Source organism: Archocentrus centrarchus, chromosome 14 (genome assembly GCF_007364275.1).
Source record: "Archocentrus centrarchus isolate MPI-CPG fArcCen1 chromosome 14, fArcCen1, whole genome shotgun sequence".
NCBI classification, from domain to species: Eukaryota; Metazoa; Chordata; class Actinopteri; order Cichliformes; family Cichlidae; genus Archocentrus; species Archocentrus centrarchus.
Window position 1 is genome coordinate 37,237,802 of NC_044359.1, and position 140,691 is coordinate 37,378,492.

The window sequence follows — 140,691 nt, forward strand, 5'->3', positions numbered from 1 at the left end:
GATCTTCAATGGGAATACTGAGAGATGAAATGTTGAGGAAGAAAGATGATGCCACCTACAGCATGAGCTTAATGAGCTCCCTCTTTGAATTCTAGTATCACTATTTTCTGACACTGTGTTACCAGTGCTCATGCTCTGCAGCTGCTTCATGCACAACGAGGAAATAGAAGAAGAATTTTGTTCCATGGTCCAGGGCCTTTCCCTTTAATTAAAAACTGGCTCTTATTTTCAGTTATGACAGGCTGATAAAATCCCATCCATCCATCCATCCATCAATTTTCTTCTGCTTATTCTTTTCAGGGTTGCGGGGGGGCTGGAGCCTTTATTTTTAATCATTTGGACTAACCACGCTATACCATGCTAGTTGACTTAAGTTTAATTACAATATTTATTTTTATTATATCAAATCAATTATCTATATTGGTAAAGGGAGTCTGTAATTGTTTCTGGTGTTATCACAATGCATGAGGAAAATTGTGGCATCAAATATCGTGGATATCAAAGCAATTTAACAGAGGATCCATCGCAGCAGCGTTAACACGGGCACTGTTCCAGGAGAGGGACATCCCAGAATGCAACTCTTTTTGTGGGATGCCCCAGCCATCTTTGAGCAACAGCTGACTGATTCACACCTGCTCTTTCAACGCCCCCCTGTCTGTGAACCACAGCACAGAAAGAACATCTCCAACTATCCATTTCAACATTCCCAGATTCCTCAGGCCTACATGTGTGCTTTCCTATGTGCCTTCTCATTTATTCCCTCTAACACTGCTCCTGTTGTATTGTAATGTCTCTTAGGTCTGCTGGTCACAGTGCCCTTGGTCTGAACTGAAACCACTTCTCATGTTTCTCAGCTGTCTGCTGCCTGTCCTTCTCCACGTCAGAGGTTACCAAATTAGTGCAGCTTTCTTCCATCTCTCCACACACAGCGATCTGTCCCTGTTAACTTGAGCAGCAGCTGCTTGTGTTTTGTGTGTAATATTTAGGCACATTGTAAGTGGCTGTTTTTTTCTCTCTCAGGAAAATGAAATATATTTTGTCATATATGTGTCTTAGTAGAACAAAAAACAGGTTTTAGCGTTGACTTTTCAGGAGGAAGCAGTATTATTTGCAGGGGGAAACAGACACAGAGGCTAGCTGCTGACACTACCCACAGCTACCGAATCAAACTGGTCTACAGCAGTTATGCAACAGGACGGTTACATCACACAAGCTGCCTTCTGCTAACGGTGCTCACGGAGTTCCTCCTGCATCACAACCTGCTGGAATCACCATCATGCCACAGAAATAGTCACCCATCATGCAAACTAAGAGCAGGAACATTCCTAGAACATAACGATCGCTCTGAGAATTTCAGGATATTTGGAGTAACATATGTTGCAGATAGTGGAATGACTTGCTCACACTGGTCATGTTTGCTTACATTTATCAGGAACGTTGTTTTTTTCTTCTCAGTGCATCCAAGGAAGTGAGCATTGGTTTGTAGCCTCTCACAAACCTTTGGAACAGCGTGACCCTTTGACAGGAATCTGTGCTGGTTGCACCGAGCCGTGTCAGAACAGCACAGTGTCAAGCTGCAGCTGTGTGCAATGCTACACTCTCAGTATCGGTGAGAGCAAATTGTGTCACTTGGTTCAGGAATGGGAAATGGGTCATTTTAATTCCTGTGTCTACACTTATTGGCAGTTCCTCCATAATGAAAACGTTTCAGGAAAACATGACTGGAAAAGTAACTTCATATGCTTTGCAACCAAACAGAATGATGTAGCAAGCACCTATAAATAACACCTTTATGGCAGGCTATATTTAAAGCTTCTTTCACACATTAAACTCAGCACCTGTCTGGACAGAACTAACAGGGAGATGCAGCTCATACCTACAGCATAACATTTAATGTAATATTTTTAAAGATTGTTAAAGATTTCATTTGCAGACATATTTTTTAAGAATGTGATTTATCCTATACCTTCCCGAGTTCCCAAAAGAAAACCCAAACTGCACTTTCTGTTGTTTTGATTGAAGTTTATATGAATTATCAGTGGGAAGAATTGGATTTTATGGAAGCTGGGTTTTCTTTAGCATGTCTGAGGTAGTGCATTTGCTGCAGAGCTTGTTGGAGTGCTGTAGGTTAGCCTTTCTTCATTGAAACTCAAACCACTTGGGTCACGTGTACATAGCGTGGTCGGGGTGAGGCTATAATTATACCAGGTTTGCTGGGTCCATCTAAACCCTGTCAAACAGCAGCCCCTGAACACCCAGAACCCTGATTCAATTTCACTGAGTCAGATCTCTGTCCATCAGATGGGACCAGAGGTCTTCTAGCTTTGGCTGAACTCCCCAAACACTGGCTCCATTTAGTAGTTTGAATAAATGTGTCAGACTCCATTCCATGAAGAGAGATCAGGATCCTTCACCTCTTCTGTTCACCATAACATGAACAATTCAGACATGCAGGATCTGCTGCTAAATGACCATCTCAGGAGGATTCCAGAACCTTCGAGTACAGTGTGTGACCATGGACCTCTGCATGTTAAATGACCACAAATGAAGCAGCGTGCTGTGCAGTGTAACACACATCCACACCTGGTTCAGGACTTCATTCTTGCTTTTCAAGGTTGCATGACTGGAAAAGTTTTTGGTTGTTGACAGGAGGATTTCACTTGTTCTAATGCGTCACAATTCTTGCATAAATGTCAGTGTAAGATTCTCGCTGTGTTTATTTGAATTAAAAAACAGACACAGTTGGATCACAGCTCAGATCTGTGGAACTGACTATTCTGAACTTATTAGGAAGAGATTCTTTCTACCTTTTGTTTTTATAGAACACAGGTAAGTATTTGGAAAGCATACGCTGTATTTTAACGATGAACATAGCTAGGGTCTGAGGAATAAAACCCTAAATCTGCATTTGTTCTAATGGCCAGCAGAGACTACTCTGCTAGTTGCCAAAAGAAGTCCCACTTGTACTGATGATCATGGTTTCAGTCAGTAGTTCAGCCTTTATTAGTTACAGCCTGATGTGTATTTTGTTCCTAATGGTGTCCAGAAGGACAACAGAGTGGTCGATGCATTAGTGTGGTGCTGCTGACGAGCTGGTACTGTGTGGGTGTTCATGGTGTCTCAGTCAGATCTGCCCTGCTCTCCTCACGCCTGCTTTCAAAACACTAAGCTGGCGACAGCTGGAACGCTCAGCTCCAGCTTTCATAAATGGCACTTTCCAAACGTGGTATCACAGTGCCGACATCCATCTTTTATCCATATTCGTCCAGTCTCATTGTTTTGATTGTCATCACCCATCTTTTGCTTCCCAGGTGTTTCCACTCCCCCGATTGCCCTCTGCATCTGTATGAGTGTATAAATAACTTCACTGGTTGGTTTGTTTGTTTTTCCCTTTACACCCATGTTCTGATCTGGATTTATGGATTTGGGATTTTTCTTTCACCTGGAATAAAAATCGCTTTCAGTTGATTCTGGCCTGTTTTTGGAGCCCTGTGTTTGGCTATTAAACACCATCAGTGCTGCAGCTGATGTGCTGATGCTAATTTAAATATTAATTTAAGCCCCCCCCACCCCCCAAGACCCTGAACAGGATAAGCAGAAGAGGATGGATGGATGGATGGATGGATGGATGGATGGAATACTTGATTATAACCCATCAGACTCTCCTGTGTCTTAATGATAAAGTTGTGATATTCATAAGCCTGTTAACTCACACATATGGCATTTTTGCCAGCTTTTCTTCCTGGCTTTAAATAGGATAATATATAGCTATTAATACAGCTAATATATAGCTATTAATATAATAACTCTTTTCCAGTCTACCGTTTAAAGCGCACATATTCATACTGCACTTGTAACACTAAACTAATGCACAGTGCTTTTCCTCTGACACCGCTGATCTGTGTTGCTTGTATTCTGTATTCAACCTCTTATGTAACAGATTTCCACTTTTGTCTTTGGGTTTAAACTATTTTTCTAGTGTTGTACATGTAAACAAACTAAAAATATAAATTTTTGATCCCCAAACTTTCATGTTGTGAACAATGATTTTACAAATTTTTCATTATCCCATATAATTCCAGTTACTAGTGCTTTTGATTTAGGTTTAAACCTTTTTTCAAGCTGTTTTCTCTTCAAGAATTGCCCATAAAAATGTAAAAATGTTCAGTTAAAAGATAAAATAACAATAAACCCTAACCCTTCACACAAATCAAGAAAAATTGTTCATTTTTAATTCTACAAATTTGTTTCAGAAGTTTCAAAAATAAATCTTTGTGTTTTCCAAATTTATGGTTGCTGTTTTGTGTCCAAAATAGTATTTAAAAAAAAAAAAGGTGAATTTTAGCTATTTTGGGGCAAAAAAAACATTCTAAAATCCACATAAGCAAAGTTTGACATGAATAATGGACATTTACTTTTGTTTTATAAAAAAAAAAGCGTTAGAAAATAACACTTGCTGGTCAAAGACAAACATCGTGTTGCATTGTGTAATCAGTGTGTTTGGTCAGATGTAGACAATGTCACCCTTAGTGAGTTGATAAGCAGCTAGAGAATAGAACAGGATAGAATAGAATAGTCAGTGAATGGATGTAGATCCACGTAACAGAAAAATACCGCGAGTATGTTGAACTGACTTCGTGGTACAGGGCCCAGACCCCTGCCACATCAGAGCTATTCTCTGAGTAACTGCATTTCAGAACCATATTACAGCACAGCATGTTGCCCTGCAGCAGCTCACGCTGCAGCCTGTATCTCTGTGGCTCTCTGCCAACCATACGTCTGCTGGTTTGGGGTCTTTCTCACGTCATCAGTCACTCAGCTGCCCCTGTGCGATAAAGCATGTAGAGGATACTAGAAAATGTACCGACATCGATCAGGCTTCTATTCATTCCGAGCACCTTTTTATTCATATATTCACTGTTTTGCTTTTACAGCAGGAACAAACATAAGTACAACCCTGCTACAAGCATACAGTGAGACCCTTTTATTTTGAAAAAAACACGTTTAATTCCCACCCATTCCAACTCATAAGATCAACAACAATGAACTATTTGACCAGGAAATGTCCACGAACTTCAGGATATCTCAGTATTTGTTTGTCCCCCTTTCGCTTTAATGACAGCTGCACTCTCGTGTTCACACCTGATGACCCATGTTACACCGCCTGATAGCTTCAGATCATTTTAATAACTCAGAGAACAAACACACAACTCTTTTTGAACTTGCGCAAGGAGGAGAGATCCGGCTGAGCGGAAGTTATCTGTCCTGAAGGACCGCTTCCTGCGCAGCGCTTTTATTCGGACTTTCACAATAAGATCACGTGGGTTACACCAAACGCAGTTTACAGCATGTAATAAACAACATTCTTGGCTTTTTCCTTACCATATATGGTAGTAAGTATACTGTGGAATGTGCATACGTAACATGGCGTATAGGAGACACGTATCCTGTGTGTGTTCTGCAGGCTTGAAACAGCCTGCAGGTAACTACAACTTCCTTTGTAAGAAATGTCACCACGTGTTTCCATTTCAAACATAAAAAACAGTATCATATGTACATAAAACAACTTATAGAAAATATACAAACAGAAGATATGATAATTTATAATAAACAGAATGGAATTTATACCATAATTCCAACACCCCCGGTGGCCATCTTTGTTCAGAAGGACTGACGTTTGTCACTTTCAGCCTGAAAGCCAAGTTTCCAGCTGTTACAATATTACTTACTGTTCTCCTGCAAATTAGAAACAAAGGCATATTTATAACAGGTGAATAATGCATACATGGGCATAGAGGTTTTTGGAACATTGGGGGCTCTTAGGGTTCCTCCCACTGGAAATTTTGAGTGAAAAAAAATAATAAACGCTTCATTTTCTGTGTTCTGGTGAATTTTTAGGCACCAAATTTGCAGTTTATGGTTGAAATGTCTTCCTTTATGGCCAGAAAAACAAAAATATGTGAAATATAATCCCATTAGGCTCTCAGACAATTGATATTACCTTCAGTTCATTTTCTCACTTACTATTAGACATGATCCTTAACTGTACATGTGACATCTGTTTGTGTGTAACAGGGATAATTACATTTACTACATATACTGCCTTTACTTGTATTTAGTAAGCACCACTTTCATTTAAGATGTGTTTGTTTGCTAATGACCTGTATGGAGATTCTTTTGCCTGACCTAAATCTGCAGCGCTCTGAGCTCTGACTTTGTTTCAGTGAGTTTTAGTAACTTTTAGTCCAGCACAGCCAACGTCCTCACTAAATACATACAAATGTCTCCACCTTGTGGACGATTAACAGTCAGTGTTAAACTCTACATTTTTACTCTATGAATGCCTCACATGCTGAACTTCCTGAATGTTTATCCTCTCTGACTGAATTTATCTCACTTCCAACAGAGAAACGATGTAAAATACATTTAGAATACTGCAGAGTCAGCGTTTTGATTCCTGCACAAGCTTAACTTTGACTCTTGTTAAGATCCAGAAATCCAAGCAGCACAAAGGTCGACATGTTTACAATATTGCAGTGATCAATAGCTTTAAAATGCAAAGTGCTTTGAGAATGAACCAATAAGAAAACTGAGAGAAATGATGTCATTGGATAAATGTGTGTCCTGTGAAGTCTGCAGCCTGTAAATAGAATAATTTCATACTTACTAATTAGAAATAGCTAAAAACAGACCACTATCTATAATCTATAAATCAAAGTCAGCATAAACATATTTATAAACAGCTGATGTCTTTTGAATGGAATAATTGGAATAACAACTGATGTCAGCATAGATTAATTGTTGTAATGCACCCATTTTACAGGTTTTACCTGCAACTTTTTCAGACTTAACTTGTTCAACATATGTTCCTCCTCAGAGATGACACAGTTTTCACTCTTCAGATTATACCATAAATTAGGCGTAATGGTCTGTTTTACATATTGTGTTAAATACAAGCCAAAGTAGTAAAAAACAACCTCATTTAACTGGAATCCGCCTCACGCCGTTTGGCATACATCAGGTGTGTCCTGTCGATGGCGACATTCTGCTCTGTGATGTATCCCCTATCTGTCACACCCAACGAGGGGAAAAGCTCATTTTTCTTTTTCAGTCCCAGCAAACACTGACAGTGCTACTTTGTTAGCTGTTATAAGATTCCTTCTATGTGAGGAACCAGCAGATGAGCATCTGCTAACCGCTGGTCGTTACCATATACTGCTTTATTATCTTTATGTCTGTCTCAGTGTTCTCAGTTAATGCCAAGGAAACAATACTGACTTTTATTTTATTCAGGAAAGCCAATCAAGTTCAGATGATGCTTCATTTGGAGAAACCATCGAGGAAACGATACCTGGTCTGATTTTGGTACAAACCAATCAGCAGGTGTTGCTATTTTAAAAGGAAAATTCTGTGGTGAGACATTAACAGAGGTGGCAAAAGTACTGACATTCTGTAGAAGTACAAGTACTTGTGTTAAAAAATACTTTGGTACTGGTTCAACTTTTTTACTCAAGTAAAAGTAAAAAGTACAGGCTCTGAAATGTACTCAAAGTAAGAAAGTAAAAGTAGTTCTTTGGAGGACGTTTCTACCTGCTATTTTTGTGTAAAGCTAACCGAACCTCATTATATATTATTGTAATAATATAAAATAATACATGAGAATAGAAACATTATTCCAATCTAAATTTTAATCCTAATGAATGCACTCAGCTTGAATCTGTTCTGTAGGACACAAACTGTGAAAGGGAATTTAAACACAGCTCTGTTCTCTGTGTCCTCCATAGTAGAGGGTGACTGTGCCTCCACCTAAACACCAACATGAGGATACTCAGGGGTTACAGTGGGATTCAGAAGGTGGAGGAACCCTAAGATCAGCTGTAGTGGCTCTGCATGGGGAGAAGAATCACAGCTTTCTATTGTAGCTGCAGTAAATGATGTTGGTGTGCAGGCTGTGATCAGCTGACCTGCTGCTGCTGCTCTGAGGTTTACTGCTCTGTGTGGATGAAGTGAACTCACAAAGATGTAACCCAGTATTTCACAGCTCTCTGAGCTGATCTCCATCCCCTACACTGCCAGCATACAGGCTGTAGAACTGTTGGATTCAGTGAATGAATCTCAGCATCAGCAGCTTTGATTCAAACTCATCTCTGCTGCACTGATGTAACCTGTAACTCTGACCATGAACACAGCCTCTGTGCACCAACACAGAGCTTTACTGTAAATACAGTACAGCACACTGACCTGTTTATTACACACTAAACTGCAGTATTTTCATAGAATCTCTGAATTACACAAAGTCAGCATACTTCAGTTTGTTTTGCAGTCCTTACTTTTAAATCTAACCTCTCTTCGTCCTCTCCTTCCTCTTTCTCCATCTCTGAGTGAACTTCTCTCTCTTTGCTCTCCCTGAAATACAGCAGCTCTGCTTTTAGCTCGCAGACACACTGTGTGACAAACTGCACACACTTTGTGTGTTTGCTGATATTTGTTGAGCATTTAGAAACACTGCATTTACCTGCCACAGGTTACTCCCTTTATGCTCGCTCCTCTTCAGTAGTGCTAGCTAAGCTGTTTATGTCCCGCGAACACAACTTACAGACTTGGTCCGGCCCGCTGTGACCCCTGATTATAGCGCTATAAATGAGACATTAATTATATGGGTTTGCGTATTTAATCCCTTTGTACCCGATAAGCCCGGTGATGGAGGATACGCCAGTACGATTGTCTCTTATCTGTTATTATTCCTCCGTTTAGGCTCAGATCGTTTGATGTGTGACGGCGCACTGACCGGAAATAAAAACTTCTCTGAAGTGTTAAAAAGTAACGAGTCTGTTTGAAAATGTAAGAAGTAGAAAGTACAGATACTTGTGTACAAATGTAGGGAGTAAAAGTAAAAAGTACTCAGAAAAATAAGTAAAGTACAAATACCTAAAAAAATCTACTTAAGTACAGTAACGAAGTATTTGTACTTCGTTACTTCCCACCTCTGGACATTGATATAGACAATTTGGGTCGATGCATAATTTTAGTAACTGAAATAAATCACATCCACTTTATCTTTGTTAACTACTACACCTCCACCAACAAATAAACAAAGAGGACATCGAAACATTAATCAAATTCCAATGGAGTACGCTTCTGCTACAATTATTTGGGCAGGTGATTTTAACACAGCTTTAAATAATAAAATAGACCTCCACCAACCAACCAACCAACCAACCAACCAACCAAAACAAAGAAACAAGATTGATTGTGAACTGAGAAATATTATTTAAGATTGGTAATCAGAGACATTTGGAGATACAGAAATCCAGATGTTTGCTTATACATACGGAGCAATGAAGATAAATCTCTACAATCCTGAATAAACTTTTTGTTAGTATCTGAAGAAATAATAGACAAACTTGTTGTAGAGGCTAAGCCAATGCTTTAAGCCACTGAGGCGCTACACACGGGCTAACCTAATTGACGCGCTGATCACGGTGCCTGCTGAATCAAAGGCTGAGTCATACTTGCCAGTTGAACACTTCGTCCATTTATTTTTATCCACAATCATCAGTGTCCATTATACTTGCACATATTTCTAGAAACACTTGAAATATCAACACCCATAATTCTCCAAGGTCCTTGCATCTTCAGCGGTCAAAAACTGTTTTTCCCTTCCGGGTGGAACACCTGACCAAACCAAAAAAAACCCTTACCATATATAGTCAGGCCCACCAATTACCCTGTGATGCGTGATACCCAGTAAATACATATTCTGCTCCTACACACCGGCCCCTAATTGTTATGGCCGACTGACATAACAATTCAATAATAACAAAGGAGCCCAATGCGAAAATTTCAAACACCCAAAGGCAAGCAAATCAGTTTACACCTCATGTATCAAACAAAGTTTAGAAATAGGTCTCTCAACAATATTGCTCTTAGTCTGCAACCTAACAGAACGCACCAAACCCTTTTGTCAGGAAAAACCTCCAGCACTTTAGCAAGAGGCCAGGAACCACATGGGGCTGAAGAATCCATGATGACGACAACATCTCCAACTATCAAACTCCGTTTCTTTTGATTCCACTTCTGTCTCTCTTGTAACAATGGTAAGTATTCCTTGACCCACCGTTTCCAGAATAGATCTGACATATACTGAACTTGTCTCCAGCGACGTTTCACATACATGTCGGAGGGTTCAAAAAGCCCAGGTGGTAAGGCAGGTTTTCCCTTTAACAGCAGAAGATGGTTTGGTGTGAGAGGCTCCAAGTCATTTGGATCGTCAGACAGCTTGGTGATTGGACGGTCATTCAAAATGGCTTCTACTTCACACATAACAGTATGGAGTCCATCGTCATCTAGCATTTGCTGATGCAAAACTGAATTAAGGATGCGCTTTACCAGGCGTATCATACGTTCCCAAACTCCACCATGATGGGATCCCGCTGGCGGATTGAAACTCCATTCCACTCCATTTGAGATGAGAGCTCCTTGAATCTGCTCATGATTCAACGAAGCAAGAGCTTCTCTCAGTTCTCTTTCAGCTCCAACAAAATTGGTTCCATTGTCTGACCTGATATGAATAACTTGACCTCTCCTGCTAATAAATCGACGTATAGCATTGATGCAAGCATCTGTCCCAAGTGAATTCGCCACCTCCAAATGAACTGCTCTACATGCCATACAGGTAAATATCACTCCATACCGTTTGCTAGTTGTTCTGCCTTTCTTGACTTCTATAGGTCCAAAATAATCCACTCCAACGTTTGTAAACGGAGGCAAGTCTGGAATGATTCTCTCCTTTGGAAGATCTGCCATTTTTTGCTCCATTGCTCTCCCATTATAGCGTCTGCAAAAGCTGCATTCAGATATGACTTTCCTCACAGCTGCATTTGCATTGGTAATCCAATACCTCTTCCTGAGAGCTGACAGAGTATGGTTTCTTCCACTGTGTCCTAGTGACTGATGGATATGCTTGAGGATAAGCCTAGAGATATGCTGATCCTTAGATAGGATGAGAGGGTGTTTTTCCTCCAGTGGCATCGCTCCTTGGCTTAATCTCCCACCAACTCTTAACATCCCATCTTCCAAAATTGGATCCAGCCTGTAGATGGAACTTTGTCTGCTTACCGTTCCCTTATTAGATAGAGAAGAAATTTCATCCCCAAATCTTTGCTGCTGACAATAGCATATGATGACCAACTCAGCTTCCAACAAATCTTTGAGTGTTAGGGTTTTAACCTTTGATGTTACTGTGGCCTTTTGTACTACCCTTTGCCCAGCTTGTGGATGAGAATCTTTCAAACCCCTTCTTTGACGACTGAGCTGTAACAAAAGTCCTTTAAGCCTGAGAAACCAAGCTACTGACACCTTGAGTTTCCTCCAATCTGAGAAGTAAGTCATGAGTTGGTCAGTGGCATTGAGGGAATCGATAGCAGTGGAATTAACCCAGGCCTCCTGTCTGATCTCTGGATCATCAGAGTCCACCTTACCAACAAAATCTTCCGGCCACTCTTCCTCAGCCCTCCAAAGAAAACTGGGGCCCTTGACCCAACTGTGGTTCTTAAGAAAGTCAGGTACTTTCATCCCCCTGGATGCAGCATCAGCTGGGTTGTCTTTAGAGCCAATGTGCTTCCATTGGGAAGGGTTTGAAATCTCTCTTATAGTGGAGATTCTATTTGCCACAAATGTGTAAAAACGCTTGTCCTCATTATTAATATATTTCAAAGCCGCTGTACTGTCTGTCCAAAACACAGATTCATCCAGCTGCATTTCAAGCTCTGCTCTAAGCATCACGTCCACTCTGGCTGCCAGGACTGCAGCTGTTAGTTCTAATCGTGGAATCGTTACAGATTTTAGTGGTGTGACCCTGGCTTTTCCTAAAAGGAAAGCAACATGAACATGGTCTTTGCAGTCCCTCAGTCTGATGTAAGTTACAGCCCCATAGCCATCCTTACTGGCGTCGGCAAAATGATGTAATTGGCTGTGTTTGAGGCCACCAAAACCCTTAGGCTTTATGCATCTTTCCACCTTAAAAAATGCTAATAACTTGATTTCTTCCAACCACCTTTCCCACTGTTTCAGGATATCCGCTGGCAAGGCATCATCCCATCCACAGCCCCTCCTGCACAGCTCTTGTTGCATCATCTTGGCAGGCAAAGTAACTGGTGACAGAAAACCCAAAGGATCATACACGGAACTAGTTGTGGACAACATTCCACGTCTGGTTAGAGACTGCTGTTTCACCTCCATCTTGAATCTGAAAGAGTCTGACTCGACACACCAAAGCAGACCTAACGCCCTCTCAACTGGAAGATTATCTCGATCCAGATTCAGCTCCTTTAAATCCTTTGCCCATTGATCCTCTGCGATTGACTGCAACACTGATCGACTGTTACTTATCCATTTTTCCAAAAAGAATCCACCTCTTTTACAAAGAACAATGAGTTCCCTTATCATCTGGATAGCCTCTTTGTCTGATCCCAAGCTCATCAAACAGTCATCAACATAAAAGTTTCGTTTGACAGCGTGAACAGTCTCATGAGAAAATTCACCTCTGTTGTCATCAGCAGTTTTCCTGAGCGCAAAGCTAGCACAACTAGGAGACGAAACTGCTCCAAACAAGTGAACAGTCATTCTATAGTCTTTGAGCTCTTGGTGGAAGTCTCCTTCTGGCCACCACAGAAAGCGCAGGAAGTCTCTGTCTACTTCTGCAACCTTCACTTGGTGGAACATAGCCTGTATATCACCCATAAATGCAACAGGCTCCTGTCTGAATCGAGTGAGCACTCCAAGCAGGGAACTGGTGAGATTTGGCCCTTGCAATAATTCACCGTTCAATGATGTTCCTTGATATGTGGCACCACAATCAAACACCACTCGTAATGCACCCTTTCTGGGATGATGGACACCATGGTGAGGAATGTACCATACCTTTCCGCTTCTACCTTGCAACTGCTGCTCAGGCACTTGCTCAGCATAACCTTTATCCACGACCTCTTTGAGACAACTTGAATATTCCTTATGAAATTGTGAGTCACTTATAAATTTCCTCCTTAATCCAAGTATCCTTTGCTTGGCCACTGTAAAGCTGTTTGGCAAGATAACATCTGGTCTTTTAAAGGGCAACTTCAGGCAATACCTGTTATCCTGTAGAGTTGCAGAAGACTCCATGACTTCCAAAAATCTGATGTCCTCTCTCGATATTTCCCTCTCCTCTGAGGTCCTTTCATTAAAGTCATGGTTATACTGACTGTTCAACATAGATTCCAGTTTAGACACAGATATTTTATTTACCACAACAGAAGAATGGTCCACATCACAAGTGCCATTGTTTCCATTCAAAGGGCCATTGATGACCCAGCCCAACACTGTTCTTATAGCGTATGGGCCATCTCCAGAGCTGTTGACGACTTCCCAAGGTTCCAATATCCTAGGAGCATTGATTCCCATCAACAAGTCAACATTGGCATTTATGGTAGGGATATGAACCTTTGACAAATAAGGCCACCTTTCCATATCTGCAGTAGAGACAATATCATCTGAAGTGACTGGCATCTGTTTCTGTGTGAGAACTTCTGGCAACGGATAAAAATTGTTTCCATCCAGCCCTGACACCTCAATCCCAAACAAGGAGTATGCTGGAACAATCTTTTCCTGCCCCATTGTTTTTAAAAGAAACTGAGTCCTTTTTCCTGAAATATTCAATCTCTGCATGAGATGTTCTGAACAGAATGTAGCCGTGCTACCAGGGTCCAGAAATGCATACGTCTGCATGACCTCACTTCCCTTGGTGGACTTGACCTGTACCGGAATAATGGAGAGAGCACCACGATTCCTTCCGGCCCCTATATGCCCACATGCCTGAGGAAGAGTTGATGGTTTAACTCCAGTTGGCTTATTTGTTTGTTCTGATTCAACATTTGTCCTTGGAATATGAAGCACAGTGGGATGTTGTTGATTACACACTTCACAGATCAACCGTTTATTACACTCCCTGCTTATGTGTCCAGTGCATAAACATCCAAAACAGATTCCTTTCTCTTTTAAGAAACGAATCTTCTCTCTGTGTTTCTTACCTTTAAACAGCTGGCATTTCTCCAAAAGGTGAGCACATGAACAACAATAACAATGCAGACTCTGTTTCTGTAGACTACTTGTCATAGATTTATCTTCAGAGGAATCTATCGATGTTACTGTAGTAGCAAAACTACGTTCTGTACCTCTGGTCCTTGTTTGTAATTTAAACTTGCTAGAAGGTCTTGAACCAGCTATGTTTTGTGGTACATGTGCCTCAATATCCCCAAAAATTGGGTCAGATAGAATCCTCACATGCTTTTCCAAAAATACAACCACATCAGTGAAATGAGCTCTCTGGTTATAGGTTTCCATAATGTCATGAGCAACAGCTCTCCATCGTTCTCGGAGTTTATATGGTAGCTTGGAAATCACCATTTTCATATTGCCTGGCATATCCAACTCCTGCATATAATGAAGCTCCTCCATTGCATTACAACATCCACGCAAGAATAAAGCATAAGCTTGCAGAGCTTTAACATCCTCAGACTTAACTGACGGCCAGGCTAGAGCTTTGTCTATATATGCAGTAGATAACTTGTATTCATTCCCAAAATGCTCTTGAAGAAGATCTTTTGCCACAATGTAGCCACGTTCAGGAGCCATATGCTGGCAGCTGCGCACCAACTCTTTGGGCTGTCCTCTTGTGAACTGTTCCAAATAGTACAAACAGTCAGCTTTACTAGCTTTATCCTCCACTCCTTGTTCAAATGCCTTAATAAAAGCTTTATATTGGAATGGATCCCCTTCAAACACAGGAATGTCGCGTGCTGGCAGAGACAATAAACGCTGTTGGTGCACAAGGGCAGCAGTTATTTCATTTTGCTTATGCATAATGATGGCAATGTCTTCAGGTAGAGCCTGATCAGTTCTTTGCTGATTTTTCTGTTGTCTATTACTTTGATTTATCCAAGCAGTTGTTGCAGCAGGCTGTGAACCCTGTGCCATTTCCCAATGCCTTTGATCCTGTGTGTCAGAATGCTGCTTTGTCACTGAAATTTTCCTTACAGGTTGCTTTGGCCGCACATCCACTGGTTGCAATTTGGTTTGTGTTAGTGGCATGTCCTTTTGCTGTGGTACTTTGCAAGCTACTGGCTTGTATTCCTTTGCCATGGGATCAAGAGTGTTGCTTGATGCCAGTTTCTTCTTTTCCCTTTCAAAATAAAAGCTCATGCCATGTGTAGATGCTAGAGAGAAACATTGTTCATCCGAAGCCTGAAAAACTGCCAACTTAGCAGTAGATGCTGCTAGCTCAGTTTCCAAAATGAGCTGCTCCTTTTTCCTCTTTATCAGATGTTCCTGTTCCTCCAATGCATGGCGTTCCTTTAGAGCTGACATTCGAGCAACAAGTGCAGCTCTTTCTGCTGCGGCTTTAATTTGTGCAGAGGAAACTGTGCTTGACCTATTACTGGTGACACTTTTGTTGGAATGTTTACCGATATTGGAAACACTGTCATTAGGATTGATATCTTCAACCCCACCTTGATCACCATAATCATCAAGATTCAAATTACCAGCACCTTCGGTTTCAAACACAGGAATTTGTTTAGATTTGACCCACTCTTTCGCATTTTCAATAAATTCATCATTGAACATCATTTTTGCTTTAAACCATGTTTCATGTTTTTCTTTTTCTTCATGCGGCAATAAAATCATCATTGAATCATGCATACACCTTGTTTCATCACATAAATCAATTAAACCATCAAGAGACCTTTGTACCTCTAAAAACATCCCGCTTTGCATTAAACCTTGTACTGTTTTCCTTAAATTACTAGCTTTATTTAGCTTTGCCTTCCTACCAGCTTGCAATCTGTCTAACCTATCAGCAACTGCTTTAGCAGAAAGTTTGACCACCCGCTTGCCCGTTTGTGTGCCACTACAGCTGGCCACAGAGTCCGAGATGCCAGCGGCAGCTGGCGCACCAGCACCAGACGGACTGTCCGCCTTTGCTGCACAATCTTCCATATTTACAAGTTCGACAGTCGACATAGCAAATCAGTCAGTACAAAGTTAACTGTTCGTCCACTTCAGCAACCAATGCATTGGAATTACGCTATTACGTGTGCACACGTTTATTTTTAAATGGCCATTAATACCGATGGTAGCGCTACACATACCAGTTGAGGTCAACGTTGTTCAAATCCAGCGAAGAGATGGTCCGCTTTGTCGCCATCGCTGCTGATCCACTCCGACAGCTGCTCCAACAGCAACAATCCTCTCCGCCGGCGCCTCCGGCAGCTGAGGCCGATCAGCTGATGTGCCGCTCCCAAACACACAGCCTCCTTTCCGCACCCACGCTGTCGCTGAATCCATCAAACACGAAACTCGTATCCAACTCCAATAATCCACTTGTTCGCTGAACTTGTAGAACAGTTTTTGACTTAGATTGTAGAGGCTAAGCCAATGCTTTAAGCCACTGAGGCGCTACACACGGGCTAACCTAATTGACGCGCTGATCACGGTGCCTGCTGAATCAAAGGCTGAGTCATACTTGCCAGTTGAACACTTCGTCCATTTATTTTTATCCACAATCATCAGTGTCCATTATACTTGCACATATTTCTAGAAACACTTGAAATATCAACACCCATAATTCTCCAAGGTCCTTGCATCTTCAGCGGTCAAAAACTGTTTTTCCCTTCCGGGTGGAACACCTGACCAAACCAAAAAAACCCTTACCATATATAGTCAGGCCCACCAATTACCCTGTGATGCGTGATACCCAGTAAATACATATTCTGCTCCTACACTTGTTTTTGTTAAGACTGAACCATCTATCTTATCTGATCTATACTACTGTACAGGTGCAGGTCATAAAATTAGAATATCATGAAAAAGTTGATTTATTTCAGTAATTCCATTCAAAAAGTCAAACTTGTATATTATATTCATTCATTACACACAGACTGATATATTTCTAATGTTTGTTTCTTTTAATTTTGATGATTATAACTGACAACTAATGAAAACCCCAAATTCAGTATCTCAGAAAATTAGAATATTACTTAAGACCAACACAAAAAAAAGGATTTATAGAAATATTGGCCAACTGAAAAGTATGAACATGAAAAGTATGAACATGTTCAGCACTCAGTACTTAGTTGGGGCTCCTTTTGCCTGGATTCCTGCAGTAACGCGGCGTGGCATGGAGTCCATCAGTCTGTGGCACTGCTCAGGTGTTATGAGAGCCCAGGTTGCTCTGATAGTGGCCTTCTTCTGAATTGTTGGGTCTGGTGTATCACATCTTCCTCTTCACAATAGCTCATAGATTTTCTATGGGGTTAAGGTCAGGTGAGTTTGCTGGCCAATGAAGAACAGGGATACCATGGTCCTTAAAGCAGGTACTGGTAGCTTTGGCACTGTGTGCAGGTGCCAAGTCCTGTTGGAAAATGAAATCTGCATCTCCATAAAGTTGGTCAGCAGCAGGAAGCATGAAGTGCTCTAAATCTTCCTGGTAGACGGCTGCGTTGCTTCTCCTCTCTTCCTCCAGACTCTGGGACCTTGATTTCCAAAGGAAATGCAACATTGACTTTGATCAGAGAACATAACTTTGGAGCACTCAGCAGCAGTCCAGTCCTTTTTGTCTTTAGTCCAGGCGAGACGCTTCTGACGCCGTCTCTGGTTCAAGAGTGGCTCGACACGAGGACTGTGACAGCTGAAACCATGTCTGCATACGTCTGTGCTGGTGGTTCTTGAAGCTCTGACTCCAGCTGCAGTCCACTCTTTGTGAATCTCCCCCACATTTTTGAATGGCTTTGGTTCCACAATCCTCTCCAGGGTGCAGTTATCCCTGTTGTTGTACACTTTTTTCTACCACATCTTTTCCTTCCCTTCGCCTCTCTATTAATGTGTTTGGACACAGAGCTCTGTGAACAGCAGCCTCTTTACCAATGACCTTTGTGTCTCACCCTCCTTGTGCAAAGTGTCAAAGGTCGTCTTTTGGCACATGCAAAGAATTAGACAAAAACGACTTAAAATGCATTAAAATGACAGTCTTCATAAGCAAGCACTGACAGCTTGGGTCTTAGCCTACAAATATGAGTAAAATACAAAGGTAATGAATTTGAAACGATAAGGACATCCATTATAAAAAAGATTTTTTTTAATCACACATGGTTTGATAATGGAATATTGACAGAGGGTCAGTCACTTCATCAAAATGTTTTGGGTTTTTTACTATCATGCAACAAATTTTGTGACAAAACAAGACCATTTAGAACACAGTTAGTCCCAGTCTCTCCTGAACACTTCTGGTCTTCCTGAGTCACTGATACACAGTGGCAGAATGTATGGAGGACTTGTGATAAATACTGTATCAATAACAAATTCAAGGAAGTGTCTTTGAAGATACTGCACAGAGTCTCCCCAGTGAACCTGGTAATAACTATAACTGTGACGTCTGTGGACTGGAAAACCAAAGCAGGTCTCACCTGTTTCTCCAACGTATGCCTTCGAGGTTATTCTACGCGTCGGCTGCTGGGTGTCAGGTGGTTCTCAGGCGCCTGGGGCCCTACAGCCCTGCTGCCGGCCTGTGCTGGGGGGGACCGGCCCCTGAGGGAGCTGACTTCCCGTTGCCTCTGGTTCTCTGGGGGTCTTGCCGCTCGGCTGGAGGGGGCCTGGGGCCTCCCACTCGATTCTGCTGGGGTGAGCATGTGGTTGTTATTGGACTGTGTGGCCTTGGGTCTTCATTCCTCCTGGGGGTCTCCTGGGTCTTTCTCTATCTGCCTCTGGCCTCTGAGGGGCGTTGCTGCAGCTTTCTGCCCTCATTATTAAGTACATTTGTACATTTCGTGACAGAGATACAGACATTCACACTCTTACTCACTCATGCAAACAAACACACAACACAACAAGATTGTTGGTTTGTGTAGCCATGTTTTCCCACGTGTATATTTTTTTCAGGTTTTCACAGGTGCAGCAGTTGGTGAACCACTCTGGTTTTCTGCTTGTGCTCTGTCCTCTCTGTCCCCTTTTCTTTTTTTCTATTTCATCCCCTTCTTCTTTTTTCTTTCTTGCTTTTTTCCCTGCTTGTAAACTCTGGCATTGCTGTAATACATAACACAAACAAAGAAAAAAGGAGAAACACTGAAGAGAGGAGCCTGCAGAGAATCTATAGAGCTCATCTAGGAAGAGCCAATATGTTTGGCACAGCAGTGCATTTTTATTATAGTTGTGCTTGCAAAATCTTCCAGACAAGACAGGCTTTAAAAGACAAATGGGCAGGAGCTGAACCAGTTTTTCTACAGCACCACATTATGTAATATAAAAAACAAAAAAGCTATGAAGACTCTTACCTTATTAAATTAATGTTAACTATATGATACCCTGGCATTGTGTTACACAACTGTAACCTTTGATGAAATATGTCCGATTTTTTTTTAATCTATTATTTGTTCTTTCAATTAGTGTCACAATCTTCGTTGTGTCGCCATTCACACTATCTTTATAAGATGAATAAAGTTTTGTTAAAAAAAACAAAACAGAAAAGGACAATAAAAAGAAAAAAAAAAGAGAAAAAGACGCGCATTGCAACACCTGATTGTGGCGCATGCGGACTGCCAAAAATTAAAATAAAATAAAAAAAAAATAAATCTCTTGCAACGAGTCAAAACTACACAACAGCGGCAGCACACAATAAAAGTTATACTGCTTTCATCTTGGATTGTTAACTCGGGGTTGGTGGGGCTGCTCCGACTTTCCCAGCTGGAAATCCGGGTTGAGGGGCTGTTCCAGGATCAGAACTCAGACTGGGAACTAATGCTGCGTTAAGACGGAATTTCCGATTTCCCAGTCGGAACTTGAACCTGGAACGCTCCCTCAACTCATATTTCGCATAGACATATATATATATATATATATATATATATATATATATATATATATATATATATATATATATATATATATATATATATATATATATATATATATATATATATATATATATGTCTATATATATGTCTATATATATGTCTATAATATTTCGTACTCAGAAACTGAAACAGCAGTAAAAGTGTAAACTTGTTTACACTGTTGTGTATTTGTGACTCGCTAAATAAGCACCGACACGTCTCTGTCCGTGAATGCGCTGCAGCGGAGTTTTTAAGCGCAAGAAAACGAATGTTGTGTTGTATTGTTAGTGATCCCTATTTGCTGTTGTATCGCTTTAACGACAACTGGAACGCGCTAACCACGGGAGTGACGTCACTCCCGAGCTCCGAGGCGTCCGGAACGCCGCACAGGACATTTCGACTTCCTACTTCGTCCGGGACGCACTCGCAGGTGTTTGCGCCATGTCTGCCGCTGAGTGGAAGAAGAAGTGTGAGGAAGAGTGGAGCCTGCGGGGCGCACCGATGCCCGACGGCCTGGACTGGAAGTCCGTGTATGAAGCCAGACCCCTGGGAAGAAATTTGCTGAAGAACCCGGCGCCGTACGGTACCAGACTGTTACTGAAGTTACTCCACTGGTTTTCTGTGTAGCGCTGATTCACAGGACGGAGCCATACACGGTTTATATGAACCGCAGAAAGTTTGGATTGCAGATGTGGGCCAGAGTTTTGTTGTACAGATTCAGCGCTGACTCATTTTAGTTAGCTTCAAAAGTTCCGCTTTTATTCCCGACTAACCTCAGCGTTACAAATACAGTTCACCGTCTTTGGTAATTGTGCAATAAAGAGGCGCAGACTTCCTTAGAAACGTCTTTTAGTGAAGCAGTGAGCACCTTTGTGCAGTCTGACTCATGAGTCTCCTCTGGAGTCCAAGAGTCCAAGCAACATGATGTCCTAGCAGATGCTGGCCTGTCACAAAGATCAGTGTGACCCTGTGAGGCTGACCTCTGGAGATAGTTTTGCAGAAAACGGTGCTTTGTGTGTAGAAATTGCGTCAGTGCACAATTTGTGAAATACATCGCTGACAAATGAATGAACACACAACTCCGTCAGCTCGAGCTTCCAGTCTAACTCAGTGGTGTGATTAAGTTTTAGCACAGTTAGAACCAGCATTTATGCAGATGGAGACAAACATCAGAAACTGAAGCTGCATTCAATTTCATATGCAGACAAAACAAAAATCGTTCTGCAGATATGTTTCCAGCTATGAGCTGTGCTCCTCCTGCTAGCTGAAAACACTATGATATGTATATAAATGGATATCAGCCAGTGTATTTATATTGGATTTTTCTAAGACTAACTGCATTGATCTCAAAAATGCAGTATCCGTCAGGCTTTATTAAAACTCAGTAAATGAATCCAGTGGTATTTAACAGGTTTCAGTGATTTTAAACTGCACTGGCATTGAAACAGTGGAGTAAGTTTTTTTAAAGAAGTAAAACAGATGAACTGGTTTACATGTGAAAACTGCAAACAGGTGTGTCTCAGCCCGCGGAGCAGCTGCTGACTAATGGGGTATTTTCACAGAGGCACACCCAGTGACTGTCAGAAAGATCAATTCTTTGGCTTTGAGATGTTTATGCTGGGATTACAGTGGTGAGAGCAGTCTTCTGGTTTCCTACACAGGGTTGAGTACAGACGTCCCACCACCTGAGCCCGACCTGCCCGCTGTGCCTGACCGCGGACCGCCACGATTTCAGCCTGAAGGTGAGAGACTAGGGCTGCTCGATTATGGAGAAAAATCATAATCCCGATCATTTTGGTCAGTATTGAAATCATGATTATTTAACAGGATTACTCACTGTATGGAGTAATATGGTGTAAACACACCATATTTATTGCTCTTAAAGAACACTCAATAACTCCTCTACAATCTCCTGAAAATAAATAAATTTTACATTGAAAATAAAATAAAGAATATAAAAACATCAAAACATAAATAAATTGCAGCATAGATACATTATAAATTAAAGAACTAATAAATAAATAGGGCAGCACGGTGGGGTGGTGGTTAGCACTGCTGCCTCACAGCTAGAATGACATCTAAATAAATAAATGGATAAATAAATAGAAAAGAAATGCCAGTTATCACAAATATTAGGAAGAAATAGGACCATGTTATTTAGACCAAATAAATTTGCTCACATTTTAGTGCCACAACATGCTGACACATGTATTCAAAAGCTGTGGTATTAACATCGGTAGGGATGTGAGTCGAATTGGTTTCTGGGATTTTCGGTGATGAAGCGGGCTCCGGTGTGGTGCTAGTTACACCCACAGAGCAAATATCGGTGGGGACATCTCCCTGCCGTCCCTTGCTAATTCTCTGCTCCCTGATTGCAGTCAGGCCGGGCCGTTACAGCCCAGAGCAAACAGTAGGTTACACCGTAGGCCCCACAAAGACTCAGCGCTGCAGCATCAATCCGCAGTAAGAGTATACGGAGCGTCATGTGACAAAATCATTTTAATAATAATTGTTTTCTGTTGATTACACTGTTTTTGTCATCATTTGGCGCGAACATCAGAATCAAAATTGGATTAATTGCACAGCCCAGTGAGAGACAGGCAGGATCTGCAAGTTTGTCTAAAATGAATGTGTGTTTATGAAGCTTAACTAATCTCTGAATGCCCAGGCGACTTCACCGGCTGGACCACAAATGCTGAAGTCCTGCCCTATGATACAAGTGGCATTCCTCAAGGTGTTGTGATATGTGCACTGCCTCAGTATAGGTAGGTGTTACTGGGGATCAGACCTTAACCATGAAGCTGGCTGTAACAGGGACTACCAGGAAGGAAACTTGCACAATTACATTTAAAGTGTTGTCACATAACGTCTAGTTGTGTAATTACGGTCAGGTTGCAGTAAGTTTGACTCTTGCCTGTGCTGCTGTCCCCAGCTGGTTCACCATGGAGCAGATCGTGGACCTGAAGGCAGAAGGACTGTGGGAGGAGCTGCTGGATGATTTTCAGCCTGAAATTGCCATCCAAGACTGGTGGGTAGTTCCATTCCACCTCCATCCCCGAACACACCCCAGTGTTTGAATACACTCAGGTTTTTCTCTTACATTGTGTACATTTGGCCCAGTCAGCTGCAATAATGCAGGAACACGAAGTAACTGTACATAAAATCCTTACAGCCTCTTGTCATGACCAATTTCTGCTGTTTTCCTATAATTGAAATGGATTGATACAGCCTATTCTTGCTGTTTAAATTTATAGAGAAAATGAAGAGATTAATTATGCTGCAGCTGATATCATATTATCTTTTAAACAATGTTATTTATCAGATAAAAATTATTTGTTTCAGAGAAATGACAAACAAGCTAAACAGGAGCATTAAACCAGAGCCAATCAAGCAGAGCCTTTACCTCCTCATCCCATTCTCCAAAAAAGCCTGCAGTTCAGTCAGGCACACAGCAGAGGGCGCTTGCAAGCTAAAATGAATGGAACTAAACAGCTGAGATAAAGATGCACACCTGCTTCTAAACAAAAAGGACACACATTATTTTTCTGTAATAAAATGACGCTTATTGTCCATTTAGTTTTTCCTACAAGGAAGCTGACTTTGCTCATAAAACGCTGGAGTTCTGCTAGTGCGTGCTTATTGGTCCGTTAAGGACTTGGGAGAGGACACCGTCCTTAGTCGACACAAACCTCCATGTGTGTATACAGTATAAGCAGCTGACTGTGGTGGTTAGAACATAGAATAGAATAGAATAGAATAGAATGCTTTATTGTCATTATACAGAATGTAGAGTGAGATTGGAGGGCCACTCCTGTTAATGGCATGTATCTCAGCATAGTAGCATTACATTCTGAGTCCAGTGAGGTTCATGTGATTTGTTGTGGTTACGGTTAGTGGCTTCCAACATGAAAAATGTAAATGGAATATTTATTAAATTGACGTCAGTATAAATAGTACTGGTACACAAATTTACTGATAAATACACCTATTAGAAACTTTAACCTCCTTTTCACGTCACCAGAGTTACTCCATTCTGCCTATAGGGGGCAGTAAAAATCAGTATTGATTGTTTCTGTCTTACATCAGCTCAAGCCGGCCGCTTTGTTAGGTCCACCCGTTGAACGTCTCGGCAGTTCAAATATCTAACATGGCAGTAAATCAGTGCATTCCAAATGAACCACAGATTGGGGAAGAAAGGTGATTTAAGTAACTTTGAACGGTGATCTGTGGGTTTACAGAGCTCGGTCCAAGAAAGAGAGAAAACATCCAGTGGGTGGCTGATGTCAGAGGTCAGAGGAGAATGGCCAGATTGCTTCGGGCTGTTATGAAGACAGCAGAGGCTACAGTTTGAATGGGCTCATCAAAATTGCACAGTAGAGATTGGAGAAATGTTGCATGGTCTGATGAGTCTTGCTTTCAGCAATGTTTGAATGATAGAGTTTGGCATGAACAACATGAAAGCATGGATCTATCCTGCCTTGTATCAATGGTTCAGGTGGGTGGTGGGGTGGGATATTTCCTTGGCACTCTTCGGGGCCCCTTACTTTCAACTGAACATCGTTTAAATGCCAGAGCCTCCCTGAGTGTTGCTGACCATGTCCATCCCTTTATGACCACAGAGAACCTATTTTTTTTTCTCAGATCTTTACTCAGATAACTTGAAGTTATGAGGAAAATCTGTCGTTTTGTCAGGTATGAGGAGAGTCAGCTGCATGACTCGATCTACCAGCTGTGTGTGAAGTTACTGGGTGCAGACAAAAGCACAGTGATCTCCGAGCACGCGGTCAACCCCACCGAGCAGCGCGAGACTTACTCACACAACTGGAAGGAGGTGAGATTCTGATCGCGTTGCTGCTACAGTTACCTGTGTTGCAGCTTTTTGATGTGTGCATGTGTGTTGGCCTGCAGGTGTCGCATGTGTTCTCTGGTTATGGACGCGGGGTGAGATATGTCCACTTCGTGCACCGGCTAAAGAACAGCTTCCTAAACGGGTTCCACCAAACACGCTTCACTGGCAGCTCCGTGACTGTAAGATCAGCCAAAAGCCGCCCATAGGCTGAATCTATCCTGCACTCACTGCCAGCTTCAGCAGCACTGAACTGCTTTCACACTTGCTACCATCAAAGTACTATAATAAAATGTACAATCATCAATATTTTTGCTATGACAATTATTTTTTGGGGGGGTGGAGGTGTAATTCATGGTTTGCTCTGAAGAACCTGGTATGATGCAATAATAAAACGTGCAGTTTTCTTGTTTGAGGGATGATTATGTCTTTCGAGTATTCATGCCTTTGGCTTATATCTGTCTGTTGGGGTGGCTGTAGCTCAGGAGGTAGAGCAGGTCACCTACTAATTGGAAGGTTGGTGGTTCAATTCCTGGTTGATCCAGTCTGCATGCCAAAGTATCCTTGGGCAAGATACTGAAACTAAGTTGCTCCCGATGCAACCGTCAGAGTGTGTGTGTGTGTGTGTGTGTGTGTGAGTGAGTGAGTGAGTGAATGAGGCATGTTGTATAAAGCACTCTGAGTGCTCAGAGTAGATAATTATAAGAACCAGTCTATTTAGCATGTTTATGGAATACATAAGCAGTGTGTAACACCAACCATGCACTCACAGTTTTTTAGTCTATCAGGACATTTTCATGAACTTCTTGATGAATTTATGAAACCTGTTTATGGCAGGTTTTGTTGTGGATTCTTTTCCCAACATGCAATGTTTCCAAATATTTTTTATGTTTAAGGTACCACTTTTGTAAAAGTTATCATTTATAAAAAGGGGTTTAATTGTAACTAATGTCAGCCATCACTTTCATAACTACTTATCCAATTTTAGGATGTCTCGGGCTGGGACAGGTACGAGGACAAGCAAGCCAAAATGTTCTAAAAACATGTCATTCATTAATAATAAAGCCAATGTATGTAAGATGAATTAGTAATTTCTGAATAGTAAATCATGTTCATGTTGTGCCTCTTTACAAAGACTTGAACATCATAAATATGTGTTGGACATAACTCCTCCTCCATACCTGTCCTAAGTACCCTGCTACTGAACTACTCAGTTTGTATCTAAATGGGTATATTGTCTTTGTATAATGGTTACATAAAGCAAACAAAATGTGACTGTACTCTACTCTTAATAGCCTTTTCAGTTTCCACTCTGATTGGAGGTAATGACAGATATATTTGCATATTACAAAGAGCTCTGTGCATTTTAATAAATATTAAGTCACCTTTGTGGGACAAAGAAGTAAAAAATAGCAAAGCTACTAGAGCCGTTTTCAGCCCCGAGTTGTGCTTGTGCCAGGAGGACACGGTAACATTAACTTTGCAGCTGCGCATTTTACTCCGCTTAAGCTGTTTATATCATCAGAAATGATGATATTAACAAACAGCGTTAACGAGATCAGTGTGACGTCAGAGCTCAACCAGTACATAATGCTAACCACGTGACTGATATAATTATTTCCAGTCACAATACTTTTGATTTTTGATCGACTTTACAAGCGTACGATGTCCAAAACACGAACTCGGTAGGAGACCCTGAAGGCAGCACGTCAGAGCCGCGTGCGCCCGCAGCATCCCCTCCTCCGTTAGTCAGCCACGATGTGAGTAACGGAGGAAGTTCACTGTAGAGTTCAGCCGAGTGTCGGCGCGGGGAAAGTTTGACCAGGCCGCGTATTTCTAGACTTCCTGGAGCAAGGGCAGCCTGCGGTGGAGCCGTCCCATAAAGCAGAAGGTAAGCCGGAGGAAGGGGATGATGGTGCGGGCAGCCAGCCTGAGGCTACGCCCTCTGACCCATGTACCGGTTCTGATATATAAATAGCTCTGAAAACCATAATGACTTAAATTAAGTGGTTATACTGTCACCCAGCAGTGAATTATTACTTTTTTCTATTCAAGGAAAAAAGTTAAAATGTGCCTGGGACTTTTTAAATTTAAAAGCAGTCTTGAGTGAATCCTGCCAACAGGAGAAGGTTTGGAGGGGAAATAAAGGTATTCGGCCAGTAAAAAGGAGACTGAAAACCGTAAAGGTGGGATAAAGAAGTGTCTCTACTATATCTTATATTTGCATTATATACGTCGTTTTTCAGCACAGCATTACAACTGGAAAAATCATATATGTGGATCATCACTGGCAGCTACAAGCAAATATTTGATCAGTGCTTGAAAACGAAATCTATCCGCAACAGCTGCACCACATGAGCATTATAGTTCATATTAGAACCTGCTTCATCCCCTCACTGCTCCAGGATGTCTGGAGAGTGTGTGCGTGTTATTCGGAGGGTTTTATTTATGTCATTCAGAAAGATTGCCCGGCTTCATCTCTGACATTTTCTTCTGATAAGTGCTGAACTTCAGAGCTGACATTTAACTGGCAGATAAACATTGTTCATTTAGCAGATTGGCAGTGGCTCCACAGTATCCCCACTCACCCGTCTCTTGTGTCCACCGCAGCCCTGCCTGCACGGCCTGTTACGAGTTGCTGATGTGTGAGACAGGAGGCGTTGACTGCAGATACATCCCCAGTGCTGGTTCATTATATTTGCTTACACAGACAATATCACTTATATCACTTTTCAGATGAGGATCCAGAAAAGCACTACGGTAACTCATTTACTCTTTGTTTGTGTTCTCCTGCTTACATTGTGTCGCAGTGTTTAAATCCATCCCCGTGAACTTTGGGCTATTTTAGGGACACAGAAATGTTAGATATCACACTTAGGGAGTATTTGAGACCATTAAACATTATCATGGCAATGTCTGTGGAGATTCAAATGCATTTAAAAATTATTGTCATTGAGCAGCTCAACAGATTGATATGATTATTTTCTCAGGGGCGACATATAGATATATAAGGTAGATTTCTTTGTTTTCCTACACAAACTGCTGAAGCAAAAACATCCTCAACATGTTACTCTCAAAATCCTTATTTTAATCATTGGTGTTAGCTTCACAATCAGTGGGTTTAGAGACTCACTGTGGGGACAAAAGTACTGAGCTACCTACAGGTTACACCTGCAGGAGCCGCCTGACCATGGAAAGGATGCCATGAAGTTCCTGGTGCACAGTTCTTATGCTGATGTTAATGCTGGGGGAGCTTTGGAGCTCTGCAGGTACTGAATCAGCACAGCGTAGGCAACTTTATGACCTCAGCACTCGGTGACCTGCAGTAACACAACTTACAGTTGATCATGAACATCTAGGAACAAAGAAATTTCATGAGCTGACTTGTTGGAACAGGGACATGCTGTTACCGCACCACACTCAAACCCAGTGAACTCTTCAGACCCATCCTTTCAGGGTTTGGAAAGGCAGACTGTGTGGCTAGGTGCTTGATTTTATACACCTGTGGGATGAAAAAAAGAGGTGTGGCCCAATACTTTTGTTCATGTAGTGTATTATAAAGAGGGAGAGACAGCAGTAAAATAATCCTGAAGTGAAATCTATGGGAGAATTCAGCATTAGTGGAGATGGTGGTAGAAGTATAACCTGCAGGGGGAAAAGGTTTCTAAAACTTTAAGTTAGTGTAAAGTCTGCAAGTGTTTTAAATAGTTTTCATCACATTTGACTGATGATGGTTCTCGTGCAGTGTTTATGTCATAGGTTAAATCGATAATTCTTTAAAATAACTGCTCACATTAATTCTCAGGGTTTTGGGTTGGCTGCTGTGTTGTGAGATGTTTCTTATATTTCCTATTATCTTGTGTGTAAGTGTAACTTCAGTATCTTTTGACCACTGCCACTGGGTACGGCTGTCTTTGTGAAATTATGTAAATTCTATAGTCTTTTCAAATGGTGGATAAATCTATATATTTTTAAGTAATATTATTTACAGCCTTGTTTTCATGCTGTTTGCAGATATACAGTTACTGTCTTGTTTGCCTGTGATATCTAAGCACAGGGAAGACAATATGTGCAGGGGGTTCAGGAGGCAAATCTAAGCAGTCTACCACTAAAGCTCACTGACACTTATCCTGAAATGCAACCTCCTTCCTTTACACTCACATGTATGCGAACGCTCACGTAAACCAATGCGGCAGAATTAGATGCAGCCACCCATATGTGCGCCATTCATGGGTGCCGAGGGACAACTGGCTCTACTTCACCTTACATTCCTCTCATGTTTCCCTGTGATTAGGTGGTAAAACTGTGTAGTTTTACTTCCTTTTGATTTATGGGATTAAGGGAAGCCAGCTCATATGGATGGCACTTCTTAACCCTGAGTGAATTAGATTGTCTCACCTTGTTAAAGTGCAGATCGATGCATAGTGCAACAATAAGTGCCAAACACCTGTCACATAAACTAGGATCACAAGTGCATCATTTCTCTTTACTTGGAGCTTGTTTAGCTTCACATCACAGGGCTGTACGTGCTGTAATGTGTAGTATTTACAGTCTGTGAGTGCATGTGATTGATGGGGGAAAGGAGAGTTGGTGCCTATGGGGGCCTGTTTTGTTTTCATTGACTCTGCTCTATTGTGTTTGCTGGCCTGCTGGCTGCCTCTGCACATTTTGCTAATGTTTTGTTGAACTAGGCTGTTGCCCTGAATTAATATGTTAACAGCGAAGGATCAAAGTCACCTTTCAAACACAAATGAGTTAGTAGTTTCCATCGTCTTTCCATTCCCATTATCTCCGTCATTCTTCAGGTGGCTGCGTGATATCACCCAGTTAATGAACATTAGAAGTAACACATTCACTTAGACTGGGTAATAAGTAGAGATCCTCTCCCAAATTAATTACATCAAAAGAGGAAAAAGACTAGAGATGGCTTACAGGGTGACGGTGCTGACAGTCTGTATCAGTATGTATTTGTATATTCAGTCTGCTGTTTATGTTTGTGACAGTTTCTTGAATATTGCATAATAGGTGTCCCTGTCTGGGTTCATACTGAAGTTGAGAATGCGTTTCCTTCTAAGGTGACAGGGCCACCAGTGGCTGAGCAGGCTGTCTCAGGTAATGGAAACCTCAGGAGCTGCTGTCTGCCTGGCTGTCAGCCGCTTGTCTCCCGACCTTCTTTCTGTCTGCCTCACCTCCGGCCCCATGCGGCCTCTCTCTGTCCACCTAGCCCTTTTTTTTTATACAGTGTGGTGCACATGGAGAAGTCACAGGAAAAGGAACTGTCTACTTGTTCTGTTTGGTTTTTGTTAGCAGAGGCACAATGACTCGAGCGACAGACAACAGACTAAAATGTCTTAGCGATGTCAAATGAAGTTTGTCTGATTTGAGAGGAAGAGAGACAGTGTCAGTGTTACAATGATCAGAATCATTGTGATAGTGTTGCAGATCAATTTTAATTTGTTATAATTCACATAATTCATGCCTATTATGTTCCTGTCTGGATGCTAAAGTTTATATGTAATCATCATTGACAGGAATATTGAGGCAATATTGGACTTTCAGTGATTTTTTATGAACTGCCCTTTTTCTGGGGCTGTGGAAAAAAAGATGCACCAAAGTCACGCTTGTTGGTTTTTTTCTTTTTTTACTAAAGTGTAAGTTACACATACAGATTTAAAGTATACATACACTCACTTCATTGCTTAAAGTTCAAAATATGTTTTCAAACTTATCAAGACCTCTTCGTTTTAGTCATCATGACTGACCACAGAAGTGTGCTTATTTGTGCCAACATAAAGGTTTCTGTGACAGCATTTGTTGGACTGAGCAACACAGAGTAGACACAGTGCAGTTCTGAGAAGATGACAGACTGACGCGAGTCACAAAAGTCTGTTAAAACGTTACTCAATAAGTTCAAACAGTAAAAGCTGTTGGAAAGTGTAGCCATGTTGCCAAGGTCTTAAAAAAGAGATCCAAACTGTCAGCTGAGAGGAAAACGGCCCAAACGGTGATGAGACACAGGCAGCACAGTGGGGAGCACTGTTGCCTCACAACAACAGTGCTAATTCTTAGGTTCGACTCCACCACCTGGCCCAGGCCTGTCTGTGGGTTCTCTCCAGAGAACTCTGGCTTCCTCCCACAGTCTAAAGCACTTGGTGACAGTGGGAAGGAAAAACGTCCTTTTAACAGGAAGAAACCTCCAGCAGAACCAGGCTCAGGGAGGGGGGGTCATCTGCTGAGGGGGGAGAGAGACAGGACAAAAGGCACACTGTGGAAGAGAGACAGAGATTAATAATAACTAATGATTAAATGCAGAGTGGGGTATAAACACAGAGAGAGTGAAAAGAGGTGAATGAAGACACTCAGTCTTCATGGCAGTGTAACTAAGGGAGGGTTCAGGATCAACTGATCCAGCCTGAACTATAAACTTCATCAAAAAGTTTTAAACTGACACACTGACAACTTGTCCAGGGTGTACCTCGCCTCTCACCATGGCAGCTCCAACCCCGCTGTGACCTTAAATTGAATTTATTATGAGGATGGATGGCTGGATGGATGGACAGCCCAAGAAAACCCAGGAAGTGTGGTAGGCCCACACTTCCTGCTAGAACATCAATGTCACTGTCTAGATTGTTTCATATAACTTCCATCCAAAAAAGACGCTCCTGCTCCAAAGCCAGTACCTTGAAGCTCAGCTGAAGTTTGTAGAATCTGAAGGGAAGTTTTAAGGCCAAGTGATTTTTTTCCCTCTAAATGTGAGCCATAAAGACTAAAACTGAGTGAAATGGGGAACTTGGGGAGTCCTCTTTGGCTGCTCCCTCGGTGCTCTGATGAAGCAGTTTCACTGCTCTCTTTGAAAAATATGTGTGCAGCGCTTACTTTGAATGGGAAGATTGCGTATTGGAAATATGGTGTTCTGGATGGATTTCATCTCATGTCATACTACATGTGACATGCTGCTGGGTAAAAAAGAGCCCTGGTTTAATCCCACACTTATTCATCTGAGTATTTTTATGTATCACATAGAATATTGTATAACATCATACCTTTTCAATCATTAATTTCCAAGAAATGTTGTACATGAAATTAGAGAAAAATTTAACCTGCAAATTGCATCAGTATGTTGTTGTGATTCTATTGCCAATAGAAGTGGATGGAATAATGAAGAAGGAAGAGTCTTCAGTATATCCTGAAACCATCAGCTGGAAGGTTTGTTCCACCAAGAGAATGACCCCAGACACATCAGAACTGGTTTTTAATTGATAAAGCAAAGTAATATTAAGTCTTAGGGACGGCGTTTAAAAAGTCCTGTACTCAATCCTGTCAAAAAAAGTAACAAGTAACAAATTGAATTGATCTGTAGTAATTCTGCCAAGAAAAGTGGTCAAATATCAGGCTGATGTCACGATGTTTGACTCAAAGCATCTGGTCAGAGTGCAACTTGCTAAAAGACATTTTACGAGGTATGCTAGATGCATACTTTTTACCATCTTGATTTCAGAAAACTCTAAACTTGTGCATCAGTTGTATTTATTTTATTTGGGGGGGGTTATGTTTTCTTTTCTATGGCAAAAGGCCCGTCGGGCTCCACGGGGCCGGGCAGTCAGCACAGGGCTCGTTAGATGACATCGGCAGACCCTCATGATGAAGTCTGTTTCTGATTGTTTGATCAGAAATTCACACCAGTGGCTGCTGGAGGTCATTTTGTAGCTGCGGCGGTGCTCATCTTGTTCCTCCTCACAAAAAGGAGCCGATACTGGTCCTGCTGACGGGTTACGGCCCTGTCCATTCCTGTTTTTGGGGGTGTCTCGTTGTTGTCCCTCTAGTGCACCTGTTGGTAATTTCATTAACACCAAAGCAGCTGAAACTGAATTACAACCCCCTCCAATACTTAACTGACCAGATCAATATCCCAGAAGTTTAATGGTCGTGATGCTTTACTCTGCTTTAAAAGTACATTCCTGTAAGAATAAAAAAAAACACTATTTAAGAGGCCCGTGCAAAGGTTTGGCCTTTTGTGCTTGAAAGTTATCTCAGAAAATGTGTAATCACGTTAGCCTAATCTCTCCATGATGGTGTATGGAAGCTTTCAACCACATCTATATATCGCATTCAAAACATCCTTAATTCTTGTTCTCAAGTTAAATGTGTAATTTATTACATTTTGCATTATTAAACCTACATTTTGAGTATAATTACAAACAGTAAATGGACTGGTACTTATATAACGTGTTTCTACTTTAACTGAGCAGTCAAAGCTCTCTTTACTACAAGCCTCATTCACCCAATCACACACACACTCATTTATTCTATACCTAAGTGATTAACATTTGCATGCATCAGGGGTATCGTGCCCAAGGACACTTTGACATGGAGACTGGAGGAGCCAGGAAGCAAACCACCAACCTTCTGATTGGTAGCTGACACACCCTCCTGAGCCACAGCTGCCATACGGCATGCCAACTTCAAGCCTGAGTTCGACAAAGCGGGAGCATCTGGCTACAAGGCAAAACCAAAAAATTAGAGTACATTTTAGCAAATGCTTCAGTTTGCCTTAAAACCACCAACAGAACGACATCTTCACTGACTTGTCTTTCAGAGAATGTCCACTGCCCAAATACTGCACGAGTATACGAGTATATCTAATAAAAAATATTCCAAAATAATATTGATTGAGAAATGATTTGGATGTTATGTAGCCAGTATTAATTGATCATAGAACTGTATATAAACAGGTTAGACAAGGAGCTGAGTGGTGGTTGAAAGTAGATCACCATACCTGAGGACCTGAACAGCCTGGCAGCGTGCCCGCCATGTTGTAAACTAAACCTCGTGCTCAGCCGAGCTTGCACTGCTGCCGTCCAGATTGATGATAATTTTGACCCGGTGGACTTGGAGGGAACAGAGGCGGTGCAGCAGAGTTGGGTTATCTTTCTCCTGCTGCGTGCACATGAACTTCTCAGAAAACAATTAATTCCTCAGGGGTACTGATTGAGACTGTGTAGTTAATTTATACCCTAAGTGTGTATATTTACAGCAAAGATATGGTAAAGCTTTGTAAGAGAAACCTGCTGGTGTAGAAGTTTAACTTTGTCTACATGACTCTTGTAGAACTGACTGACTCCTTTGGCCGTGTTACAGTACTGAACATTACAACCAGGATGGATAAAATAGGAATCATTTTACAAAACAAAAAGTCTTGAGTCATCAATCATTTCTTTGTATTTTGCTTCCAAAGAGCCAACTTTCTTGTGACTTTTTTAAGTGGTCTTGAGCAATAGTTCTCCAGGGTTCCTGAAAGTTTTTCTCTGTTGGCTGTTTTTGTTTGTTTTTTCTTTTCCGACTCATTTTCAGTCCCGTCCGTGTACCTTTACATTTTCAAAAGAACGTTTTTTGTTTGTTAAGCCACCCAGCATGGAACTATGAATCATTAAAACATAAAAAAGGCACCTAACTCAAGGGACAATCCAATATTGTGTGCACTGTGTACATATAACAGGTAATTAAGACCCCATTTTAAATGGTATCTTTAGGCACTTTATTGCTAGCACACTTTGTTCCCAATTCTTTGATTGACTCTATGAAAAATGCCAAGGATTGCACAGTTTGACAGGGATAAAATAGTAGTTTTGCAAGATGATTCCCAAAGAGCTATTATCTAAAAGATTTGGCATATCTTGGAATGGTGTGCAGTGTGTCCTTAAAAAAAATTGAGGAAACTGGACAAGTGGAGGATGAAAGAATAAATGGCTGGTGTAAAAACTACATACAGCAGATGAGCAGTATCTGGAAGGAATGTCATTATATCTGGGAATACATCACACCCTTCAGTCAGGGGAGAGGTGCAACAGTGAGTACCTACAGTCATCTGTAAAACACAACGGAGGCCCTGTCATGGTTTGGGACTGCAGGTGCGGAGCTTTTGTAAGAACTGATGGAATTATGAACACAGAAAAGAACCATCAGATTTTGATACCATCTGGAAAGGATCTGGTCAGCAACAGCTTCATTTTTCAGCTTGACAATCATCCCAAACATACTGCCAATGCAGTGAAAGCATACATGGACAGAAAAACACACAATGGAACACTAAGTCATGGATCGACCTCTCCAGAAGCTGGACCTCAACATTAGAGAAGCAGTGTTGGATCATGTTAATGAAGCCAAAGGCAGCCAACATCCAAAGAAGAGCTTTGGAATGTCCTTCAGGAAGCCTGGAGAACTCTTCCTGATGACTGCTTAGAGAAATTACAAGAAGGCTTGCATAAAAGAGGTCAGGCTGTGCTGAAAAATACAGGTGGTCATACCAAATATTGACTTTCAGGCTCGTTAGAACTGTACTGTACTGTTAGAACTGTAGACTGTTTTTGCCTTATGAACTGTATTTCCATTTATGTGGGCACATTTCATTCCATTGCTGCACCTATGTCCCATTTTCTTTGTAAAATCTAAGGAATTGAGAGGTGGCTCAAGACTTTTGCACATTAGCGTATTAACGCCTGAGCCATCTTTTCCCCTGCTGGCATTTAGACTGAGGATCTTATGCATTTCTGCTCACTAGTCCCAGGATCACAATAGCTGAAGTCACAGATGAAGAGACAGATCCTTCTTTTAAAAAAAAGAAAAATAAGAAATTTTTGTTTTTCTGATATCTTCATCCTCCTGCTACCTTTTGCTTCTTCAGTCTGTCAAAACTTGATGTGCATTCTTTACTGCAGCCCTGTACTCAGTGACCAACGTAACTAAATGTGTTTGTGACATGTTTTAAACTGGCTTAAACATTTGCAGAGGCTGCTCTGGAAAATTTGATGCAGTGGAAACAACTTAACTGGATGATTCTTTAACAAACCTCAGTCTGCTTTCCACAGGCTCTTTAGGACTTGCAGTTACCACAGCCCTTAACTGCTTTTCTTGGTTTTGAAAGATTTAAGAGTTAATTGCATAACTGAGTAAAAGGTGATGTTTCTGTTTGATTAAACATAGAAAATGTTCTTCCAAACTGACACTCTAGTCGAGACACACACAGTCCAACATTGGTAAAAAGTGAGAAATGTTTACAGTGAAACCTCCACAAGATGATTTTAATGCCACATCACTGGTTCGGCTCAGTCTCTGTCTGCATGTCTGTCCGTGTGGTTAGATAATTTTTATTATTATCATTATTATTAGATCGTCTTACTCTCTGATTTATCTGGTTCATTGACAGGCCCGCAGGAGCAAGCCAAAGCCCTGAGTTACTTATTAAAGGGACATATCCCTTTCCTTTCTTCACTTCAAGAGAAAAGGGGGAGAGAAACACTGAGACAGTCTAACTGCTTTGATTTTTGTGTAACTTGAACATTTCTTTTGGTGCTGTAATGGGAGTATATGCTTCCCAAATCCAAGACTGAATACTGCAATGGTTTTGAGTTGTAGTCCAAAAGTTTTTAATATTTTTCACAGATTAAATTTAGAATTTTTTTTTAAATACATTTGAGAGCCTTCCATTAGTGTTTCCTTCCAAATGCTTCCAAAATCAGCATAGTAACTATCCAACAACCTTGAACACTTTAGATTCACATAGTAGACTTTATGCATATGAGAAGCTCTGTCATAAATCAATGAGGATCATATGTCTCATTGGTACATGATAATAAAACCCTGTGGTCTTGTAACACCAGGTCTTGTTTTGGTCTGATTATCTACTTATCCCACTTTGTGTGGATCAAAGCTTAAAAATATTGAAATACTCTCAATTTATATAACTTTACTGATATTAAATCCATGTGACCTGCCAGACTGTGGGCAGTCAAGACTGCCGACTGCTTTTAAATGCCAGTAAAACTGAAACCACGTGTGATAGATCAATAAGTCTTTTTGCATATAAAACCAGAGGATTTACACTTACATATGATGCATTCAACATGTCCCAGAGCGCTGCATCCTTCCTCTAACGCAAAAATCACGTAGAAAGCGCTAACAACATGTACTCCATGCGCTTCATCGTGTGCATTAGCATTTCTCTGTGGGTTAGTGCACTCTTTAGCTACCTTATGTAGTTACTATGGATTACCTTCATACATATTATTATAATTAGGGTTCTGAAGGGTCTATTACTGTATAGTGAGTTGTAATATTCCACACGATGGTACTACAGCATATATAACTGTAATGATATGGTCTGGCAGACTTGTTCTATTATAGGTCTCAAATGGGCTACAGAGCAGAGAAGTGGCTCTGCACTTGGTTTACAAAATTTGATGTTTAATCACAAACAAATGTGTTATACACTCTATTTGCTCATCTGTCTTCACACACACATATGAACCTGAATAACATCCATCTTTAATCCAGAGGCTTTAATATGATGTGGGCCCTTTGCAGCTAGAACAGCTTCAGCTCTTCTGAGAAGTCTTTCCACAGGTTTAGGAGTGTTTATGGGAATTTCTGACCATTCTTCTAGAGGAGCATCTGTGAGGTCAGACACTGATGTTGGAGAGAAGGCCTGGCTCACAGTCTTCGCTCTAATCCATCCCAAAGGTGTTCCATCAGGCTGAGGTCAGGACTCTGTGCAGGCCAGTCAAGTTCTTCCACACCAAACTGGCTCATCCATGTCTTTATGGAGCTGCTTTGTGCACTGGTGTGCAGTCATGTTGGAACAGGAAGGGGCCATCCCCAAACTGTTCCCACACAGTTGGAGCATCAAATTGTTCCAAATATCTTGGTATGCTGAAGCATTAAGAGTTCCTTTGACTGGAACTAAGGGGCCGAGCCCAACTCCTGAAAAACACCCCCACACCATAACCCCTCCTCCACCAAACTTTACACAATGCGGTCAGACAGGTACCGTTCCCCTGGCAACCACCAAACCCAGACTCCTCCCTCAGATTGGCAGATGGAGAAGTGTGATTCATCCCTCCAGAGAACACGTCTCCACTGCTCTAGAGTCCAGTGGCGGCGTGCTTTACACCACTGCATCAACACTTTACACCACTGCATCAACACTTTACACCACTGCATCAACACTTTGCATTGAGCTGATCTGAAGGTCACATGAAGGTTGGAGGTCTGTAGTGATTGACTCTGCAGAAAGTTGGTGACCTCTGTGCACTATGACCCTCAGCATCCTCTGACCCCACTCTGTGATTTTACATGACCTACCACTTCATGGCTGAGTTGCTGTCGTTCCCAATCGCTTCCACTTTGTTATAATCCCACTAACAGCTGACTGTGGAATATTTAGCAGTGACTGGACTTGTTGCACAGGTATCATCCTATCACGGTACCACGCTGGAGTTCACTGAGCTCCTGAGAGTGACCCATTCTTTCACTGATGTTTGTAGCAGCAGTCTGCATGCCTAGGTGCTGCTTTATACACCTGTGGAAGTGACTGGAACACCTGGATTCAGTGATTTGGATGAGTGAGGGAATACTTTTGTCAATATAGTATATTTTTGTGTAGGTTACGTGTATTGTTTATACACAGTAGCTTCTGACTACACTGATACTGATATCAGACTGATGCTGTTCTCGACACGAGCAACTTATTTACAGTAACATAAAATGACCTGCCGTTAGATAAACAGACAGAGAAGGAGCACTGTCAGCAGAAGCTGAAAGAACTGGCTTCAGTGGCCTCAGTGTTTGCATTGGTAATTGTGATATTAGGTATGTTTAAAACAAAAAGTAACCAAAGAAACCCAAACAAAATGGTGTGAATACAGCTGTTCTTGTGAACAGAGGTGTTGGCTTGCTATTATTGGTGAATTTGAGCTATTAATATTGATATTTTCTTGAATGGCAGGTGAGTAAATCTTGTGGTTTACTGTAGAAATTGTTAGAAAGGTGCAGAAATGCTATAAAGATGAGCGTAAAGAGTGTGTTCTGTGTGCAAACATAGGCTGTGATTGACTTGATGTGAAACTGATACAGGGTGTGTGATTGGTTTGCCCGTGCAGAGACCTTACATCCTGGAAAGCTGATCTTTGTCAATCTGCATATAGGTTAATGTTTGAGCTGTTGGGGCAACACAGTTTCTTCCTGCAGTGATGGATCGGTGATGGGAAGATCTTTGTGTCCGTGTCAGGTCTCTACTTCAGAGAGCATTTCAAATGGGGCCAAGGCACGAAATGTCTGGTTTCCTTTTTAATTGAGACAAAAGAGCGATTATTATTCGATGCATTTTTAGAACCATTTCTTTTTGTTTCTGTTATCACTACGATCAAAGTACTTATCTTGCCAGTAAAAGATAATCCATTGGTGAATGAGTAACACGTCCATCTGCCTCATCGTTTCTGAGTCTGATCGGTCCAAAGCCACACCAGAAAGGCACGTCATCCTCTGCACTGTTGGAATTAAAGCTGAATAGCCAGTGGTGAGGAAGACTTTGGATACCCAAGAAATTTCATTACTCTTGTAAGTCAGACTTAATTTATTTCCTATTATTAATGTTTGAATTGTTCATCTTTACTTCACCCTGATGCCTGAGCACTCTACATGTCTGAATGAGCATCCCTTTATCTGACAGTACCCCACGGCCAGGATACAGGTGGGAAATATTAAACTGTTAAAGGTGCTAACTCTCTTTTCTGCTGGCACTCCTATCACGGTAAGATAACCCCAGGCAATCACTTATCGGTGGTGCTGACAGATAGTGGCTATGTCGGAGGCCGTAAGGGGAGACGAGCTGTCAGCCAACTCAGTGCCTATGCGTGAAGAGCACAGGGAGACCACAGACTTGTCAACACCCTGGGACCCCTGTACCCCAGGCAGAAAGCCTTGTAAGAAGAGAGTGTCACTTTTTTTTTTTGCACTTTATATTGTTCACTATCCTCAGTTTTTTAAGCCTTAAAGGATATTAAAGTTCCCAGTGAACATCTGTCCTGCAGCAAAATCAGAGAGTCGACCTGAATCAGTGTCAACGGACAGCGCAGCTCGAAGGGAGGAGCAGTAGTCTGCCAGTTTGTTGCCCCATTTACCCAGTCTCTCGAGTGGAAAGACTATGAAGTACTCTCTTAATGTCTGATTCATAAATCCACGTGGCCCTTCGTGTGAACGATGCTTAAAGGTGTCATGAAAGGAAGATATAGCCTGCTATATTTTGGTGAAAGCATTGATCAGGAACCCAGCTTACACTGTACCAGCTTCTTGATTAGCTAGCACTCATTGCCCACTGAGGCTTTGCTGCATGCTAGCAATCATCTGTGAGGAAAATGCACAACTTATTGTGTGACAGTAAAATGTATATGACTGTTTTTATTGTTCGTATCGTCATCTTCCGGCTTGTGCCAGACAACTTTGTTCTGTGCTTTACTGTCCAGATATGGTTGTTGGGAAAGTTATTTTTGGTGAGCCTGCCCCCCCACAGCAGTCACTGGCGTAAAGTAGCCCTCTGTCTGAGGTCGAGGTAACCATAGCAGGCCTTGGAAAGTGAAATGCGATGCGGCAGGTACTCAGGGCTGTGTTTCTGAATCACAACTACATAATGAGCTGGCAGAGCTCCAGCTGCATCAAAGATGCAGCACCCCAGTATCTGTTTCAAGTCAGAGTGCACAACAGGGCTGAAAGCTTTCTCCCACCCTGCTATAATGGCACCCTCAGACTTATTGCTTACGCTGAATCTGCCTGCTACACTTTTTGTGTACTGTGCAGATATCTGTGCTTCATATTGTTAAGCTTCCTTTCAGTCAAAAACACAATGTATTGGAAGTGTTCAAATAATAATATAAATGGATTATGACAATTCTTTAAAAATGTACACATAGTCAGGTGTTTTGTTTAGTTGACACAGTAAAAAAGCAACATGCTCTCAACATAAGAACTGTAGACTCAGTGAACAGTCATAAGACCTTTAATAGCCAATATTAAAGTTATATTAGCACAACTTAGAGTTAGTCAGGCAGCTCATCGCGGAAAAATGTCACAAAGTAGCAGATTACAAGAAGCCTGAGTGGTAATGATCCTATACAAAGTAGATAAACATCAAAAACAAATTAACTAATTTTTAATTGACTTAAAAAGATCAGTCATTGTAAGGGTGTTATTTGAAATATAGAAAGCATTTTTTTTCTTTTTCTTGTCAGATATGAAACAAAGCAGACATAGAGAAAAATCACCTGCCCACTAAAGCGTGTCATGTATTAACAGTGGTCTGCCTATTATCTACAGTGTAGTACAATACTGTACCATTAATTACAGTACATTGCTGTATTTGACATTTTACAGCAGTGTTGCCAGCACAGTTTTTTTTATTACAGTTTAACTCACTGTTATATTACCATGTACTAAAACATATTTTACTGGATTTTAAGTAGGCAAGTGACACCAGGATAGCCATACAATATGTAACCTAATTATGCATTTTATTGTAATAGTCTCTATAATATATACTGAACGATTTACTCAACTGAAATGTAGCCATAAAAACATTAAAAAGGCGTCTGTTGAACTGATCATTTGAATTGACTTGAATTCAGTAGAACATTTATTTAAAGGCGCACTAACTGAAAATGTTAATTTGTTGTAACAAATGAGTTTGTCCCTCTTTCTGGATTGAATCCAGTGAAGTTCCTGAAAAACAGCAGTCTCAGATTACAGGTACACTTTATGAAGTAGTCATGAATTCAAGAGGTACAAATGAAAGCAGTAAGTGAATATGAATTTTTTTTTTTTTTTTAAAGAACGTGTATCTTGCTAGAATGGTTTCAAAACACATACCATACCAATTTATTTATAAAGCACCTTAAAACAACAACAAGGCTGGCCAAAGTGCTGTACAACACATCAATCACAGCAACAAGCACAGACATAGGACAGAACAATATAAAAGACACACCAATAACGAGCACAGTATTAAAAATTTAAATACTTTAAATATCAAAAAGTTACATCTCATTGGCGGCTTTGTTATAAACAATCCCAGTATATATCACTGTCAAAACTTTCATTTATTGTTAGGGGGAATGTTGCAAAGCAGTCCCACTATATATTACTGTTGGAAAAAAGTTTATTGGTGGAACTGTTGCAAAGCAAACAATCCCATTGTATGTTATTGCTGAAAATTATGTTTATTATTAATGTAAATGCTGTTTAAGCATTCACATTATTGTTATCCAAAGCTTTATTACATTGGTCAAAACAATTAAAGGAACACTTTGAAAATACATCAGATCTCAATGAGAAAAAAAATCCTGCTGATATTTATACTTATATGGACGGGGTAATGTGTGAGGAATGAAAGGATGCCACATCATTTGATGGAAATAAAAATGATCAACCTACAGAGGGCTGAATTCAAAGACTTCCTGAAAATCAAAGTAAAAAAATTAAGTGGCAGGCTAGTCCATTTTTACAGAAATTTCATGGTAAGATGTTATGATACCTTATAACATCTCAGTAGTTTGTATGAGCCCGACATGCGTGTATGCACGCCTGTCAGCATCAGGGCTCCTAATGAGATGACAAGCGTGGGGGCCAGTCACTGGTATCAATTCCTTCATCCTCCAGGAATTGCCTGCATACTCTCGCTACATGAGGCGAGAGTTGTGCACCAGGAGGAACCCAGGACTCACTACACCAGTGTAGGGTCTGACAGTGGGTCCAACAAAAGGGCCAAGGATTTTTACACCCACAGCTTTCCTGATATCTAATAGCAGTCAGGTTGCTGGAGTGGGAACTGCACAAGCCTGTGTGTCAGGCAAGTCGACAACACGCACATCCTGTCATAGTGAATACTATGGCCTTCTGTGAACCGTTAAGCAAGCGCCCCTGCCACTGAATCTGCATCAGCTGCATCAAGTAGAATGGTACATAGCCAGTAGTCTCATGGACAGTTGCATTGTAGGTGAAGGTCAGCATCTGGATCTGTTGGGGCCATTCCTGTCTGGCCTGAAAAGTGAGGGCTCGCAGCATATTGCCAAGGATGCAGTTAAACTGATCTCCTACCATTGCCCATAGGGTGGCAGCCAGTAGTATAAGATTTGGCAATGCCAAGCTACAACAGCTCAGACACTAACTCACTCTCAGAGCTGGGTTTCTGATCTGAATGAATGGGTCAGGGGTCAGGGGCTGAGGACTTTCTTTTCTGCTTTCTAATGGGGCTCATGCTGCAGGCTCTGGAGTCACCCCCCACAGCATCAAAGATACTTCTTCACTGATGACAGCATGGCCATCCTTCTTTGTTCATGAGTATCCAGCTTGGCCTTGACCGGTATACGAGTGAGCAGGCTGTTGTCAGTCCATACTGGGAAGTCATGCCCTTTCAGCCAGTGGCTGAACTTATCAGAAATGTCCAATTTCAGGGCCATGAACTCAAAACAATAGTCTGGATAATTCTGCCATGACCTGCTGCAGGTTTTATTAGCAAAGGTGATGGGGTATGCAGCAGTGACAACACCACTCCCACTCCATCTAGAGATACGTCTAAGTCATTCACCTTGAAGTCCAAGTCCTCAATCCACCATCTGTCTTCCAGACCACGACAAGAGGAGACACATACTTGCTGATGGATTTGTGGAAGCTCGTTCTCTCCTCCATGTCAGTGAGCACCTGTCTTAGATGTGGATCTTGAGCAGGGGGTACTCTCTGGTAAGGCATGTGGAATCTGTTAGACAAATGCGGTGTACATATTCTTTAGCTTTGTCACAGTTAAATGGGTGTCTGTACAAAATGTCCTCATACTCCTCAACAAGCTCAACAACTACTCTCTTTGAACACGTCGGCATGTGATGAGTCAATGTCAAGGTCACCCAAACCGAGGGAGGAGAGCCTGTCTTTTAAAAGAGCCTTGGTGGCAGTTGGCACAATGACTGGTCCTTCAGAGTATTTGGTTTCATCTTCACTGGAACCCACCCACCCACCCACCAATCCACCCACCTAACCAACCATCTCTGTCCAGACTTACAGTTGTGGTCAGAAGTTAAACAACAATAAACAACACCAAGAGAAGATCTGACAAATTTTTCAACTCTACTGCCCAACCCACAAATGCATTTTCCTTACAAATGGGACACCATTTAAGTGGAAGCAAACAGGCTTTCCAACAATACAAAATTTATTTCCAAGAAGCATCGTTACAACAACGAAATAATCAACCAAACACAAATTTCTTAACTTTTTGTTTAGTTGAAAAGGCAATAAAGCTTTTGACCAGCACGAGGTTGTGTGCACATGAAGCCTCAAGAAATGAACTGTTTTTGAACCAATTGGACAGAAAGCTTCAAGGCTTCATGAGGCTTCATTTGGCCACCACTACTGTTTATTATCTGGCTGCTGAGATCAACAAAGCAAACATAGTCCAAAAAATAAACAAAAAAACAGTAGTGGCTGAGCATAAGCTACACTGGGACTAGGAAACACTGGGGAAAGGAAAATATAAGCTGATGCTACAACAAGGGACAAGGGGAGACAGAGACTATATAAACACACAGAAGGGTAACTGGGGGAGTGGAGACAGCTGGGGAGCACAAGAAACAGGTGAACTGAATCTAACAAATGATACAAGGGAAGCAAAAGTGAACACAAAGCACACAAGAGATGAGACTAGCAAAATAAAGCGGGAAATGTGGAAAAAACACAGACACGTGAGTAAACTTAATACAGGAGATTTGACACAGGAGGGAAGAACACTGAGGGAGGAACTAAACTAAAGCACCAGGAACTCAGAACAAGATTCAGTATACTTAAGAGGAACATATAAAGCAAATATAAATATGAAATAAAACCAAGAAGCAGTAGAATACAAAAACAAGACTTGAAAGTAAAAAACAAACAGCTGGGTAACGGACCCATGATCATGACAGAGCCACCTGATCCAGCCCTAACTGTAAGCCTTATCAGAAAGGATAATTTAAAGCCTCACCTCAAAAGTAGCAAGGGTGTCTCCTAAACCCAAACTGGGAGCTGGTTCTACTGGAGAGAGGCCTGATAGCTGAAGGTTCTGCCTTTCATTCTACTTTTGGAATCACAAGTAATCCTGCACTGTAGGAACAAAGTGATTTGGAATAATTTGATAGTTTGAGGTCTTTAAATGTACAGTTGGTATTTTTTGGGGGTTATTTAATAGAAATAAATTATAAATTATATTGTACTCATAAATATACATTGATTAGTGTGCAATTACATCTTCCAACAAATTAATCCATTAAAAAGATACAGAGGCAACTGTCAATCTGTGGAGGTCACCATGTTATCTCACTATATTGAATATAGGAAAGAAAAAAAAAGAGGGGGGGGAAGCAGAAAAATAGATACAGAAACGTAGATACACATACATACACATATTCACATGTCTATACACATGCATATACACATACACACAATCTAGCTGTGCTTTGTAGTAATGTGTGTGTGCCTCTGTCATGGAACGTACTCAATAATGAGTCGTAACCAGGCCCCTTGAGATCCAGAGGCAAACAGGGAAGGACCCAGGGGACCCGGGCCATCCACGGCACACCAGGAGCATAGAAGTCCCAAGGCCACACATCCTGATGGCAACTGCGCGCACACCCCAGAGGAGGAAGGAGGGCGACCTCAGGTGGAGCCCCCGCGGTCAAGGGGCAGCCCACCCCACTGTAGGCCAGCACCCCCCGCACGAGCTAAGAACGCGGCCCCGAGGCCCCAGGCACCACACCAAAGAGGCCCAAGCCACTGACCCAAAAGCCATGCCAAGACATCCTGCCATTCACCCCGGGACCCACAGGCACCCACACCCCAGGGGTGGCAGTGACAATCAGTGGGGAGCAGTGGGGAGCAGTAGGGAGGGGTGACTGCCGCCCTCCGAAACCATGTCCCACAGGAGCCAAGGCTCAGTAAGCCACAGACCCAGGTCCAATTGTCCACACACACACACACACACACACACACACACACACGCACACACACACACACACGCACGCACGCACGCACGCACGCACACACACACACACATGGCAGGCACACACTCATGCACACACACACACACACACATACACACACACACACACACACACACACACACACACACATGGCAGTCACACTAATGCACACACACACAGACCTTACATGGACACTAAGTGTGGGCGAGTGGGTATCAGCACAGAGCCAGCAGCAACCCAGGGAAGCAGCCAGCCCAGCCCTGAACCCCTAGACCAGTCCCTACCCCAGGCAGGGTGCATGAAACCAGGGTGTGGGAAGACCCGCCCACCCCCTCCTCCCACTGAGCGTGTTTGGGGTGAAAGCTACAGTCCTATTAAAATTGGAGGGACAGATGTAACATGAGCACTGAGTAACAGCGCCCATCCCCCAAGGCTCTCAGTGTCTATAAGATGTAAATAAAATTGAGGAGCAGGCAGCAGTGAACAGACAAGTGGGGCCACCTCAGCAGCTCCACCCACCAAACACTGTGACACACCTGCCCCCCAAGGCCCTATGGTACACATAGGGCCTTGGGGGGCAGGTGTCAAGTTGTGTCATCATCATTCTTTGCAATCTGGCAGATGCTGTGTGGATGGGCTTTTTTATTATTGTCACAGGGGGCTGGTGATCAGTTTCAACTTTTTTCGAGCATTTCGTGCATGCAAAAAAAACAGCTAGCAGCTCTTTTTTCGATTTGGACATATCTTGTTTCAGTGTCTGTCAGGGTACGTGAAGCATAGGCTACTGGGTTGCCTTCCTGCATGCATGCTGCACCAAGACCATACTGTGAAGCATCACAAAGTGAGTGTGACAGGTTTGCGAACATTGTATTAAGAGAGCACTGGAGGATTTGACATGCGTTCCTTTAACGGTTTAAAAACACGCGGCTGACCACCCACTGTCTTTGTGTGTGAGTTGTCGGAGTGGGGCAGTGATTTCACTGTAATTAGGTATAAATTTCCTGAGGTAATTGATCATGCCAAGAAATCTTTGCAAGGCTGAAACGTCCGTTGGCAGCGGCATGTTGCTTATTGCCTTTGTTTTTGATGGGTCTGCTTTTAAGCCTTGAGCAGTGAACACATGCCCAACATAACTGACCTGGTTCAGTCTGAACTTGCATTTGAGAGGGTTGAGTCTTAATTTTACCGCTCTGGTTCAGTCGAGTACTTTTCTTAGATTGGCATCATGTTCCTCAATGTCCTTGCATCCACTGAGTATGTTGTCCACGATAATGGGACAGGGGGAACACCTCGCTTGCAGAGCTAATCCCAAATGGTATCCATAGGAACCTGTATAGACCAAAACAATGGTCCAGTGAAATCTGCCAGGATGAGTTCTTAGCATCTAAAACTGAAAATACAGTAGCATTAGACATTTGTGATGCAACATCATAGACTGTCCGCACTGGGGGATGTGGTCTTTTCGGGGCAGTGTTAAGCTCTGGGGATTAATGCATATTCTGATCTCTTGTTTGTCTTTTTATTGGTGGCGAACATGGACGACACCCAATCAGTGGGGTCTTAGACTGGTGTGATTACACCTAATTCTTGCATCCTGTCTAATTCGGCTTCAACCCTGTCTTTCATGGCTAGAGGAATGTGATGAGCAGGGTAAACTACTGGTTTCACTTCTGGGTCATGTGTGATTGAGTATGTAACTGGGAGCTTACCCAACTCATTTGAGAACAGATCGCTGTATTCACATTTCATCTGCTAAGTGAAGTCTTTGGGTGTGGTGTTACTGACCTGGTAGACCTCTTTGCTGAGTGTCACAAGTCCCATTTCCAGTGAGGCACCTAGTCCAAGTAGTAGTAGTAGTACATTCTCATGGATAATATAGTACAGTATACTATGTGGTACAGTATATTGTCTGACCCCTAGATGGCAGCATAGGTTGGCAAATCCAGCAGTTTCAATCTTGCTGCCACCATATGCTACAAGGTTTGCTGCAGAGCTTTAATTGTTCGTTTCGTCTTACATGCTCAAAAGTCTCTACTGAGAGGACATTGCATTTGGCACCTGTGTCCACCTTCATCTCAACTGTAGTGTCATTCATTTTTATTGTGGCAAAGACCTCATTCTTTCCATGACTTTGTGCGTTGGTTGAATCAACAGGTGTATCCAGTGTAATGCCATTGACATAGTAAGTCTCACTGTCACTAGCTTCTGTGCTTTCAGTGTCCACCTGGTGGACAGACTTCCTCTGTCTTTGCCTGTCAAACTGCAGCTTGGACCTGCAACACTTCCTAAATTACACCACAATTACTGCAGTTAGTAATACGCTGTGTGGTGTTATTATTCATTTTGTTGTCAGACCTGATCTAGTCAGTGTCTCCTCTCTTTCCACTTGTCATTTGAACTGTGTCTACAGCTGTGATGGGGGTACGTGGTGACGTTAAGGTTTTGTTATGCTGCTCAGTCATCTCATGGATCTGATATATTGTAAAGGCCTTAACGAGCGTCAGATCACAATCACGCAACAGCACTTTCCTGAGATGGTCGTTATCGATGCCACAGACCAGTCTGTCTCTGATGAGCTCCTCACAAAGCCCACCAAAATTCCAAGTTTTTGTTTTTATTCTCAAATCACTGACATATGAGTCAATAGTCTCACCAGCCCTTTGGTTATGTGTATTGAATTTGTGTCTCTCCATAGTGATATTCATCTGAGGGTTGCACATTTCATGAAACTTTCTTTTGAGGCATATGGGTTCCTCCCTAGATTCTGCAGGAACCAGGACACGTCCTTCTTCCTCATCTCCACCGGGCGCCCATATTTCATCTGTATACACAAATGATCGTGCACGTACAACAGCCTCAGGCCTGGCCAGATGCAGAAGAATGTCGGCTTGAGTCCGCACCGGCTTGTCCGAGTGCGCCGCTGTGATGAAGATGTCGTATTCCTGCTCAAATACGCGCAAGTTTTCCGCTATGTTGCCATCAAATACTAGCGGGTTGGGCCATCTGAAGCCATCCGCCATGTCGCGAAAAGCACAGTGGTCCCACACAAATGTACTCACAACACGAGATAGTCCACGAAACCATTGAAGTCCAAGGATTCTGACACCATGTTGTGTGTTGTGGTAACAAAGAATCTCGTCATAGAGCTGAGAACTTGGTTTAATAATGACTATTAAACACCAGCATACAAAGCAGTTGCCAGTGGAAACATGAGTGAACATTAAAACCAAAACTTAACCAGTGCACGCATGCGCAAAAACAGAACTACGGCATCTGAGAAGACTCACTATTACTGTGTGCACAGTCAATATTCTACAGTAGTAGAAACACACTGGTTATTGGTTACAGTCTAAATCTAATATTTTTGATCTCTCTTGGCTGACTAAAACACGCTTGTCCTGTAGCAGCTACTGTAGCCAAGAGTACGCAGTTGAATCTGGAGGGCTAAGAAAATAGAGCTCAGTTAACTGCAATCTGCAATCTACTGACATCTAGCAGTGAAAATATTACATGCTGTAGATTTAGGATGTGACAATTCTTAGCTTCCAAGGGCTTTGTTTATAAACTAATCTCTACTATAAATCTCTTTCAGTCTGTTTAGCCCTTTATTAAAAAAAATGTGTCTTTCTCTGCTTTTCTAGGAGTGTCATTTGACCCAGCGGTTCCCCCAGTGAACCCCAACCTCAGGCCCTCCTGACTCAGGGATACCATGGGACTCCCTCCTCTTCGCCTTTCCACTCTCCTCTCATTCCTCTTCCTGTGCCACACCTGCACCTCCTTCAGGCCCCAGGTTGTGGAGCGGGCACCTGACCCTGAGCTGCCTCAGTCCTCTGGTAACACGTCAGGGTCTGGAAAACGGATGTGTTCAGACATTGTGGTGTGTAGACCTGGCATCCTGCTGCCGGTGTGGCTACCACTCAATCCTCCACTGGGGGAGCAGGCAGGGAGGGCAGTTGTCTACTTCCTATGTCTCATGTACATGTTCGTGGGTGTGTCCATCATTGCAGACCGCTTCATGGCTTCTATAGAAGTGATCACCTCTCAGGTATTATGGAGCTTAAAATTTAGAAATTATAAAATGTGACCATTTAATTTTTTACTAGAAGGGATTTTTATTTGCTTAGCCTCAGTTGACCAGTGTTTTAGCCCCATTCTACCCCCAGTTTGTAAATAGCACTAATGCACTATTATCTCAGAAGAAGAAAATATTTTATACTTTCTTTAAGCTTGCATTTTGAAGCCCCATTCTTAGAATTTTTTGACTGCTGAGCAAACATGCAGAGACATGCTCATCAGTGCTAACTAACATACTACACTAAATTAGAATTTTACTCACCAAAACCAAAGCACAAACCTCCTGGATGGTCTGTAATCCAGATCAGGCCATGTTAGTGTACAGATAATTCTATTAAATGTTCTCCAACAATACAGACATGTTTAAGAGGTCCAGTTCAATGACTCCAAGTAGCGCAAGTCAAGCACATGTATTGGCATACCTGCCAATCAAAGCACCCCTTACTTTATTCTTTACCAGTATTTAAGTACATCCTCAATTCCAAAAACACTCTATGTAAATTGTAAACAAAAGCTGAATGCAATAATTTGCAAATCTCCATCCATCCATCCATCCATCCATCCATCCATCCATCCTCTTTTGCTTATCCTTTCCAGGGACTTGGGAGGCTGGAGCCTATCACAGCTATCTTAGGGCGAGTTAGAATGTAGAAAATATATTAATTTTTTAAACATATGAAAACAAGAATTAAACATAAAATGTTTAAAAGTTCAGCTAAGAAAATTTACTATTTACTATCATGAAAAACTTGTTTTGAAATTGATAGTAGCAACATGTCTCAAAAGATTTGGGATGAGGGCAACAAAAGGCTGGGAAAAAGTAGGACTAAAGAGACACAGCTGGAGGAACAATTTGGAACTAATTAGGTTAATTATTAGGTTCATTATACCCAATCGTGTTACTGATTGGGTATAAAAAGAGCATCTTAGGCCCTGTTTACACAAGGACATTTTCAGTGGAAACTGTGTTGTTTTGTTGTTTTAGTTTTCGAAAAGTAGCGCATTCAGACAGAAACGTTTCACAAACGATCTCCGTTACTCAGATATGCAAGACGTTGAAAATGCTGCAGTTCACATTGCCAGGCCACCACTTGGTGGCGTTGATATAGGAGCTGCAACCATAGTGGGCTTATGCCAGTGCCACCGTTTTCAAAAAGTATCGTTTTTCACACCGTTCTCGTGTAAACGGGAGGCCGAAATGCATCAAATCTTTGCTGTTTCATCTGAAAATGTTCTGGTGTAAATGGGGCCTTAGGGAGGCAGTTTCTCAGAAAATATGCAACAAAACTGCATCTACAAATTGTTGAAAATTTTCACAATAATGTTCAATGTAAAACTGTGAAAACATTGAATATCTCATAATCTACAGTACATAACATCATCAAAAGGCAGCACTGCATTAAAAACAGGCAGGATCCTGCCATGGGCTCAGGACCACGTCCATAAATCGTTGTCTATGAGCACAGTTCACCATGCCATCCACAAAAGCAGCTTTAAGCTCTGTCATGCAAAGAAGAAGCCTTATATGAACATGATCCAGAAATGCTGCTATCTTCTCTGGGCCAGAGCTTATTTAAAATGGACCGAGGTGAAGTGGAAAACTGTTCTGTGGTCAGAATTTGGATTCTGTTTTGATTTACATTTTACGCAGTGTCCCAGCTTTTTTGGAATTGGGGTTTTAGATGAATTATTAACAAAAATAATCCCCAGTGCAGCTATCATGAAGAGTAAAACTATCCACAGACAAACTGTGTTTTGTTCCAGGCTGTTTAGTTGGGCATTTTAAGAGTTTACGGGGATTCCAAATACAACTTCTGTGACAACATCTTTGACATTTTCCCAAACTTCTATGACTGCAGGAGAAAGAGGTGACCATCACCAAACCCAACGGTGAAACCACTGTGACGACAGTACGAATCTGGAACGAGACTGTATCCAACCTCACACTCATGGCTCTGGGCTCCTCTGCACCTGAAATCCTGCTTTCTGTTATTGAGGTGCACAAGTCATTACATTTGCAGCAGCATATTCATAACATATACAACAAATGCAGTACCTTCATACAAAATTGAATGTGCACGTCACACAATTTAAAACTTTCAAAATATATGACTTGGAGTTGTCTGTGGAGAATTCTGGTTGTTACTTGACTCTCATTCAATTCTGGTTAGGGACGATTCACAGTCATCGACATTTTCCAAAATGTATGACGGGGGGAGGGGGGTAACACCCAACGTACGCTTTTCAAATAGTTAGAAAATGTTGGTCGGTGTGTGTAATTTGAGTGCTGCTGCCTGACCGCCAATGGCCACGGCATTCACACCACTGCGCCTTTGCGTGGTCTGCAGTGATATTTCCTCCGGCCTGGCAGATCAGTTCAAAGGCCTCATTGAGTTCTCTAAAATAGTCCATCATAGATTCTCTGACTCCACTGACGATATTAGACAGGAACAAGCTGCGAGTGCGGCGCAGCAGGTGTGGAAAGCAGCCAAAGCCTCCAGAGATAAATTCAGAAGCATTGTTCCAAAAATAGAAACCGTATGCAGTAAACCGCAGAAAACGATGATGGATTTTAGTCTACGTGTTGCTGGCCTGTTTTCATGTATGCTGGCCCGGATATTTGTGCGTAATCTGGTGATTGGTGGCTGGCACTGTTGCTAAATTTTGTGCAGTAAAACTCACTGTCAGCTGTCTCCAGTGGCGGTTTCTGATATGGGCGACATGGGCAGCCGCCCAGGGCGGCATTTCATCTAGGGCGGCATGACGCCCCCCTTCCCCCAATGCATTGCGATCGCCGCAGCAGCACCTACCGCACTACTCCACTTGTGGGGTAATGGGCGCCCTCTGCCTGCTGTGTATTGCATGTAGCTTTCTGCAATGGTCAGACAGGTTGTAACAGAAGGAAAGGGGCAGGCGGGGGATTCTCTGTCTCGCTGTCACTGCTTCACTCGACCGTCACACACACACAGCGCTGCCCCGCCCCCTTCTCCTGCGAGTCAAGTGAAGCAGTGATGGCGTGAGAGTGAGACAGTCAGCCGGGTTCATTCATTCATGCCTGTACAGTTTTGGCCTGGTTACAGCCAACAGTAACTGCTGAATTATAAATAAAGGCAACTCACCCAAAGCTCTGTATATTTACCTCCGCCAAGGAGGTTATGTTTTCGGTCGCGTTGTTTGTTTGTCTGTCTGTTTGTCAGCAGGATTACTCCAAAAGTTATGAACGGATGTCACTGAAATTTTGTGGAGCGGTTGGAAATGACAAGAGGAAGCAGTGATTAAATTTTGGTGGCGATCCAAATCACGATCTGGATCCAGGAATTTTTTTAAGGATTCTTCAGTATTGCGGGATACAGGCAGAGCCTTCCCCTTTAAGAGACACCACCCACTTTTCTCTGCCCCGTGTGTGTGTATGCGGGCTAGCGTGGGAGACGAGCGCGAGGGAAAAAGTGTGTTCGGTGGCGGTGGAAAAAGGAATAAAAGTTCTGTTGCTAAAATCCTTCGACTTGCTGCATTTCTCCGCCTTGCTAAAGGTGACCCACATGGATGAGCAAGTTAGTTACCAGCCACGAGCCAAGCGAAGTAGAGACCAGAGGTCTCCCTACTACGGTTAGGAGCCGCGATCTGGTCGAGGTAACACACTATTGCGGGATAGGGGGTTGTTGTTGTCTGGGAAAGATGAAAGATTATTTCAAAGTATTTAGATACACGTATTACAGCGTCAGTGACCCTATGGCCTTAGCGGAGGTTTGCGCTCTCTGAGTGCTTCTAGTTAAATATATATCACACCTGGTGCTATTAACATGAGTTTCAATGGAGGTTTTGTTGTGTTGGGCTGACAACTGTCAGTCAGATCTTACAACCCTGTGGATGGGCGGTGGTTATAACCTATTCAGCTTCAGTGCAAATTACGGCAGATGGAAAGGAAAAGGTCAAAGCCATCAGGTGTGCAGTTTAGGAAAAAGAGAAAAGAACAACAGGAGAAATAAGCAAAGATGAAGGTAAGCAGAAGCTGTGTAATATTTCAGTTTCTTCCATGTTTTTTCAAATAAAATTTAAAAGAAATTCTGAGTGTGCCTGTGATGGTGGGGAGACCTTCTGTTAAAACCTGTCTGTCAGACCATGGCAGAAAGCTACATGCACCACACAGCAGGTGCTCATTAACCCCCAAGTGGAGTAGTGCGGTAGGCGCTGCTGCGCGATTGCTATGGGGGGTTGGGGTGGGGGTGGGAGGGCGCCGGCAGGGATGCTCGCCCAGGGCGCCAAACAGGCTAGGACCGCCACTGGCTGTCTCAAACGTCGCTAAAGGACGAATCAAGGTCTGGGGGTGTGTGTGCTGACCCCCTCGGTACCGAAGAGAGGGCAGGGCGATGCCACAGCATACGAGCGCTGTATGTACACAAAACACGGTGACAGCGGAGTTTTCAGGTTTTCCAAAAAGAGATTTTCTATTTTTTTAAAAATGTTTTATCTTTGCTTATATCAGTAAATATACTGGTGCCCAGGATTCATGAAGGGCTTATATATGAAATGAAGAAATGACTTCCTTTTACCCTCTTTAATAAAGAATATATTGTAGCGTTTGTTAAGACGTTGAAGAAGATGGCGAGAGATTGCCCGCAAAGGTTGCCCTTTTCTTAACAATTAAATGGTTGCTGTGTGCCTCAGCCACGCCAACAACAACAAAACGGGACTCCCTCTGACTCTCCCTCGCATGCACACGCATTCAAGTACCACCAAAATGGTGGGAAATCACAGAACATCTGCACAGAACCATCTAACTTTAACTCTTTCACCCTTTTACTTTAACTGAATCACTACAATATGAAAGTCACTGCGCCAAAAACTGACTGCAGCTTCTACCGTGTGATAGAAATGTTCCTTATGGCTCAAAATGAATTGATGATGTTTAAGATATACGCTGCCATATTACCGTGGAAGCACACAGCCTAAAATTCAAAAGTTTTGCAAGATCTGGCAAAAGTACATCTCTTTTTTTTTTCTCGTTATGTCCCTTGTGGGGTTCCATAGTTTTAAATACTTCCTATTACATTACAATACCAAAGAACCAGGTGAAATTAAATGTCATGAAAAAAGATCAACATTTTCTTTGGACACTTTATCTTTTGGGGGGGGGTGTCTGAAAAAGAGTACGCTTTGGAAAATGTTGATAATTGTGAATGACCCCTTAGCTTAAAAATATTCTCTGTCTTTGGTTCTTTTTGTCTCTGATCTGTTTTTCTTTGGCAGGTGTGTGGCCACGACTTTCATGCGGGGGAACTCGGCCCGGGCACCATAGTGGGCAGCGCTGCCTTCAATATGTTTGTGATAATTGGTCTGTGTGTGTGGGTGATCCCTGATGGAGAGTCTCGTAAGATCAAACACCTGCGAGTGTTTTTCATAACAGCTTTCTGGAGTATTTTTGCCTACATATGGCTCTACCTCATATTGGCTGTCATCTCACCTGGGATTGTAGAGGTGTGTTCTGACTGCTGCATACATTTAAATGTAAAAATGCAGGCACCTCGGGCCAAACTGCTGCTGTTGATTTTTGGAATTTCAGACCCTGCACTGCACACACTTTTAAAATGAGCATTTCTTTAAATGTCAGTGCACTGTTGCCTTTATTGTCATGAGATTATTACCAAAAGTTTCTGCTTTCTGCTGGTAGGGAGGTCAGCATTGTCATCAGAAAGTGATAATGTTGCCAGATCTGAAAATATCTTTTTATAGCTTCTCCATATTTTGTAGTCATCAATTAGTTAGAAAGAGCCTGAAAAGTCAGTAAAAGGAAAATGTTGAAGACTTTAAAGATAATTCATTAAAACTACACATCTGCTTGGCAGAAGCACAAAACAAAGCCCAAGACTTCAGCAGAGCTGCAGGAAGGTTTAGCTGAGAGAAGTGGTGGTTCACTATTGCACTGTGCAGTGTTTATGTATGGAAAAGTGATTAACAAGAACGCTTACTTGCCACCTAATGATTTAAGTCAACATCTGAATTCAGCTGAGGGGAACAAAGAAAGGGTGGAAAATGTTCCAGTCTGGGGCTGTGTGTGCACCAGTGGCAGGAAGCGTTGAACAGGTGGGGGAAGAATGATTAAACTACATCAGAGCAAACTGTGGATCTTAAATATGCTGCTAAAATATCTCAAAATGTAAACTTCAAAAATGCAGAAAATTAATAAATTAAAAATAGAAATGCTCTCAGATGACAACCAAAATATTACAAATGCCAAATGTGTTATGTTAGTTCTCACTTGTAGTCTTTTACATTTGCAGCAGTTTGTGTTTTCAGATTTAAGTGTAAGGTCTTTAAAACCTGCTGCAGGGGTTGTGCTGCTAAAAATCAACAAAACATCAGATTTGCTCAGAAGCACCCAAAAATGTACATATAACTATTTGTAATACGTCAAGTGAGTAAATTATTATTTTTTATGTTGCTGCATAACCAGGTGTGGGAGGCCATAGTGACGCTGCTTTATTTTCCGGTGTGTGTGATCTTGGCTTGGATCGCTGACCGACGCCTACTCTTCTACAAATATATGCACAAGCGTTACCGCGCTAACAAGAGGCACGGCATCGTGGTGGAAATGGAAGGTGACCTTGCCCCCAAAGCCAGTGATGTGATCATGGATGGAAAGTTGTCAGACATCAGCTCATGCCCTGGAAATTCCTCCACTGTTACGGTCTCTGTGCAGACAGGCAATGAATTAGACCCGAACAAAGATGAGGTAGGAATCAGGCAAACATGTTGCTGAGCCACTCAGACTGTAAAAAATAGTATTTCTTTCACATTAAGGTTTTTTAGGTTTAACATCTATTTTGTTTTAGCTAATTGGAGATCATATTCTTTTTGGCTGCTCCCTGCTCCCCCATCTCGCCCTATCTCTAGCATCCTCTTCTGTCACAGCAACCCTTTGGATGTCCTCCTTCAGTACTGTAAATCCATGAATCTTCTCTGTAGTCTCTTTTGTTCCTGCCTGGCAGCTCCATATTTCAAATCCTTTGTCCAGTATATCCCTCGTGTCCAAACTGTCTTTGCCTCTCTAACTTTGTCTCCAGTGCACTCAACCTGAGCTCTCCTGCTGATATACAGCTATGGTCAAAAGTTTACACACAACGTCAGTAGTACAGTATGCATACATCCCCACTAATATTTGTTTAAAAGTCCTTTAGAAAGTTGTTCCTGAACATCCCTCTGAGAGTGACAGTTTGGGTCTTCTTCCAGATCTCGGCAAAGTGGTGACACATCCAGATGACTTGTACTTCTTTGAATGGATCATTTTGGAATCTGCAGATGTTTAGAAATGGCCCATTAAGCCCATTAAGCCCAAAGGCCGGACCTCAACCCTACTGAAAATGTGTGGCCTATGCTTAAAAGCCGCATCTGTGTCAGGAAACTAATTTCAATTAACTATACCAATGCTGCCAAGACAAGAGGTCAAATATCCAGCCAGAATTATGCCAGAATCTTGTTGATGGCAACCAAAAGCATTTGTTGAGGTGCAACTTGCTAAGGGACATTTAACCAAGTATTAGTAGGGGTGTATGCATTTGTTTGGGCCTGTATGTATACTTTTGACCGTGTGTGGATTAGAGAAAATCTACAATGAAATAAAACTGGTGCACCCAAATCTTGTTTTCCTAAGTCATTAAAAATGTATGCTGTACAATCATTCCACCCTGGGAGAAGAACAGTTCAAAGAATTAAAAGCCTAAACATGATGAGTGCATCAGTGAGTGGATGAGTGTGGTTGTAATAACATTTGGAGCCATGTAATGGGAGTTCATATAAGATTATCAGGCTTCCTGAGGCTAGTAGGATTTAATCCCAGTTGGAGTCTGAGGTGCCGTTTACACGAAGCCGTTTTCACTGGAAACGGTGTCGTTTTGATGCGTTTCAGCCTTTCGTTTACACGATGGCGTTTCAGAAACGATCCGCGTTTACACGAGGACATGTGAAACGATGAAAACGATGTAGTTCCCATGCCAGGCCACAAGTTGGCGTTGGTTTTCTCTTTGCAGTTTGTTTACGCAAGACGCGCATGCGTGGAGTGACACAGTAGGTAGTGCGGCAAATTGTTCATTACTTACAAAACGGCCAATGTGAGAGGTTTTGTGTGGACAGATGATGAGGTTGGATCGCTGCTGCACACAACGCTGAATTACAAAACGGTAAAAACACAGGAAAAGCATAAGAAGCACTCGTGAATCCGCGAGTACTGTTTATCAGTTTGCGCGTGCGCGAAAAACTGGCCGTCGCAACCATAGTGCGCATGTGCGAGTCGAGCGTTTTCAAATCACCCCGGTTTCAAGTGTTTACACGAAAACGCAAGCCGGTGCGTTTCTGAAACGCTCCACTCTGGACCCCGTTTCTGAAACACATCGTTTTCACTCTGTTGTCGTGTAAACAGAAGGGCGAAACGCATCAAAACGACACCGTTGTCGTGAAAACACAAGGCCGAAACGCATCAAAACGACACCGTTTCAAAATGAAAACGGTCTCATGTAAACGGCACCTGAATCGGGAGCATGACAGAGTGGCAGACAGCAGGAAGCTGAGCAGCAGGAAGCTGAGCAGCAGGAAGCTGAGCAGCAGGAAGTTGAGCAGCAGGTGTTCCTGAAGTTTTTCTTGGTAAACATTTGTCCAAAGAAGCAACAAGATTTTTGTCATCACAGACTAAGATATTTCTTCTGGTTCTCGTGTGAGCAACCACCAAACCCTCTTCACACTCCAACTTAAAACTTCTTTTTTTTTTACCTTTTCCTGTAAAAGACACTGCTGAGCAAATTGTGTTTTTAAACATTAAGCAACACACACATTTCTGTAAGAGCAAGACTTAAACTAACAGGTCTCCTTCTTTGAAAGGTCGTCCGCATCTTGAAAGACCTAAAGGAGAAACACCCGGACAAAGACTTGGACCAGCTGATTGAGATGGCCAACTACTCTGCCCTGGTTCACCAGAAGAAGAGCCGTGCCTTCTACCGTGTCCAGGCGACTCGCATGATGATCGGTGCTGGCAACATATTAAAGAGACATGCTGCTGAGCATACACGCCGCCCGGGAGCCAGTGAGGCTGACAAGGCCACGTGCTCGCACATTTGTTTTGAAAGCGCCCAGTATCAGTGTACGGAGAACTGTGGCTCTCTGGCCCTGGGGGTGATCCTTGATGGCGGAACAGGCCAGAATACGTTCTATGTGGACTACTGTACAGAAAATGGTTCTGCCAATGCTGGCGCAGACTACGAATTTACTGAGGGAACCCTGGTGTTCAAACCAGGAGAGATCCACAAGGAGATCAAGGTGAGAAAGGAAAAAGTTGTCTCAGTTGAAAAAGAATTATTTGCGAATGTCAGTGTTTGATATTAAACCTCACTGTCGAGTGTCAAAAGCCAACAAGGACACTGCAAAGTTCCACTGCTGTGGTGGGGTCACCAGGAATTTTGATTTCTCTCCTATCATTTTGGTGTCTGTTATCAGTGGGATCCAAGAACCCATCATTCTGAGTGTCTGCATTAAAACGGTTAATGACCATGTGCATCTGTGAGGAATGTACCATTACAGTACTTTGCTCTCCCCAGGTGGGCATCTTGGATGATGACGTCTTTGAGGAGGATGAGCATTTCTTTGTACGTCTTCAGAACCTGAGGTCAGAGGAGGGTGGAAATGAAGGGACGGGGACTCCACCCAAGGGGAGACTGGTGGAGCCGCTGGTTGCCACAGTCACCATCTTGGATGACGATCACGCTGGCATCTTCACCTTTGGGCAGCAGGTGCTGCGGGTGAGTGAGAGCACAGGCATGCTGATGGTGACTGTGGTGAGGAACTCGGGCTCCAGGGGCACGGTTGCTGTGCCATACCATACAGAAGATGGCAGTGCCAAGGCGGGAGTGGACTATGAGGAGACCAGAGGGGAGCTGGAATTCACCAATGAACAGACCAGGTAAGGTACAGTAACAGAGGCAATGACTGGGAAATAGGGGGACACTGTTGAAGCTATAGTCTGGTTATCTCACTAACTCCTGACATGCCCACTCTGCCTGTGGCCCTCAACCTCAAGCCCACTCACCATAGAAGATGTAAATTGTTAAAAAAAAAAATAGGCCATAAAATCCAAAATGATTTCCCAAAATATCTGGCCATTGTAAATGTTCCTTAAGTAGAAGTGAATAGTACAATGGTTGAGGACCTCCTTGTTTTATGCACGACGATGAAGGAACATTTTTACTCATTTGGTGTACAGCACTTTGTATTTGCTGTGGCTTTTTTAAACTGTTTGATAAATAAAGCTTGATGATGATGATGACGGTGAACATACACTTTTTTTTTTTACTTTGGGACGACAATGTAACACTTTAATTATGCCCAAAGTTTAGTTTCCAAAAAAGAGGGGATGCTGTATAAAATAACACAAAGAATTTACTGATTTGCATCTCATGTCACAGAATCTTGACTGTTCCTAACAACACAGAGCAGGTCATCTGCTAATCGGAGGGTTGGTGGTTTGATTCCTAGCTTCTCCAGTATTCTTGGACAAGACACTGAAGCCCAAGTTGTCTCTGATGCATCCATCAGAGAGAGAGAGAGTGTGTGTGTGTGTGTGTGTGTGTGTGTGTGTGTGTGTGTGTGTGTGTGTGTGTGTGTGTGTGTGTGTGTGTGTGTGTTAGATTCAACAGTTAACAGCACAGAACAAAAGCACTGTATGAATGTGTGTACAAAGCTTATAGTACAAAGCACTGAGTGCTCAGCTGGAGCAGAAAAACACAAGTATCGGTCCGTTTACCGTTCTTGCTTGACGTGTAAATAATTAAAAAACATCTAAAAAGTAAAGTTTCAGTAGCTGACAGGTTCACCGCTTCAGCAGCCACATCGTTCCACTTAGACTGTGGCTGTAGCTCAGGCAGTAGAGCAGGTCACCTACCAAGTGGAACGTTGGTAGTTCGATTCCTGGCTGCTCCAGTCTGCGTGTCAAAGAATCCTTGTGCAAGATCCTGAATACTGAACCCCAAGTTGCTCTCTGATGTGAATGTTAGGTAGAAAGCACTGAAGCAGAGAAAGAAGCACTTGTGTGAAGGAGGCATGTTGTATAAAGTGCTCAAAGCAGAAAAGCATTATATAAGAATCAGTCCATTTAATACTAAAATCAGCAAAGAAGGCAGCTTAAAACCCTGTATGTATCATTCAGTTGAACTATTCTGTCTCCAGCCTCTTTGAGATGCTCTTTTAACACTCAGTCATGTTATAGACCTGAAGCAAATTAACCCGTGTGATCCCACAGGTGCTTTTTTTAATATTCAAATTCAAAAAGGGCATGTATGGATTTAAAGAGTTTCACTTTCTTTCTAATTTGCTTGTAATACACTGCCTTCTAATTACATTCAGGATTTTAAATGAGCCTTCTTAGGACAAGTACGTTTAACCATTCATCCCCCTCAGTGCTTTGACATTAATACTATTATGACCTGTTAGTGCTTTAAGGAAAGGGGCATCTGAACCTCACTGCAAGATTGCTTTGGTTTATTGTTCACCATCTCCAGCTGGAAGAGGTCTTTTTAGACAGAATTACTCAGTGACACCCAAAGATAATCTCCTCATGATCAGGTGTGGGAACCCCCAGTCACCCAGTTTTTCTCATTAAATGTTCAGCTTGTATTAAGCTGCATTTGCATGGATTAACTGTACACGTGAAAGACTATGGAACATCAGGAAAGTGCATGAGAATTTGTAGATAGACGTTAATGAGCGTGTTAGAGTGTTGCATTTCTTTCTTTTTCCCTGCAGAGATCACTTTGCAGTTTCTGCATGCTAGACTGTCAAAGGATCCCACAAAATAACCACACTGACACGTTTGACCTGTGTTTGTTATTTCATTTCTCTTCGGCGCACCAAAGAACAGAAGCATACTGTGTTTAGATCTGAATCATTTAAAGCTGCAGTGATTGATTATTGAGGCCACTTCAATTTGTGATGTGATTTAAAAGATAGAGCAGGTGTTTAAGAAGTGGAGGCTATGATGAGTTATTCTTCCTGTGTAAAATCAAATCTGCTATAGAAATAAGTGTGTGTGTGTGTGTGTGTGTGTGTGTGTGTGTGTGTGTGTGTGTGTGTGTGTGTGTGTGTGTGTGTGTGTGTGTGTGTGTGTGTGTGTGTGTGTGTGTGTTTGTGTGTGTGTGTGTGTGTGTTTGTGTCTTCAGTCAGACGCTACAGGTGTGTATTATAAATGTGGAGGAGTATGAGAAGCAGGAAAACTTCTTCATCGTGCTTGAGAACCCCAAATGGCTAAAGCGAGGACTTTCTGGTGAGTGTGTAATTGTTTCTTTACTGTGTAACTGACTTGTGTTTGTTATCAAAAGGAATCTAATATATCAGTTGTGGTCTTTTTTTCCTTCCTGTACACTAATAGAAAACATTAAATGAGAGCAATGTCCAAGATCAAGTATCAAAACAGTAACAACAACACGGGCGGCTGAATGGCGCACACGTGCGTCAGAGCGAGTAACCGAAGATAACACGCAGCTCACTGCTGTCTCTGTTTCACTGCAGCACAGACGCTGCAGCAATTATGAGTTTAGTGTGTGTAATTGTTTGTTCCTGTGGCCTCATTGTGTCAAAAGGATGGTGCAGAAATTGGATATGTGCACGCCAGTGAAGGTGAAAAGACTCAGTTACACCACTTTGTAATGCACAGTAATTTATTGTGTTTGCTCAGAATGGAAATGAACACTAACAGTGAGTGTTTGGTTTTTAGTGCTGTGCTGCTGTGTCAGAGTGTGAAAGTATTGCTGGTATATTGTCCTCAGTCACTGTCTGTCTGTCTTCACAGCGCTGCTGCTAAACCAGGGTAAGATTGTTTGGCTGTAGTTTTGCATGCTGAAGGTGATCTGTGCAGTATTTTAATATATCTGCTTATTATTATGAAATCAGAAATCCTTGGCTATAAATTAGACAACGTGAACCTAAGGTGGAGAAAACACCACCTTCTTGGCCAAGTTGTACAAGCAAGATTGTCTTGAAAATGCTGCTCACGACACCTTTAGAAGATGCCATAATTTGAAAGTCTGTTCTGTCATTTTTTTTCTTTACTTTTGGCTTTAGGTTTGGGCATTTAGCCGTGACTGAGGTTAAGAGCATGCGTGTGAGTTGCCATTAATGTTTGAATAGTGATTTCCTGTCTGTGCTCACAGGCAATCCCACCCCTGAGGAGGCGGAGGCCAGGAGGATCTCTGAGATGGGCAAACCCATTCTTGGAGAGTACAGCAGGCTAGAGGTCATCATAGAGGAGTCCTGTGAGTTTAAGGTGTGTGTAGCGGGGGCTCATAATAGGTGCAGTTACACTTATGGTTAAACACATGCAGCTTGGTGATTCACAGTTTGAACAAGAGCTTAACTTAAAGATTTGATTTTTAGGAAAATTCCCTTTAAGACGTTAACAAAAGGTTGTACGAGTGTGTAGTTCTGTTCATTAACCTCCTGCTGCCCTGTTGTGCATCAGACTCCCAATGGAATACTAGACCAGGTACAGTTTTCCCCACGTGCTGTGTTTGATGGGAATGATGAGACTTTCCTCACTGACACTCTCCTGTTTCATTCCATGTACTCTTATTTGGCATAGAGGGAATGTGTGTGCATCAGTGTGTATTGTGTAAGCATTGCTTGGTTAAATTCATTCTGTATATACACTCACCAGCCACTATATTAGGTACAGCAGGTTGAAACCCCTTTTCCCTTGAAAAATACCTTAATTCTTCACAGCATAGATTCAGTGAGGTGCTGAACACATACCTCAGAGAGTCTGGTCCATGTTGACATGACAGCACCACGCAGTTGCTGCAGATTCATCAGCTGCACATCCATGATGCAAATCTCTTGCTTGACCACATCCCAAAGGGGCTCTGTTGGACTGAGATCTGGTGTCTGTGGAGGCCATTTGAGTGCAGAGAACTCATTATGTCCCTCACACTGTTACACCACCACTGCCAGCCTAAACTGTTGATTGGACCATTCTCTGTAAATCCTAGAGATGGTGGGAGATGTGTGGGAAAATCCCATCAGATGAGTAGTTTCTGAAATACTCAGATCAGCCTGAATGGCACCTAAATCAGCTTTCCCATTCTGATGCTCAGTTTGAACGTTAGCAGGTTGTGTTTATCATGTCTACATGGTTGAATGCATTAATTTGCTGCCATGTGATTGGCTGATATTTGTGTTAAAGAGCAGTTGAACAGGTATACCTAATTAAGTGGCCAGTGAGTGTAGCTCATTCTAATTCTCTGTTAGAGCAATGAAACCAATTGATCATTTAAATGCTTTTATTTTATTTATTATTTTAGTGTGTTTTAAATAATAAAACAAGTAAAAATAATAAACTGAGACCTGCTTTAAAGAGTCCTGAAACAGTTTAATCTGAACCCATCTGTTGTGTATGCATGTAAGCAATGACTGTTTCTGCTTCAATACCAACATATTTAATTTGTTGCAACAGAAAACTGTGGACAAACTCCTCAAGGATACAAATCTGGCTGTAGTGATTGGCACACACTCATGGAGAGAGCAGTTCATTGAGGCGGTCACAGTCAGTGCAGGTCAGTGGCTGTTTTTGGAGCCTCACTCCTCTTTCTAAAACTCAGGTTTGCCTGTGAATCATTACAGAACTTGTATGTATATATTTTTAAGTTGTACATTGGTGGTTTTCTCAGTTTAACATAAAATTCACAGGTGTCTGTCACGGTCCTGGGTGGTTTGCCCGGTGTTTTGTTCATTGTTATATTTCTTTTGAGGTTGCTTATGGGTTTTGATCCTTAGTTTGTTATAGTTATTGTATTCCATTCCTGTCTTCCGACATCTGTGTCCCTTGTGTTTGCTATTCCTCCTGTTGTCAAGTCTGCGTTTGTGTCTTGGTCGGTCACTTCCTGTTTTATTTTGACAGTCCCTCGTGTTCAGTTTTGCTTCCTTTCTGTCTTTAGTCTCATTTGGTTCCCCTGTTGTCTCCACTCTCCCCAGTTACCCTGTGTGTGTGTGTTTAAACCCTCAGTTCGCTTCTGTTCCTTCCCTTTCGGTTTCCAAGTGTGTCACATTATGGATTTAATGTCTAACCTTGGATTTTGCATTTTGGACATTGTTAGAGTTTCAGCATTAAAGTCTAGTTTTGCCTCACACGTCCTGCATTTGGGTCCAGCCCTGCCAGCCACACAGCCCGAGTGTCAGAAAATTTGAGCAACCATGTCTTTTAGAGGCGAAGCCTCTTCAAAAACTTAAGGCTCCCGAGATACCATGACTGAGAACACAACTATGTCTGTAATTAAATATGCAGGCAATCTGGGTGCCAGTTTAGCTCAGTGGGCATGCAGGTGCCCACATGCCCCTCAGCTGAAATGCAGCAGCACAGGTTTGAGTCTGACCTGCAGCCCTTTGCTGTGTCTCCTCCTCTCCTCCCTCCCACTTCATGTCCATTCTTCACTGCTACACTGTATGAAGACATCTCATTTTCATAGTATACAAGCTAATGAATGAGAAGCAAACCCGAACAAGTACCGGGGCCAGCTAAAATGAAGGCAGGCATTGTGGTGTGAGGGTAAAGATTTTCTGCATCTGTCCTCATGGCAGTAGGGTGATCAGCTGTGTGTTGGTAAGTACAGCAGAAGGTATTCAGGTTTCCAATAATTGACCTCAGCCACAGTCATTTGGATGATGGAGGGAATCAAAGTGGATTCACAGCAATGATGGAGTCCCTCAGTCATATGGATGAACTCCAACTACCAGCAGTTCAACATTCAAACTACAGAAACGCTCCTCCACAAAGCTGCGTGCACACGACGACTGATTTGCTCGTCATGCAACAGTCTCTGGTTCTGGTTGCCTCGGTAACATTCTGGCATATTTACTAACCAATCACCGTAATCAATCACCGTTACCTACGCTCTCATTGGCAGCCACTTTAATCACTTGCCTTGAAGTCGAGAGTTTATCTTGGAACTCGTCTGCTTCACATCACCAGCGGGTTATTCCACTTACACTTGATTGTGTTGCCACAGTGAAGTTCGTGAGAGAGGTTGCATCCTTCTGTCATGAACTTCACTGTGGAAGGTTGAGGTGCAGGACTCAGAACAGGGCTGAACTTAAAACATCAGCATTTATTGCTGGAAACTCAGGACAAAAACAGAACTGGAGCCAGCAGAACCAAAGGAAGACGAACTCAGACAGAGGGACCACACAGCAGGAGGGAAACTAAGGTGAGGATGCAGCAGACAGCAATGGGAAATGCAGACAATACAGTATATATGCAGGGAGTGACGAGGGACAACAGGCGACAGGTGGACAGAATCACACTAATGAGACACAGGAAGCAACACTCAACACGACACACAGGGAGCAGGAGGCTAGGAAAATAAAACAGGAAGTGAGAACTAAACAGGGAAAAGTCAGACATGGCCTAACCACAGCTGACAAAAGGGAAGAATGCAACTAAAGCAACTTGGAAATAAGAACAAAGTAAACTAATGAACCCATGAAATAAGTGTACACATTACACAAACCAAAGCTCAAAAGAACTGAACTAGGAAGCCCAAAACTGAAAACGCTGGGTCGTGGACTCAGGACCATGGCAGTTTGAAGCTGGATGTCTTTTCAAGTTATCTGATCACTGCGTTGCTGCGTATCACGTCCTGTAGTGCAATCCCTTTACATTTTTTCTTACTTCTCATATTTATGTCCCTGTCGACCTAAAAAGCCCTGAAACCAGTTACAGGCAGACTGAGGTCTGGGAAGTGTGGAATGTACTGTAATGTACTGAGTGTGAGGAGTCAGGACCCAAGTGCAGGATGTGTAGAGGCACACAGGAATGAACCTACAATGAGCCATTTATTTGGCTGAAGACCAGAGTACACATTAAGGCGAAACAGAAAATACCAAAGGGAAACTGAAAGCATCAGCTACAGAAATCTAAATTGGAAATAAGCACTAAAGGTGGGAGCTGGAGACACATAGGCAAGATGAACTGATACTCTGACAAAGGACAAAGGGAGACTGAGATCATATATACACAGAGGAAGCAGAGACAGCTGAGGAAACACACAGCTAAACTAAAGGACGAGACAAGGAAGTAAAACTAAATACAAAACACAAGAGACCGACGTAATAAAACCAAAAACACTGGGTAACTGACCCAGGACCAGGGCAGCATCTCTGTGGAAGAGAAATCCAGGTTACCCCCCGCCCCCCTGATTTTTGGGGGTTTAAACTGACTAATTTACTGTAAACTCACCTTGGCTTATAGATAGGAACATTAATTAAGAATATTAATTTCCAGATAAATACTTAGCTGAGTATTGCATTGAGTATTGTTTTGAAATGTCTGTAATTCTCAAAGAGTAGAGGGAGAATACTGAATATGAACGGGGTAAATAAAGGCAAGAAATCTGCTCAGTTAAACAACTCATAGCAAGATCTCATAGCATCCTGTTACAGTTTTCTTGTTTAGAGCTTCGTCTGATACTGTGAAGTGATCTGTGATTGGACCAAAGTGTGATTGCATCATCTGTAGATGCCGACGTCTTTTTTTCTTGCTTTGTTTACCTTCACTGTTTCTTGGTGAACAGGTGATGGAGATGATGCTGAAGGACAGGAGCAGCAAATGCCCAACTGCTTCGACTACTTCATACACATATTGTGTATCTTCTGGAAGATCCTGTTTGCTTGTGTTCCACCCACTGAGTACTGGAATGGCTGGGCATGCTTCATAGTGTCAATCACTGTCATTGGTATTTTAACAGCCGTTATCGGAGACCTGGCCTCCCATTTCGGGTGCACTGTTGGTCTGAGAGACACTGTCACTGCAGTGGTCTTTGTAGCACTGGGGACTTCTCTTCCTGGTTAGTGTATTTTTTGCTGTTGTTTAAACAGCTGCTGTGTTGTTGTAAATGTGTTGCTGAACAGCCTCATTCTCTAACTTGACTTTAACACCCCCCCCCCCCCCCCCCCCCCCCCCCTCCCCTCCCCTCCAGATACCTTTGCCAGTAAAGTGGCTGCTACCCAGGATCAGTATGCAGATGCATCTGTGGGAAATGTGACAGGAAGTAATGCGGTCAATGTGTTTCTGGGCATAGGAGTGGCCTGGTCTGTGGCTGCCATATATTGGGAAGTCAAAGGGAAGGTTTTCTATGTGGACCCTGGATCACTGGCCTTCTCTGTCACGCTCTTCACCATTTTTGCCTTCTTTAGTATGGGAGTGTTGATGCTTCGCCGAAGGCCGTCCATAGGTGGCGAACTAGGAGGCCCACGCATCCCCAAAGTCCTCACTTCACTGCTGTTGTTTGGACTCTGGTTCCTCTACATCCTCTTCTCCAGCCTGGAGGCCTATTGCCATATACAAGGCTTCTAAGAGAGCACGTCTGAGGAGAGTCTCACACATCAGCAGGACATTCAGAAACCTCCCACTGACAATCAGTTACTGTCATCACTTGACAACTGCTGCCATGATTCAGAAACACATGTATGCACACTACAGATTCACACACTGCCGGACTGTTTCATTCTCACCTCATGAAATGCAGCAACTGTTTTTTTGAGAAAGCAGAACAGATGTGAAGTTGCTGGATTTTGTTGATCCTGGCTCGATACCTCAAAGACTCGTATCCTGGATTTCCAGGATCAGAGTAAAAAGCCTGACTTCCTGATACAATAAGACAGCACAGGTGACCACTGTAGGTGATAATGCAGAGTAAGCTGCTCAGATGTGTGAAAATACCAATTAGAAGAACACCACTTTGCTTCAGGTTGTAGTAGTTTTGTTTTTATATATCAAGAGTGTATCATCGAGCTTTATACCTTCCTCTGGCAAAAAGAGAAGCCGTGTTTGTCAGTTCTTTGTCAGTAGTCATGAGCTCAGGTGATCTGAAGGAAGCCTGCTAGCCAGTCAGAAGCAAGTGAAATCATCTGAGCACAGTTTTGTTACAGTGTGCAGGTGGAGGGACAAGCTGCTGTCGTGAAATATGTCTCACGGCTCGGTTGTGTGTCTCTGTTAAGTTATTGTGACATGAGGCATTGTTTAATGGAAAGCACTGCACCTGCTTAGTGTGATCTCACTGTAGGCACTGATAGTAGCAGCACTACATGGACCCTGCATTGAAATGTGAAACTGATAAGGAATCACACAGTGAAGTTCTAATAAGCACCTTGTATCTGCCATTAAGTTTGACTCTGAAAATAACCATTCATTCTCCCCTGAAGTCTGTTTATTTATCAATGCTGTAATTTTATTGTCTTTCTAATTTTATGTATTTGAGCTATTGAGGGCAAAAGCACATTGTAATTTATTGTAAGTTGTCATAATTACATTGAAATTTTAACTGCATGTGTCTCGGTTGGGTTCATCACTCACACTGTTTCCCTACTTCTGTCATTCCTCGTGAGCACAAAAAAAAGCATGACATGACTTATTGAGGCTGTATTATAATTTTCTGTTCTGTGTTTTAAGTTGGACTCATGGAAGTTAACAAGAGGAGTAACAATAAGGAAAGAAAATCAGTAAACCAAGAAAAAGGAGGATGATGGTGTAATCCTATAACGTGTGTCATGAAGGTCAGGCCTCAATTAAAAATTCACTCGCTGAGATTTTAGGGCATTTAAGCAGAACAAGATTATCATGTGGGGAACAACTGGTAATTTTATTGTAGCCAACAGTAACTGATAGCATTAAATGGTAAATGTGAAGAGGAATGTATTTTTCTTTTCCTCATTTATTGAGAGGTGACTTGTTTTGCTACCACTTCTATCACTAGAATACACAAATGTATTGTAGCAACATTAGTGTAGTTTATTTAAGATGTGCAGAATCATTAATACAAGACCCTTATTGACAAATGTGCTCCAACATGGAAGAAAACCTTTACGATGTAGTGACCCAGCTTAGATTTGAACTGGACGTTGGTCAGAAAGGTGTTTGTCATCCGGCCAATTAGAAGCAAGTCTCGCTACTCGGCAGCCATCTTGAAATACCTCTGCATTTCCACGATTATTTAAAGGCGTGACTCAGAGGACAGAATCAGATGTAAATCCAGTGTAGAAAGTTCGGGAAGTGCACACTGGACACAATTTAACAGATCATGTTGAGCCCTGTGCTCTAATACAGGCGCTGGTACTTAAAGATGGTGCTGCACATGAGATTGTGAAAAAAGGATTTATCTAAAGTTGCAGTTCAGTCATTTTCTAAATGTACTGTCATGAACTTTAACATGAACTTTCATATTTAACATGAGAACTATGTCTGTAGAGTCTGAGGTGGAGCTCTTTGGTGTTTCTCTGAGCGTTGCATGGTCTGACCTCGGGGTAAATCTCATTTATGCTTAAAATCTGCCAAAAATGTGCAAATATAGTACAGTAGAAACGTAGCATAACAAAAACTGAATTAATGTACATTAAAGTACATTAAAACTGTGCTTAAGTGGAGTACTTAGTTACTTAGTTACATTCATATCCAATAACTGGACCACTAAACTATAACATTAAAATAAACCTCCCTCCAGAGTAAACAAAGCCATGTGATTAGAACTTCCCTTTAATTAAATGGACTAGTTCTTATATAGCACTGTTCTACTCTGGAGCACTCATACAACATGTTTACCCATTCATACAAGCACTTCCATGATTAAATAAGCTAAGTGCTTTTATTATCATACTCCAAGGATACACTAGCATGCAGCCAGGAATCGAACCGCTGCTCTACCTCCTGAGCTACAGCCACCCAGAATATCTGCTCCATTGCTGCAGCTCATGGGGATCTTAATAAACTAAACTAATTCCCCTCAGAATTACTCCATGCTGTCCTGGAAGTCTGCATCTAATTACTCCATCACCCAGAAATTCAAGACTGTAATGGTTAAAAAACAGTTCCTACAAGGGGATGTAAACAGGAAGTATGTTTAGTGCTACATTTTTTGCAAATGGGTGAGGTGAGGGTGAGGTGTTCCGGGCATGTCCCACCGGGAAGAGGCCCCGTGGTAGACCCAGGACACGCTGGAGAGATTATGTATCTCTCCAGCTCGGCTATCTCCAGCTCGGCTATCTCGGCTATCTCGGCTGGCCTGGGAACGCCTTGGGGTCCCTCCGGATGAGCTGGAGGAGGTGGCTGGGGAGAGGGAAGCCTGGGCTTCTCTGCTTAGGCTTCTGCCCCCGCGACCCAGCCCCGGATAAGCGGAAGAAAATGGATGGATGGATGGATGAACTTCCTGTTTGCAGTGGCATGACGGACACACAGCTGTCAGTGGATCGCACTGAGCCTAAGGAGTAGAGTTATAGCACCTTTTTAAAATATAGCGTCACAGATAACGCAGACATTTTCCTTTGTACACAATCAATCCAAACAAGGTTAATTACACCAAATCAAGACTGTGCACCAGTAGTGTTCAAAACTGACTCTGAGATAGAATATGAGTTAAAATTTTGCATTTATGATTTTGCATTTATGACAACCACCACTGCAGCTGCTAACTGTGCAGTGGGTCAGAGCTGAGCTAAAAACTCCTGAGCTGATCACTGCAGTGAAAGGTCGTTTAGATGTGGCTTCAAAATAAGTGTGAATGGACTGCTGAGCACTTTCTGCTACAAGTCTCATTCACCCATTCATTCTGTGCCTTAAACATCTGTCAGAGAAACACACACACACACACACACACACACACACACACACACACACACACACACTATGGGAGGCCACATAATTCAAAAGCCCGAACAAAGCCAGAGACCACTTTTCCAGCTGGACCCAGTATTCGATCCACTGGGCAGGGCAGAGCTATCCAAACCAGAAATACTTTTACTTTGAAGGATTTTGCACTTCCCCTGATCATCTTTTAGTGAATTAAGTGAACTCTGATTGTGGAAGACAACATTTAATGTGACTGGGATCATTTGTGTGTTAATTTAACTGTCATCTTGTAAAATATGTTGTTAAACGTATAAAACAGAGCGAAAACTAAACAAGAACAAAGAAGTAAACACAGAGGCAATAAGTTTCCACACTAGGATAAAAGAAAAACACAGACCAAACCAAACACAAGTGAGGCACACGGAGAATACACACGGAGCTAACAGACCAAAAACAATCTACAAACAAACAAAGGGCTACACAAGGAACCAATACCAGGCATCAGAAGATAATAAAACTCATAAGCACCAGGAAATACAAACACTCAACAGAAAACCACAAACATAAATCACTTCTCAAAACCAAAACCAAATCACACCCTCACAAAATTCCAAACCCTGGGTCCAAGACCCTAAAGAGGCCACAGCCCTCAGGGAATGCCGTTTCCTTGAAAGGGTGCACGTGGTCTGCAACAATGCTGAGGTAGGTGCTACGTGTCAAAGTGACATCGACATGGATGGAAGGACCTCACACAACAGACTGCGATGCTCTGTGTGTTCTGACACCTTTCTATCAGAACCAGCATCAACTTTTTCTTGATCTGTTGGACCACACAGGTCAGCCTTCACTCCACGCGTTCATCTATGAGCTTGGCCCCCCCCCATGACCCTGTCGCTGGTTCACCCCTGCTCCTTCCTTGGACCACTTTTGGTACATGCTGACCGCTGCAGACCAGAAACTCCCCTCAGGAGCTGCAGGTTTGGAGATGCTCTGACCCAGTCGTCTAACCATCATAATTTGGTCCTTGTCAAACTCGCTCAGATCCTCACGCTTCTTCCTGCTTCTAACATCAACTTTGAGGACACATCCCACCCACTAACAGGGTTATTCACTTCACCTGTCAGCGGTCATAATGGTGTGGTGTATATTTATATTTTTCTGTTCTGTAGCTGGCCTGAACACTGGAGTCCTGGGATTTTGAGTCTTGTGAACCTCACTGTGGCCTGTGGGCCATGGTAACATTTTGTGCAGACTGTGAGTGTCACGAGGAAAGCGTGTGAAACTCTACATTTCATCCATAGATGTAGATTTCAGGGGGAAAGAGTGCCCCACATATTTTATACACTATATTTTATTCGTAGCAATGTGATATGAACAGTTTTCATTGATGTAAACAGGTGAAACTTGCACATTTAAGCAGATTGTTTCTCACATATTTAATCAGGCGAACATAAAAGAAGAATAAATCATTTATGCTTGTGTGTATATGTGGAAAAGTGGAAATGATTTTTTTCAAAGCAGAATGCCTGAGAACCTCAGTTAGATGAGGACACAGCTATCATAAACTGATGCAGGTATATATTGGTGCATGGAAAATTAAAGGAAATCACGTTTCTGATGCTCAAAATTCCCTGGTGGAAACTGTATGTGCTGTTTCAGTCATCTGAACAAGAAAGTTCACCCTCTTTGAATTCTAAGGTTTTACACAGACTGAAAATCAGCCTTCATATCGCCTCATACTAACTGTCAAATGTGGTGGAGTGATGATTTGTGTGTGATTTGCAGCCACAGGAAACGACTCCTCCGTATACCGCGGTATTCCAGAGGCAAATGTGAGGCCATCTGTCTGACAGCTAACGCTGGGCAATCACTCGGTCATGCAACAGGACATCGATGCCGAGCACAGCAGCAAATCTACAACAAAAATGGCTGAAAGAGAAAAGAATCCTGGAGCTGCGATGGCCCAAAGTCCAGAGCTCAAACCTCCACGAACTGAAGCAGAGCCTCCAAAATCCGTCCACAGTCATGTGAGAGACTGACAGTCACACAGAAGATGGTTTCTTCATTAAATCAATAAAATAATGTGAAGTTTTGGATGAATTCTTTATTGTAAAAGTGAGTTTGAGTTCTGTGGTATTAAGTGTGGTCTTTTTGGGATCCTGTGTTTCTGTTCATATTTCCATTATTGTAGTAAGTGATAGTTCTGAATTATTGATTTGCATTGGTTTCAGTTCCTACTTTGAGTTTATTTGTCAGTTCCTTCAGTGTCCCCTCATCTCCTTCACGTAGTGTTCGCCTGCTTTATTTCATTTCTGTCTATTTAACATTTTGGACTTTCATCACTGTTGGATTTAAACTGGCTCAGACTGTGACCACTCATCTCTCAGTACACCTGACTGTTATAAATATGTGTGACACTCAGTATTTAAGTATTTCTCATTCAGTATTTAAGATCTCACAACACATAAAACCCATTTCAGATTTCATTCTTTGCGCACTTTTTGATGAGGACTTAACTTTAAACAACTAAAATCATAATAATAAAGTGACTTTTTTTGCAAATTAAATGCAAAAACACATCTCAGAGCCCATTTTACTTGGAAAAATACTAAAGTAAATAATACATATTACAAAAATTCAGAAGTAGCCATTTTACTGCAGCTACATTGGGTTTATGTCGCAGCTCCCTGTGTGTGTGCGGAGCTTCCTGAACCCACCTGCACAGAAGAAGGAAACGTTCTCTATGCAGGGAGGGTCAGGAGGCTCCTCCTGGTGGCTGAAGAGGGTGGTGCTGGAGGCTGTGAAAAAGAGGTGATGTATCATTTTGGAAACAAAAACAGCAGCTGCTTTATTTTGTTAAATTCAGGTGGATACAAGCTGTAACTACGTAAACCTGCAGTGCTGTAGGCAGAGGACAATCACAGGCACCATCAGTGACCTTTAGCCCAGCCCTGAAACATTGGCATTTTCACTTGATACAAAATAGGATATAAAATGTCAGACACTGTCCACAACCTAAAGGTTGAAGTCAGTTATGTTAGACTGTCTTTCACAGAATGATATCATATTGGTGCAATTTGAGTTTTTCAGCTTTGTTACAGTTTTTTCTAAAAGCAGCAGGAGTGAAACCATGATGCTGATGTGCTGACAGTGTTCATTTTTAATCTTTGCCACCCCTGAACTCATAGTTTCTGCCATAATGGCCCCTTTAACCCGTGTCACCCTGTCTTGTCTTGGTGATGCTCGCCTCTTCTTCAGCCTTCTGGTGTCTCATCAATCTGCTGCACTCTGAGTCAGCTCTGCTCTCGCCTCCTGTGCTGGTTGTGAAAAGAAAGTAATCAGCTTGTGCTGATCAGACTACCCAGATCTCTGCTTTGATGTCACGATTAAGTATTTGATGAAGTATTTGATGAAGTATTTGAGCTAAAGGGCACTTCTGGATGCTGAATGGCAGCTACATATTTATGTATTTATTTATATTTATGTGCAGTAATCAGCGTTCTGTTGTTGTTTACTCCAAATGGATCCTCCACCCTTTCCACCTCTGAGTCTTCACAACCACACCCCCTCCCATTTTGTCAGCTTACTGCTTTCCTTGTAGCTTCACACTTAGCACTTTAATAATCACTCTCCTTTTACAAGGTTTGTTTGTGTGGGGCAGCTGTGGGCTGACTGTGGGCTGCCCCACAATAAGCAGAGTGGGGCCCAATGTTGGCTTGCAGCATAACCACAGCATGAACACCCTCTGGATGTGGGCTGCCCCACTGTGCCCCACACTATGTGCCGCTGCTGCACCCCACAGCACGGTGCCCACGTCCTGCAGGAGAAAACAGTCGATGAACTTTTGTCTGCTGCAGCCAAAACAAATTACAAAATCTAAAGTCATTAGTTTGCACCTTACCCCTCAATTCACCTTAAAGAAAAAAACAGCAGGATAGTCAGTGATGAAGTCTTTCTTAAATTGCCAGCATGTATGTAAATCCTAACAAAAACATTATTAATCTTGGGTGCTGGTTTAACTCATCAGGTTCTGCAGGTGACCCATGTGTCATGAGGCCCAGGTTTGAGTCCACCCAGACCATTAGCTGTGTGTCTGCCCGTTATCTCCCACCTCTCTTAAACTGTCCTGTAACAAAGCCCCCCCTCCCTAGAAAAAAGCCTCATTACAGATGGTGACTGGACCTCTTTTTGTTTCTTGAAGACGTTTCACCTCTGCTTCAGTTCTCTATTACAGACTATGAAAACAAATAGACTAAAGTATAATAGAGTCAGAAAGACAGATGACTTGGAGGGGTGTCATCATACGTACTTATACAAAGAAGAGAGCAGAAGTTATTTAGGTGCTTGGTAATATTTAGTTATGCTTTTATGCTTTTATGGTTACCTGAGCAGCAAAAGCAGGTCTCCTGTTGCTAAGCGGTCCTCTGTTTTGTACAGCTGAGTGTGAAGCAGCTGAACTGAACCAGTCACCAAGTCGACTTGATCTTCCTCAGGGGGACGGGGGATGCTCTCAGCTTCAGTTTCATTCTTAACCTCTCCAAACTCAACCTCACTACACTCTTCTTTGTCTGAAGAGACATGCAGTGCTGTGAAAAAGTTTTTGCCCCCTTCTTGACTTCTTTGTACACTTATATGTCTCAGATGATCAAGCACAGTTTGATTTTAGACAGAGATAACCTGAGTAAATACAAAATGCAGTTTTTAATTGATTTCAATTTATTAAGAGAAAAAAAGCTGTCCAAACCTCCCTGTGTGAAATCAATTACAAGCACACAATTTGTTCCCACATCTTTAGCTGAATATATGAAAATGTCGAAGATAACACAGGTTAACAGGCATAAAATAATATTTCTGCACCAGCAAGGTGATTCCCAAAGAGGTATTACAAAAACTCAGCATGGTGTCTCCTTAAAGATTTTAGAAACCTGGAAAATTTCTGGCTAACCAGTTAAAACTGAATGAAGAAAAAACAGCTGTTTATTCTATTAAAGACTCGAACGGTAACATCACTCACGACCCACAACAAATAAATAACTCTTTCAAAGACTTTTATGAAGCTTTATATTCATCACAGATTAATCCATCTGATACTGCTATTGAATAATTTCTAACAATATAAATCTACCTAAACTAAATGAAGAACAGGCTGCAGCTCTGCATTCGCCTCTTTCATTGCCTGAATTCCAAAAATCCCCACAACACCTAATAAAGCCCCAGACCCGGATGGTTTCCCAGCAGTCTTATAAGAATTGTTGGTCTGAGTTAGCACTCACTTTTTCAGAATGGTGACTCAGATTCAGAACGATCTCACACTGTCTCCAAATATAAACCAGGCAAAGACCCCACACTCCCATCCAGCTACCGCCCAACCTCACTCATTAATGAAGACCTTAAAATAATTTGTCCTTGCCAGAAGGTTAGAAAAAATGACCATTTATATAATATATCCTGATCAAACAGCTTTCATCAAGGGTCTCAGCCAATAATACACGCAGACTAATAAATGTAATAGATTACTGTTCCATTAACAAATTAGAAACCACAGTTGTCTCTTTAGATGCAGAGAAGGCGTTTGACTGGGTTAAGTGGAAATTTTTATTGGCAGCTCTGTACAAATTTGGATTTGGTTCATCGTTCATAAACTGGATCAGAACACTGTACAGCTCCCCAAATGCACGTGTTAGAACAAATGATCTTGTTTCCCAAAGCTTCAGTCTGCAGAGGGGCAGCAGGCAGGGCTGCCCACTCTCTGACTCACTATTTGTCATCTTCATTGAGACACTGGCAGCAACAATCTGACAAAATGCAAATATTAAAGGATTCAAACAGAAAATACAGACCATGAGATAAGCCTTTATGCTGATGATGTATTACTTTTCTTTGGGAACTCACGAGTTTCTCTTCCAAAGATGATCACATTTATAGATAAGTTCTCATCTATATCAGATTATTCTTCAACTGGAGCAAATCAACAGTTTTGCTTCTGAGGTGTAATTTTCAGAACACCTCCAGGACTCCACTAAAATCAGGTAATATTAGATATTTAGGCATAAATTTAATTAAACCATATCCGCCCATATACATATATATATATATATATATATATATATATATATATATATATATATATATATATATATATACACATATATATATATATATATATATATATATATATATATATATATATATATATATATATATATATATATATATATATATATATATATGTAGCGAGAGAGAGAGTAGACTAAAAATAGGAACTTTGTATCACTTTAAAGTATGGGTAAAATAGGTTATTTATGGACACAGTGTATATATGTTGAATTTTTCTAATTAGAAAAGATATATAAATGACATGGTGTGATGGTTAGCACTGCTGCTCTGACACCTGAAGGCCTGGGTTCAATTCCACCTTGGCCCAGACCTCTCTGTGTGGAGTTTGCATGTTCTCCCAGTGTCTGGCTGGGTTCTCTGGTTTCCTCCCACAGTCCAAAGACATGCAGTTAGTGGGGTTAGGTTAGTTGGTCACTCTAAAGGGTTATTTTTCTAATAATTTAAAGGAAACAAGACAACTGAAATGTACCTATCCAACTGTTAGCTACAAGTATTCATCTGTGCCCAGCAAACATTTGGAACCTCAACATTTAGAGCTGCTAACTTAGCAGCTCAGATACATTGAAAACATTAATAATAATTTGCAATCCACCATTTTTATTTTCAATTCTTGATTAAAAGTGTTCACTGAAAGCATAAAGCAGTAAATAAACACAAAAAGGGCATTAGGACAAATATACTTACATACATTTCCTGCATATTACACAACTGAATACTTAATTCTGAAGGCTTGTGTAACATCTACAATATAATGTAGTTAGAACAGGTCCTACATGTAGTATGCAGGAGCTGGGTACAGCAAATACGGGCTGAGTTTATGCTCTTCTGATGGAAAGCTGCTGTTCTCATGAGCCTGACGGCGGTAGTACCTGCGGAGGGCAGGGCTGCCAGGGTGGCACTGTCTCACGTGGAGGAAGTACTCATCAGGGCGGCTTGACGTATAACCGCAGTCTTCACACACAAAGATCTTGGAGCGTCTCTGGCGGTAAGCATACTGCTGATGTACACCGTGAATCTTTCTCATATGGGACTCCAGAGAGCAGCGCTGTGTGAAGGCTTTCTCACACAGCTCACACTTGTAGGGACGGATACCTGCAGCAGTGGGAGACAAAGACATTTTCCTCCTTATGCATTCCACCGAGGCTGACGCCGTCAGAGCTCAAATAATGAATGAATATATTTATTAACATTTTAATAGACTGAAAGCAGATTTCCTAATTATTTACATTTTTGTAGCTGATTTCTGTTAATGCCAGTCACTTTAAAGTTAATGCAAATCCCACCAAGGAATTCTTACAGATTTATTAAAGCAACATTAAAGAGTACGAAAGAGTCATTTTCCATAGAGTACATTACTTTTAACTGTATGTGTACTTTTTACTTAACTTAACTGTACTTTTTAACTGTATGGCAATAACATCTAGTTGCGTGTAACAGAGTATAAATGGATTGTGGTTTTTTTCACTGTTATTGGGACTTTCTAATGGACTGAACAAAATGCATTAGTGTATTCTGACCTGTGTGTGTTCGCATATGTCTCTTGAGGTCGAAGGTATCGTTGAATCCTTTGCCACAGAATCGGCAAGGATGCCTCTTCACCAGGCTGTGGCACTTCAAGTGGCGGGTCAGCATGCGTTGTAGGGGGAAGATCTTGTGGCACACTGAGCAAACAAAGTCACCTGAGACAGGGGAAGCACGGGGACGTGGCTGGTAGGGAGAGATTTTAGAGAACTATTGAATAACTATGACAAAACTTTACTGTAACAATCATCTTTTCTCTGCTCTCTTAAGCTTACAAATAAACAGGATTACAAAGAGCTAATACCGTGTACCAAAACCTTTCCTGGAACAGCTTCCATGTTTAAGGAACAGCTCGGTGTCACACTCCGTTATCATAAATCTACTGAGCTTTCTGACAGGAAACTCTACTTTGTCGGCCTGAAGCAAAATGCCTTTAAATGATAAAGAACAGACGCCCAGTTCTTGATCTGACCCTGTATCCACATTTTATGTTCTCAGGTAAATGATTCCAGCACAGTTATTAGTCTAGTACACCACCCCTGTCTTGGAAAGCGTTAAATTAAAGGAAAATCTGAGGTTTTGGAGACACATCACCACCAACCATGTGATGCTAACTTGTCTGCCATTTTGGATCTGTGACAATCATGTGACAATGTAGGCTTAAGTGAATAAGGCTGCAGTCACACAAGGGCAGAGACTGGTTCATCTGCCAATCACCTGTCGCTATGGAAAAATGTGTATTCCCTGACGCGTTGGTAAATGCCTTCTTGTGGTTGCTTTGGTCACTCGTATTTTGCTGTGATTGTAATTTGAGTGGGAGTGACAGACTTGTTTACAAACACTGACCAGTTACTGTAGTTGCAGTGAAACTGTGAAAAGTGTGACATGCATCAGAAAAGGAGGGAGGAGCAGATGGAACAAAGTGAAAGTTGCACCTTCTGAAACATGCTGGCTGCCATGCTGAGGCTTAAAAACATGCTTTTACTCTGAAGGCAAAACTTCTCTATTCCCAGCTCTTTTCTCCATCCTGCCTTCTTCAAGCTTTGCTTAAAGCAAAGAGTGTAAGAAAATAAAACAGTGAAACAGGAGAAACTAAGTGTTGCTTCTCTTTTGTCAGTGCTCCTAAATTTGACATGAGCATTCATCCACTGGTCTCTGACAGTGTTGTCCATCCATGCATCCTTTTTGCCCCACTAATCCAGGTTCAGGTCGAGAGGCAGCAGTCTAAGCAGAGATGTGTCCGTTCCCAGCAAGCATGGTTGAAATCCTTACTTCTGCTGCGAGCTACAGTAATAGAGTCAGTCGATGAGCTGAACCGGTCTGCCTGCTGTCCACACCTCTCACCAAATGCAAACATTTGGCAAAGCTGACTTGGGACTGTTGAGCATCTAGAATCCTTTATCAAACTAACATGGGGCAACACTCCTCTCCCAAAGGCCCACCAGCTGGTCTCCTCAGCTCCCAGATGTTTACAGATGGTTGTTAAAAGAAGAGAGGAAGCTACACAGCAGTGGATAATTTAAGAAAATATTGTTTTTTATTGCTTTGTGTTTATTAGTTTATTTCAGAAATAAGAGCTGGAGTGACATCACTGCCAAGTTGACTGCATTCCAGTAGTAAAGTCAGAAAAGCAATAAAAGCAGGATTTGTTTTGCTCCTGCCGAGGTAGAGTCATTCAGCACAGTGCAATACCTGTTGGGCTTAAAAACACTGATTCATGGAGCACCGGATCTGTTCTCTGTGGCTTATTTGGTGAATCGCGGAGCGTCTCTGACACCCATGAAGCTGGAAATCCAACTTGGAAGTTGAAATTTCTGATCACCTTCACAACTGCTGTAGTTTTGTAATCTACGTACACTTTGAAACAACTGTCAGCACAACCCATTTAACTATGTCATAAGCTTTCAGTTATTGATCAAGTGGACCAGAAGCAAGCACAATCGTTGATGCTAAGAATTTCATATAGAGGTAGGGGTGTGCGATATTGACAAAAAATAATATCTCGATATTTTCTGTAATTTTCTCGATAACGATAATAAACAATATTTTACATTATTTAAAAATGTGTTCATACAACAAGTGCAAGCTGGTAAAATATAAGACTTAAATCAGTGTTTTTGAGACATTAACTTATTTTTTATTTTATTTAACCTTTATTTAACCAGGAAAAACACATTGAGATTAAAATCTCTTTTTCAAGAGTGTCCTGGACATCATGACAAATATAAATAGAAAAGCTTGGGTGAGTTTTTCAAAAGCAATCGCTTTACAGAATGAAAAAAAAAAATAAATAAAAAAAGAAGCTGTCCAGGGGGATTCCCCCTACATTACAGCAAAATAAAATCACAGAAACTACACACCCTCATCTGATCAGAAACCTGTTTTTTTCGCACCTCTTCAGCGTATTATCCGAGGCTCCAAACAGGTGAGCTCCGAGAACGTCGCTGGGTTTGGACGCAGTGATTGTAACATACCTGCTTTAACTTAAAGGATATTAACATCTATCCTTTCATTTTCCTCTTTATTCCACTAGTCATGGTTTGTCTTTGTCTTTGTCTTGTTTTTTCCCCTAATTAGCATACTCAATATCGTCAGCTCGCACATCGTTAACACGGCAATTACGATATTATCGTAGACTATATATATCGCACACCCCTATATAGAGGTCCATCTTTCCCTGTTTAATTATTCAACTGGTTATCAGCTCATGTTTGTGAACTATAAGCATTAAACAAGGTTGCACAGGCTGCGTTCCTCTACTTTAATGTAAAATGTTGTTTTCTTATGTTACAGTTGGCTCTGTCTTCTGCACTTTTTTGTACACAGTTTTGTTGAAATGTCTTCAAGCAACATCTGGTAACCCCCTGACTTCCATCACAAAGCTGCCCTCACAGGCTTAATGGGAATCCACGTCCAAGTATGTGAGCCTTATAATGAAGTTATTCTGTGTTAAAGTCTGTAGTCTGTGGTCCTGCCTGAGGTCATGAACCTGCCCAAAATACCAAACTGCAGCCAGTCCACTTCTCCACCACCTCCACCTTCATTCTGTCTCTTTGCCTTTCTAGTTGTGAGCTACCCTGGCCTGTTCCAGCAGTCGCACACACTGATGCTAGCCGGGTTGTTAAAACTATGCACTAAACACCGAGTGAGCAATCAATGAAGTTATTGCCATTAAAGGAGTGACACCCTATTTGACAAGAAAATACAGCCCATACCTTTGCTCTGCTGACCAGTGCCATTGTGCTGGGATGATAGGAGCCCTGCAGCGTCAGTGTGGACCATCCTGGTCTGGTTTCAGCCCTTGGTCCTCCCAGTCTTGCTAAAGGTACTGGCACTATAATTCCTCCTGCTGCCTCACATGCTGAGGGGAGTACTTGCTGAGGCATGGTGGCAGGCTGTTGGGTGCCAGGACTGCAGGATATCTGTTTTTTAGTATTTTGACTCACTAAAAAAAACAAACAAAAAATTTCTAATTAAATTACAAGGATGAGAACTGTGATACAGACTAATAATGATATTGTTATGGCTTTATCATTTTGACAGCTGAAACTAAACCAAGTTACTTGAAATTCATACCTTCCATATTTTCTACTTTCCACTCTTGCTGTTCGGGCTCTTTCCACTGCCATGCTCCACATGCCCCACGTTTCTTTTTCACAAGGAAAGACCTTGGCATCCTTTAAATGATCTCAGTCCGATTCCTTGTTTTCCTCTTCTTGACCGATCTGTTTGTTAACCTCACCCTCTGATCCAGTCACAGTGCTTTGTAATTTAATTTGTTAATGTCCAAAGTTCGGGTCTTACAAGTACAGCCTTGTCCTTTGACAATCAGCAAGTAGAGTGTCCCAGTAAAATCACAGTACTCATTTTCATAACACTCTCTGGAAAGGGTGGTGAATGTTTGAGGGATGGGGAGGGAGCGATGGGGGGTTGGAGAGTCACTGTTTTAACAGGAGTACACCTGTGCTGACTGTGCGTGTGTGCCATTTTAACTGGTCCTCCACTGGTTTTGCATGTCAGGTAGTGAGAATCCGGGGAGCTTCACATTCAAGTGGCCCTTGGTATGCAAATTTTGGCCCTGGACCAAGCCCTGGCCGCGGACAAAGGGCATGGCCTAAGTAACAGGAGCAAGCACAGTGGAGCCACAGCCTTAACTGCTAGGTAAATCAGCCCTTTCTCTTTTTTAGGGCCTTTCTGTGGCAATTGTTTGGAGGAATTACAGCGCCTCTTAGAATGCATACAAAGCCCATTCATCCACCATAAAAAGACTGCAAACACTTGCAGTCTATTGACTGAATTGTTTACATAATTACATATATGATGGCACCTTTTAATCCTGTTGTGTTTGAGCCCTGCTACTTGCCCAGTAGATGTCAGAACACCCCTGCGGCACTGAACAGAAAAGCATTATAGTGAAACAGGTGATAAATCAGTGGGAAAAACAAACATAAACTCTCTTTTGTAGGGCACAGATGCCTCTTGACCACCTTGAATGTACGTTGGCATTGACTCTACAAGTATCCACAACTCTATTGGAGAGGTGGAAGCCTTTCTTCTCAGTCTCATGTTAATTGCAATAAGGGTGCTGTCTAACACACTGCTACAAGGTGTTTAAATGGATTAAGATGGCATGACTGTGAAGGCCATAGCACATCAGTTTCAAGCTCATAAAACTATTCAGTGAGCACTTGTACACTGTTTTTAGGGAAATTATCAGCCACTCCCATCAGGCCAAAGCTCAAAATTAATTTTGCATTGTCCCTTCCCTGGAGGTAAACAAGCGAACCCAAACTATGCCAGCAAATGTCTCCCACAACATGAGAGGCACTGGATCCCTCTCTGCAGCAATGAAGCTTTAAGAATTTCTCTTAAGCAAACTGCGCATTCTTGTCTAATTGCTGGCAGTCAGTGTGTGCTCAAGAGGAAAATGAACTGCATGTATCTTATTTCACTGCGCTGTGCATAACAAATACAAATGAGCCTGAGCCTAAACCTCATCATGCAAATAGCACTAGAGGTCACTCCAAGAACATCAGGAGAATCATGCAATACAAAGTGTACAGTAGTTCAGATCTGCCCTGCCTAACTGCTAACGTGTAGCCATTTATGTGTTGAATGTGCCACGTTTGAACTGTTTACTGTCTCACACAGAGCGCGCAGAAATGTCTGCAATGCTCCACAAATGTCTGCCATGTTCACAGATGTCCACAAGTTTTCAAAAACTAGGGGTTTCCTTATTTTTGGCTGCTAACGGGATGTCGTGTGTTGAGTTCACGATTAGTCGATGTCTTCGTAATGCACACGTTCAGTCTGCTTACAGTCCGCAGTCAGACTGCAGCTGACGGATAATGCAGACCTCAGAAAAATGTGAAAATTCTTTGGGTGCAGCCCTTCTGCGACCATCCGCAGAAGACTGTGGACGAGCGGTGATTGGCGTGCTCGCTCCGCCACATCCGCTGTCATTACAACCTACAGACGCAGCAATCCGCCGCAACACACATTCAGCACGTCAACTGTCCACCGTCTGCATGTGCACACTTGCTACCTCTCCGCACAATTTTCCACACATTTTCTGCACGCATCACACGCTATCAGGTCGGTGCATGCAATGTGCGTGCTATAGATTGTTTATATTTCCCATCCGCCATGAATTTCTGCAGATAGTTTGCAGTCGCAGAACTCTTTGCGTCAGTGTGAGATATTGGCTGTTGAAGATGAGGGAGTGATGTATTTGATGCAAATAATAACAATTCTTGTTGACGTTTGTGTTATAACTATATAACACAACTGTAAAGCCTGTATTTGTTCAAGCCTATCCTAAAAGGAGGATAGGCTTACTGTTTATACTATTTACTGCATTCATGATTTTTTTTTAGTAAAATACCTTAAGAAAGACTAATTAAATCCTGCTTTTGATAATAATTCTCTTCCTGGATAATAAGGGGTTGAATTTGAGTGTTTCCTGAAATACATGTGGGAGACTGTTGACTATACTGTGTTGTTCCCCTCTGAATCTGCGCTCTAACTGTATGCAAAGCACATGCCTGTGTGCTGCAGCATGGAAATGAAATGGTAACAAGGCAGCTCCACATTATTTTGTACTAAACAAAAAACTGTTCCTTTGAGTGATACCTAATCCCAAGCACTGTGTCCACTTCTTTCTTTCTTTCTCTCTTTCTTTCTCTCTTTCTCTCTTTCTTTCTCTCTTTCTTTCTTTCTCTCTTTCTTTCTTTCTTTCTTTCTGTCTTTCTTTCTTTCTTTGGATGGCCTGTCTGAACTTGAACATGAATGTAAAAGCGTCTATGCTTAACTGTTGATGTGTGTCCTGGTCAGCCACACCCTTGTTACTTTTTCAGTTGTGTTTAAAAGTGTGTTTGCCAGCTGATTGATAGCAACTAATCTTTAGTAACTGAAACCACAATTTAGGGCTAGGAGACGACTTCACACAATTTTACTACTTTACACTGGTGCTTTGTAAGAGTAACAGAGCAGCATAATTACTGCTGTGGATTGTATAATTAGCCTTATAATACTTCTGAAACTCTAACATCGCTCAACATTGTGTACAAAGAGATGCTGAATCTGGGCATGTGAGAAATGTCTCTGCCAGTCTTATCTTACTCACGGGTCCGGACTTGTTCTTGTTTAAAATGCCAGATTTCTATACAACTATTACTGAGCAATAAGGCATAACACTCCACAGGTTGCAAGATGTCATACAATATTTAATTGGTGCTGAGGAGGGTTATAATAGTTTTGGATTTTCAAGTCAAAGTTTCTTTATTGTGAATACCACATATGTGCAGGACATACAGAGGATTGAAACTGCCTTACTCTTAGACCTGAGGTATCCTCAGGATCAGGGACTCGTGTGTGCAGGGGGCAGCAGGAGGAGGGGGGCAGAGCAGGGAGGGAGTTGAGTGCCAGCCCGGTGAATGAAGCTGTCCCTCAGTCTGCTTGTCCTGGCCCAGAGACTGCAGTTTCCTCCTAGATGGCAGTGGGCTGAAGAGGGTGTGTGACAGGTGGGTGGGGTCAACAGCAATACAGAGGGCTTTTCGGGTGAGGTGGGTGTTATAAATATCTTGGGGGTGGGCACCGATGATCTTCTCAGCTGCTCTCACAATGCACCGGAGAGTCCTGCAGCAAGATGCTGTGCCCGTGCCATACCACGCTGTGGTGCAGCTGGGCAGGATGGTCTCTCTCGTGCCCCTGTAGAAAGTGCACATGATGGGGCTCCGGCTCCTCACAGTTTGCAGAGAAAGTAGGGGCGCTGGTGTGGTCCAGGAGAGGTTCTCTGTGACATGCACACCCAGAAACTTAGTGCTGCTCTCCCTCTCCACAGCAGCATCATTGATGGTCAGAGGGGAATGCTGTGGACGCGCTCCCCTCGGGTCCACAACAGTCTCTTTTGTCTTCTTTCACATTCAGAGAAAGATCGTTGTGGCTGCACCACATGGCCAGGTGGCTCACCTCACTCCTCTAGTTTGTCTCATTATTGTTGTTGACAGTGTTGTAGTCAACACCACCTAACCCGAGATCGAGACAAGACCATAACCAGTGCCTGATGCTACATGACACAATAAAATGTGAAACATGATCAAAATCAATTCTCAAATTGATCTGAGAGATCCACATTCTATTAAAAACACCTGGATTTTAAACACTCACAGCTCAAATAAATGTACCATCTTTATTTAATACTCCTGGGTGACTTCCATCATTTATCACAGAATGTAAGACAATTATTCAGAGTTCATCACAATAGTCTTAACTGTTCTCTGCCTTTCATAAACAATACATGAAGTTATGTTGTTTTTAAACCAACAATAATCTTTGTAAAAATGTGCGCTATTTAAAAACCACTTAGCTAAATGTGTAAAACTGAAAAAATGGCAAACAATCATCGACAGTAAGAACTAAAGCCACAAGTTTCTCTCTTATACAGATTAAAGCTGCAGTATGTAACTTTCTAAAAACACTCTGTTTTTTACATATGTGCTGAAACTGTCACCATGTCGCAGCAGTGTAGTACAGGGCTGTCAAACTCAAACACGGGTGAAAACTGACGACACAGTCTGAGTCATGGGATGAACGGGATTAAAAATAATAATTGTAATCAGCAATATGAATCTGAATGGCCAGAATACAGCAGCATTTTCCTCAACACATTAAATAAAATACAAAATTATGTTTTTCTTCAAAAATCACATCATGAAAAATGAAAATATTTCAAGCTGATGAAATGTTGCTAACTTTTCAGGTAAAAACTGTGATGTGAATTTCTGCGCTTCACAGTCAGAAAAACGCTGCACAGTGTGTCCAGTTTCTCAGCAAAGAGCACACAGCAACAACATAGCTCCTGGGACACACACAGGGCTTGTCCCCCTGGTAGGGTCTCCCATGGCAAACTGGTCCTGGGTGAGGGTCCAGACAAAGAGCGGTTCAGAAGACCCTTATGAGTGAAAAAACAAGGGAACAGTTTACCCTGCCCGGGATAGGGTTACCGGGGCCCCACCCTGGAGCCAGGCCTGGGGAGGGAGCTCGAGGGAGAGCGTCTGGTGGCCAGGCATTAGCCCGTGGTGCTTGGCCGGGCGCAGCCCGAAGAGGTTACATGGGCCCGACCTCCTGCAGGCCCACCACCCGCAGGAGGTGTCGTAGGGGGCGGGTGCAATGTGTGTCGGGCGGTGGCCGAGGGCGGAGGCCCTGGCGGACCGATCCCCGGCTATCGAAACTGGCTGTTGGGACATGGAATGTCACCTCTCTGGTGGGGAAGGAGCCTGAGCTAGTGCGTGAGGTTGAGAGATACCAGCTAGACATAGTTGGGCTCACCTCAACACATGGCCTGGGCTCTGGAACCAGTCTCCTGGAGAAGGGCTGGACTCTGTTCCAGTCTGGAGTTGCCCTCGGTGAGAGGCGGCGAGCTGGGGTGGGTATTCTTGTATCCCCCCGGCTTGCTGCCTGTACGTCGGAGTTTTCACCGGTGGACGAGAGGGTAGTTTCCCTGCGCCTTCGGGCTGGGGAACGGGTCCTGACTGTTGTTTGCGCTTATGCGCCGAATGACAGTTCAGGGTACCCACCCTTTTTGGAGTTGCTGGGTGGGGTGCTGGAGAGTGCTCCATCTGGTGACTCCATAGTCTTGCTGGGAGACTTCAATGCTCACGTGGGCAATGACAGTGAGACCTGGAGGGGCGTGATTGGGAGGAACGGCCTGCCCGATCTGAACCCGAATGGTGTTTTGTTATTGGACTTCTGTGCAAACCACAGTTTGTCCATAACAAACACCGTGTTCGAACACAAGGATGTCCATAAGTGCACATGGCACCAGGACACCCTAGGTCGCAGGTCGATGATCGATTTTGTAATCGTATCATCAGATCTGCGGCCGTATGTTCTGGACACTCGGGTGAAGAGAGGAGCTGAGCTGTCAACTGATCACCACCTGGTGGTGAGTTGGATCAGGTGGCGGGGGAAGATGCTGGACAGACCTGGCACACCTAAACGTATTGTGAGGGTGCGCTGGGAACGCCTGGCAGAAGCCCCAGTCCGGGAGATCTTCAACTCCCACCTCCGGCAGAACTTCGACAGCATTCCGAGGGAGGCTGAGGACATTGAGTCCGAATGGACCATGTTCCGCACCTCCATTGTTGAGGCTGCTGCTCAGAGCTGTGGCTGCAAGGTGGTTGGTGCCTGTCGTGGTGGTAACCCCCGAACCAGATGGTGGTCACCGGAGGTGAAGGGAGCCATCAAGCTGAAGAAAGAGTCCTATCGGGCTTGGTTAGCCTGTGGGACTCTGGAGGCAGCTGACAGGTATCGACAGGCCAAGCGGAATGCAGCTCGGGTAGTGGCCAAAGCAAAAACTCGGGTGTGGGAGGAGTTCGGTGAGGCTATGGAAAAAGACTTTCGGACGGCATCGAAGCGATTCTGGCAAACCGTCAGGCGACTCAGGAGGGGAAAGCAGTGCTTCACTCACACTGTTTATAGTGCGGGGGGGTGCTGCTGACTTCAACTGAGGCTATAGTCGGACGGTGGAAGGAATACTTCGAGGACCTTCTGAATCCCACTGACACGCCTTCTGTAGTGGAAGCAGAGTCTGGGGATGACGGGGATGACTTGACCATCACTGGGGGTGAGGTCACTGAGGTAGTTAAACAACTCCTTGGTGGCAGAGCCCCTGGGGTGGACGAGATTCGCCCTGAGTTCCTGAAGGCTCTGGATGTTGTAGGGCTGTCTTGGTTGACACGCCTCTGCAACATCGCGTGGAGATCTGGGGCAGTGCCATTGGATTGGCAGACCGGGGTGGTGGTCCCCATCTTTAAGAAGGGAGACCGGAGGGTGTGCTCCAACTTTCGGGGGATCACACTCCTCAGCCTCCCCGGTAAGGTCTATGCCAGGGTGCTGGAAAGGAGGGTGCGTCCGTTAGTCGAACCTCGGATTAAGGAGGAACAATGCGGTTTTCGTCCTGGTCGTGGAACGCTGGACCAGCTCTTTATCCTCTCAAGGATATTCGAGTGTGCGTGGGAGTTTGCCCAACCAGTCTACATGTGCTTTGTGGACTTGGAGAAGGCATTCGACCGTGTTCCTCGGGGTGTTCTTTGGGAGGTTCTGCGGGAGTATGGGGTGGCTGGCCCATTGTTGCGGGCCATTCAGTCCTTGTACAACCACAGTGAGAGCTTGGTCCGTATAGCCGGTAATAAGTCGGATTTGTTTCCTGTGGGTGTTGGACTCCGTCAGGGCTGCCCTTTGTCACCGATTCTGTTCATAATTTTTATGGACAGAATTTCTAGGCGTAGCCAGGTGGCGGAAGGCTTCTTCCTTGGTGGCCTCAGAGTCTCATCTCTGCTTTTTGCAGATGATGCGGTTCTGTTGGCTTCATCAGGGGGGGGCCTCCAGCTCGCAGTGGAACGGTTCGCAGCCGAGTGTGAAGCGGCTGGCATGAGAATCAGCACCTCTAAGTCTGAGGCCATGGTCCTCAGCCGGAAAAGGGTGGAGTGCCATCTCCGGCTCAGGAACGAGTTCTTGCCTCAAGTGGAGGAGTTTAAGTATCTCGGGGTCTTGTTCACGAGTGATGGGCGAAGGGAACGGGAGATCGACAGGCGGATTGGGGCTGCTTCTGCAGTGATGCGGACGCTGCACCGGTCCGTCGTGGTGAAGAGGGAGCTTAGCGTAAAAGCGAAGCTCTCGATTTACCGGTCGATCTACGTTCCTACCCTCACCTATGGTCACGAGCTTTGGGTAGTGACCGAAAGAATAAGATCGCGAATACAAGCGGCAGAAATGAGTTTCCTTCGAAGGGTGGCTGGCCTCTCCCTTAGAGATAAGGTGAGGAGTGCGGCCATCCGGGAGGGGCTCAGAGTAGAGCTGCTGCTCCTCCACATCGAAAGGAGCCAGTTGAGGTGGCTCGGGCATCTGATTAGGATGCCTCCTGGCCGCCTCCTGGGTGAGGTGTTCTGGGCATGTCCCACCGGGAAGAGGCCCCGTGGCAGACCCAGGACACGCTGGAGAGATTATGTATCTCGGCTGGCCTGGGAACGCCTTGGGGTCCCTCCGGATGAGCTGGAGGAGGTGGCTGGGGAGAGGGAAGCCTGGGCTTCTCTGCTTAGGCTTCTGCCCCCGCGACCCGGCCCCGGATAAGCGGAAGAAAATGGATGGATGGATGGATGGAGCACACAGCAGTGAAGACCTGCTCTGATTTATTTATCTATTTATTTTGGACAATCACACGTAATCACGTGGTCCCGTCCAGGAACTCATTAAGATGCTTCACTGTGTCGCAGAGAAGACTCACGCAGACACTTTCATCCCAGAGCCCCGCTGAGTCTTCTCATGAGCTGACAGATTTCCTCAGGCTACTCATTGCACCTGTGTGATGAGGCACATCACCAAATTCAGAAGCTATTTCCTCCAGAAAGACTGAAACGGCAGTGATTTAAACCTTTGAATTCAATTCAATTCAGTTCAATTCAATTTTATTTGTATAGCACCAAATCACAGCAAACAGTCGCCTCAAGGTGCTTTATATTGTAGGTAAAGACCCTACAATAATTACAGAGAAAACACAACAGGCAAAACAACCCCCGATGAGCAGCACTTGGAGACAGTGAGAACTATCATCTGCATAACAATGAAAATGTATGCAGTGCTTTCTAATAATACTGCCTAATGGAAGCATGTATAGTGTAAATAAACCTGTGGAACTCCATAATTAACCTTAGTGTGTGAAGAAGACTCCCCATTTACATGAACAAATTGGAGTCTATTAGATAAATATGACTCAAACCACTGCAGTGCAGTACCTTTAATACCTCTATGCTCTAATCTCTGTAATAAAATGTTATGGTCAACAGTATCAAAGCTGCACTGAGGTCCAACAGGACAAGAACAGAGATGAGTCCACTGTCAGAGGCTCTAAGAAGATCATTGGTAACCTTCACTAATGCTGTTTCTGTACTGTGATGAATTCTGAAACCTGACTGAAACTCTTCAAATAAACCGTTCCTCTGCAGATGATCAGTTAGCTGTTTTACAACTACTCTTTCAAGAATCTTTGAGAGAAAAGGAAGGTTGGAGATTGGCCTATAATTAGCTAAGACAGCTGGGTCTTTGCCTCTTATAAAGCTCCCTGTCTGTGTTACGGTGCTTATGAGTGTTCTGTCTTCAGCGTTTCCTGCTCTGTGAAACAGTGATGCACTGTTGTATAAGCGCTTTGAGTGCTCATACTGAGTAGAAAAGCGCTATATAAGAACTAGTCCATTTACTGTCAGCTCACCTGTGCAGGTCTCCCTCTGAATCGTCTCCCGTATCTGTACAAATATTTTATTACTGCACTTAAGTAGATTTTTCAGGTATCTTTACTTGAGTATTTATTTTTCTGACTACTTTTACTTTTGCTCCCTACATTTTTACACAAGTATCTGTACTTTCTACTTCTCACATTTTCAAACAGACCCGATACTTTAGGTTTATAGTCTGAGAGATTTTATTTCCAGTCACTGCGCCATCAAACGATCTGAGCCTAAACGGAGGAATAATAACATACAAGAGACAATCATACTCGATCATCAGGTCTTATCACATACAAACAGGTTAAACAGGCAAAACCATATAATTAATGTATCGTTTATAGCGCTACAATCAGGGGTTACAGTGGGCCGGACTGAGGCAGATGACTGTAAGTTGTGCTCGCGGTACTTTCAGCATCTTAGTTAGCGCTACTGAAGAGGAGCGAAAATAAAGGGAGTAACATGTTGCAGGTAAATTTAAATGCAACGTTTCTAAATGCTCAACAAATATCAGCACAAAAAGTGTGTGCAGTTTGTCACACAGTGTGTCTGCTAGCTAAAGGAACAGCTGCTGTATTTCAGGGAGAGCAAAGAATGAGCGATAACTTCACTCAGATGGAGAAAGATGTAAGAAAGAGGAAGAAGAGAGCAGCAGCAGCAGGTCAGCTGATCACAGCCTGCACACCAACATCATTTACTGCAGCTACAATAGAAAGCTGTGATTCTTGTCCCCATGCAGAGCCACTACAGCTGATCTTAGGGTTCCTCCACCTTCTGAATCCCACTGTAACCCCTGAGTATCCTCATGTTGGTGTTTAGGTGGAGGCACAGTCACCCTCTACTATGGAGGACACAGAGAACAGAGCTGTGTTTAAATTCACTTTCACAGTTTGTGTCCTACAGAACAGATTCAAGCTGAGTGCATTCATTAGGATTAAAATTTAGATTGGAATAATGTTTGTATTCTCATGTAATATTATTTTATATTATTACAATAATATATAATGAGGTTCAGTTAGCTTTACACAAAAACAGCAGGTAGAAATGTCCTCCAAAGAACTACTTTTACTTTCTTACTTTGAGTACATTTCAGAGCCTGTATTGTTTTACTTTTACTTGAGTAAAAAAGTTGAACCAGTACTTCAACTTTTCCCAGAATAGTTTTTTAAAACAAGTACTTGTAGTTAAAGTTAAGTACAGAATGTGAGTACTTTTGCCTTATCTCATCTCATCTCATCTCATCTTACTTCCTGAGCTGCTTTTTCTGCTGCATATGATCCTGGGCTGTCTGGTGACTCCAGCACCTGTCTTGCTCCAAAGCATCTGATCTTTACCTTGCTCTTCTAGGCTCTCCTTCAGCAATGCTATCTGAGCTTGTCCTGCAAAGGAGCTCTTCAGCTTTGTCGCCTGAGAGGTCCTGCCTCATCTGCAAGCCACTTGCTCTACCACTAGCATGGTTTTGTTTCCAGTGCCAGTCATCCACTCAGCCTCCTGAGCCTTCTGCCCTCATTATGATCACCTATGGTCTTTCTGCTTGCTGGGTGTGTGACCGGTGTATAAGCTCTATTACACATATGCTCCATACTCCACGGGTTCGGCGTACCTTGCCACGATTACCTTCTACCATGAACCCAGCCCTGGTCTCTCTTAGGATGGCGTTGTTAAATGTTCGCTCCATCTCAAGCAGAACTTTCATCCTGAATGATCTGATTCAGTCCAAAGACCTGGATTTCTTGTTCGTGACTGAAACCTGGCAGACTGAACTGGATCACGCCGTTCTCATTGAACTGTGTCCTAAGGATTGTTCATTTCTCAGCGCATCTCATTCCTCGGGACGAGGTGGAGGCCTTGCTGCAGTTTTTAAGAGCAGTTTCATTTGCTGTCATATGAGCACAGAAACCTTTTCTTCATTTGAGCTCCAGATCATCAAAGTCGGAAGAACTCATCCATTTTACTGTTCATTAATTTGCCGTCCACCTGGCTCATGCTCCTTGTTTTTCAAAGAATTCACTGATTTGCTGACTTTGGCATTCAAATGGTCACAACTTCTTATTGTGGGTGACTTTAACTTCCACATTGATGAAATGTATCAGTTTGATGGAATCTTTTAATTTTACTCAGCATGTTTTGGGCCCCACCCACAACAAAGGACATGTATTAGATCTTGTTTTTACTCTGGGCCTGAACATTGACTCTCTTTACTCTCAGGACATTTTTATTTCTGATCACGTATTCTTTTTAATTGATTTTCTGATTCAAATCCTGGTACTAGTCATCATAGAATTTCTTCTTGTATTTTTAATCATCTCTGCAGATACATTTTCTGCTCTTTTCAACATTGATGATGTTTCTTTTCCTAACAAAGATGTGAATGTTATGGTGCATTATTTTAATGAATGAATAATCCTCCACTGCTACCCTGTCTTGTGGTGTGCCCCAAGGCTCGGTCCTGGGACCAATCCCAGCATGTTAGCTGTCTTGTACAAACTTGTTTTTATCATCTGCGCAGCATTGCTCATCTTAAATATGTTGTGTTTCAAAGTGAAATGGAAATGGTTATACATGCATTCATTTCATCTCGCCTTGACTCCTGTAACTCATTGTTCCCCTGCTTAAACAAATCATCTTGGGATCGCTTACAAACGGTCCAGAATGCTGCTGCGAGACTTCTCACCAGGTCCCCTAAAAGGTCTCATATGACACCAATTCTGGCTGCTATACACTGGCTCCCCATTAAATTTAGGATTCATTTTAAAGTTTTGGTGATCAGTTTCAGAGCCCTCCATGGTCAGATGCCTCCATATATCGGTGAGCTACTACAACCTTATCAACCATCTAGATCTCTGAGGTCTGCTGATCAGTGCTTGTTGGCTGTACCTTGATCCAGGTTAAAGACAAAGGGCAACTGTGTGTTTGAGGGTGAGGAACTCACTTCCACTGGACTGAGATCTGTGGACTCTGTTGATACCTTTAAAAACTGAAGACCCACCTGTGCAGGCTAGCTTTTATTTAATTTTAACTATTTATACCATTTTTAATTCTGTACTGTAAAGCACTTTGTGAACTCTGTTCTTGTAAAGTGCTATATAAATAAAATTTACTTACTTACTTGTAAGTGTCTCCACATGTTGACAGTGGAGGCACTGACTGCACGTCACTGCTCCAGACTGTCATGTAGAGCAGTCCCTTTGCTCTGCTCTGCCTGTTGGCTGATCCCAGACTAATCACAGATATGCATTTAACTTTTGCCTTGCAAGGCTGACATGACGAGGACACCTGAAGCACGATGCTTAAATCCTCAAACCAGTCCAGAAATCTTGGTGTAATTAGGGACTCTGACCTGACTTGACAACCACATAAAGACAATAAATCAGCCTATTAATAGCAAAAATTAAAGGATATCTGTCTAACATGTCTTTATGGGTTTTAGTGAAATCAGCACAATCAGACAGCTACAGCTCACTCAGAATGCTGCAGCTAGGATTTTATTAAACAACAAAAAGCTCAAACACATTCCTTATTCCTAATTTATTGAGTGCCTGAGAGCTTTCACAATTGTCTGTATGCCTAGGTGATTGGTTTTATACACCTGTGGACGTGGAAGAGACTGGAAAACCTGAGTTCAATGATTTCGATGGGTGAGTGAATACTTTTGGCAATATAGTGTGTGTTTGGTTAATTGGTGATTCTAAAATTGGCCATGAATAATAGATAACGTGCTTAAAGTTTATACAGTTGTGATCAATAATTGATAATTTGTGGACTATACTTAAAAGCTGGGTCTATGTCAGGAAACCAATTCTGCCAAGAATCAAATATTCATTAAGTATTAATACAGAAGCTTGTTGATGGCTACCAAAAGCATGTGGACGAGGTGTGACTTGCTAAGAGACATTTAACCACTTTTGACCCTGTGTGGATTAAATAAAACCCAAAATAATTTCAAACTTGTGCATCCAATGCTTGTTTTTTAAAGTCATTAAAGATGTATGTTGTACAATCGTTCCACCCTGGAAAACAGTTTTAAAAATGATTTAAAGCCCAGAATTACCCATTCATGCCCATGATGAGTGTATATAAACTTCTGACCACAACTGTAGAATAAAGCTCTGTATGAGGCTGTGGCTGTAGCTCAGGAGGTTAAGAGGTAGAGGAGGTCACCTACCAATCAGAAGGTTGGTGGTTCGATCCCTGGCTGCTTCAGTCTGCATGCCAAATTATCCTTAGGCAAGATACTGTACCCCAAGTTTCTCCCCAATGCAACCACTGGAGTATGAATGCCTGTAAATGTGAGCTCGAACGCATTTAAGCAGAGAAAGAAGTGCTTGGGTGAATGAGGCATGTTGTATAAAGGAACCAGAGCCAGTCCATATGACTGTATGGTTAAATGTGGCTTGTAGTCTAAAGTGCTTGGAGCTCTGTATAAACAGCAGTTAGTTTCTGTCCTCGGAATCTGTTTTTCTTTTATTAGTGGTTCTAATACAAGCACAGACAATTTGCCAAAATGAGACGCCTTTGCTGTCCTCAAAAACTAAAACCTCTGTTTGGTAATAACTAAAAATATTTAGTAAATGCTGCACACATTTACGCGCAGAGACATTATGATCTGTAAAGTGATCATGAAAGGTAAGAGGAAATGAACAACACTAAAATGTTGCTAGAGATGGCGATTAAAAAGACGAAGAGGGCCACTTACCAGGTTTCAGTTTCATACCTATGTTTATACACATGCATAAGCCTTAAAGATTAACATGTACGCACACACACATGCTAAAAATTGAAGATGTGTGAAAAGATGCTTAAAGGAGAACTTAAACCAGATGTTTTGGTTGAGGATTTTTTTATGTCAGTTCTACATTAATATAAATACACATTTAAGTTGCTTCTGTTTGAATGTAAGCTGAAGGACTCATCTAAAGATGAGAAGCAAATTCATCACAAGATAAAATTTGATGCCAAATCATATTCTTTTCAAGTTAATGAATTTTTGAAGGGCATTTACATCGAGGCTAGGTTATTAAAAAAGTGACATCTTGGGTGAGAAAAATGTTGAATACATTTTGTGTATAGGTATGTAGTTCTTTAGCAGCATAAATAATGAAGCTTTCAGTTCAATTATAACAAGGAAGTGAAGCACAGTTAATAGTGCTATATTTGAGCCTGAAGGATTACCCATTATTACTTCGTGGGGAAGTTGAACCCTGTAGTTGCTGCTGTCACCTTAATACCACTTCTATTTTTACTACCACTGTTACTGATAATGCAGGTGATACATAGACACTAAAAAAGAACACTACTGTTTGCTTTGCACAACTGCTTTGTCTTGCGTGCAGCATGGAACTTTCTATTAAACCATACAAGTGGTGCTTGAATACTTTTATCTGAAATAGCCATAATTATGTCAGGAGGATTCCTAACTAAAACAACAGCATGGTAGGAAGGAGAAAGCAGGCAGAAATCAGAGCTATACCGCAGGAGGCAGAGAATGGGGGAGGTGTGAAAATGTGAATTTAAAAGATCGAGCGCAGACAAGAACAGGAAGAAAGAAAAAACTGTCTAGGAAATGAGAATACAAAGGCAGAAGTGCAAATGCTCGCTGCTGAACAGTCAGTGAGCGAGAGAGCAGCTGAGGTGAAACAAGCAGGAATGACAGACATCTGAAAGAAGAGATTCATGCTGATGTGAAAAAGTATTGTTAAAAACAAGTGAAACTCTGGATACTGGTGAAAGCTGGAATATGGGGTGAGTGTTTTTCTTATATCAGTGATATTAATCAATTTAAACAACAAAAATGTTTTCCTTCCAAATCATCTTGAATGACACCTGAAAGAATGTGTGAAACAACCCAGAATAATAGTGCTTCCTATCAACTCTGCATTTTACCTAAAGCCACTTTCGTTCTAACTACGTTTCCTGTTGTCTGCAAGTGTCTGAAGCTCACAACAGGTGCACTGATTATGACAGTTATGGCACATAGGCTGAAAATATCTGCATTTTTTTTGGGACAGAGAATATTAATTAATCCAAGAAGGGGGGTTAAAACTTTTTGAGAAGTTAGCACAGACGACAGGTGAAACACAGTCCATATTAGGTACTGTACTGATCACAGGAAGTGGTCAAAACATGAAAACCTTTGTGACAGGAAGTAAAGCTTTCCCACACACTTTGCAACAAGCAGACTGAAAATAATTCAATGTCACGATGCCTTGTAGAGACGTCTGCTGTGTTTCTGTTCTCATTTCTTTGATATTTGCATACAGACTTTCAAACTGACAGTATGAATACATTAACACGACACAGATACATTCATGTATCCATATTGAATATCTCTGTATATACATAAATACAGAGATTGTTGTATTTGGTACCCCTGACCTCCATGAGCTTGGCCCTTTAAGCCTTTCAATAAACCCTTTGCAAAAAATCTAGGAGTGATTTTCAACAGCAGTTTGACCTTTGAGACGCACATTCACCTCCGACTTCTCTCAAAACTGAAACCTTTTCTCACTTTTGGGGACTTTGAAAGAGCGATCCACGCTGTCATCTCATCCCGCCTTGACTATTGCAATAGCCTCTATTTGGCTGTCAGTCAGTCGCTGCTTTGTCGATTAGAATTGGTCCAAAATGCAGCAGCACGTGTTGACTGGCACTCGCAAACTGGACCATATCTCCCATTTTGGCTTCCCTACACTGGCTCCCACTGAGCTTTATAATCAATTTAAAAATCTTATCACTTGTTTTTAAAGCTTTGCATGGTTTAGCACCCTCTCACCTCTCCGACCTCGTATGCTTACATGTTCCTACTAGAACGCTTATGCTCCTTTCGTTTCCGAGGTCAAGACTGAAACGCAGAGGAGATCGGGCGTTCGCAGTTGTTGCCCTGAAATAATGGAATACATCACCCCTTCACATGACATTTTTAAAACCCAGTTGAAAACTTACTTTTATTCCATGGCTTTTACTGAGTCCTGTTATGTTATGTACATAACATAACATACACTATAATTCATACACTTAACAGTGTATGAATTTAAGGTTCTGAATCTCTGTGCAGTAATGAAGCAATACATATTTTTCCAGTTTGATAAACTAACTAGAGTTTATTAATGCACATATACAATACCAGTCAAAACTTGGGACACACCCATTCATCTCGCTCGATAGATAGATAGATAGATAGATAGATAGATAGATAGATAGATAGATAGATAGATAGATAGATAGATAGATAGATAGATATCTACCCTTTCACCATTTTGGTATTTTTCTTCTTACACTGCATCTGATCATCTTTTTCTCCTCATCGTTCTTTCCAACAGTGAGTCCAGTATCTGTCAGGTGAGGGCGACGGTCATGCTGTATGATGACAACAACAAGCGCTGGATTCCAGCAGGATCTGACAGCGCTTCCTTTAGTCGTGTCCAGGTCTATCACAACTCTTCAGCCAACACTTTCAGAGTGGTGGGAAGAAAACTGCAGGCTGACCAGCAGGTACAAGAAAAGCGTGCACACATGAAGCCAAATCATGACCTTCTCATGTTCTGACTGGATACAATGCTTTCTATGATTTCAAGTACTTCTTTTAAGACACACAGTGTAATTGTTTGCGCAGACTTGTACCTCAGATGAAAGCTGCCATCTTGATATTGTTTGTAAAAATTTTGAACAAAGGTCCTTGTGTTAAGTTTCCTTTATTATTGCCTATTATTTATCTATTTCATCTGTTGAAAGATGTCCAAGCAACTGTGGGAAGATGGGGAGACCTGTTGTGCCACTTGGAAGTGTGATAAATAAGAATAAATAACTTTATTGATTTTAGAGGGAAATTCATATGTCTGACAGCTCATCTGCTATTTGTATGAGCTGTGAAAAGATAGACTTGAGGGGGGGGGGTCAAGACAGACTTACTTGAGTCTGAGACAATCTGCCCCCAACCCACCCAAACTATCCTGCAACTGAGAGACAGACAGTTGAAAAATAGTTCATTAAACATGTTTTTGGTTTTTACAGTAAAAGTAAAATAGACTTTTTCTACTAGGATCTTGTGTATTTGTGTGATTTTAGGTCCAGTGCAGTATGTCAGAATGTAAAAATAACTGTACAGTCACACACATGAGGTTGTACTGAAAAAACTGATACCAAACAAGGCAAGATAACCAGTTTTTAGGATGAAATGAAATGAATGAAAATGAAATGAAAAGTAGTCAAAAAGAGTCAGTTACACTGCAGACCCCAGATTGTGATAGATAAGATACTGAACCCCAAGCTGCTCTCTGATGCAAGCGTCAGAGTGAGAATGTGTGTGAATGGTCGGCAGTAAGCACTTAGTTTCATATGGAAGTGCTTGTATGAATGGGTGAATGTAAACGTGGTGTGTAAGCGCTTTGAGTGCTCAGTCAGAGTAGGAAAGCGCTGTATAAGAACTAGTCCATTTACCATCTTCCTCTGAATCTGCTGTCGCAGCGTTCCTCCCTGTAGGTGGACTCAGAAACGTATCCCCACCCATAATCATAACTTTGTGATTTTCCAGTTCATCATCCCTTAAATCAGTCGAATCCCACGAGTTGCTTTCAGTTTCATTCAGAGAATTTTCATGAGGCAGGTCAGATAAATCACTGCTGTCCATGTGGTTTTGTTTGATCATTTACATGGTGATATGTCATCAACACATGACTGATTAGAGGGCTAAATGGTGACGATACAAAACAGCTTCGGCTCATCAACTGATGAGTCACATCATCAAAAAGAACATTTTTGTAGTTTCTAGGGTGATTTACAATATATCTATGCAAAGTAGCACATTGGTAACATGCTTATCCTTTAATGAGTGAACAGACATAACACATTTTCCATGTACAATCAAATGCAGTCAGGCATCAGCAATATGATCTCATATATGATAACAGATTTAAATGAACTCTCCTCTGACCTGACTGACTTTACATTTACTCTCCCGCGCTTCTTGCTTACATCAGGTGGTGATCAACTGTCCCATTATTAAAGGGATGAAGTATAATCAAGCCACACCAAACTTCCATCAGTGGCGGGATCACAAGCAAGTGTGGGGGCTAAATTTTGGCAGTAAAGAGGATGCTGCTCTGTTTGCCAACACGATGATGCAGGCATTAGACACTCTCAGTGCAGCCACAGGTAACCACACTGAGGCAAGAAGACATGTGTTCATGTCTTACTTTAAATTCTGACAATGCCATTTATATGTCTGTGTGTGTGTTTATATGTGTGTGTATATAAATGTGCATTGCTAATATTTCTAGTCAATGACAAAATTATAATCTTATTAAATAGTAGAAAATGACTCATGTAACAAACATATTTGGCACATTGACAACTGTTCAGCTTGATACTCTCCTGCACATAATGTGTTATAAAAATCTTTGGCTTTTTGGGTGCCAGGGTCGCTCAGTGGAAGAGCAGGCGACCATGCACACCGCGAGGTGAAAAGCAGGCAGGTTCGCGTCCCTGTCCAAAACTACCTGGCCTTATGTAAAAACAAAAAAACCTTATAACTGCTTCTTCCTTGACTGCAAGAACAGTGATGGAGTGCTAACCGGCACTGAGTCTTTCATAGCACTGTGAATGAATTTTGGCCAATTTTTCTTTGCAGAATTGTTTGAAATCAGTCATATTGGAAGGTTTTTGAGCTTGAGGTCTTTGGCCCATTTAAGGTCATACCAAAGCATCTCACTTGGATTTGAGTCCAGATTTTGACTAGCTTACACCAATACCTTCATTTCCTTTTGTTTTGATTTTTTTTTTTTTTAGCAGTTCAGAGGTGGACTTGCTGGTGTGTTTCCAATCATTGTCCTGCTGCTTGAGCTTCAGGGTATGAACTGATAGCTGAATATTAATGTTCAGGATTTTCTGGTAGAGAGCAGAATTTATGGTTCAATCAATGACAGCGAGTTGTCTAGGTCCTGAAGCAGCAAGGAAGCCCCACACCAGCACACTGCTGCCACCATGTTTGACTCTTGGTATGATGTTCTTCTTATGAAACGCTGTGCCAGTTTGACACCAGCTGTAACGGCACTCAAACCTTCCAAAAAGGTCCCCAAAGTCTCGGGGATCATCAAATTGGATTTTGGCAAATGTGAGACAAGCCTTTATGTTCTTTGTGGTCAGCAGTTGTTTTCATCTTGGAGCTCTCCCATGGAAGTGATTTTTACCCAGTTTCTTGCTTATTGTTGAATCAAGAACCTTCACCCGAACTTAACTGAGATAAGTGAGGCAGTTCTTTAGATGTTCTGGGGTTTTTTGTGGCCTCCTGGATGATTTATCATCCAAGGCTTTTGAAAATGCTTTGTAACCTTTTCTCAGCTGTTTCTTTAGATCACGGCATGATGTGTTGCTTTTTGACATCTGTTAACCTACTTCATTTTGTCAGGCAGGTTCTATATAACCGATTTCAGACTGAACAGATCTGTCAGTAATCACACCTGGGTGTGACTATTGAAATTTTATATATATATATATATATTAGGGGTGGGACTCGATTAAAAAATTAATCGAATTAATTACAAGCTTTGTAATTAATTCATCGAAATTAATCGCATTTTAATCGCATTTCAATATTTGACATGAGAAATATTAATTTAAGTTTAGTTGATGAATGAATCAATATACATAAGCTTAAACTTCAAAATGTTGTTTATTTTCCCACCAGTCTACTACACAGACCAACGAAGGGCGGAAGTGCTCCTGTGATAAGCAAACTCCTGAAATTAAAGTTAAGCATCATAACTGGATAGTTTTATTCAACATTAATGTCTCACTTAATATAGTTGGAAATTAATCATTCTCTCAGCTGTATTCCTTGATGTTGAAATGCTTGTTTTAACAGCTTATTTTGAATCAAAGACTTAAAATTAAACCACAAAAAGGAGAAAAAGTTCGTTCTCCGTTTAACAGCTGCTTTTACACAGCTGTGCTTCACACTCACGGTTGCTAGGCGACATGAGCTACGCAGACGGCAGCTGATATGAAGGCTAGCTGCTCACTTCCGGCCTTTGTGGGCTGCGAAAGACGTGGGCCGGGTCCTTCGCAGGATGCGGCCCCTAATTTGGACATTGTGCGTCGATATAATCTGTATGCCGGGAACTCGTGCACTGAGAAACGTTCCACGGTGCAAAGTGCGATTAAAATGCGTTAAAATTTCCCCATAATTAACTAATCGAAATTAACGCGTTAAAGTCCCACCCCTGATATATATATATATATATATATATATATATAAATATATATATTAATAATTAATAAATCAAGTGTAAGTAAATGCATTTTACTTATATTTGATTTATTCATTGTACATTATTTTTTTTCTTAGGCCCAGCACAGAATGGCCCCTCTGCACAGCAGGTGGAAGAACAGAAAAGGTACAACTCATTCCTAATTATCATTAATTATCATATTATATTATAATAATGTAATTATATTATATTAGGCTAAATACTCATTATGTGTCATTGATTTTTGTTTTATTTCTGCTTTTAATCAAACATTTTAATGCAACATTTTCAGCAGTTGCTACAATTAATCAAATCTAGCATTCTCAGTACTGTAGTGCAAATGCAGAGATATGTTGAGAGGCAGAGAGGCCATCGATTTTCAAGGGTCATGGGTGCAGCAGCCTAAGCAGAGATGCTCAGACCTCACCCACCCTATCCCTAATGGGGGAAACATCCTGTTGTGGACTATGGACAGCTTTACAAACCACTGTCTGCATATTTTAGCTGTTTATTGTCAACGAACAACTGGTCTGTGGACTACTCCTGCTTGTGCTGTGAGACAAGTGAAGTTATAACACACAAAGAGCTAAAGTGAAACCAGGTGTTAAAAGCAATAAAAACTGTAACCACGATCTGTTTTTATCATGCTATGTTTTTGGATCTTTGACATTTTTTTGCACTTCTCCTTTAAATGGTGAACTCTGTGTCATTTCCTGTTCGGCCCACTTTTCAAACAGTCAGCATTTGAGCTACCTGTAGGATCAGTATAGGCAAATAATTACGCAAAAATAAAGTCTGTTTTGTAAATCTTGGTCATATCCAGAGACGAGAGATTAAAGTGGGCAGGAACACTACATGTATAAAGGCTAATTTAGAGCCCTGCTCTAACAAACTGTCATAGATTTAACACTGTCTGTGAAGTTTGAAGAAAACAAGAAAACTACAACTAAAAAGCAGCCTAAAGGAGTCATTTTTGTACTACATGCAACAATGAGTTGTATGTTAAAAAAAAAACAAAACAAGGCTCTACTGTCCACTTTCGCTCTCTGACTCTTTAGCAATACGTGGATTTTCATTGCTGGCTGAACTGAAATGGGTTTGTAGAGCACTTTATAACTGAGGACTGCACTGAGCAGAGCTTGTTTGCTGAATGGTGCAATCAGCTAGCAAAGTACATCGCCCCAAGATGCGAAAAACTGTCTTTTTCCCCAAGCACATCCAACCATTCAAATCACAGAGTTCAGGTGTTCCAGTCACTTCCACAGGTGTATAAACCAGCACCTAGGCATGCAGACTGCTTCTACAAACATCAGTGTAAGAATGGGTCGCTCTCAGGAGCTCAGTGAACTCCAGCGTGGTACCGTGATAGGATGATACCTGTGCAACAAGTCCAGTCACTGTAAAATATTCCACAGTCAGCTGTTAGTGGGATTATAACAAAGTGGAAGTGATTGGAAACGACATCAACTCAGCCATGAAGTGGTAGGCCACGTAAAATCACAGAGTGGGGTCAGTGGCTGCTGAGGGTCATAGTGCACAGAGGTCACCAACTTTCTGCAGACCTCCAACCTTCATGTGGCCTTCAGATCAGCTCAAGGACAGTGTGTAGAGAGCTTCATGGATGGGTTTCCATGGCAGCTGCATCCAAGCCTTCCATCACCAAGCTCAATGCAAAGCGTTGATGCAGTGGTGTAAAGCACGCCACCACTGGACTATAAAAAAGTGGAGATGAGTTCTCTGGAGGGATGAATCACACTAGCAAGCCAATGGATGAGTCGAGGTTTGGCACTTGCCAGGAGAACAGTACTTGTCTGACTGCATTGTGCCAAGCACCACTTTGTCTGCCAGTCTCCTGCTCCCTCCTTCCCTCACTCATGAACGAAATCCTTGCTACTTGAACTCCTCCACCTGGGGTAGCAAACTCATTACCAACTCAGAGTGAACAAGCCACCTTTTTCAAACTGAAAACCTCAGCGTTAGAGGTGCTGCAAAATGTTCTGGTACAAGCTGGAGGTTGTTACTTGATGACCGCTGCATCATCTAAAGAAAGTAGAGGCAGGATTCTGAGTCCAAACTAGACACCCTCTGCCCCTTGGCTACATCTATAAATTCTGTCCATAAAAATTATGAGCAGAATGCATGGCAAAGAGTGGCCCTGTTGGACTCCAACACCCACCAGGAAAGAGTTTGTTTTATTGCCAGCAATGCAAACCAAGTTCTCATTGCAATTCTGCAGGGTTTCAGTAACCCACAACAGGAGGCCCAGTAGTCTCTGGAGCTTGAAAAAAGGCCACTGGACTTCTTTTTGTTTCTTGAAGACATTTCACCTCTCATCCCAAAGGCTTCTTCAGTTCTCAAACCAAAAGGTGGAGAGACCCAGGTATTTAAACCCCTGTGGGTGTAGTCCCCGGGAGGTGGTTATGACCCTCTATTGTTCATGTGCATAATCACATGTGCCATGGTGTGAGTGGAGGCGTGGGTCATTACCCAAGCCCCAATACCCCAATCTTTAGAAAGACTCCCCACAGGACAGACCAAGTGATGTGGTAAAATACCTTCTCCAGATCTACAAAATACATGTGGACTAGTTGGGGAAACTCCCACACACGCTTAAATATCCTTGAGGGGCTAAAGATCTGGTGCAGTGTTTTACAATTGTTCCTCCTTAATCTGTTGTTCAACTAACAACTCGCCTCTCTACTGCCCTTCCCAGGAATGAGGAGTGTGAGCCTTCCAAAGTTTTAGGGCACTGTCCCTGATTTCCACACAGTGCCAGGACAGCCTCACAACATTCAGAGCCTTAACGAACTCACGGCAAATCTCATCCAGATTTTTTTTACCTACCTTGTTGACCTCCTTAGTTGAGGTTTGCAGCAGTCCATCCTCACCATATACAGTGTGGGTAGGAAACTGCTTCCCCCTCCTGAGATACCTGATGGTTTGCCAGAATCACCTCAAGGCTGACCGAAAGTCTTGTTCCACAGGTTCATCCGACACATGAGATTTTGCTTCACCTACTCTTTAGGCTCAGGTACACTGCTTGGCCTGCCAAGACATAGCCTCCCTCCCTGCTGTCAAAGTTCTGCGAGTTCTGGAGGTGGGAGATGAAGATCTTCTGGGCTGGTGCCTCTGTTAGGCACTCACACTGCACCCTCACTACATATGCCAGAGCACCCCGCCACCTAATCATACCCACCACCAAGTAGTGATCAGTTGACTCTTCACCTGACTGCCCAAGGCATGCATCCACAGATAATGATGATGTGATTACAAAACAATCAGTCCATACACCAAGTATATGGACAGGGTGTCCATATACTTGGTGCTTGAACATGGTATTTATTGTGGACAATCCATGATTAGCACAGAAGTCCCGTAACAGAATACCATTTGGGATTAGATCAGTAGGCCTTTCCTTCCAGTCACACCCCTCCTGGTTTGACTGTCATCGACCATTGATCAGCATTGAATCACTCCAGTAGGAGTGCAACGGAGTACCCAGGTGGGGCAATCAGGGACTTCAAGAAGGCCAGATGTTCTAATCTTCTCCTAAATACGAAAGCACAAACAGCAGTCAGGGCCAAACAACCCTCTAGTTCACCAAGGAAAACCTCAACATACAGGCTCCAAGCCAGGGCAATACGTCTACCCACTCCCACTCTCTTCTCATCATGGGTGACTCCAGAGTGGAATAAAGTCCAGCCCCTCTCCAGGAGATCGGTTCCAAAGCCTGTGCTGTTGATTTAGATGAGCCCAACTATATCTGGATGGTATCTGTCAGCCTCCTGCACAAACCCAGGCTCTTTCCCACTAGAGAGGTAACATACTTCTAAAACCAGTTTAACCAGCCAGGGACTGGGCCACCAAGGCTTCCACCTTCAGCTGCCACTCAATCCACAAAGTAATGGAGCCCTACAACCCTCCTTCTGTGGACCCACAACCCACAGGAGGATGAACACATGGGTTGTTCAGGCTGAGCCTATTTTTAAACCTGGCCACGATCAGGGTTCTAACCAGCGGTCGATCACCCAGTGCTGCACGGGGCTGAGGTAGTGTTGCACCTGGCTGAGAATTTTCAACAGTTTGCTATCGGACCTTATCGCCATTGCTACAATTAGCAAGCAGGCGGGTCTGTTAGCACTAGCAAGCGGTCATCCGATACCCAGCCACCCCTCTTGTCCAATCCTGCAATAGCTTCAAACTCAGAAAATTAGCATGTTAGTGTACAGAAAAAAACAGTTTCCACTAATAACATACAAGTACACTACAATATAAAGTCTATGACTGTAAAGCAAAGTTTTGGACACACTTACCCATTCATTTAAATGGGTAAGTGTGACTGGTACTGTACAAAGACCAATGAAAAAACTCATATTCACTCACTCACTCAAAATAAAAACTTTAAGATGCCATTATATGTAATATTGGACAAAAAAATATTGCAATGCTTTGTAAACTGTGATTCAAAAATGAGAAGATCAATTTCTGTATTTATGAAAGCCAAATGTTTTCCAATTCTTACCTGATATAGTGTTTTAGCTTCTCAACTGTTCAGTTTATCTTAATGTCTGTTTAATGCATTTTTTTTTATTATTTCTTAATGCAAATGTTTTCAATAGGTAACAGGTCTGCTCTGCAGGTGGGCCACTTTAGCACCCAGCTTTTATTATACTACAGAGCCATGCTATTAAAATACATGTAGAATGTAGTTTGGTATTGTATTGCTGAAATGACCAAGACCTCTGAAAAAAGTGCTCATAATAGTGTGAACATTGCTTAAATTAAACTTAAGCTTAACCCTAACTGCACACACAGCTGCATATTGGAGATGGATCTGTCTTGACCTTACTGTTAAGTTGATGTCTCTTATTGTAGCTGTATTTTCTAGTTGTGTAGCAGTATCCAGATGTAAGAATATGCTGCTTTTGTACCAACAGTAGTACTCTGTTCTAATTTATCTGTTCATCTTCATCCAGACTAGAGCGTCAGAAGCAGGAACAGCAAGAAAAGGAACGACTGGAGAGAGAACGAAAAGCTACTGCATCTGCTCCTCCTGTTCCTCCTGCCCCAGTAGCCGCTTCACCTGCCCCACCAGCACCCCCACCACCTCCAGGCCCACCTCCCTCTGGAGCATGCCCACCTGCACCTCCACCACCTCCTTCTGGAGGTATGGTCCCACCTGCACCACCCCCACCCCCTGCAGGAGGCAGTGGAGGAGGTGGAGGTGGCGGTGGCGGTGGAAACAGTCTGGCTGCGGCTCTGGCAGGAGCCAAACTGCGTAAAGCAGTGAAGGTATGAGCACATGTGTATTATCTGTGCTCTGCACTAAGACCCTGATGCACACTCACTTTAGTAAAATTTACTAAAACTGCTTATATTTTTAGGTTTTTATAAAAATGTGTATTTTTCTTATATTAAGGATGAGGGAGGTTCAGCAGCCCCAGCCCCCAAACCACCATCCTCCTCTGGTGGAAGTGGAGGAGGTAACCTAATGGGAGAAATGAGTGCCATCCTTGCAAGAAGGCAAGTCATCATGAAGAGATATAACACTCAGAGATATTTGGGATAATCTGATTTGGAGAATTTTATTGTCTGTATTATAATACAATTATTTTAAATAGGAGAAAAGCTGCTGATAAACCTGCTGAAAAAAAGGAAGAACCTAGCAATGTAAGTCTCCTCTCAGTCCTCTCAAGCTCACTAGATTTTCTCTTATTTTATTTTTAGTAGGGGTGGGACTCGATTAAAAAAATTAATCGAATTAATTACAAGCTTTGTAATTAATTAATCGAAATTAATCGCATTTTAATCGCATTTCAATATTTGACATGAGAAATATTAATTTAAGTTTAGTTGATGAATGAATCAATATACATAAGCTTAAACGTCAAAGTTTAGTTTATTTTCCCACCAGTCTACTACACAGACCAATGAAGGGTGGAAGTGCTCCTGTGATAAGCAAACTCCTGAAATTAAAGTTAAGCATCATAAGTGGATAGTTTTATTCAACATTAATGTCTCACTTGTTATAGTTGGAAATTAATCATTCTCTCAGCTGTATTCCTTGATGTTGAAATGTGTTATGCTTGTTTTAACAGCTTATTTTGAGTTAAAGACTTAAAATTAAACCACAAAAAGGAGAAAAAGTTTGTTCTCCGTTTAACAGCTGTTTTTACACAGCTGTGCTTCACACTCACGGTTGCTAGGCGACATGAGCTACGCAGAGGTGATGGCAGCTGATATGAAGGCTAGCTGCTCACTTCCGGCCTTTGTGGTGTTCGTGGGCTGCGAAAGACGTGTTCCACGGTGCAAAGTGCGATTAAAATGCATTAAAATTTTTAACGCGTTAATTTCCCCATAATTAATTAATCGAAATTAACGCGTTAAAGTCCCAGCCCTAATTTTTAGATTTAATTCTAAGATTTAAAATATGAAATGATAACTGCAATTATCTCTGTGCCTGACTACAGGAGGATTCTGAATCCTCAGTATCAAAATCTTCAGGTCCAGGAGGTGAGCAGTCACATCTACATGACTGTGTAGATGAAGTTTCTTTCTTTACACTACAACCCAGCATTGTACATAGACTCGTTTAAAAAAGAGAGAGAAACTGCAATAAATAAATACAATTAATTTGAGGGTATGAACATATAATTGAATCATAAAAACAATCATGTCTCACCAGAAAGCAATCAGTTTAAGGAGAAATCTGCCACTATGCCAAGGTAAGAGCCTGGTCCATCAGGCTTTCAAAGTGATCATTACATTATGCTAAATAAAACCTGCTCTGAGCCATCTACAGAAATTCAGGCTCTGTTTACACAACAACGTTTCCAGTAGAAACGGTGTCATTTTGAGACGGTGTCGTGTAAACGGGGCCTCAGTAACCCAGTCACTGGCTTTCCTAAAACATCTGTGTGTTTTTTGTAACAGGGCCAAATCTGTAACCACCAATCAGAGAGACTCAATTTCCAACTCTGCTACTCCTTCTTCTCCCAGCTCTGCCACCACTCCTGTGTCCAGGTACCTCTGACTGCCGGGTGCATGGGTTCGCTCCTGATGATCTACATTCAGGGCCGAGCTAAGATCTAATCCAATTTGAAACAGATACTTTTTGTTTCTTGCTGTGTTGTATTTCTGCTTCCTCCGTTGTCTCAAGATGCTGTTTCTTCAGGCCAGCTCTTGCTTAAGTCAAAGATAACACTTGTTTTTAACCACAAGTTCCCATAGATAACAGAGCTGTGAGCATGACTGTTCACAGAGCTCACTCATAGCAAAACTGCAAAGAAGTTGACACAGAGGGGCCGAACTCGGTCACAGCTTTTCTTAACTGAATATTATTTGTCATTGCAAATAATTAGTTATTTGTTAGTTATGCACTTTTATTACAGTAATTTAATTATTTAAATATATACATGTTTTGAGGCATCAGAAAATGGTTTGTACTCCAAGGATGAGAAAAAATGTTGTAATCGGCTTTTGTGATTAAAGAGAAATACAAAGCAGAAAAAAAACAAGCCCCACAAATGTTAAACGCCCAATCACAAATATAAGGATCTATATGGTTCTTCACTTATCAGTGCTGACACTTCCTGTTCTTCTAAGGCTTTCTTTCTTCCCTGCAGCCATCTGACCAATCAAAACTTGGTTGACTAACAGTCACTGATAAACATGTACTCAGTGTGCAGTCAGACCACATACAACTTCCATATTTGCTGGATGGAAACAACAAACATGGCAACATTTGAGAAGCTTTATTATTTTAGGGGAAAATGGTCTCAGCTGACTGGCAACTACCAGCACAGGCATCTGATGGCATCATCCCCACTCAATTTTTCCCTCATACTGAGGATCCATGCAGTGGCCTGTTTCTATTTATGTTTTACAGATTTCCACATGAAATTCCAAATTGTTACTTATTCTCACTTCTGCTTTGAAACACACATTTGTCACTGAGCAGTAGTAATGACACATGTGCAACTGCATGGAAAATGCAGTTAATTGTATACTTATAAGCTTGTCTCTGCTATTTTTGCATGCGTACTGAGTCTGTCACATTCTCATACTTTCTATGAGTTCTTCAGTTTTTGTAGCATTAACACGTCAAACTAACCCAGAATAGAAAAGAGAAGCAGGCCTGAAAACAGTACCTCTGACAGGTTTTGCCTCAGTGTAATAATGGATCGTTCCTTTGCAGGATGAAGGTGGTGAAAAAGAACTCAGATGCTTCAGGAAGTGATTCTGATATGGAAAGATTTAAACAGGTTTGTTCCTCCATCTTAATATAAATGTACACCGACATCCCACAATTCCCTAGTAAACAGTAAACTTTTTCTGATGGTATTTTTGATAGAAAAACTTTTTACTTATTAATTAATCAAAAAAAACAAAAAACAAAACATAATGTCCTGTAAGCCAAGAGAAACTATTTTGATGCACAGAGGTGTAATATGTGTGTTATAAGGCTCTGCATGTCTTTCCCAATATACGAGGACTTGCACTATGTAGCCATTTCATCTAAAGGACCACAGAGTGCAATTGCAAATTCATAACATTGTTTCCAGAATGATACTATCATTCACACAAAGTTTTAAGGCTATTTACAAATGTACTTTTTAAATAAAACCTTTTACTCTGTCTTTGAAGGAAATTCTTGAACAAATGAAGCAAGAACTCCATAAAGTGAAGGAAGAGATCATCGCAGGTAAGTTGAAGCTAGGGCACACATGTAGAAACTATTCGTGCACAGTATGTTATGATTTTGTGTCACACCAGAGTGTTATTTTCCAGCTCTGCTTCAGGAGATGCAAAGGTCACAACTCAAAAGTGAAGACTGAAGATGGAGAGAAAAAAATAAACATCATGTTTTCCTCTCAGAGGCGATTTGCAAGTTTTATTTTGTAGAAATTATTTTATCTTTACAGTGTTTATTTTCATGTGATGGAGTTTAAAGCCTGATCAATTTTAAGACTAGTACTGGCAATATTTAAGAATTACAAAATACAGTACCAGTCAAAAGCTTCATATGAATGGGTAAGTGTGTCCAAACTATAAACTAGTATATTGCCCTATATTCAGCATGAGCACATGACATTTAGATGTAAGCCATCATTTCCCTCTTATTTTTCCTACTTGTAGAAGGAACTCAGTTCTTGTCCAGTACGTGTTCATGTGAATAGTTTACAGTGTTCATCAGGAATAACGTGTCCATGTATTTTTGTAAGTGTCAGGCAGCAATAATCTGCTCAAACACATGTTCACACTTTTACCTGTAGAACTGGTAAGAAGTGAGCACAGTATTATTTTTGTATCCAGAAGGACATGCAGTGTGTTTATCATATGTAAACATTATTTTTAATCTGGTTCAGATCAGATTCAGTCCAGTCTAGATAATGTCTACAATTACACAGTATAGGTCAGGTGAAGTTATGGTATACCAGGAAAAACTCCGTAAGACCATATGGTCATGCATCTCAAATCTCAACAAAATATATATTTGATATACTTCCACTGTCATCTGATGAATTACTCTTTAAAAGTAGTCACAAATAAATATTCATCTTGTTGAAAATAATAAAAATGGTTACAAGCAAGCCGTGTCTGTCTGTCCTTTCACTAAAACAGTATGAAAACTAAATTTAAAGTGTTTACGTTTTCATGTAGCATCATGTAGGTCAGATACAATAAAAAATATACAAATTAATAAAAGGGTAACACTTTATAACTGTACTCTGCATTACTCCTCAGTATGTCATTTATAAACATGGAGATGAACGGTTTAGTGTTATTTAATAAGCACATATGTTTAATGACAGCATGTTTATACTTTATAAATGATGAATGCATTTGTAAATAAAGTATTACATCAAGTACAAACAAGTTGTTTAGTAGCTGTTAAAGGTTCATGGTATCATTTCAAAAGTCAAAGTAAGTGACTAACAATGTATTTGAATGCACAATTATACCTAACATACAGATTATAAAATGAGTGAATTGTGTGTTAATTGCTTATTAACTGCTTATTTCATGTTGTAATTCATGGTTAATTCAGGTAGTAAAATATTTTGCGTGACAAGGTGAGGACCACTTCCCTTATAAAGCATTTACAAGTGAAAGGTCAGCAGGACCACGAGGCTCAAACACGTCTGAGCTATCTTTCAACAGAAAAAGGAAACAGACAACACACAAATATTTTCTGCAAGATGCAAACACAGCTGACTTAAGGTTTGCAGAATATGTAAGTAGGACCAGAGTCTGAATAACATGAATAAAGTTATCACAGAGCAACAAATGTAAACACCACAAACAAAAGTATCCCTCACTTCAAACTGTGCAGGGAAATGTCTGCGGGATCTTTAAGAGTTTGGAAGTTCTTGTTGCGTGTGTAATGCTAAGCACAGAGAACCAGAAAGTGAGCATTGGCATAGCTGTTTTAATGAACGCTGCAACACGGCAAGAACCCATACAACAACGGGGGCTGTACTTTCTTAGGTACGTCTTTTCAAAAATACCCCCAAGCCACCACAGGGTGGCACAGTTTACCCCATAACATCTCCCCTTTTAACACTTTCATTAAACACAATATTACTGCGATTACTTCTAACATAACTAGTAAAAGATGCATGCTTATCTGTTACTGTTCCCCTTTCTCATGTCCAATATGACCCCTAACTGGTCATTATCTCAACATCAGGACATATCTGAGATATTAACATTGAAGCAGTGACAACATATATCACTTACTGTTTTTTTTTTGTTTTTTTTTGTTTTTTTTTTGTAATGTGTCTATGTTTGATTTCACAAGCTCAGTCTTTCTGGGGGCTTGGTGAGCCTGCCACTCCTTGTGTGGTGCACAGGCTGTACTGGAGTCCATGCTAGGGTCCGTCTTGCATGATCCGTGGGGGGCTGGCGAGTTGTAGAGGGACTCACCGGCCTGCTGATGAGCTCCCGTGGATCCTCCTGAATGGATGAGCTGCCCTTGCTGGACATGCCGTGAGCGGCCGAGTTTTTGGGCCGCGCACTGACCTCAGGCGGAACAGGTTCTGCTGGCCGCAAATCTACTCGGTTGCGGCGGTACATAGCACCTTCTATTTCCACAAGGTATGAACGTGGTGCCACCTGCTGGAGGCATGTGCCACGGCGCCATCTCCCGGTCCTGTCACCGGGAAGTGGCTTCATCCTGACACTCTGCCCAACCTGTAGCTCTGGGAGGTCGCTTGCAGTTTTGTCATAGTAGTGTTTAGCAACCTGTCTTTTGTACTTTATTTTTTCTGCTACACCTGATACAACACGTGGTTTCAGGAGGGCGTCAGTCACTGGGAGAGGTGTCTTAAGCCTGCGTGCCATGAGCCGCTGTGCAGGACTACTATCCATGCCCACTGTGGGAGTGTTTCTCCAAAGCAGGATAGCTCTCCATGGGTCCTCACCTGCTCGTGAAGCCCGTTTCCAGATGTTCTTAGCTATCTTCACCGCTGATTCGGCCTTACCATTGGCCTTTGGGTGGCGTGGGGATGAGGTAATGTGTTCAAATCCCCAGTCCCGAGCAAACTGTCTGAAAAGAGCACAATCGAACTGTGAGCCACAGTCTGTGATTACTCGATCAGGCTGCCCATACCTGGCAAATTGGGCCTTGCACTTTCTGATTGTCGTTTCAGCAGATAAGTCAGTAAGGTGTTCTATTTCCCAGAAGTCTGAGTAGTGGTCTATCATCAGCAGAAAATCCTTCCCTGCATAATTAAACAAATCCATGCTTAAGATTTGCCACGGCCGCTTAGGAAGGGGATGCGACATCATAGTCTCTTTTTGTTGGTCATGTGCATACTCATTGCATGTGGCACATTGTCCCACAAAATCCTTAATTTCTCCCTGCATATTGGGCCAGAAGAGTGTCTGCCGAGCCTGCCTGTAGCAGGCCTCTGCTCCCACATGGCTCCAATGGATACGGCGGAGCATTTCAGGACGCAGCTTCTTGGGAATGATGACCCTGTCACTTTTGAAGAGGACCCCATTCTGCACACTAATCTCATCCCTGAAGGCCCAATATTCTCTGATGGCGATCTGTGTGTCACCTCTCTGGTCTGGCCAGCCCTCCAGTACTGCTGATATTAGGGCCTGAAGGTGTTCATCCGTCTCTGTGTATTGTCTGATTTGGGTTAAGCGCTGACTTGTAACATTGAGGTAGTCAGCTTGGTTTACCTGTTCAGCTTCCAACTCTGCATGTTGAGCTAATGAGCAAACCGACTGCCGTATGAAGGGCTGGTCCGAACTGAGAGGGGGTGTCGTGGCTCTGCTCAGTGTATCACTCAAGTACATCTCTGGGCCAGGTTTGTAGACCACGTTCAGGCAGTAGCCCTGAAGAGTGAGCAGCATGCTTTGCAGTCGTTTAGGAGCACTGAGGAGGGGCTTGCTAAAGATGGCGACGAGGGGTTTGTGGTCAGTTCCTGCAGTGACGTCACTTCTGCCGTAGAGGTAGTAATGGAAGCGCTGACAGGCGAAAACTATGCTCAGGCATTCTTTTTCAATTTGAGCGTAGTTCTGCTCTGCTGCAGTGAGTGCCCTTGAAGCAAATGCCACCGGTTGTCCATCTAGGCCGTTCTGGCTTGCATCACTTTGCACTGTGACTGGCTTGCTGACGTCATAATATTTCAAGACTGGTGCAGCTGACACCAGGCGCTTAATTTCTGTGATCGCAGCATGATGTTTTGGGAGCCAGTGCCATGGCACTTCCTTGTCCAGTAGCCTGCGCAGTGGTTCACATACCTCAGAAAGGCGTGGCAGGAATTTGGAAAGGTATGTGACAAAACCTATGAATCTCTGCACGGCTTTCACGTCGGCTGGGGCTGGCATAGCTTGCACTGCCCTAACCTTCTCAGGGTCTGGTCTAAGGCCTTCAGCTGACAGCACATGGCCATGGAAGTGTACCTCTTTGACTTTAAACTGTAGCTTCTTCAGGCTAAGCCTGAGGCGGACTTCCTTGCACCGCTCCATGAGTGCAAGGAGTTTCATGTCGTGATCCCTGATGGCCTCTTCATCTGAGTTGCCACAGCCAACAACCAAGATGTCATCAGCAATCGGCTCCACCCCATCCAGGGCTGCCAGTAGCTCATGTTGTTTCCTCTGATAGACTTCCGGGGCCACTGAAACACCAAAAGGGAGTTTAAGCCAGCGTTTGCGGCCCCATGGAGTCCAGAATGTGGTGAGAAAGCTGCTTTCACTGTCGAGCTTACATTGGAGGAAGGCATCACGTGCGTCCACTAACGAGAATATGCGGGCTTTGGGCAGCTTGTAGAGGACATCGTCTAGAGTGGGCATGATATAATGAGATCTCTTCAGTGCTTTGTTCAGTGGCTTTCGGTCAATACAGATACGAATCTTATCAGGTTTCTTAATGATCACCATATTACTAATCCAATCAGTAGGCTCTGTCACTGAGGTCAGGTGGCCCTCCCTCTCGTGTCTGTCCAATTCTGCTTTCACAGCTGTTTTGAGAGCTATTGGGACATTGCGTGGCGGGCACTGCACCGGTGTGATGGACTCATTTAAGTCAAAATGGACCTCACCGGGCAGTGACTCGATGGGTGAGGTGAAAACTTCCTTGTATCTGCAAATGAGCTGCTGCTTAGTGAGAGATCCTGGCACAATGCATTCCACCTTGTGAAGCTCCTCAGGTATAGTGAAGTGCATTAGGCCAAGGCATTCACATGTTGAACCAGACAACAATGGGTATTGGTTGGTCTCTACGACCTCAAAGTCTAACGGGTATGTGTATCCCTTTATTGTGCAATGTGTCCTGAACAGTCCGAGTGATGTCATGACCTCACCTGAGTAAAGTTTCAGCCTGGTGTGGCTCGGACCAATTTCCCCTTTGGCGCCACTCTCATCTTGTCTTTGAGGCTCATAACATTGCATGTAGCTCCAGAGTCCAACTGGCACTTTTGCTTTACACTGTTCACTTTCAGATTCACAAACCACTTCTTTCCTTGCTGTATGTCTGTTGAAGCTGCTGTGGTCATATATAAGTATTCTTCTGCTTCATTGTCCTGTGCTGTGTCTCCAGCTGTGTCCACAACATTTAAGTGAGGCTGTCCGGCCCTTTTCCTCAGGCACACGCTTGCGAAGTGATTAGGTGTTCCACAGTGGCGGCAGGTCTTTCCAGCTGCAGGGCATGCGTCCCTCCCTGGCTTGTGCTGGTGTCCGCAATATTTACAGTTGCTTCCACTCGCTTTCCCCCATGATTTGTTGAGCCTGTGCATGTTGCGCACAGGCTGCCTGGTGTCCGCCGCATTTCATACGTGCATCTGTGAGCTCCGCAGCCCGGCACATATCAATAGCTGAGGCAAGGGTAAGGTCTTTCTCACTTAAAAGTCGGCGGCGTGTGCCCTCATCTATGATTCCAAGAACTAGTCTGTCCCTTATGAGCTCCTCTTTTAGCTCACCGTATTCACAGGTAGAAGCCCTCTCTCTCATCCTAGTCACAAATGTGTCTATCAATTCTCCATCCTCTTGCTTCAGGCTTCCAAAGACAAAACGCTCAAATATAACATTTTTTGCTGGCTTGAAATACCTTCCCAAGGCTGTCAGAATGGCTGTCACATCATTCTCTTGTTCCGCAGTTAGGTGCAGATTGTGCTTATAGATGTGCCTGCACTCGCTGCCCATTACTCGTCTCAGTGTTGCTGCTTGTACGTCTGCTGGCTTCCTGTTCAATCCGGTCGCTAGCAAGTAATCCTCGAAGTCCTCCTTAAAAGTATCCCAGTTAGCCGCTATGTCTCCGGAGAGTTTCATCTCAGCCGGCGGTGGAATCGCATTTGCGCCCGCAGCCATCCTCGCGTTAGCTGTAGCCTTTATTTAAGCTTGGTGAGACAGACTCGGTCCAGGAAAAATGCAAAGAAAAAAAACTTGTGATATTGAGTAGTCTAACTATTTCACTTCTGACACCATGTTGCCTGTGTAATGCTAAGCACAGAGAACCAGAAAGTGAGCATTGGCATAGCTGTTTCAATGAACGCTGCAACACGGCAAAAACCCATACAACACCGGGGCTGTACTTTCTTAGGTACGTCTTTTCCAAAATACCCCCAAGCCACCACAGGGTGGCACAGTTTACCCCATAACAGTTCTTTAGTTTATTCCTCAGATTCAGCTTCCTGTGGTTTGTAGTCAGTTTCAGGCAGACGAGTCAGTGTCCAGGCTGGTTCACTTCCAAAGTGCAAAGATGTCCCGTCCTGCACGTTCACACACTTGGACTCAGGTGAAATGAACACATTAGTGGATGGGCTCCATCTCCACAGTGAAAACTCAGAGCAGCTCCTCGGGGTAACGAGGTGATCGGGTTCAGTGGTGGCTTTCCATCCCCCACCTCATGGACAATCCCAAAGCAAAATGGCATTTCCATGAATGCTCCAAACCTCAGCCTGTAAGAAGCAGGAATAATGCTGCCTTTAAAAAATCAACTCCAAAATTACTGCTCAGACACATTTGTAAATTCATAAATTGGTGCCATTTTTGGTGCAGCACTTATCAGATTCTTCTTTTATTTTTTACATCAATCATGTATTTTTGAACTGTAACTTAATCACCGATTATATTCATAAAACATCAACTTGTATTTTCATGTTGATTTTTTTTCATGTGCATTTACCTTTTAAATCCTGGAGTGAATAACAGCACATCATTATATATATATATATATATATATATATATATATATATATATATATATATAGTTTAATTTACTTTATATTTAATATTGTATTGTAATAATTGAACTGAACTTTTCTGTGAATTACAAAAAAATAAGTCATTCAAACGTGAAGTAGCTTTATATTATTAATTACTGGCAAATTGTTTTATTAGAGCGCTTAATATTGTAGTCCGGGAGCTTGTAGTGTGTTTGTTCCGGGGTCAGAGATGGCCAAACAAAAGCATACAGGTTTTTCTTTGATTTTAGCTCTGCCGAGATGTGCAACCTACCGATAGCCTTACGTAATGTAATATAACTGAAGCTTACCGTGATGACCCGAACACATCTTCCGAAATGTTGCAGACGGTAACGTTTTCCCTTCCTGCTGCTGCGCGAACCATTTTACGACACAGCAGCTCCTCATTAATGTCCACAATTTAACTCTGAAATCCAAACGGTCCCATCATGCGCACCGTGAAACGCGCTTTACCGGGTGAGACGTTTAAGGCACGCAGCATCCGAGAATCCCGGGCACTAATAATCTGGGGGGATTTTACAGTAGCGGCATGGCAGCACGCACAGGGTACAAAGGTTTTCTGTTTGTTTGTTTGTTTTTCAGTTTGTTTGTTTTTACTATAAGAGTTTAATAGCACTGACATAAAGTGCTGGCGAGTAGTGAAATTAAATATTTTTTTGATACATGTTTAAAAATATCTGCCCAAATAACCACCCGGAGGGATTACAAGTAAGCTGCCAAGCGGCGAGGCCCCCTGGGACGAATTTGCTTTACGAGAAAATGAAAGATAATCATAGCATGGAGGAGGCTGTGCTTGCTGTCAGCCATATGCATGTGTACGTATATATGTCTGTGGCTGTCAGCAAGCACACATCTTGCCTGCAGGGGGGGATACGTGTGCAAAGAGCAACGACTATATGAGCTAAACCACGAAGAAGAAACTTTCACGGTGTTTTCCTGGGTGGATGGCCTGCACTGGATCAAGTCAAAGCAGCAGTGAACCGAGAGCAGTGTGGGATAAAGTCACTGAGATGTGCGTTAAATCGTGTTCCATAATTAAATACTAAAAATTACCGGGTTCCAAGATTAGTTGATAAACTTGTAACTCAAAGCTAATTAAAACTGTAGTTTGATTACCTCGCTATCAAGGCTGCACCAGAAACCTACAACAAGGCATATGATCGCCAAAGTAAGACATTATTTCCTAATAATAAAGATAAAACAATCCATGATATTTCCAGTATTCATCACTAATATTAGAGTTCCGCGTTAAACTCCCGTAAAAGTCGAGTACAGACAGAACAGCTGTCTTTGGCTGTAATACTAACCTAATATTGGATAATAAGCATTAAGTTAGCAAAGTTACTTTTGACATAACACGAGTGACAAGTATCGTTGTTTGAAATTCGAAAATGGTTTATTTGTGTCAGTAAATATAGATTCAATTTGAAAACCTGGTGTTATTAATTAGATCTACATTTCCTGACTTTGTAAGCGTGGTTTCAAAGTTAACTTCTTAGAGCTAGCAGACAGCTAACTGCTGTCCGCACACTACCGAGAAACAGCGACACTACAATTGTAACAGTCTACAATAGAATCATGTGTTTTGATGAAGTTTGAATGTTTAGCTAGAATTGTACTAATAATTGTAAGTGTTCTCTGTCTTTAACTTTATCGATCTTTGCTTTTTGTAGTGTGCATTAATTTAAAGCGTTGCGCAACGCCTGTAAATTGAGCACTCCTGCCCCAAGTATGCCTCTGTAACTAAACTAGCGATAAACCTGCGCACCCTGTTCCTGGAATTGTACAGCAATATACTTTCATGTTCCGAATAAGCCATGTTTATTTGTTTGTTTTTAAAATAAAATTAAAAACTTCAGGTTCACGCTGAACGTCATAAAGTCCGCTTATTGGTGTCGGTATTAACTGATGCCTAATTAAGAAATTGCTGAAGTCAGTTTATTTTTGTCAGATGCAGCAGAGTACACTCTGTTGAGCCTTCACACCAGCTGCATGGGGGCAGGATATGTCATATTAGAATGTTTCATGTTTTTGTTATGAAAGTAAATGTTGCCAGTCAAATAGCAGCCTGTCATCTGCTCCAGGCATTAATAGTATACATTTACAGAAACCTGGTGAGACAATCATGAATGGTTAATTGATTAGTGAATTAATAGTGAGTGACTGTACAATAATTTCTTATCCAGCTTGAATGTTGTTCCAATGAATGGGGAGATTTTTTCCTTCTGTCTTTGGATGTAAACAATAGATACATTACAGATACAGAGGCACCTCTAATAGAGTGTCTAGAGCAGCATGTATTTTTTTTTGATCTAGCACCCATCATTTTCAACACCATCCATTCAGCTTGACAGTGAAGCAAAGTAAACAGATGAGGCGTCTCTGTAGTGGTTTTAGATCTATAAATGAAGATATTTATTTTAATAAAAAAGGAGAGAGAAACCCAAGGGCAGTTGTAGAAAGCCTAGAGAGACTTGGCCAAAAAGACTCAGTGCTGTGCACTGTAAACCCAGATTTTGATTCCACTTAAAAATATTGAGTTCATATTACTTAAAATTGCCTAGAATGTGAACATTACTTGTTAATGCTGAGTAGACTGTACTTTTTGATGGTCTATCTTATTGTAATCATGTGTTGGAGTTCAAACATCTTAATATCATCAAGTTTTGCACCTGCTAAAAATCTAGTTTATACCAGTTTTAACAGACTGGATTAATGTGCAGCTGCATGGTGGTGTGATGGTTAGCAGTGCTGCCTCACAGGTAGAATGCCATCTAGAAGGTCTGGGTTCGATTCTGGCTTGGCCCGGGCCTCTCACTGTTTGGAATAGAAGACATTTGGTGTTTTTGTTTGGTTTTTGTTCACAACGCTCTCTCGTATAGTTTTTTATTGTTCTATGGACAAATGTTATTTGTAAATGTTAATGTACCAGCATTCAGCAGGGCTGAGTTTTATCATGTTTATTTACCAAATTTAAACAGACACAGTTCAACACTGTAAAAAATATTTGTGTTGTTAGGCGGTGTGGTGGTGTGGTGGTTAGCACTGCTGCCTCACAGCTAGAATAGCTATCTGATAGTCTGGGTTCAATTCCACCTTAGGCCAGGTCTCTTGCTGTGTGGAGTTTGTATGTTCTCCCTGTGTCTGTGTGGGTTTCCTCCCACACTCTGAAGACATCCAGTTACTGGGGTTAGGTTAATTGGTCTCTCTAAATTGCCCACAGGTGTGAATGGTTGTCTGTGTCAGCCCTGCAACAGGCTGGTGACCTGTACAGGGTGTACCCTACATCTTACTGCCTTGTCAGCTGGGATAGGCTCCAGCCCCCCCCCCCCCCCCCCACACACACACACACACAACCATGAAAAGGATAGGGGGAACTGATTGATCAAAAGACATTTTATTTTTTCATGAACTATAAAAGATAAGTTTGGTCAATTAGAACATACAGTTTAGTTCAGTTGGAATGGAGTAGTGCTTACTTAACAGGCTGAGTTAAATGAACTGTTTCATTACTTAAAAAATTTAAGGCAACGAGTTACCTTGTTTTTTTAAGTAGATTCAACCTATCCGGGTTTACAGTGTGGGTGTAAGAGCTGATGGTGTTTTCATTTGAGCTTTAGAGGTGTTACAGATATATGTCCTCCAGGGCAAATGGGGGCATCAGTCATTCCAGGGATGGCAGCATCTGGATATTGTTACTATCAGGTCTTAGAGGAGTTTTCTTTCATTTTAAGGTTAGTTTGTGTCAGCTGTTGACTGAATGCTAATAGTCTGTTTCTTTGTGGAAAGGATTTAATGTCAGTCCTAATTTTGTTGCACTGCTTGTTTCATTCAGCAGGTGCTGTTGTAACTGAGTGAGACGTGAACTTACTGAAACCCACTGCTGCCCCTCCTGACCTCCTGAGTCTTGAGTCTCTCCGGACACATCCCTTACCATGAATGAAGTCAGTATAGTGAGAGAGGGTTGGCTTCAAAAAAGAGGTAAGCATCATGAGAATCACTGGAATATTCACACTTGACAACCCCCCCCCCCCCCCCCCCCCCTAAAAAAATAAACAAAACAAAAAATCAGACAAAGACAAAAACAGTCCTAGTATTGTGTTATAAGCCTGGAAAACTGTTGGCTGAGTTTGATTAATATCTACAGTTACCGACCCCAGATGTGTTCATCTGTAAATCGCACTGTTGATTTCATTTGTCCTTGTTGACCCAGGTGAATACATAAAAACATGGAGGCCCAGGTATTTCATCTTAAAGAGTGATGGCTCTTTCATCGGTTACAAAGAGAAGCCAGATTTAAACGACCAGACCTCTCCACCACTCAACAACTTCTCAGTGGCAGGTCAGTCTTTTTTAATGATGAACAGTAGTCGTCCCTTTATGTGTGCTACTTTCTATTATTAGACATTAGTTGGATGTTTGGAGTTTTATTGAGTTAAGGTTCCTTCTAACCAGCTTTAGTCAACATCATAATTGTATTTTTTACAGAATGTCATTTAATGAAGACTGAACGACCCCGGCCCAACACATTTGTCATCCGTTGTCTGCAGTGGACCACTGTGATAGAACGAACTTTTCATGTAGAAAGCAACGAAGAGAGGTAAGAACAAAAAAAAATCATATCACATTTCTACCACACTGTTCAAATGCTGTCATGCGTTTTCTTTATTTCTGTTATTTGATTTCTTTATTTGATCCAAACACCTCAGACTTGTCTGTTCATGACACTTTTTTCCTTCCTTTTTCCTGTTTCTGTGTTCATTTGTCTAACTTCTTTTTTTGTCTTTGATTATTCTTCACAATACTGCCCAGAAGGCCACCAGTCTGGAGACTGGGGTTTCCCAGACACCACTGAATGAAGCTGCAGGTTGAGAAACTGTGAGGTGTTGTCTTCTCAAAAAGATGAGTGATGTAATGTTTGACACGTTGTGGTATTTTTCAGAGAGGAGTGGATGCAGGCGATCCAGTCTGTAGCGGACAGTCTGAAAATGCGGGATCAGGAGGAAGAGGAACCAATGGATGTGTTCGGCTCACCGAGCGAAAGCAGCCTGGAGGAGATGGAGGTGGCGATGGCCAAGAGCCGCACCAAAGTGGTGAGAGGATAAGCTTATACCATAATAAAATCATCCAACTGCTACTTTGTGTAAGGCCTTCATAGTTTTTTATAAATCATTTATATATTATGAGTTTTGGAGTGCCCATGAAAATCCTGATTGGCCAGTTTCAGCTACGCGCCCACGAACTGTGTCTGGTCAGCAATATGTTGCATAAACAGGAAAAACAGCATAATCATTGGATATTGATTTGTGAAATGATATTTTATGCTTGATACAAATATATAAGGATGAGCGGAAGCGAATGGATGGATGGACAAAACATGATATGTAACGCTTTCTAGCTTCCTCAGAATCACTTGCAAAGCAGCAGTTCAGATTAATTCCAGGTGCCTCCATGTAGGGGTGTGCGATATATATCGTTTATGATGACGTTATAGAGTATGCTAATGACTGGGGAAAAAAAACAACAATCAAACGCCTCGGCTCCACGCGTTCACTACTTCATGCTTTAGTATAGAGAGCTCCCGTACTGTGTGCCAGCATAGCTGCCTGAACAACACACCTAAAGCTGGAAAAGAGTGAACACACTGTGCCAGCCTCGCAGTCTACCGCCTGTGATTTAATTCCTAGGCGAGGAGGTGGTTTGGATTTGAAAAGACTGGCACTGATCAAGAGACGGCAGTTTGCAAACTTTGTAAGAAAGCGGTTAATAGTTTAAGTTAATAAGTACAATCACTGTGTCATAACCTAACAACGTTCTCAGAGCTCACCTGTTTGGAGCCTCAGATAATATGCTGAAGCGTATTTCTGATCAAATGAAGGTGTGTATTCTGTGATATTTTTGAATGTAGGGGGAATCCCCCTGGACAGCCTCTTTTTCGATTTTTTTATTCTGTCAAGTCTTCCGTATTGAGCGATTGCTTTTGAAAAACTCGCTGAAGTTAACGTGTCAAAAACACTGATTTAAGTCTTTTACTAGCTTGCACTTCTTTTCCTCCAGAACAGCCGAGTGTTGGCTTCCTGGCTACTCCAGGCTGCGTATCCTGGGCAAGATACTGAACCCAAAGTTGATCTCCGACGCAAGCGTTGGAGTATGAATGTGTGTGAATGTTAGATAATAAAAAGCACTTAGCTTAGTTAGTCATGGAAGTGCTTGTATGAATGGGGTAAATGTAAACGTGTTGTATAAGTGCTTTGATTGCTCAAATAGAGTAGAAAAGCACTATATAAGAACTAGTCCATTTACCATTTCTATCTGGTGTTACTTTTTTACTCAGTCTTTTCAATATTTGTTTAATTTCATAATGAATGAATTGTATATTTTACAGACAATGAGTGACTTTGAGTACCTGAAGCTGCTTGGAAAGGGTACCTTTGGGAAGGTGATTCTTGTCAAAGAAAGGTCCACTGGAGTCCATTATGCCATGAAAATACTGCGCAAAATGGTCATTATAGCCAAGGTAAGTTGTGTGTGTATTTAAATAAGTGGTTCAGGTTTTATTCATATATTTCTGCAACTTTGCTGCTTCAAGGCTGCAAAGATGCTGCAAAGTGTGTCTACAAAGGCAGGAGTACAGCAAAGCATCGACGTTGGCTTCCTGTTTGAGTATAATTTTATTGCCTCACTTTCAAAATAAGTGTTTATAGGGCTTGACCAACATGTTTTTGTCATAGTCCATACTGATTGGTAGCTATGAAAGAAACTGCTCACTGAGCTGTCAGGCTCAGTGGATTTCAAATTAGACAACCAAGTGGTAACCAGAGCACCAGCTGCTCGACTTCCCACCGATACACAAACTCCTCAACATTTTTAATGATCTCAGTTACTGTAGGGTCACCAGCAGGAGCTGGATCCCTGCAGGTGCAGTCACTGGTGCAGAGCCGTGGTTCCCAAAGTGTGGGCCGCAAAGGTACTGCAGGGGGGCACGGCAATTTCTGGTTCTTAAGTGAGCCGCAGCACTCTTGACTTTGGGAGCCACTGTTGTAGAGGAAGAAGAGCAGTAGAGAGAGGATATATATCTCTTGTGGAGCACTTGTGCTAACTGTTCAAACTCCAGAGGTGACTTCCCCCATCCTCACCTGTTGTTTCCTGTTGGTCAGGAAGCTGGTGATCCACTGGCAGATGGCAGGAGCTAAATTGAACAGAGTTTGGTGGAGAGGATTGCAGGTCTGCTGGTTGTGAACTCCAAGTCCAAGCTCCAACTCCTAATCCAAGCTAATATCTGCAAATATCTGCAAACAGGATCTTAACAGAAGCCCCTGTGCACTCAAGGTGTTGTAGGATGTAGTGCAGTCCCATATTAATGGGATCATTCACAGACTTGCTTGTCTGGTAATCAAACTTGCAGGGGATCCAGCAGGTTGTCGTTTGATGCTGTTCAAGTGGGCCAGTACCAGACAGGCAAAGGTCTCCATGACCACCAACATCAAAACAACAGGCCTGTAGTTGTTCATTCCTGTGATGGAGAGGTTTTTGGGGGGACCGGAATGGTTGAACGTGGATGGCACTTGACACAGCTTGAGGGTCTTGTTTTGGTCAGAAGCTTCAAGACAGGAGGGGGAAGCTCTGTCTGGGCCTGGTGCTTTCCTGGTGTTCGGCCTTTCTGCTAAGTTTCAGTAGGGCATGGCATGGTTGTGAAGCCCTCCACAACAGTCCCAGTTTCTCATGTTGGGTTATAAAGGGGTTTGTGGTTAGGCTGGAGCTATGGTGTAGATTTTGCACTGAAGCATAAATCCCCAGCAGGGCAAAAAAGCAGGAGAAAATTCCACTAATGAAACTGAAACACATTGGAGAGATTATATCTTTTAGCTGGTTTGGGAACACTGCACCCCCTGATATCTGGAGGAGGTGGCTGGGGAAAGAGAGTTCTGGTTTTCTCTACTTAGGCTTCTACCCCCACAACCCAGTCCCAGATAAGCAGAAGAAAATGAATGGATGGATGGATTGTTGGTGAAGTCTCAGGGGATTTATACATCTGGGTTAAATCTACGCCATAGGTATGTCATAACTGCAAACACCCCTGAGACCCTACAATATAGCCTATCAGAGAGAATAACAGTTATCTCTTCAGTATAAGGATTAACAATCATAGAATGAATATAATACAAATCCCTGCAGGGAGATTGGCAAACTATTGGAATAGTTGTAAGGGAATATGCAAAAAAATGGAAGAAATTCAAGGGACAAATATGTTAGCCTAAAAAAAAAAAAGCTTTACAACAATAAAAAGTAGGGACCCATGAGGGGAAAATGTCCCATCATTTCTATTATGACTGGCACTATAATCACTGGGACGCAACAATAAATTCGTTAACACATAAACACCATGAATACTGGCAACAGTGTTGACCACTTCCATCGGTTACATCATAGGTTCTACAAAAGAGTCACAGCACTGTCAGTGATGCCCCATCAGCCCATTGTGCTTGCCATAGAACCCTTGGCTATTACACTTAAATCATTGCAGTGAATAAGTGGAATTTGCAGAGGGGTGAGGAACACAGAGTATCCTTATATGCAGATGATTTAGTGATATATGTATCAGATCCTGTCTCGAGTGTACCTGATATTGCTCCGAGGACATTTGGTAAATGTTCCAGGTACAAATGGCCAACAGCTTGTCAGGCAACTCCCCAGGATTACAGCAGGTAAGTACCGGTAAAGAAACAAACTAATTATGAGCATCAACAAAAATTAACCATGGGTTGAGAAAAATACAAGTGAACTAAATGTGCGCGCTTACAAACAGAACAAATGCATTTAAACCAACCAATTTATTACAAACTAAAATAATGGTATTTGTATGAATAATGCATAAGGGAGTTACCGACTTTGCTGGAGTGTGGCCATAGATTTGGCCATCACACCCATCCTTGATGTCCTACTGGTCTGGGGTTTTTAGAGTACTGTCAGAGGTACTTGATGTTAATCTTCAACCTAGTGCAGCAACAGCTATATTTGGTGTCATAGGCAGGAGACACTGTACAATGAGTTAAAAGCATAAAAAACAATTGCTTTCACAATTTTGCTTGCACACAGATGAATGTTGTTACACTGGAAATCCCAGAACCCACCTGAACTGTCCTTATGGCTGAGCGATCTGATGCAATTTATACAGTTGGAGAAGATTAAGTATACACTTAGAAGGTCCAGAGACTTAGCTGGACTTCAAACCATGCCTCATTAGGACCATCTAGCAGTCTGCTCTCCTTCACATCTTTTTTTTTTTTCTTTTTTCATTTCTTTATTTGTTCTTTTTGAGTATTTGTGCATAGTTTTATTTCTCTGTTTTTCTTTTTAATATATGTAAGTATATGTGTATGTATGCCTGTGTGTGTGTGTGTGTGTGTGTGTGTGTATATATACACACACACACACACACGCGCATATATATATATATATACACACACACACACACTGTATCACAAAAGTGAGTACACCCTCACATGTCTGCAGATATGTAAGTATATCTTTTCATGGGACAACACTGACAAAATGACACTTTGAGACAATGAAAAGTAGTCTGTGTGCAGCTTATATAACAGTGTAAATTTATTCTTCCCTCAAAATAACTCAATCTACAGCCATTAATGTCTAAACCAGCGGCAACAAAAGTGAGTACACCCCTAAGAGACTACACCTGTAAATGTCCAAATTGAGCACTGCTTGTCATTTCCCCTCCAAAATGTCATGTGACTCGTTAGTGTTACTGGGTCTCAGGTGTGCACAGGGAGCAGGTGTGTTCAGTTCTGTAGTACAGCTCTCACACTCTCTCATACTGGTCACTGAAAGTTCCAACATGGCAAAGAACTCTGAGGATCTTAAAAGATGAATTGTTGCTCTACATGAAGACTGTTATATAAGCTGCACACAGACTACTTTACACTGTGTGAATGTGTGCACATTTGTATGAACATTCTTGTAACAATTCACATTTTTTATTTCATGTTGTTAGTGTTTGTAATAATACTTGTGTTTGTTGGCAGGATGAGGTGGCCCACACAGTTACAGAGAGCCGAGTGTTACAGAACACAAGACATCCTTTCCTCACGGTGAGAATAATAAAAGAATTACCTACTTAGTAGATATTAAGTAGATATCAAGGCTCTGCTCTCTGGTAAATACATCATTGCTGGCATGCAGATTATTATGCCCACATTAGCAGAATAAAATATCTAGTGGTGGTTGGACCATCTCATGAATCCCAGCTAAAATAGTTCAGCTGGCTGTGTGCTGGATAAGATATGATGTGGTTTAGACATTTATGTCCTTTTCAGAATGTCAAGTCAAGTCAAGTCAAGTCAAGTTTATTTATAAAGCACGTTTAAAAACAACAGCAGTTGACCAAAGTGCTGTACATTTAAGATAAATAAAATAACTTAAAACACAATGTAAAAGAGATAGTTAAAACAGGAAGCATAAAATTATAAAAACAAAAATAAAAATAAAAGAAAACAACATCAGTAATGTATCCAGTACTCATTTTGATGTAAAAGCCAAAGAATAAAAATGGGTTTTCAAACGAGATTTAAAGATGTCAACTGTAGGGGAGGTCCTGATGTGAAGGGGCAGCTTGTTCCATAATTTCGGAGCAACGACTGCAAAAGCCCGATCACCTCTATGTTTTAATCTTGACCTCGGTACAGTTAAGAGCATTTGCTCAGCAGACCTCAGTGATCTGATGGGAGTGTGCAGGCTTATAAGATCAGAGAGGTAGGTAGGTGCTAACCCATGCAACGCCTTAAAAACAAATAATAAAACCTTAAAATCAATTCTAAAACTGACTGGTAACCAGTGTAAGGATGCAAGTATGGGGGATATATGGTCTCGTTTATGAGTGCCGGTTAGTAATCGTGCTGCTGCATTTTGAATCAGTTGCAGACGACGAAGTAGCGACAGACTGACACCTGAATAGAGACTGTTACAGTAATCGAGTCGAGATGAAATGAAAGCATGGATAGCTTTCTCAAAATCCGTGGAACAGAGAAATGGCTTCACCTTTGCAAGCAGACGAAGATGGAAGAAGCTAGATTTGATGACAGTATTAATGTGTTTGTCAAAACTAAGATTTGTGTCAAGGATCACCCCCAAGTTCCTTGCACAGGGTTTATTATATATCTTTAAGGGGCCAAGGTCATAGAGGTCAGGGGTACCAAACACAATGACCTCAGTTTTCTGCTCATTTAATTTAAGAAAGTTTTGAGCCATCCATGTTTTAACTTCCTCCAGACAGTCCAGTAAGGCCTTCAAAGGACTCACTGAGTTTTTTTTCAGTGGCAGATAGATCTGCAAGTCATCTGCATAACAGTGGAAGGGGATGCAGTGTTTTTTAAAGACTGAACCCAAGGGGAGCATATAAATTGAAAAGAGGGCTGGGCCAAGAATGGACCCCTGGGGCACCCCACATGAGAGCAGGCTTTCAGAGGAAGAAATCTCTCCCAGCCTAACTGTAAAACTTCTGTTCGTTAAATAGGATTTGAACCATTTAAGTGCAGTCCCTTTAATACCAACAAAGTGCTCCAGTCGAGATAAAAGGATACCATGATCTATGGTATCAAAGGCAGCACTAAGGTTTAAGAGTACTAAAATGGCAGAGTCCCCCAAATCAGTAATAGTTAAAAGGTCATTTAAAACTTTTAAAAGTGCGGTTTCAGTACTGTGATATGCTTTAAACCCAGACTGGAATACTTCAATAACACCATTTTGGTCTAAGAAGGTCTGGAGCTGAAGGAGGACAACTTTCTCCAAGACTTTTGAAAGAAATGGCAGTTTAGAAATTGGTCTGAAGTTGGATAAAATGGTTGGGTCAAGGTTTTGTTTTTTAAGAATAGGTTCTACCACAGCGTATGAACCTTAAAAACTTTGTTGATCCTCTGACTTTTCACTTCAAACTACCAAGAGGTCAAAATGTAAGTTTGCTGAATACTTTGGTTTAATAGCTGAAAGCCACTGATATTATCTTCCAGGACACAAAAAATACAGCTTCACGGGTATTATTATGAGTCAGGTTGAGTTTGTTTTTAATTGTAATTTAGTCAGATATTTGCCACATTGGATTATTAATCATTAGAATCTATAATCCTTCTAATAATCGAATCCTTTCTCTCAAAGATTCTTGAAAGAGTAGTTGTAAAACAGCTCACTGATCATCTGCAGAGGAACGGTTTATTTGAAGAGTTTCAGTCAGGTTTCAGAATTCATCACAGTACAGAAACAGCATTAGTGAAGGTTACAAATGATCTTCTCACAGCCTCTGACAGTGGACTCATCTCCTGCAAGACCTCAGTGCAAGATTCAATACTGTTGACTATAATATTTTATTACAGAGATTATGCATGCTGAGGGTATTAAACGTACTGTGCCGCAGTGGTTTGAATCATATTTATCTAATAGATTCCAATTTATCAATGTAAATGGGGAGTCTTCTCCACACACCGCCAGTTCAACTAATTATAGAGTTCCACAGGGTTCCTTGCTAGGACCAATTCTATTTCATTCAGTTCAATTTTATTTACAGTACCAGTCAAACCATTAATTTTAAAATCCTTCTCCTCACCTACAAGGTCTTGAATAATCAGGCCCCATCTTATCTCAAAGACCTCATAGTCCCATATCACCCCAACAGAGCACTTCGCTCTCAGACTGCTGGCTTACTTGTGGTTCCTAGGATACTCACCCCCAGTGGTTTGGTGCAGATGACCCCCCCCCTCCCTGAGCCTGGTTCTGTTGGAGGTTTCTTCCTGTTAAAGGGAGTTTTTCCTTTCCACTGTCACCAAGTGCTGCTCATAGGGGACATCTAATTGTTGGGGTTTTCTCTGTATTATTGTATTATACGCTCCAGCCTCCGTTTCTGTGTAAACGGACGAAAACAATGGTTTTTGGAAACGGGGGTGCTCGCACATGCACACTATGATTGTGGCTCCTATAGCCACACCGCTAACTTGTGGTCTGTCAATAGGAACTGCAGCATTTTTGCATTTCCTTGTGCTGACAGCATGAGATTGTCTGCACCTACAATAATTAACATTAATGTTATTTCAGAGCCAGCTCCATTGTTTTCTGTAGCAAGTTTGGTTTTTGGGTCAGATTTTTAAAACAAATGATGAATGAAATTTTAAGTTCACTATTAAATTGTTCAGTGTGATTTTTACTACAGTAAAGTAGTTCTCATTTTGCAACAGTCTTTAAAGAATACTATCTTGGAATTACAGTCTGTAGACTAAAAGCCAGACAAATTAAACATTGATTTTTGAGGCCCTTTAATCCTGGATTGTTGCACCCAGTCACAGGTCTCTTCCTATTCAAGTGATTTCAGTTTTCTTGATGGTTAATAGTTGCATAAGGTTTGGCTGCAGAGATTTACTATCTACCTGATATTTTATTTTAATTGTGATAACATTCTTGCAGACCCTGAAATATGCCTTCCAAACCCATGACCGGCTCTGTTTTGTAATGGAATATGCCAATGGAGGCGAGGTGAGACCCCATATCTTACATCCATTTCCAACACATCAGGATGCACTTGGTTCCAGCAGTTAAACCTTTACACAAAGGCAGATTTTCTGTAACAGTAGATGAGTGTTCGACTCTGTCTGCTCTTGTTTCTTCCAGCTCTTCTTCCACCTCTCGCGTGAACGAGTGTTCACAGAAGACCGAGCACGCTTTTATGGTGCTGAGATTGTGTCAGCGCTCGAGTACCTCCACTCACGTGATGTTGTTTATCGTGATCTGAAGGTGAATGCAACACATATCTATCATTTCATAAATATACTATGTGCAAGAATGACAACAATAATGATAAACTGACTCTTAACCTTATAACCCCGAAGGCGTCGGCCGTGGCACAACGTACGTCAAAAAGTGCCGCCATTCGTGGACTTCAGCAACAAATACCATAATACCCCAATATGGCTGTGAAGTGCAATTTCTGGGCTTTCAGGAACCATTTGAATTTTTCCGACAGGACACATGGTCGTGGAGTTACGGTGAAAAGTCACTCGGCGGTGATAAGTTTTACGTTGCGGCTTGTTAGGGCAGGAAACCGGTGCTTCAGTGGTGATTGCCTGGTGTTAAAGGATTAATTTGTCAATAATCTCACACCCCAGCCAACCTGCTTTTAACTCAAGGTTGTTTTTTATTTGAGGATACACAGTATGCATTTTAAAAAGTCACTTCTATCTGTGGTTGAACTTGTGCAACAATAGTCTCTTTCTGTCTCTCATATATAAAATATTCCTCACTCGGGTGCTCTTTGTCCTCCAAACTTGGGTCCTCTACCAGAGGCCTGGGAGCATGAGGGTCTTAGCTGTTTCTAGGACTGTGCTCTTCTGGACAGAGATCTTGGATGTCGTTCCTGGAAGCGGCTGAAGCCACTCTCACAGTTTGGGGGTTGCTGTTGTTGTTTGGTACTGAGGGGCATCATTGTCCCCAGCCTCTACTGAGCTTGTGCTTAGAGCTTGTTCCTGTGCTGCCATGAGTAGTGCCTCTGCTTTGTCCAGCCATTGGTAGGATTTTTTGATATCAGCCACTTCTTCTATCTGCCGGTGGTACATGCCGTGCAGAGGCCTGTCCTTCCATGATGGTTCCTGTTCTTCCTCCTCTTCTTCAATGAGCAATGAGTTTTCTTGTCTTGATGTCAGTGGCTTCTATCTCCTCCTTTGGCCAGCTGATTATCTCAGTAGTGTCTCTGATGACTGGCTGTAGGTGTTAATTGCCCAGATCTTGCTTTTCCCCTTTCTTCTGAATCCTCAGGACTTGCGTTACTCTCTGCTGGTACTTGGAGGTTGCAGCTTTCCTAGCTTCTTCATGGTTCCCTTTTGCCTGTGGGATTCCAAGGTGCTTGTAGCTGTCCTCAATGTCTGCAATGTTGCCTTCTGGTCATTCAGTCCCCTCAGTTCTGACTACCTTTCCTCTCTTTGTTACCATCTGACTACATTTCTTCAGTGTGAATAACATTCTGTTGTCATTGCTGTAGATCCTGGGTAGATTAGTGAATCCGTGTCTCATTCACTCCTGCCATATAGCTTAATGTCATGCATGTAGAGGAGATGGCTGATGTTTGCTTCATTCTGAAGTCGATATCTTATAGTTCGCTTATGAAATGGAGAAATGAATTGGAAAGTCTAAAATGAAAATTTCTCAGCCTGCCCTGCACGTCTGCGTGTGACCCGGCAGTCTGTAGAGTGTTTCCAAGAAAAACTGCAAATTCCAATTATGGATAAGACACGCGAGAAAAAACATAATCCGTGCAAATAATGTGATAGGCGAGCGCGTATGTAGAACTCAGCTTGTCTGCTGTGCGCGCTGCTGCAGGTTCACGCTCTCATGAGGAAACTTTACGTGTGCAGAGCTGAATTCACCGCCCGTGAAGAAACTGACTTTTGACCTTTGGATGGAGCCTAATGTGATTGGTCACTTTGATGGATAGTTCAGGTTCCTGTGTTAGACCGAGTTACACCGTGGCAGCAACATAAGAGCTGCTTTAAACTGGATTTGCTCACAATCTGGAGAATAAAGTTTCCAGAATTAACTATCAGGAGTTATGATTTTCTGTCAGGTGACTTATAGCATAATACCATCTTTTTAATGTGATTAAAAAATGTGAAATCATTTTGAATATGTATGTATTTGTTTAAATATCTATCCCATTGTTAATGTGCTGGAAAATCTTGAAAATTTACCTTGAAAGTGCTTAAAAAATGCTTGCCTGATTGCCACTGGCTCTGTGCTGGTACCTGCTCACCCACACCTAGTGTCCATGAGTGTGTGACTGGTATATATGTGTGTGTGTGTGTGTGTGAGTATATGATCTGTGTGTTTTGGCGTGTGTTTGTGCATGTGTGGACAGCTGGGCCTGGGTCTGTGGCTTACTGAGCCTTGACCCCTGTGGGACACGGTTGTGGAGGGTGGGAGTTACCCCTCCCTGCCGCTTCCCGCTGCTCCCCACTGGTCGTTACTGCCTCCCCGGGGATGTGGGTGCCTTTGGGTCCTGGGGTGCATGGCTGGATGTCTTGGCGTGGCTTTTGGCTGGTCCCGTGGCGGCTGTGTCCTGGAGGTGGCTTGGGCCTCTTCGGGGGGGGGGGGGGCTGCCTCTCTGGGCTCTTGCCCTTTGACCATGGGGGCGCTGTCTGGGGTGTGCACGTGGTTGCCATCAAGATGTGTGGCCTCAGGTCTTCTGTACCAGATCAGTATCCCAGACGTTCAGTTGACTCGATGCTATACTTGGATTAAAAAGTGTTCCTTTAATGTTTTGAGCAGTGTACATATGTGCAGTAATGTTGTTTTCAGGCTTGTGATTGGCAGGTATTGGTGGTTACTATTGCATGCGTTTGACAGTTGTGTTTTTGCATTTTCATATAGAAAGAATTGTTTCTTTTTTGATTGGTTGTTTGTTGGGGGGGGGGGGGGGTTCTTATAAATGGAGGAAATGTACAGTAAGGTTGGACTGTTGAATCTGTTATATGTTTACATAATATTATAGTATTGGCATCAGTGTATGATTACATTTTATCATTAAACTGAAATCTGATGTGATATAATTTCCCTCTGTCTCAGCTGGAGAATCTGATGCTGGACAAAGACGGACACATTAAAATAACTGATTTTGGCCTTTGCAAAGAGGGCATTACTCCAGATGCAACAATGAAAACCTTTTGTGGAACTCCTGAATATCTGGCCCCTGAGGTAAGGCGCTGGCTGGTGACACACGTGTTGTCATGCTGGCTTAATGGCTTGTTTACTACAATCTGCTCCCATGTCTGTAAATTTGCTGCAAATGTAAATCCATTGCTCATATTTTTACACTCATCAACATCAACAGTGCTGACTGTGCTGTCGTGAAAAGAAATCATGCCCTAAGTGCAGAGATGTATAAAGTACTGGAGTAGAGGAGTGGAGTAGAAGTACAAGTACTATATAAAAAAATTGACTTGAGTAAAAGTTGAAGTGTTCTTTCAACACCATACTCAAGTGGAAGTACAGAAGTACTCAATTTTTTTGGTACTTAAGTATTGCAAGTAGAAGTATTTCAAAAATTGCTACTCAAGTACCGAAAGTACAAGTACAAGTAAAAGTACAAGTACTGTGTATATTAAAGAAAGGCAGTCAAAAGTTTGATTATCATTGTTTATATTATTTCAAACATTTGAAAGGCACAATGTATTTGGCTGAAGCTGGAGTACAATGATAAAAGGCCATACAAGTGTTTACAAAAAAACAAACACAAATAAAACATCTCAAAAGGCCAGAGGGGCAGTCCACAGAGCAGCTAAAAGACAAACCTGGACAAGGTGTTCCTGGAACGTCATCCATCTCGATATCGGACAGTAAGCTGACGCGTTTTGTCCTCAATACTTGCAAGCAACAGCGCAAAAGGCGGAGACGAAGCCTGCGTTTTTTAATAGGCTTGATCGCTCAAATCGCCCAATGATGAGCCAGCTTCATAAACCGTGATAGCGCCATCTACCGCTCTGGCATTGATACTATGACTTGGGGATGATTAATAACGTTTTCATAATAGTAACGATTCAGCACGTGAAAAATGTATCGGAGTAAAAGTATTAAAATAATCAAAAATATATAGTGGAGTAAAAGTGAAAGTAGGGGGGAAAATATGTACTCCAATAAAGTACAGATACTGCATTTTAGTACTTAAGTACAGTACTTAAGTAGTTCTACTTCGTTACATATACATCTCTGCCTAAGTGTGAATGTGGTTGTGTGGTTGGTGTGTGGTGGAGGGGCCGTAGGCTCGAATTGGCAGCCACGCCTCTGTCAGACTGTCCCATTTTAGGGTTTATCAATACAAATATGCACTCACTGGTACTTTATTAAGTACATCTGGTCAACTGCTTGTTAATGCAAATATCTAATTAGCCAGTCACATGGCAGCACCTGAATACATTTAGACATCATCAAGACAACCTGCTTAAGTTCAAACCAAGCCTAAGAATGAGGAGGAAAGGTGATGTAAGTGACTTTAAACGTGGCATAGTTGTTGGTGCCATGTGGACTGGTCTAATTATTTCAGAAACACAAGTTATTGTCCCAACAAGCTGTGGATTACTTGTTTATGCTTTGCCTGGCTCTGCGCAGATCAGCTGGTTGTCTTTGTGGTGTTCCAAATACATGTTGTCAGCAGGGAAGCAAACTATGTAGCATCAACATTCATAACATGATCGATGGGTGTTTCTTCATCTCTTCCTCGTTTTTTAAAGTTTAATTTATTGGCCGTTATAAATGTCATTCCTGTTATATTGACAGATTAACTGGGCTCTATGTATTGGACTCTACTTTATGCAGATGGGCCACAGCAGCAGAGGACCAGAACAAAGAAACTGAGGCTGATGTTTGCATAGGCTCACCAAAACTGGACAATTTAAAATTGGAAACATTTTTCTGATGTGATGAGTCACAATTTCTGCAAGGTGTACCTAATCTGTATATAAACAATATTATAACTAAAAATATAAACAAGATATTGAACAGTACTATACTTGAATTGTGCATTAATTGTCAAAGTTGGCATCTCACCTCTCTCACTACACACAAAGTTCTCGTAGACCTTGGAGTGAGACAATCCAACAATAAATATCCTGATATCTTACATTTTAAAGATCGATGTTAACTAGATGTTACAGTTGCATGTTTGGTAACAGCTAACAAAGTTGATATGTGGAAGCAACACACCACACACTCTTCAAAGCCACCAGACAGCACTGACAATAATCTGCCTCATAACTACTTCAGTACTTCATCAAAAAGTACTGTGTGATGGCAGGGAAAGTAATGAATATATTCCAAGTACAACTTACATTTAAACTGATGTAGATTTTCTTAATGTTTTGCTGCTGACAACAGCCACAGCACCATATTTCATAGTATATGTACTTGCACTCTTTTCTGCTTGGAGTGGTATTTAGTGCAGTAATACACTGACAGAGCAAGTTCCTGTCGTACTGTAAGTTTTGAGACTTTGCTGAACGTAGCAGGCTGAAACAGATGTAGATTCAGGGTTTTTAAAACCAAATTAGGACCAAAATACTGAACATTGAAAAGGAGTATTATCTCCTTCCTTTGTCCACTTCTGAAATGTGACCCTCAAACTGCACAACTTCCTGGTAATTCCATCATGAGCAATTTGTCAATGTCCAATGTATTTATATAGCACATTTAAACACCCAGAGTGGACCAAAGTGCTTCACAGGCAACCAGAAGGTAGAAATGGGTCTTGAGCAGAGACTTAAATGTAGAAACTGTCTGGACAGTTCTAATATGAAATGGTAAGGCATTCCACAGGCTCGGCACAACAACTGAAAAAACTCGGTCACCTCTATTTTCAAGTCTCGAGCTAGGAATTTTTAGGATCATCTGATTGGCAGGCCTCAGTGCTCTGACAGGACAATGACCATGAATCAGAGCAGACAAATACAGAGGGGCCAGCCTGTTTAAAATCTCAAAAACAATCAATAAAATCTTAAAATTGATCCTAAAATTGACAGGAAGCCAATTAAGTGAAGTGAAGCTAAAACTGGAGTAATATGCTCACGCTTTCTCGTCCCTGTTAAAGTGGAGCAGCAGCATTCTGGACCAGTTGAAGCCAATGAAGAGATGATTGTGGTAAACCTACATACAAAGACGAGTGACACTCGGTGACACTCTGCAGTTGAGGGAAAGGAGTGAGATCAACGCCAGTCCAGATGCAAAATTTCTTGAAACTGCAAATCCTCCTGATTTGATGTAATGGCTTTTAGATATGAAATTAATTACTGTAAATTAATTTACTAATTTATGTTTTTATCATATTCTGTTTTAATAAAAGTTTTTGTGACATCTAAAAGCTTAAAACTTGATCAACCTTAAAGTTAGGGCCAGATCAGACAACCCTGAGCCAGCCCTTAGTTACGCTTCAATAGGCATTGGCTTATGGGGGGTTCCCATGATGCACCAAGTGTTTCTTTTTCATTCACCTCTTTCACTCTGTTTATACCCCACTCTTATTTAATCATCAGTTATTATTAATCTCTGTCTCTCCCCCCCCTGTCAGCAGATGACCCCCCCTCCCTGAGCCTGGTTCTGATGGAGGTTTCTTCCTGTTAAAGGGAGTTTTTCCTTCCCACTGTCACCAAGTGCTGCTCATAGGGGGTCGTTTTGACTGTTAATATTATATGGTCTTGCATTGAGCCGACTGTTTTGATTTGGCACTATAGAACTAAAACTGAACTGAACTGAATTGAAATCTTGCTTTTTAAAACCTTCTGAGGTATATGTTGTGTGGCACCTTTCAGCGTAAAAATAAAAGGTCTCTGTGGTCTCTGTGCACAGTCATCTGCTGCTCGACCAAGATGTCTCTGGACCCCCTGTAACATAAGCGCTCACGCTCAAGCTTTCTGCAGAATACTTATTTCTCAGAGTAGGAACAAAATGATGCAATTATAATTTTTCACATTTAAGACAAAGTGTTTGCTCTGTCCTCTGTATAGAGTGTGTGTGCTGGTGTTGAAAACGATGGCTGGTAGGAAGTCTATAAAAAAAAACAAAGTCTAAAAAGTTACCATTACTTGTACCAAATGCTATGATATGCTAACTCAGAGCTGCTGCTTCTTACTGCTGTTGAAAAATCGCTGTCCTTTCTCAGGTCCTAGAAGATAATGACTACGGCCGGGCGGTAGACTGGTGGGGTCTGGGTGTAGTCATGTATGAGATGATGTGCGGCCGTTTGCCTTTCTATAACCAAGACCATGAACGTTTGTTTGAGCTGATCCTCATGGAGGAGATCCGCTTCCCCCGGAACCTGTCACCTGAGGCCAAGTCCCTGCTGGCTGGCCTGCTCAAGAAGGACCCCAAGCAGAGGTATTAGATTGCTCCTTTGTGTGGATTGCTTTAAAAAATGCCTACTTTATTATTTTGTGTGTGTGTGTGTGTTTGACTCCATTGGCCCCTGTGTAGTCGAAATGATTAATACTTCTCTTCATACTGGCTCAGTTCCCAGCTTCTTTCAACAAGCTGGTGTTGAGCCAATTTTAAATTAACCTCATTTGGACCCATCTCTTCCAAGCAGCCAATATCCAAATTGCCTTTTGTGTCAAAGATTTTGGAAGAAAACAGTAGCAGAACAACTTAACTATTTCATGGAGGAAAACAATGTTATGGACATTTTTCAGTCTGGTTTTCACAATTGCACCTCCACTGAAACTGCAATCTTGCCTTGTGGGATACCTCAGGGATCTGTTTTGGGTCCAATTCTCTTTTTACTTTATATATTCCCTCTTGGCAAAATTATAAGACGTTACAATGATATTTCTTATCATCTCTATGCTGATGACATTCAGTTATATTTTACTTTGTTACTACTTACTGTTACATGATCTCATTTGGACTGACAGGTTAGGAGGAAGTCCCAGTGATGCCAAAGAAGTAACGAGTCACAAATTTTTCATGACCATCAACTGGCAGGATGTGGAACAGAGGAAGGTAGGACTTTCTTTATTTTCCATTCATCAAGTAGAATCAGACAGTCAAATCATTCATTTCTCCATTTCACAGGTACAGTGTAGAAGCAATTGAATCTAATCAAGTTTTCAAATTGACTTTGTGGATTCTGGCATTCTTGAAGTGTCCATATTTTGATCCATAGCTACATGACATGAGAGAAATAAAGAGCAGCCAAAGAAATAGCAACATTCACCAGGAGTCCTAAACAACTCTGACATAGGGATGTTCTCGGCGACTAATTTCTTAGTCGACTAAGCAAGGGAAAAAAAAGAGACTAACCGACTGGTCTAAAACTAGGAAACACTCAGATATCAAGTTAAATTTTAGGACAATGTCAAAAACTGTCTAAACAAAGGCGTTTGAAACCCTTAATCACATCGTTGAGTAATGAATCGCACTTTAAATGCTGCTTAACCGTGTGGCACCGTGCGCTATACTCGAGACAACGAAGAAAAA

The 140,691-nt window shown here is 42.1% G+C and overlaps 5 protein-coding genes across 7 annotated transcripts in view; 4 read left to right on the forward strand and 1 right to left on the reverse strand.

Annotated features, from left to right (window-relative positions):
* The first annotated feature begins 20,269 nt into the window (after positions 1–20,269).
* nccrp1 (P1, F-box associated domain containing) lies at positions 20,270–25,177 on the forward strand. Its single transcript, XM_030746468.1, has 6 exons — positions 20,270–20,502; positions 21,581–21,661; positions 22,588–22,684; positions 22,852–22,947; positions 24,612–24,750; positions 24,828–25,177. The coding sequence occupies exons 1-6, from the start codon at positions 20,361–20,363 to the stop codon at positions 24,972–24,974; spliced, it is 702 nt and encodes a 233-aa protein (XP_030602328.1). The 5' UTR covers positions 20,270–20,360; the 3' UTR covers positions 24,975–25,177.
* A 1,347-nt stretch (positions 25,178–26,524) lies between these two features.
* On the forward strand, positions 26,525–68,792 carry slc8a2a (solute carrier family 8 member 2a). The gene is made up of 12 exons (XM_030745972.1): positions 26,525–26,656; positions 49,235–49,638; positions 51,527–51,664; positions 54,915–55,142; positions 56,119–56,397; positions 58,536–58,970; positions 59,249–59,610; positions 61,862–61,965; positions 62,852–62,964; positions 64,150–64,249; positions 67,262–67,534; positions 67,667–68,792. The coding sequence occupies exons 2-12, from the start codon at positions 49,303–49,305 to the stop codon at positions 68,041–68,043; spliced, it is 2,745 nt and encodes a 914-aa protein (XP_030601832.1). The 5' UTR covers positions 26,525–26,656; positions 49,235–49,302; the 3' UTR covers positions 68,044–68,792.
* A 9,306-nt stretch (positions 68,793–78,098) lies between these two features.
* Positions 78,099–82,638, reverse strand: LOC115792675 (putative transcription factor ovo-like protein 3). Its single transcript, XM_030747300.1, has 4 exons — positions 82,522–82,638; positions 82,161–82,390; positions 78,942–79,131; positions 78,099–78,516 (listed from the first exon to the last, which is right to left on the reverse strand). Exons 1-4 carry the CDS (start codon positions 82,619–82,621, stop codon positions 78,194–78,196), a joined length of 843 nt encoding a protein of 280 aa, XP_030603160.1. The 5' UTR covers positions 82,622–82,638; the 3' UTR covers positions 78,099–78,193.
* A 14,646-nt stretch (positions 82,639–97,284) lies between these two features.
* LOC115791559 (vasodilator-stimulated phosphoprotein-like) lies at positions 97,285–112,552 on the forward strand. Its single transcript, XM_030745670.1, has 13 exons — positions 97,285–97,466; positions 99,044–99,215; positions 100,700–100,874; positions 103,066–103,114; positions 107,944–108,259; positions 108,387–108,490; positions 108,589–108,637; positions 109,438–109,480; positions 109,653–109,692; positions 109,901–109,990; positions 111,165–111,231; positions 111,614–111,671; positions 111,758–112,552. Exons 1-13 carry the CDS (start codon positions 97,462–97,464, stop codon positions 111,802–111,804), a joined length of 1,215 nt encoding a protein of 404 aa, XP_030601530.1. The 5' UTR covers positions 97,285–97,461; the 3' UTR covers positions 111,805–112,552.
* Positions 112,553–119,593: 7,041 nt separating this feature from the next.
* The window catches only part of LOC115791558 (RAC-beta serine/threonine-protein kinase-like), a 28,816-nt gene continuing 7,718 nt past the window's right edge, over positions 119,594–140,691 (forward strand). Inside the window, exons 1-12 of one of the 3 annotated variants that reach the window (XM_030745668.1) lie at positions 119,594–119,698; positions 122,525–122,667; positions 122,900–123,028; positions 123,175–123,286; positions 123,629–123,779; positions 125,072–125,203; positions 128,730–128,795; positions 132,151–132,219; positions 132,355–132,477; positions 135,298–135,426; positions 139,379–139,593; positions 140,127–140,214. In XM_030745668.1, the coding sequence (XP_030601528.1) occupies positions 122,622–122,667; positions 122,900–123,028; positions 123,175–123,286; positions 123,629–123,779; positions 125,072–125,203; positions 128,730–128,795; positions 132,151–132,219; positions 132,355–132,477; positions 135,298–135,426; positions 139,379–139,593; positions 140,127–140,214 (1,260 nt within the window). In that variant the 5' untranslated portion in view covers positions 119,594–119,698; positions 122,525–122,621. Of the gene's footprint in view, positions 119,855–122,521; positions 122,668–122,899; positions 123,029–123,174; positions 123,287–123,628; positions 123,780–125,071; positions 125,204–128,729; positions 128,796–132,150; positions 132,220–132,354; positions 132,478–135,297; positions 135,427–139,378; positions 139,594–140,126; positions 140,215–140,691 lie in introns of all 3 variants that reach the window. The other 2 variants (XM_030745669.1, XM_030745667.1) reach the window with 2 other exon arrangements.

Bases quoted from the DNA above. Each gene is read 5' to 3' on its own strand.
- nccrp1 (XM_030746468.1), top strand. From the start codon at position 20,361: ATGTCTGCCGCTGAGTGGAAGAAGAAGTGTGAGGAAGAGTGGAGCCTG. The intron at 20,503-21,580 runs GTACCAGACTGT...TTTCCTACACAG, and splicing joins GAAGAACCCGGCGCCGTACG to GGTTGAGTACAGACGTCCCA. The intron at 22,948-24,611 runs GTGGGTAGTTCC...TCGTTTTGTCAG, and splicing joins GAAATTGCCATCCAAGACTG to GTATGAGGAGAGTCAGCTGC.
- LOC115792675 (XM_030747300.1), bottom strand. From the start codon at position 82,621: ATGCCAAGGTCTTTCCTTGTGAAAAAGAAACGTGGGGCATGTGGAGCA. The intron at 82,391-82,521 runs GTATGAATTTCA...TGTTTTTTTTAG, and splicing joins GAAAGTAGAAAATATGGAAG to TGAGTCAAAATACTAAAAAA. The intron at 79,132-82,160 runs GTATGGGCTGTA...TCTCCCTACCAG, and splicing joins CACTGGTCAGCAGAGCAAAG to CCACGTCCCCGTGCTTCCCC.
- slc8a2a (XM_030745972.1), top strand. From the start codon at position 49,303: ATGGGACTCCCTCCTCTTCGCCTTTCCACTCTCCTCTCATTCCTCTTC. The intron at 49,639-51,526 runs GTATTATGGAGC...CTATGACTGCAG, and splicing joins TAGAAGTGATCACCTCTCAG to GAGAAAGAGGTGACCATCAC. The intron at 61,966-62,851 runs GTGAGTGTGTAA...CTGTGCTCACAG, and splicing joins GCTAAAGCGAGGACTTTCTG to GCAATCCCACCCCTGAGGAG.
- LOC115791559 (XM_030745670.1), top strand. The intron at 108,491-108,588 runs GCAAGTCATCAT...TATTTTAAATAG, and splicing joins AGTGCCATCCTTGCAAGAAG to GAGAAAAGCTGCTGATAAAC. The intron at 109,693-109,900 runs GTAAGAGCCTGG...TTTTTGTAACAG, and splicing joins AAATCTGCCACTATGCCAAG to GGCCAAATCTGTAACCACCA.